The sequence below is a fragment of the Pseudonaja textilis genome, chromosome 13 (genome assembly GCF_049901715.1).
Source record: "Pseudonaja textilis isolate UNSWEBS1 chromosome 13, rPseTex1.2, whole genome shotgun sequence".
Lineage (NCBI taxonomy): Eukaryota > Metazoa > Chordata > Lepidosauria > Squamata > Elapidae > Pseudonaja > Pseudonaja textilis.
The window spans coordinates 6,623,857-6,750,382 of record NC_142002.1 but is presented as its reverse complement, the minus strand read 5'-3'; the positions used below and the strand labels follow the sequence as shown (position 1 = coordinate 6,750,382).

Sequence of the window (126,526 nt, the reverse complement as noted above, 5' to 3'; positions counted from 1 at the left end):
GGTGAGCAGTCTGCCTTCCGAGAGCATTTGTTCGCCATTCTCCATACAGGTAGTCCTTGATGTACAACCACAATGGAGTCCAACATTTCTGTGGTTCACCTAGACCAGGGTGTCCAACCTTGGCAACTTTAAGACTTGTGGACTTCAACTCCCAGAATTCCTCAGCCAGCAAAGCTGGCTGAGGAATTCTGGGAGTTGAAGTCCACAAGTCTTAAAGTTGCCAAGGTTGGACACCCTGACCTAGACTGTCAACTCATTAAAAATTCCTATGCCTGTTTTAATAGTTGCCATAAAAAAGGCGGGAAGAGGAAGAAAATCTGGAAGAGGAGTGCAGCAGTTTGGAAGCAAAAGTACATTCCAACTCTTCTCTTTAAAAGATTGTAACTAAACTCCCAGGGCTTTTGCCCTTGAATATATTGAACTGGAGAACATGAATGATGACACCCAGCCCGTGAACATGCTCAATTGGAGAATCTGATTTATGACACACCCAGGGAGGAGGGGAGGAAACAGGGTCACAGGGGACTGTAAATTACGTATGCCAGAGTTGGCTTCATACAGGCCAGTGCCAGTATGTCGCCTCTAATGAATCCTTTGAAGTTTTTTGAAGTTTGGCTCCAGAATCATGATTTAATTAGAGCGATTGCTGGAACACTGACATAGACAATGGTTGAGTTTTGCCCCAATTTATGACCTTTCTTGCCACAGTTGTTAAGTGAGTCACTGCAGGTGTTAAGTAAGTAACACGATTGTTAAGTGAATCTGGCTTTTCCATTAACTTCGCTTATCAGAAAGTCACAAAAGGTGATAGCATGATCCTGGCCTGGGAGACTCCAACCATCGTAAGTACATGTCAGTTTTTCCAAGCATCCAAATTTTGACGAGATGGATGCTGCGAAGGGTTGTAAGTGTGAAAAACGATAATGGGTTCCTTTTTTCATTGTCATTGTAACTTCAAATAGTCACTAAAGAAATGGTTGTAATTCAAGAACGACCTGTAGTTTCATGGTGGAACAGCTAAATAGGTCTAGAGTTGGTTGGCAGGGCATACACACGTGTGTGCATTCTAGTATTCTACTTAAAGCAATATTTTTATTTGTTCATTTTTCAGCTCAACCCTCCTGCATTGTCATATGTCCACTGTGACAAAGCCTTATTCTATGTACTGTTCCATGAAGTACTGTACATTTATAGTTGCACAATTTGTCACTTAACGCGTGTAGGAATTTCACTATCATTTGGTGCTAGCCTTTTCTCCCTTGGTGATTTAAAGAAATCGTTTGCAGCTGAATATTGATATTTTATTCTAATACAAAGCAATAATGTAATGTTACGTTGTTCAGTACAGAGCAAAAATGTATATATATTTTCAAAAATGGTTAGATATGAACTATAGTCAAGATAATATTTCTAATCCTTTTTTCTGGTGCTGGTTAAAATTGGTCACGGAAATACAATCAAGCTGAATAAAACCAATTGTGATTTTTTTTTTTTAAAAAAAAATGTAATTCCACTCTGGAAATTAAAGCTTCATTGTGTTTAAAATAAATATTAATATTAAAAAAAATAATAAATGTATTTTTTCCAAAATTTCAACAAGCCGTGCCTTTATTTGCAATATGTGGAGTTTATTCAAAGTAAATTATGGATTCTGCCCTACTCAGGAAGAGTCACAGTTTTATCTTTCATTGTCCTTAAGCCTTTTTTCACAGAGGCTGATAAGAAACACCACCAGAAGACAAAAAGCCAATCTTCAACATTAATTTACTTTAATCAATCAATCAATTAGTATAGAGCTGGAAGGGACCTTGTAGGGCATCTAGTCCAACCCTCCACCCAAGCAGGAAACCATCCACTGTTTCTGACAGATGGCAGTCCAGTCTCTTCTTGAAAGGTTCCAGGAATGAAGCTCCCACAACTTCCGAAAGCAACTTCTGTTCCATGGGTTAATTGTTCTCACTGTCAGAAAATTAACAGATTAACAGAGTGGGAGGGGACCTTATAGGTCATCTAGTCCAACCTCCTGCTCAAGCAGGAGACCCTATACCACTCCGGGTAGGTGGCTGTCTAGTCTTGGACCAATTTCCCCTGGTTGGATCTACAGTCATGTGAAAAAGATTATGGAGATGTTTGTTGCCCAGACTGGCAGCTTTACAAACATGACTGTATGACTAAGTAACAGGCCAACGTGCTCGGAGGGTGGATGCCAAAATAATAAGGAAAGTGGTTATTTTAGCAGACTAGGTGATTTATTTCTCCTCAGTTCCAATTGCCCCCTCCATACCATTAGTCAATAAGCAAATATCTGTGTGTAATTAAACTGCTTTTAAAATGTATGGTAAGAACACCATCTGCTGGCAAATCATTAACATTGCTGTATTGTATTCCTCCTTCTCCGAATCTGGAAAAGCCTAGTAGCACCTTTTCTGGCCAACAAATTTTATTCAAAGGCGTATGTTGCCACTCGTGGTTCGTGGTGGCTTCTGTGCTGCCCAGCCTGCAACCTCTGTCCAGCACAGTGGCAGGTAGGCTTGTTAAAAAAATAATAATCGTATTTTTCTCCAAGCATTATTTAGACACATGTAGATCTAAGGCTGGTGGGAATTCAAGAAAAAATTCTTGACCTGACAGTGACTCTAGCATAGTGCTTTTCTAACAAGGTTTAATGACTCTGCCTCCATCCATCCGTCATCCTTATACAATTCTTGGATTGGAAGCATCAGTCAAGCAGAATAGAGCTGGAAGGGACCTTCGAGGCCATCTAGTCCAGCGGTCGCCCACCAGTGGGCCGTGAGAAAATTTTGGTGGTCCTCAGAGAAATGTCACCCCCAGAGCACCCCCCACAAAGCAATTAATCCAGGCTGCATGGGAACACAAGGCTGTGCCACCCACATGGCCTGTGGGAACCCTCCCCGCCTACTCACTCCTTACCTGGCAAACTTGCCTGCTAAGTTGCTATTTTTTCTTTTTCCGACCATCATCTGTTCTGCTGTGCTGGGAGATTTAGATTAGCTAGGAAGCAGGAAATGGTTGGATTTCTTACTTTCTAGCTAGTCTTTAGATCTTCGGCTCTGCTTTTAAGCACAGCCGAACCTCCCTTAGGACTGAAGGTTTGCTTGCAAGCAAATTCAGTGCAGACTCCCAGCAAGCAAATTTGAGAGACTGAGCTAGCCGATGGCAGATAGATAGATCACTGAATGATTCTGTGAGCAACTTAATCTGCCTGCCCGTTTTGCCTGATTTTGAGTAAAAGTTGTTCCTTTTTTAATAAATTCAATATTTATATAAATATTTATAATATTTCCATACAAGCCATGCCCAGCCAGTCATATGACCACCAAGCTACACCCACAAATTTGGCCACGCCCACAGAACCGGTTAGTGGTCCCTGGGATTTAAAATTATGAGTTTGGTGGTCCCGGAAGTCCAAAAGGTTGGCAACCCCTGGACTAGTCCAACCCCTGTTCAAGAAGGAGATCTTAGACCATATTTCAGACAAGTGACTGTCCAGTCTATTCTTTAAAAACCCCAGTGATGAAGCATCCACAATTTCTAAAGGCTTTTCCACTAGTTAATTTTCCTCACTGTTGGGATGTTTCTCCTTAATTCCAAATCTCCTTGATTAATTTCCATCGTTTCTCTGGTGCTTTGAAAAATAAGTTGACCTCCTCTTCTCTGGGGGACTCTCTCAAATACTCGGATGCTGCTATCCTGTCCCCCCTGGTTTTCCCTAGACTGGCCAAACCCAAATCCTGCAACTGTGCTTCATATGTTTTTGTCTCCAGGCCTTTAATCATCTTAGTTGCTCTTTGCACTTTTTCCAAAGTCTCAATTTCTTTCTTTCTTTCTTTCTTTCTTTCTTTCTTTCTTTCTTTCTTTCTTTCTTTCTTTTTCTTTCTTTCCTTCCTTTCTTTCTTTCTCTTTCTTTCTTTCCTTTCTTTCTTTCCTTTGTTTCTTTCCTTTCTTTCTCTTTCTCTTTCTTTCTTTCCTTTCTTTCTTTCCTTTTTCTTTCTTTCTTTTCTTTCCTTTCTTTCACTTTCTCTTTCTTTCTTTCTTTCTTTCTCTTTTTCTTTCTTTTCTTTTCTTTCTTTCTTTCTTTCTTTCTTTCTTTTTCTTTCTTTCTTTCCTCTCTTTCTTTCTTTCCTTCCTTCCTTCCTTCCTTCCTTCCTTCCTTCCTTCCTTCCTTTTTCTTTCTTTGTGTTGACCAAAACTGAATGCAGTAGGTGAAAATACAGAAGACGTGCCCATTGCTTTCCACAGCAGCAGCTTTAGCTATTTAATGATTTTAATGTGGAGAAAAGCAAAGTTTTACTTTTAGGCAGGGAAAAAAAAAATCAAAGGTATCAGTACAGATTAGGTGAAACCTGGCTCAAAAACAGTACCTGTGAGAGGGATTTTGGAGTCCCAGTAGATGATCACTTGAATATCAGTCAGCAATGTACAGCAGCAGCCCGGAAAAGCTAATACAATCCTGAGCTGTATAAACAAACTCATGCAATCAAAATCATGTGAAGTATTAGTACCACTTTGTAAAGCCTTAGTAAGACCACCCCTGGAATACTGCAACAAGTTTGGGTCCAAAGATGAGAAATAAGTAAGAGGCTGCAGGGATTTATGGAATAGTTAAAAGAAGGAGGGGAGATGACAGGGTTCTTCTTATCCTTTGCAAAATTCATAACTCTTCTTTGTTTCTTTAAGTGTTGCTCTTTTTTTTTCTTTTTCTCCTTTGCATTTTGTATTTTTCTTTCTTTCCTTTTTCCTTGGTGGGGGTTGTTTTGTTTTGTTTCGAGGCGCTCGCCCTTTAATTCCGAGGCGTCTCTGCTCCCGCCCCGGCAAGCTCCCATTGCTCAACGCCCTGCCCACCCGTGCCCGTCCCGCCGCCCCCTCCCTGCGTGGGACTGGCTGGTATGCGGCCCGGCCTCGCCTTCCTGGGCTTTGGCAGCCAATGGTGAAAAAAGCAAGCGAGGCATTTTGACCAGTTGAGGCCAGCTCGACCGGGGCGAGCAGGAAGGGAAGGAAAGGGTTGCTGCCGGAATCCAGGTCAGCAAAGAAATAGGGGGAGGAACTTGGACTGTTGGATTGGGGGGGGGGGGGAGGAAGAGGAGGAGGAAGGGGAGAAAGTTATAGCCGGGGGGTGGGGGGGGTCCTTCATCCGCGAGGAGGCTGAGATCGGAAGCCCCGATTCGTCTTGGGGTCTCTATCCTGGGAGAGGATCAGAGGGAGGGAGGCAGAATTTGGGGATCACCTCCTTCTCGGGCTTAGCCATTCTGAGAGGTTGGGGGGACTCCAAGTCCCAGAGTTCCCAGCCAGCTTTTTGGGGGGCAGGCTTGGTTTTCAAACTCGGCAACCTTAAAAAAGACGCGCGGCCTTCAACTGCTTATGCATGGAATGCGTGGAAACGCTTTTGGGATGACAAACTCCCATCTCTTGGAAAGGAAAGGAGGGGAGCAGCTCTTGGATCTACTTTGGAGATCGCGGAAGCGATCGCTTGAAAGGTTTAGGGAAGAACTTAGGAAGACAGTCCGGGGAAGTTGTGTGGTTGTGTGTGTGTGTGTGTGTGTGTGTGTTTAACAGAACAGAGGCTTGGCTGTGCTAGTTTTCTTACTGCAGGAAAATGCCCCGTATGTGTTGCCTGCCCTACAGACAATATTCCTAAAGTCAATTTTATATTCTTCTGACACACACAAGTGTGAAGAATCGGCAGTAATGCAGCCACAAATTCCACCATGTCCAATATTTCATCCTACTAGTGCAGGCGGCTTAACTGCTAAGGTATTTCCATTCAGGTTGGATTAAGATCAGAGATAGGCAACTCTGTGGCACCTTTCTGTGGACTTTCAACTCCAAGCATGGTGGCTCACGAATTCTGGGACTTGAAGTCCACAGGTCATAAAGGGGTCAGAGTTGCTCATCCCTGGACTAGATGGGAGTTTAACTAGGAAGGCTTAGAACAAGGGCAGCCCCACCAAGGCAGCAAATCTTTTACTCCCAAGTGTTTCTATTTGCTGGTCGTCCATCAACTCATGACTAAAAGTTTTGACGTCAGCGCCTCTGGAAGAAAAGTGGGCAGAGCCACAGGTCTTTCCAAATCAGATTAGCAGAATCTGAAGCTCAGGAATGAGGACAATGAGAAGGAGATCCCACGTTGACCTGGAAGAGGTGCCTTCAGATTTCTGGTGTCTTAAAGAAGGGATGTACAAATCACAAATCCAGAAAGTGACTTGGATAACTTTTCGATATGGGATTTATCAAAGAGATTTGTTAAAGCTTTGGAGAATTTAGTGAAAAGGTACCAAGAAAAAAAAAAGGGAAAGAAAGATACTATTGGAAGGAATTAACGATCAAGATTCTTAAAATCAAAAAAAAAAAGATCAAGTTGGTTGGTCTTATCTATTGTAGATAAGAGAGGAGATATGGGGAAAACAAATCATTGGTTGTATTTTAAGAGAAGATAAACTATTAACATGGTTCATACTTCATAAACAATGCTACTTGATTTCAGTAGCTTCAAATACATAGTTTAGTATTGACAAAAATTGTAGATTAAAAAGGAGTACAGAGAAAACTCACTGAATTTGGGGATTTTAGAATAGAATAGAATAACTGGATAAGGCATAGCTCAATATAACTTGAGGGCCATTATAATTTGTTCATCCAATATGACACAAAATCCCAAGAGGGCAAATATTGTATGATTAAATGGATATCGAATGTATTAAGGGAGATTCAACGGTGGGAATTTCAGTGGAAGTATACTGAATTCACAATGAACGTTTGGACGAAAAAAAAATGACGTATTACTTACTTGTTAAAGGCTGGCTAAGGCATTCATGGTGTCTTAAGGTAAATCACCAAGGATTGAGAAAAACTGAATACAACACTGTCTTTGAAGGCTCGGCAAAAGCTTCCTCATATGCATAGCTGCAATGTATGTATGTATGTACGTGTATATATATATGTATATATATGTATATATGTATAATGTGTGTGTGTGTATACACACACACATCATTATAGTTGTGCTTTTAAAGTTGTGGCGTGTTTGGGTCTTTACCCGTGTAAGACTGAGAGCATCTTGGCAACGTTTCGATGAGGTCCCACTCGCCATCTTCAGGCTGGTGCTTTCAGCTTCGTGCTTTTGCGAGCAAAGCGTGATCAGAGCTGCCGTCTCCCTATATATACTGGGTGTGTGGCAGCTGGTGATGTAGCCATGGTTTAATAATCAGGGAAGCCATTGAAATAGAGAAACACCCCCACAACATGAATAAACGGGACGATGCCTCCCACCTACCAGAGATCTGGAAACTAGCCCTCACCAACAAATGAGTCCCAGCCATAAAAACCAACACCGGACCCAAAACAACACATGACACCACCACCATTCTCCCTCACCAGACTCAAACCCAAACCCATCCCATAGACGAAAGACAACAACCGTCCAGAAACCAGACCACAGCTGCATCACCAGCTGCCACACACCCTGACCCCCAAACCAAGCAAACGGACACATGCCATGGACACATATCCAGGCCTCAAACTCAGACCCAAACCAAAACCCAGAACGTCACATCACAGCCACCCGCTCAGGATATCACATCACAGAGCTCAGGAGGTTACACCACACAACCTCAGGATGTTGCAACACAGCCAACGACCCAGGAGATTACAGCACAAGACCCAGGGTGTCACAACAATAGAACTCAGAAGGTCATCACACAGCCCATTACCCAGGTCGTTACAACACAGGAGGCTGATAGACACACAGCCAATACCTCAACCACACATGTTCTTACAAAAAAGCCGGCCAATCTGCAAACATCAACTCCATCAACCAATCAAGAAATGACAACACAGCCAACCTCCCCACCAGTATATATAGGGAGACGGCAGCTCCGATCATGCTTTGCTTGCACAAGCACGAATCCGAAAGCACCAGCCTGAAGATAGCGAGTGGGACCTTGCCGAAACGTTGCCAAGATGCTCTCAATCTTACAAGGGAAAAGACCCAAACACGCCAAGACCTGCATACCTGTACTTGTGAAAATATAAATATAAATAATATAATATATATGTTTTCGTAAGTTTTCATGGGTACTTACATGTATGGTATTCAGCTTTGTTTGGGTATTTTCCTATGTCATTATAGTTGTGCTTTTAAAGTTGTAGTAACGTTTCGGCAGAATCTCATCTGCCATCATCGGGCTTCTGTATTGTGTTCGTCTGTGAGTCAGACTTTCAAAGCTGTTATATAAAACTAAAAGCCTATTTTTTGCAACAAAGTGCAAATTTTTCTCCATTCTTGGAAATCCAAGACTCTCTTGAAGTTCATCTCTGCCTCTGGATGGCGCCAGATTATCACCTTCCCAGGCTTTATACCAGGGGTCTTCAAACTTGACAGCTTTAAGACTTGTGGACTTCAACTCCCAGAAATCCTCCTCCAATCATGTTAGCTCAGGAATTCTGGGAATTGAAGTCCACAAGTCCTAAACTTGCCAAGTTTGAAGACCCTTGCTTTATACCTAAGGGATGAGACTAATAAGACCAAAGGCATTGATAAGAAAAATATGCCATGGGAAGTGAACATTAAAAATGAAAAAAAAAATGAACTTGTTTCTTTAGGACAGGGGAACCTTATCTTATGACATAGCATGTCAACATTAATTATCTACCTTCTTTCGGAGTTGTTGCCTCAAAGCTTGCCTTGCACTGGCTCAACTTCTGCCCGTAAATAATCTGGCTCACTTGATGAACAATACTTTCCTTTTTTCTTTTCTTTTTTTAACTTGCCAGAGGTGTTGCTGTACAACATGAGGCTGAATGAAAGGCTGATCAGGCCCTTCCAAGCTCCTGCCACAGTCCGAAACTTCTCGGGTAGTCAAGTGTTTTTGTTCCGAAGCGGCAGGCAATCGGATTCTGAGGACTCGTCGGAGGAAGAGTTCAACGCCACAGAATTACGTGCCAGGGGGAAAGACCCCCAGCCATCTGGTTCTTCCCAGAAGAGGGTTGGGGACGTGCAGCTTCTAGAGCGGGTCGTTAAAGGAGACGACAACCTCATCAAGTTGGCTCTGCAATACGGGTGCAAAGTAAGAAGCGGTGCCTTTGGAGGCAAAGCGGTGGCTCTTGTTTCCTAACCGACTGTATTGATAGGTGTTTTTATTTTGAGCCAAGGTTGTTTACAGAATTAATTTCCAGTTCAGGATGTTCAACGACTAGGAAGGGAAAATCTGGTTTTTCTGGTTGAGAGGTTGGCAAAGGTGCCTGCTCCCTGATGCCACGTTTGACACATCGGGGTGGATTAGGAGCTTACGTGCTTGCATTCGGTCCTTTAATAAGTAAGCTATCCATCAGATTATTTTTAGCTGATCGAAGAACATTGTGCAACTTGAAAATCAAGGCTGATTTTATTATTTTATTTATATGGCGCCAAAGCAGCTGATGCCCCCAATACCCCTTTCTCCTCCTCCTTTCTCCATGGTTACCCTGTGGAGTGAGTTGGACCAAGATTAAACTGTGGATTTAATTTGATCTTGGAATAGAAGAAAGTCTGTTCTGATTCACAGTTAAGGGATCTCCATGGGTTTTGCATAGATTTTTCTCCCCCAGGGATTAATTTGGACCTGAAAGTTGTGTTGTATTTTTATAAATGATTGTAGAAAGCTTTCTTTTTGCTAATCGTTTGCACAGCTTGTTTGGGGAGTTTTATTGCAATGTATCATTTGTTTATGAAATAAGTTGTCTTAGGGGAAAAAAGAATGAGACTTCCTGATTCTGGATCCTAACAATGTGTGACTTTAGCCTACTTGTAGACTCACAAAGTTCTGATTAGGTAATATTGTTGACTCCCTCAACGGGGAGAGTTCGGATGCAAAGGGACTATAATATTTCATGTTGGATAGAAATGGTATAACACTCAAAAGACATGAAAGAAAGAGAATGTGGAGAAGAAAAAAAACATTGACATTTTTGTATTTTCAGGTTTCAAAGTTAGGATTAAGCCTGATTTGTCCAGAGTAACACCCCAAAATGCTTGCTTTCTTCCAGGCCGTAAGAGATGTTTCCACAATACTTTTTTAAATACCTGAATGAACACTTTGCTAAATGCAACCACTGTGATTATTTAACTGGCAGGAGTTAAGAATACCAGTTTTGAACTGGAGTTGTGTTGAATTCTGTCTTGTTGGGAAGAGAGTGGTGCTGAATCATAGAATTGTCTGTTGTTATCAGCATCATTAAAGAAGCTTGTTGAAAAAGTACCAAGAATAATAGAGCTAATTCACAAACAAGTTTCCTGAAGTGCAACAGAATCCTAGGATTATCTCTTAGTTTAGCTGGCAACAGCAGCTAGTACAAGATTAACAAAATATAACTCTTGCCTTACATGAAAGGAAGTTGTTAGCTTGTCATGAAATGTCAATTCCTTTCCAGTATTTAGAAGGCATGCTTAACCTAACCATCTCTTTTTCAGTCTTTTGTTGTGATTCACTAAATTTTGAAGGACTGTCTGATTCTAAAGGGCAGTTCTAAGGTGTTGCAAGGCAAATTTATACAGGGACACAGAGATACATACTTCAGAATGCTAGAAGCTTTCAGTAATTGGATTAATTGGATTGGATCCCCTCTGGATTCTGAGAAACCAGCTGGATCTTGCAATGAGTTATCTAAATGATATAAAAAATGATACCGAAGAAATGTGAAGAAGAAAAGGATCCAAAGTGTGGTACACTCAGTGGTTAAATCTTCTAGGTTTTCCATTTGGAACCTTATCACTGTAAAAGGCTAAGCTATTTTCAAAGATAAGAACAGATAAGGAATAATCCTAGAACACAATTGAATAAGGAGCTACCGCTAGATTTGTTTGGTGGAAGCAAAGCATTCAGGTTGGATTTTTTTCTGCAGCGAGTCCCATTCTCATGAGCGTATTGTTAGGAGGAGGTATCTAATATGCAAATAGACCAAAAGGAGGAAGGGTTCATTAACTCCACCCCTTATTTATTCTGGTATCATTTTTAAAAATTATCATCATTCTTTTTCTGGCCCTCTCTGTACCATCCCTATCAAACTGCAGGGAAGGAACTAATTTTGGGGCAAGGGCTTTTGAACCAAATAGGAAGTTGCAAATTTCCACCTGTACTAGAGGAAAAAATGGTGCTCATTCAAAATGTTGACATTGCATTGCCCTGTCTAAGTTCATATTCTCCCATCTAGCAACCCTTCCTGGTTGGGCCTGCTCCAAGTCCCTTCTCTGGACCAATGTCCTCTGGTTGGATCTACAGTCGTGTGAAAAAGGAAATGCACGCTCGTTGAGTTCTATGAGTTTTACATATCAGGACATGCCAGTAGCAAAATTTATCTGGTCCTTAGCAGTTTTTAAAAGTAGATTAAATACAGCCTCAGATGAACCACCACATATGGAATATTTACAGCATGTAATATTTACACCATGTAATGCTGTAGGAAGCCTGCCTCTTTTTTTCTTTTTAATAGCAGCACCCACTGTCTAGAATGGTCTCTATCCTGAGTGTCAAATGGCTCCAATTTTGCTAACCATTTGGAAGTTATTACATACCTGGTTTTTCCAATAGTTTTTAAGGTTGTAATATTAGACCCACCTGCCTTTGAAGATTGGATTGTATGTTTTTTTAAAAAAAAACTTTTTGCTGATTGTTTTAATGTCCTGGTAACTGCCCAATCACTTGGAAAGGTGTGTGGGTATGTGTGAGCCTATAATTTCAGTAAATAAAATGTTTCATTTTATGAACCAAAGGCACCTGCTTTCTCAAGAGGATCTGGACTTCCTTCTTTTTCTTTGAAGAAGTTTCACTGGTCATCTAAGAAGCTTCTCCAGCTCTGACAGGATAGTGGGGTATGGAAAGATTTGTATTCCTTGCAGAGAGCTGGTCCTTTGCATCTTTTTAGAGAGTCATTGAGGCCACTTGGAGGTTTGACATTTGCATTACTCAGGTGACCCCGAGGACACAGACAAACCTCCAAGTGGCCTCAATGACTTTCTAAAGAGAATGCAAATGACCAGCTGTCTGCAAGGAGTATATAAATCCTTCCATTCCCCACCATCCAGTCAGAGACTAAGTTTCTTGGATGAGAAATGAAACATCTTCAAGGGAAAACAAGGAAGTCCAGTGGCCTCCTGAAAAAGCACCTTTGGAACAACCACAACCTGAATGACTGAAAAATCTCCATAGACATTTCCCTTTACCAATTTCCCAGGTTGAAGATATCAAGAGGGTTAATAACTTTATCCAAGAACAAGACTTCTATGCTCTGAAATCCATCAAGATTCCAGTCAAGGTTAACGGACTACTGACGGAGACCAACAATGAGCTGCTACCCCTTCAGACTCCTGCTCCACGACCCGAATACTCCGTATCCATAGATCCAGAAAGCAGGAGAGGTGACCATGAACAAATCGATCAATATTTCAGAGGGATTGACCAAAACATTGAAAGAGTGACACAGCTTGAAATCCCTTCATGCAGAGATCCCTTCATTGAACCTTCGAACCAGTCAACTCGGGAGCAGAAAGCCACCTGCTCCGGAGCAGATTATGGGATCCAGTGGTGGAAAGCCGTCTTTCTTATGCTCCTGATAGGAATTGTTTTGCCTGTGTTTTATATTGTCTATTTTAAGACCCAGCAACTAGATGTGGTTCCCAGCACCTCCAACACGACGGAACCCGTTAAAATCTCAGTGAACCGTTCTATGGTGGGAAGATCAAACTATGTTGGGCGAGAAAGCACCCCCACTGTCCATACTACTAAACAAACTTTCATCCCATCAGGAGGGTGACATGGCCTGGCCTGCTTTCTCTGCCCCAAATGATCTGGAAGTAACAACAGATTCTGGGTCCCGTTTCTCCCCCCTGCCTCCCCCCAAAGTACAGTATTGAGCAGTGGAGCCTATGTTTGTTATTTGTGGTTACTGATGAATTTTGAGTGAAGGCCAGGCAGAGGAACAACAGGGCAAAATGAGTCATGGAAGATAATTAGCCAATTGTGAGCTTGCTCCCAACTGTGTGGTAAGAAGGGACGTTTTGTAATACCCAAAATGAGGGCAGAATCCCAACCTACAGCGGCATCCTTCCGATGCCCAGGTTTTCCACACTAGACCTCAGCTTCCAAAACCCCTTTTTAACTTTCTTCAGTCCTTTCCCTTTTTACTGTTAAAACACATTTCTCAACACGGTGTAACTAGGGTGATTTTTTTTCAGTGAATGCAATTTGGGTGATATCCCTATTCCTCGTGCAGGGTTTTGTGAGGCCTGGCCCTTTTGAAGAAATAAGATGCATCCAAATTATCCACAGCAAAAGCCAGAACACTGCATGTGTTTAGCAAAAGTGATTAAAAGCCATGTTTGAGACCTGCAAATTAGAACTTGGGGGGTGTCGTTTACATACATAATTTATTTTTGTTTTGCAAGTTGCCAGTATAGATCTATTGTAAACCTTGTGGCCAAGGAAGCTACAGGTCTATTTTGACATCAATCTGCCTCACCTGGAGAGGGCTTTTTTTTCCTGTTTTTAATGCGCATGTTTTAATGCTCATTTATGTTATGTCTCTTATTGACTAGCACCCCACTTATAGATCTTTGAGCTGGCTAGAAAACTTCCTCTTAAGCTTCGTGACTGCAATACAGCAAGTCCTTACAAACAATTCATTTAGTGACTGTTCAAAGTTACAACAGCACTGAGAAAAGTGACTTATGACCGTTTCTCATGCTCGTGACTGTTCAGATATACCCACTTGATCAAAATTCAGATGCTTGATGATCCAATTATCTGACTAACCCTGAATAGCTTCAGTAAAGACGGAGCCAGTGGTGGTGAACTTTTGTCTTGGCCCCTGGGCAACTGTCCTAAAAACGCCTCCCTCCCTTTTCATTGCGGTGAGTCGAATATCAGAACGGAGTGAAATACGCAAGAGCAAAAAACCAGCCATGGGATAATTGGACTTCCCTCATTGCTCTCTATAAAGTATTAATCATCAAGGGGAAGATATTGAACAGTTCTTCTTTCCAATTATGTCTACCCATGGAAAATAGTACAAAGATGATGCAATGAAAAATGATGAACATTCTACCAATAAAGGAGAATATTTGTTGAAATGAAGGGTCCTTGGTGCTCTCTGTTCTGGGTTGTTTTTTTGCAGAGGTTTTAAACATGATGAAGTTAGACAATGAAATATCTGCAAGATGACAACCAAACTCAAAGAGCACTACGGGCCCCTCAATTAACATTCTTTGAAATGAATTTGTGATTGGCTTACTAATTTCCATTTCCTCTGAGTAACTGACAATCCAATAACAGGTTACCAAAGTTTATAATTCTGTAGTGCAACAGAGTCCTGATCTAGAACATTCCTGTTCATTGATGTTAACCAATCTGAGTAATGCAAGCAAATAAAGTCCTATGATCCCAAATCATATACCATATCTTCCATTATCAGTTATCTTGTCAAATGTAAGACAAATAAAACATTTAATGGACTGGTTGCACCACTGAAGTTCTTTCTTTTAACACATTTTGGGCCAGGAGAAAATTTTGATGGGAGCAACTTGAATATGGTGAAACAGAAAAGAGTTTGTCCCTCTTCACTCTTCCTATGCAAAACTGCCCCCCTTTTTTCACACCCTGTCCTCCATTGCTGTCATTAAAAAAATAAATAAAAGTATTTCCCACTTCTACAAATCAAATAATGTGATATTGTAATAAAACGACATAAGCAAACCTGATTTTTGGTTGAAGTAGTTTAAGAATCTTTGGAATATTTTTAATTGAGTATTTAAACTTCTCATCTTTGAGCTATGACTATATGTTTTTTAATAAAGTTGAAGTATTAAGTTTACATGTCAAAGTGTCCCTCTTATTTGCCGCATGTTCCTTTGGGGATCTTACTAATTTCTCAGTAACAGAAACACTTTTTTCTCTTTTACACAGCAGGTTTCAGACGCAAAAAGAAACTGACATTGAGGCATTTAACAGAGAAAAAGAAAAAAAAAACATACTTATTTTAAACCCTAGCTATATTCCAAGGGTAGAAGGAAACCTGGCCAACGAACATGGTTGCTGGACACCATCAAAGACGACATCAGCCAGAGCACAGAACAACTCAAAGTAATAGTACAAGACGGGAAGATGTGGAGAGTTTTTGTTACATTCTCCGAAAATGATCCTGCTTTTTCAACACATTTCAATCCAAAGAAAATGTTGTTTTTGGATGTCAGCAGGAGAGTTTAAATGAGGCCTTTCCAAATATTTGTTTTTCATCATCGGTTGAACAAAGCAAATGGGCCCTGGGTAGATACCTGAATCAAGAGACAGCTGCTAACAGCTCACCTGAAGTCTCCCTGGCTTACACATATTATTCTAAGCCATGACTAAACCACAATTTGCCAGGTTTATATAAGATGCCAAGCCAATTTCAAGCAAGCCACATGACAATGTAGTGTGAACCCAGCCTATGCCCATGATATGCCAGTTCAGCTATTATTTCTTGGGACTGTATATAGACAATTCATCTAAGTCAGCTGTGATTTTTTAAAAACTGTATCACATGTAACAAATGCCTTCGACTCTTAATACATTTCCAAAAAGAGCATTTGTTGGCTAGTTCAAATTTGTGAACTACTTCAATCAGAAAACCTAATGGTTTCAACAGGGAGTCTTCTATATGAGGGCCGGGTTCGAAAAAGTTAGCAAGATTCTGGATCTTGCCTACAATGAAAATGGGTTCATTCTTCAAAATGGTGAAAGTTTTTTAAGTCCGACTGGCTAAGCTGGAGTAAAGTTAGCAATGCTGAGCCAAAATCTTCATGACAGTCCATGATGGTGCAGCTCAACATTTTTTTTTTGGGGGGGGGAGAGAAAGGGGGATCAAGTTGGATATGTTAGATTTAGACAGAAGAAATCAAACCCATCCATCCCCCCCCTTTTTTTTTTTAATGGAAAGCCTGATGAAGTTGGACAGCTCCACTTTCAAGTTCATATGCAACACAGCAGGCATTGTGACGGGACAAAAAGGGATGAATCAAAGCTTAGGAAGGACGCAGAAACCAGGGAAGGCAGAATAACCAGGCACTCTAAATAGGAGTGAGTCTGATGTACACAGTAAAAGCCAGTATTTTTACTTGAGTGAATGCAAGATACAAATATTTTACAACAACTTCTAGCATTTTCTTAACCATTTGATAAAAAGTTCACTAGATTATTTATTGTATAATGAAGAAAAAAACACCACATTCAGGGAAAAAGATTAACTTAATTTTTTTTTTTCTCTTAAAGATTCATCTTAAAGATGGCAACAAAGTCCAGCTTGTGCCGCCAGGCGGCTTTAACCGCAAACAGCTTCGTCTGTGAACTGTCGACTACAAACAATTACTAAGTACATATATATTTTTTATTTCTTTTAAAAAAAGCTTTTCTTTTTTAAATATAGCAAAGCAGTGTTTTCTTGCACAACAAAGTGAGGGGAAAAATTCTCTCTTTTTAAAAGTCTTTCACATTCTAAATTTCAAACCTTATTTTTCCCCATGATTGCTATCTGGGAGGAGTCATTTGTTCCTTATTTACTATATATTTCTTGTGCACACAGTACACTTGCCTATGCATTAATGTCCTACAATAGGTAAAAGGCTTAAAGCATTCCCTGCTAGGATTTTGCTATGCAATCCCCAGGAAAAGATGCAGCTGCTTTAAAGAGTTGCATGCAGCTGATGCATCCGCACCCTTACACATTCCAAAACACCTTTCTGGAACTGTTCCAAAATGCTGCACAGCCTCCTTTCTTTATATGCTTTTTTTTAAAAAGAAAAAGTTATTAATAAGTCTATGATTCTTTGCAGCTCCTTTCTAGAAAGATTTGTGTGCTATGCAGTCTTGCTAAAATTGTATCATAAATGCATTAAAACTATTTTACACCATCTACTCCATTGTTGAAACTCATTCATTAGCTTAAAAGAGGGAGTATTCAAACAGCCTTATTAAGAATGGCTGATTAATTAATGAAAGTCATTCTAGGAGGATTTAGTCCTCTGTCAAGCTGGTAATCCCCTAGCAATCCTTTGGCCAAGGATCCTTGCACACCTAACTTACCTGAAGTTCTTGTTTTCAGCACAGGGTTTGCATTGAGGATATTTCAAGCCATTTCCTTAATGGAAATTTATCAGGTCAGAAACCACCCAATATACTTCTCTATATCCTTCTGAATGAATTTTCAGTGTGTTGCTAAAATCCTAGAGACTGGGTCTGAGAACCAGGATCAAAACAAAGAATGACTTCAGGCATGCTTTAAGCTGAGTTTTGCAAATAGCAAGAATAATATTTCAGCATTTTAGAGTAGTTCTTTTATCCAGCCAGATCTTCACTGATATAATACAAATTCCTCTAAAATTTCAAAATTGGTTCTTCATGCCAGAACAGGGACTGCAGGCAGTCCTTGTTTACTGACAGCCTTGGGCAATGGCCATTTGTAGTTACAAATGAAAAGCTCATTTTGTGACCAGTCTTTCCGTTTATGACCATCGCAGGCCTGTAAAGCAAAGCTGAAGTCGCATCGTAAGTACAGTCGCTTTATCTTCACTTAACGGTGGCTGGTTCCAATTGTTGGTTGCTAAACAAAGACTACCTGAATTATTCAAAAAGGAAAAAAATTCAGGTCGGTGAGGCATGTGCAGCTAACTGAAGGGCCCTTTGGATGCCTGACCAGCTCGGGGCCCCAGAAGTTTCTGTTACGGAATAATTGCACAATTCCTGCTGGAAGGGAGGGTGATGATTCACAAAAGCATCCCCCTGTAAAAAATGTTTTGCGTCACTGCAGCAACGTCAGTGCAAAAGTTTATATTTGGTACAAAGGAACAGCAAATGACAGCACAGAAACACCAACTCACTCAAATGCCAAAGTACAGGATGCAGCTAAAACTAACTTAGCATCAACAACCCTAACCGGCCGTTGCAGCTTTATCAACAGGGTCAAAAAGGGTGTGTCCAAAAAAACCCGCCTAGAGTTATACACTAATTGTAAAAAAAAAAAAAATCACTTTTATTTTCATGAAGTGTAGTTCTTCCACGGGAGGAAAGGGAGAGATCCTAGAACAACCTGTTGGGCCGAGAATTAACAGTCTGATTTCCAGAAAGGACTCTTAAAACAAAACAAAAAAAAACCCCCGCAGTTGGGGTGGCTTAATGTGCAAAGCCCAAGACTTTCTAGTTGTATGGTTTTTAAAAAGATGCATGATGATGTAACTCCTTAGAGACCTGCATAGGAATAAAGACTATTGAGATACAGTCAGCACAGCCATTTGCATTAAGGCACACAAGAAATGAGACAGTAATTGTGAAATGAAAAAACAACAACTCCCGTTTGAATCTGTGGGAAGGTCCATGTAGCGCCAGGGAAACATGCTCATTTGAAGCACCAGAAGGATCACTGAAGTGGCTGTGTTGTTCCCACGGGGGGAAGCAAGGAAGTTTGACAGCATTTCCTGCTCTACCCTAAGAAGGTCTGAAGTAGCTAAATTCCAGCTCTTTTTCGTGCCTCAAAACACCGATAAATCATCACAAAGGAGGAGGACAACGGGTACTTTTTTGCAAACTGAAAAACAACAACAAGGGGGCACACCCTCCACCACTGGATATACAGGATTATTCATATGATAGAAGAAGAGAACAAGAATAGGTAATGTGTTAAAAAAAGGAAACATCTTTCATTTTTGTTCAGTTGGGAGATTTCCAGCGAGCCATGCTGAAGAGGTTTAGAAGGTTGTGAGTTAAGAAGGAATGCAAGTCAAAACTTGACCTTAAAACAAATTTATCAGCATTCCAGAATTCAACTGCATGTGTTCCCATAATGCTATCTAGTTTAGATAGGAAACAGAATTGCTATTCCACTCAAAGGAAAAGTCCAAAGAAAACAGCCAGTGGCTGGCTCACATTTACAGTATAAATCACATGTTCAGATATACTATATGAGGTTACACACAACTGAAATCTAGAGGGTTACTGATTCTCACAAGTGGCTCCCCTACGTTTGTCCTGCCAGAATCCCAAGTTGAAAGCAGTTTTTGCAGTGGCAAATGTGAACGGATCCACGGAAATGAATTGTACATGAATTGTACTGTAGGATGGTTCGCATGGCTCGCTGATCAACCCGGCCATTTTTGCCAAGGGGAGGGATGACTTCCTTAGACGGCGGAAGAGAATCCACTGAAATGAAAGGGCTAAAAGTGAATATTACGTTCTTCTATGCTCAACGTTGTGGGATACTGACAAATGCACCCGTATTGTACACAATAAGGCCAAATTTAGACCTGGCGCGAGGCTGTCTTTAAATCTAAATTAGTGCAAATGAAAGCCACGGAGCAGCCCTTGCAAGGGTCCAGAGATGTAAATATTCTAACATGGGCTCAAAAATACAGGTCGGATATCTGAACACACTAGAGCAAACTCCTAAATAGCTGCCCACCCCCCTCAAAGTGTAAACCCACTTTCTAAATAACTTAGCAAAATGCTTGTTCAAAACTAACACAAACCACTTCAAAATCCCCGTTTCTTTTTTGCTTCTCTGTGCATGTTTTCATTACATGAACAATATGATAGTTCCCCCAACCCCAGAAGAGACATTTGTGAATAATTTGCCTTTAAAAACCATGTTGCAATAATCTTCTTCTATTTATGCAGGATGAATTCAATATCAGATTTCTATAAGAGGGATTAGGGAAGGATTTATCACTTTACTATCTATATACATATATATTTTCATATATATATAAATATTGATATATATAGATATAGATATATACACACACACATGCACACACAAATATACACACACACATACATACATACATATATATATATATATATATTTGTTTTCTTAAGTTTTTGCAGGTACTTACATGAATGGTATTCAGCTTTGTTCGGGTATTTTCCCACGTCATTATAGTTGTGCTTTTAAAGTTGTAGCAACGTTTCGGCAGAATCTCATCTGCCATCATCAGGCTTCTGTATTGTGTTCGTCTGTGACTCAGACTTTTACGGTTGCTTCAGTTAACGTTGCTACAACTTTAAAAGTACAACTATAATGACGTGGAAAAATACCCGAACAAAGCTGAATACCATTCATATATATATGTGTGTGTGTGTGTGTGTGTCTCTGTGTGTATATATTTATAAAACGTGTAAGGGAAGCTTTACTATACAGCACAAAAAAAAGAGTACAATTTGAACAAACACATTCACCACCAGTGAAGGGGACCAACCCCCTTTAAAAACACCCTTTAAAAAAATCTGAATATTCATTAAATCCAAAAGAAAGTACAGTATATTGAACAAAATAGTAAATATTAAACAGTGAATACTCTACTAATAAGGACCTCGCCTTTTCTTCTTTTTTCTTCAAGTTGGCGTCAATCCACAAAAATATACTTTTTAATCTGGTGAACGTACAGTACATACGTACTTACACCAAAAGGTGATCATATATTTAAGATGCTATATACACAAAATTTGGCTCAAATTTTAATTTACATAAAGAATATTCATGGCTTATTTTTCCCTAAGGTTCTGCCTGCAATTTTTTTTCCTTCCTCCCCGAAAATAAAAACAATACAGTCAAAAATCAAGTTAGAAGTATACTCTACAAATTAAAAAAAAAAAAAAGCTACACCATTCAACTTTGGCTTGTATAAATAATTCATAGCAGAATGTGTTCAAAAGTACATATATAACTTTCTATATAGTCTTCAAGGGACGTATGGTTTTCTTTAATAAAAAATATACACGAGCTAAAATTGGTTCTCTATATTTTAAAAAAGGTACGATTAACATAAGAAAGCTTTTAAAACATTTTCCAATTATAACTTAATATATTAATTCTTTTTTTTTCTTTAAAGATATCTCATAGGCTAACATCTTCTGAAGATTTCATGCGTATTTTTCATGAGTCTGTCTCATGTGGTTCTCCCGCCCCGCACCCCCCCAAAAAAAATCTTATCAGAACCCAGCATTGTTTTGCACGTGCAAAAACAGGAGTTTGAGTGTGTGTGTTTTTTCTTTTTCTTTTTCTTTTAAATAATACCAGCCCTTCTCCATGCATTCTTTGCAAGAGAGACCCATGCTAGACTGGGTTAAAGAGAGGTCATCCTATGTACAGTATTGCTTTCTTTTTTCTACTGCTCTGCTGCTACAAAGCATAATTTTAATTACAGGAAACCACACAATTGTTAAAAAAAACACACACAGGAACACTACTAGAGGCAGGCCCTGATGGTTCAGCCATCTAAGTGGATAGTTGATATAAGGGGGAAGATATTTCTTTTGCACCACCAAGTACAAAGTCCAGCAAAGTTAAGTGCCAGGTTGAGGCCAAGGCCTACGAGAAGGGGGGGGGGGGGGTAAGGGGGGGGGCAATCTTCTGTTATACTTGTTTAACCCACAAGGGCATCTGCAACCATATAAAAACATTGGTGTTAAGTGCCCGTTTTCTCTTCTTGTGTCTTGCTACACATTCACACACATATATATGTATACAAAGATATATATATGCATGTATATATATATAATATAATATAATATATATATATATATACACATATAAATATTTATTGAGGTCCTTATTTATAAATTTAGATATGTTAGGACTGTTCATTGGGGGGGTTGGGGTCACTCGAAAGCGGACACCCGATGTGGAGAAACGGCAGGCTTAGGTCACCCAGGCATCCATTCTCATCCGTTTGACCGTCGGGCTCTCGCGATCTTCTGAAGTGGGGGGCCTCCCCAGCCCCACTGGAGAATGGAAGTCGCCCCGGGGGTCTTCCCGGTCACTGCCGTCGTAGGAACTGCTGGAGCTACTCAGGCTATCCACCGGGGAGCGGCCCATTTCCTGCCGCGACGGTTGGAGAGGTGGCGGCGGCTGCGGCGGTGGCGGTTGAGATGCCTGCGGCTGCGACTGGAACGTGGACGAGGTTACCCTTTCTCGAGGAGGTGAAATTGGTTCGGACTTAATGTTAAGATTTTGATTGGTGTTGATGGATAAACTGGAACCCTGGGATAACTGGCTTCCCGTTCTAATTAAAGCCAGGGGGGGAGTATAAGGGGGGAGAGAGAGAGAGAAGAAAAATCATGGTTTGCTGGAGCCAACGTATAGGAAACCCAGCTTTGCATCCAAAAAATTAGAATGGGATGTTTGCTTGGTTTATATCCCGTCTGTGTTATTTTTTTACAAGTAACTCCAGGTGACAAAAATATCCTACACCCCTCCATCCTCTTATTTTCCCCACAACAAGAGCAATAGCACTTAGACTTATCTACCGCTTTACAGCCCTCTCTAAGTGGTTTACAAAGTCAGCCTTTTCCCCCCAGCAATTTGGGTCCTTGTTTTACTGATCTCGGAAGGATGGAAGGCTGGTGAGCTTGGTGAGATCTGAACTGCCAAATTGCAGGCAGCAGCCTGCAGTCAGCAGAAGTAGCCTGTAGTACTGCACTCGAACCACTGCGCCACCAAGGCTCAACCTTGTTTAGTCAAGCCAATGAGAATCGGGAGGGTATGTGGTATGCGTGTTCGTGTTTGTGCATTACTAGTGAAGATGAAGGGCAAATGTGACAACATGGAGACAACAAGCCCAGTTCCTCTAAAATTCAGTTGTATTATTTGTGGTATTCTCCAAATATTTCGAGCAGGGAGACCTACTCTTTAAAAAAAAAATCAACTTGTTTGCATGTCATATTAATCAATTAACATTCATCAGCAGAATTGGCTGAACCTACTACACCAGGTTGGGTGGACTTATCCCTTAAGCCAAAGGAAATAAATCAGACTATGATTTAGGGCAGTGTGGGAAGCTAGTCATTTGTTCATTCAAAAATGAGAGGAGTTCTATTAGTAACCAGCTTTTACTGCCACATATTAATATCTCATGTATTTCTTACATTTCAAATGAATTAAAATGGGAATAGTAATTGGAAAATTATGTACTTGCATTTTTAATCACTTTGAACAGATAGTAAATGGATGGTTGTAAATTGAGGACTAACTGTAATTTTCAAAACCACTCTTTAGTCTTTTGAGTCAAAAGAAGTGTGTTAAGAATTTTGATTTTAACCCAGTTATAGGAAATTGTAACGAAACTAATCCGAGTCTTGTTTTTCATGGCTTCTGGCAATTTACCAAAAAAAAAAAAAAATTATTATAGGCTCTTCCATTTCTCTTGGATGTTTTTTGAAATGAAGAGAAAAATACTGGAAAATGACAGGGTGAGAGGGGAATACAAGATTTCCTTTGAAAATTTTAGAATAGATTAACAGAGTTGGAAGGGACTTTGTAGGTCATCTAGTCCAACCCCCTGCCCAAGCAGAAGATCCTACACCAGGGGTTATCAACCTTTTGGACCTCCGGGACCACCAAACTCATAATTTTAGATCCCAGAGACCACTAACTGGTTCTGTGGGTGTGGCCTAATTTGTGGTGTGGCTTGGTGGTCATGTGACTGGCTGGGCATGGCTTGTATGTAAATATCATAAATATTTATATAAATAATTATATAAATATTGAAATTTTTTTATAAAAAAAGAGCAACTTTTACCCAAAAGCAGGCAGAATGAGTTGCTCACAGAATCACATTCATTCAGAAATCTATCTATCTGCCATTGGCTAGCTCAGCGTGTCACATAAAATTTGCTTGCAAGCAAACTCATCAAATTAACTCACAACACACTATGCATGTAAATATTGAATTTTTTATTTTAAAAAAGAGCAACTATTACGCAAAATCAGGCAAAGAAGGCAGATTGAGTTGCTCACAGAATCATTCAGTGATCTATCTATCTGCCATCGGCTAGCTCAGTCTCTCAAATGTGCTTGCCGTGAGTCTGCACTGAATTTGCTTGCAAGCAAACCTTCAGTCTTAAGGAAAGCAGAGCCGAAGATCTAAAGACTAGCTAGAAAGCAAGAAATCCAACCATTTCCTGCTTCCTAGCTAATCTAAATCTCCCAGCACAGCAGAACAGATGATGGTCGGGGGGGAATAGCAACTTAGCAGGCAAGTTTGCCAGATAAGGAGTAAGTGGGTGGGGAGGGTTCCGTGGGCCATGTGGGCATCACAGCCTTGTGTTTCTGTACAGCCTGGAGTAATTGCTTTGGGGGGGGAGTGCTCTGGGGGTGAGATTTCTCTGCGGCCCACCAAAATTTTCTCACGGCCCACCAGTGGGCCATGGCCTACCGGTTGGCGACCGCTGCCCTACGCCATTTCTGACAGATGGCACTCCAGCCTCTTCTTGAAAGCTTCCAGAAAGCTTCTTGAAAGCTTCCAGCTCCCACAACTTCCGAAGGCAACTTCTGTTCCCTTGGTTGATTGTCCTCATTGTCAGAAAAAATTTCCTTCCAAGTTGAATCTCTCCTTCATCAGCTTCCATCCATTATTCCTTGTCTCGCCTTCAGGTGACTTGGAGAATAGCTTGACCCCTTCCTCCTCTCTGTGGCAGCCCCTCAAATATTGGAAGACTGCTATCCTGTCTCCCCTGGTCCTTCTCTTCACTAGACTAGCCATGCCCAGTTCCTGCAACCATTCTTCACATGCTTTAGACTCCAGTTCCCTAATTATTTTTGCTGCTTTTCTCTGCGCTCTTTCAGAGTCTCAACATCTTTTTTGTGGTGTGGTGACATGATTTTTTCCCTTAAACCTGCAAAAATGCAGGAGTTTTGCAAGTCATAAATCGGCATTCTTCCCAAGAAAATAACCATGCGCATCCAACTCACCAAAAGCTAGAAAGTAAAGAAAACTGCACTGAATTGAATCAACTCAAACACAATCAGAGGTTGTGGGGTTCCTGCTGGGAATTAGACGGCAAATCCAAGGGAGCTGCAGGAATGGTCTCCTACTTACACAAGAGAGCTGAGAGCTGCCTGTCCTAGATGATGCTGTTGCCAGGCAGAAACTTGTCCTAATGACAGCATTCCTGGGGAGTTAAACCCCTGCAGGGCTGACAGGTCGGCACTAGTCAAGGAGTAATCTGAAACAGGAGAGAAAAATACAAGGGATTTTGTATTAAGCGTTCGTGGCAAAGCTATAAGGCAAAGTTACATCTCACAGACTGATTGCTAACAGCTAAAACAATTGGGAGGTCCTATTTTCTGCTGTAAATTGGTACAAAGATGCAAGCCAAACTAATTTGTCCCCCATCTCTAAGGATTAACTCTTAAGTTCATTTTTTATCTTTTTGCTCAAGGAAAGTATATGGGCAGGTTACTTGAGATGCTGAAACACAGGAAGTCTGTCTGTTAAGACCATCTTTCACTTATGAGCAGAGAGCAGAGTCCTTGACACAACTCTTACACAAGAAATTCAAGTGGACTCCTAGGAGAAAAACCAAGATTATTCCAAGGAGTAATAGGGTCCTGTTAATTCCTTTAAGAGCAAACCCGGAGGGATTATACTATCCAATTTCTGTTTATATCTACATACAGTTTTATGAATTGCAAAGCAGCCAAGGATTCAAATCTTATCAGCAACTTTCAGTAAATGAAAGTATCATTTACTCTGCAATTAAGCCTTCAAAAAGCTCTCCAAATAGCTTATAAAGCCCAGAAATAAAATTAGTCTCTGCTGCTTTTGAAAGGAGGGAGGGAGGGAGGGAGGATATAGAGGACAGTGAGAAGGGAACAGACTGGAAACCAACTCAAAAGAATACCAGTTAAGATGCAAACAGTTCAGGAAGCCCACCTGAAGATTAATGGTAAGTAAATTGAAGAGTACTTAAAGCTGTTGTCTGATTATTGTTCCAGAAGTAATGGAGAAATGATCCCCCCACCTCACTTTTGCAGGTGGGGACCCCCTGCAGCCTTATGGAACAGATGTCTCCAGGGTTTGATCCAGGAACTTTAAAATCAGGGCTTAAATAGCTGTCACTTCTGATTAACATGCAGGAAGTTATTTCACTTCATGATTGTCACTGCTTTTTCTCTCACATACGGAAGGAGAGGGAGCCGCAAATGCTTTTCAGCACTTAATCACTTTCTAATACTGTCCTCTTAATATATTCCTTTGCCTCTTGGGGAAAGATGAGGATAAAAATGGGTTCATGTGAAAGAGCAAGGATTTAGGCTGCAGCGTTGTTAGGGTTTTTTTTTTCCTATCTATTATTAATTGATGTTGGCTAGACAGTTTTTTCCATGGGCACATAAGAGATTTCTGAGCATGTAAACCAGGCATGGTTTCACATCAGGAAGAGTGACTGTGGGATGAAAACACCATGGCTTCATTTCCCTGTTTCAGAGGGAAGCTCGTGTCACTAATTCTTCGATATAAATTTTCAGACAAAGTCCCCCAAATGAATCGTTCTCTAAAATTTACCACAAACCTGTCTCACATTTTTCCCTCTTCTGTTTAATTGGGCCCAATCCTCAGAGAATGCTTGAACAAGTCCCTGCAGTTTTCTTAGCAAGGTTTTTCAGAGGTGGTTTGAGAGAGAGTGACTGGCTCAAGGTCACCAGGCTGGTTCCATGCCTAAGACAGGACTCAAACTCACAGTCTCCCCAGTCTTTAGCCTCATCACAACAACAAACTGGTTCTTCTTCTATCATAATTTCCATCTGCAGTATTTACCAAACCTCTCCCATATACTACTCTGCTATACATGACTAGTTTTAGGCTGTTGTGATGTTTTTAAAATATTTGTATTATTTGTTATGTGTTAAACTGTGGATCACTTAGTTTAAAAGATTTATATTATAATAAACCATTCTATGAAGAGCAGCACATAATTTTGAGCAATAATTCAATATTCGTGACTTTTGTCGGCCACAACGGAATGTTGCAAAGACAGGATTGCCTAAAGCAGGGGTCTCCAACCTTGGCAACTTTAAGCCTGATGGACTTCAACTCCCAGAATTCCCCAGCCAGCTTTGTCCATCAGGCTTAAAGTTGCCAAGGTTGGAGACCCTTGGCCTAAAGACTTAGAATCCTTTGAATGCGGCAGCCATTAAGAAAACAGGAGAGATGAAGAGCCAACAAATGTGTAACTTACCAGTATTGTAAGCTGTAGGCATGGCAGAATAGACCAGTCCTTGTGGCGGCAAGCTTGGAGTTGTCACAGATACAACTGGTGTTGCAAGAGGTTGCGTGGACTGAGAACTACTTAACCGCTGTGTGTTCTGTGAATGGTGACCAGAAAAACGAAAGTGGTCAAAGAAAATAAAGATGCATTGAAGTGAATTCAGACATGCTTTGGCCAAATACAAACTCTGAGGTTCTTTTCTTCTAGTGCATTGTTTATATTGCCACCGAGGTAATCAAGCAGCACATTTTCTTTAATTAACTGTGATAGAGTCATAGAATTGAAAGGGACCATTTGGCTGAACATTGGAACCACCTTGATGAATGAATCCAGATTAAAGCACTCATCCCGGCTGTCCAGCTCCTGTTTGAGCACATCCATTAAAGGAACTGGAATTTCTTAACATTCAACCAGAATAACAGTTGAACGTGTTTCAGGGATTAATTAAACCATAGTGATTTAATGATTATAATGGCAATTTAGTCAAGACAGGAAGAGAAAAAGCTGCCTTTGGACTCATTCCTATAAACTTTGCCTTCCCAGAATTATTGGGATCGTGTTGTCACATCCAGTTCTGGGGGGAAAGATTGCTGATGAAATGTATCTATATGTAGATAAAAGCATCTAATTAAATGAATTTCAAATCCTATCCTCTCCACAGTTTACTTTTTTTAAAATTCCAGTCCTTTCAAATTGCTATAACTGTATGTGTATGTGTGTGTGTGTGTGTATATATGTATGTATATATATGTGTGTGTATACACACACACACACACACACACACATATATATATATTATATTATATTATATTATATTATATTATATATTATATATTATATATTATATATTATATATTATATATTATACTATACTCAATAGGATAAACTGACATGGAAAGTTCATCCATGGTAAACCAAGCTTGCCACATTCATAAAACAAGGCTCCACAATACTCAAAATCTCTCTTTTCTGGGCAAACAACACAGCTTGAACCAGTCTTGGGGGTGGGGGGTGGGGGTGGGGTAGTTGCAATGCTAAATCATCTAATTGGAGGGGGCGGGGGTCGTCCTTTCTTTCTTGGCTTGATATTAAGAAGCGGTGATGCCACCAGAGGGCACTCTCCTCCTGTAAAATGCTAAAATACAAATGGATGTTTTACCCTTGTATAGGAAAACTGAGAGCTACTTCAAAATACATTTTGACACATTGAAAAAACCTCAGCAGACATGCCCTTTAACTTACAACAAATGGAATTTGCATGCAAACAATAATTAGGACACTGTTTTTGGAGAAGAGAAATGTAAATCTACGCAGGCATCGTTTGAATGAATCACTGCAAACCCACGGGTGTCCATTTTGTGTTTGTATAAGCAACTCATAATGCTTGAACTACAGTGCAGTGAATTTAAACTGGAAACCATGTGGAACTGTGTAAACAGGGCTCTCCAACCTGGGCAACTTTAAGACTTGTGACTTCAACTCCCAGAATTCCTCAGCTGGGAGTTGACGCACACAAGTCTTAAAGTTGCCAAGGTTGGAGATCCCTACTTATAATCCTACATTTCAGCAAAATTTGTGACTTGCTAGCAAAACACTTGAGCTTTTCAGATTCCATCTGTAAAATGGGAAGGTCTTAAACGGCTGACAAAATGGGAAGCTGTAGAGATGAAGACTGTGGAAAGTGTTTCTTATCCCTAAGTTTTGCAAAAAAAAAAAAAAAAAAAGTATACTTTGACAGAGGACAACAAACAAAAGACCTCAATTAATTGAAGACATCCAATTATTATTTTTTAAATGTAATCATCAAGATCATCTTACTACAGATGTTCTTACAAGATGCTTTTACAACACTATTAAGTGTTATACCTTATGATTCTTGACAAATGTATCATTTCTTTTTATGTACACTGAGAGTATATGCACGAAGAAAAATTCCTTGTGTGTCCAATCACACTTAGTCAATAAAGTATTCTATTCTGTTCTGTTCTTTTCTGTTCTGTTCTCATCAATATCTACACTCAGTTTAGTTTCTGGTGATTAGGGGTCAGAATTTTCCTGGGTTGTCCTGAAGGACAACTTTTTATTAGGAGATAATGGCAATTGTTGTTCTCTTGTAAAATCACAATATTCTCCTGAAATAGCTTTGCTTCATGTAGTGGTTCCACTCATATCTATAGACTAATCCCCACCACCCAAAAAAAGACACCAAAAGACTGTAGCTCAGCTCACTGACAATCTTATTGAAAAGTGCCTCAGGAAAAACTTGTATCCAGAGCTATTTAATTCCTGTATGGAACCGTTGGGTACAGTCAGCAGAAGATTTAGAGCAGGGGTCCCCAAATTTTAAGACTTGTTGGACTTCAACTCCCAAAATTCTCCAGCCGGAATTCTGAGAGTTGAAGTCCACAAGTCTTAAAGTTGCCAAGTTTGGGGACCTCTGATTTAGAGCCATCAACATTCCCCCTTATATTCCTCCTCCTCCTCCTCCTCTTTCATCTGAAGCAAGAGTGGTTTGGGCTGGTCAGATGGGGGTAGGTGAGTCTTGATACCCGGAAGTGTTTCAAGCTCAGAACAGAGTGTTTCCAAGCTTGAAAGTCTTTCCAAAAGAACAGCCGGTTACATTCAGAACAACTGCTTTGACCTTGAAACAACTGCCTCAGAATCCAGCCAGGCATTTCAAATTCAAGATGGTTCAACTTCAAAGGACTATATACACAGACAGGGTTGGAACCACAGCTGGCCCAGAAAGCAGCAGAACCAGCAACGGTCACTTGGGCCTTCTCGTGCCCTACATTTACCCCTGGGTTGAAACTACCGACTGCCTGAATCTCCGAGGTCACCTGAAAGCAGCTTATGGTCATCTATAAAGCTTTATAAGGCTTATGACCAAGCTACTTACAGGACCACCTATGCCCAAATAGTCTGCTCCACAATTTATGGGTCATCATCACATGTAGCACCTGTGTTTATATGGGTCTCTCAATTGAGATGTTTTGGCCTCTATGATAAATTCAGCTTTCTAATAAATGGGTCCCACATTATGGAATAACTGGCAAAGGGAAGAGAAGTACAATCCTTTGTTGCCAGGGTGTTCCCTAAGATTTTCTTGTATGCTACTTTAAGGGTTCATATTGAATTTTCCTGCATTTATTTTTAAAGCACTAATCCTGGTAAGTCACTTCAATAGAATTAATTGAATGAAATAGGTGTTTAACGCTTTAGCTTTTCAAATATATGTGGAAACAATTATGTAGGAAAATTAGCACACTGGATATATTAGACATGATACTATTGTCTAAAAATGTAAATGTACTATGTAACTGGATGCATGCACAAGACATAGGCACACACGCACGCACGCACACACACACAAAAACCCATGCTGTCATGCATAAAAAGCCCCATATCAGCAACTCATTGGGTTTAAATTAATTGATAAAAAGCATCAAAATTCTTGCTCTCTGTGTCCTTTACACAAGTTTATCAAGAGGCAGATTTGCCGTAATGCTGAGAAGTATTATTTTAGAACTATTTTTTTTTAAAGGCTAAACAAAAGGAATTACATCATATGTGTTCTGTAAAAGCCTTCTTAAGAGGAAGCCTTTTCCACTAGAAACAGACAGCTTGCAATTGTAGTTTCTTTTGGTAAACAGGGAATCCCCTTGTGGCTTCCTCCTCTTGTAGAGCATGAAATTAACTTTATCTCCAGCATGGTGAGCTCATCAGGAGTGATGTAATCTCCAAGAAGGAAAGCAGCAGCCACAAGAATCTGTTTCAATATTTGTAGAACTTGGTAGGCCAAATCGCTCTCTCGAAACGCCAACGTATCTGAGCCATCATGCAAATAATCATTTAAGGTATATTTCCCTGATGTTGCTGTTAGAGGTTTGGTTCCAATGTTCCCCTTTCAATTAAAAGGACAAGAAAAAGCTTTTTGTTTGAAGTTTATTGATTCCCCTTAAAATGTTTTTTTTTCCTCCCTCTCCAAGACAAAGGGAACATTGGTATGGTTACATACATAGTGGACATGAAAGTTCTTCGGATTTTGATGTTTCATACCAAGTAAGAACCCAGACTCACCAACTCCAATTCATCCTCCTCCGACTGTACTCAGCAAATAAGAGGAATAATAACATTATTAAGAATAGATTGTGTTTCAGGAGGAAAGAGTCATGTTTGGGCTTGAAAAGCTGGCTATATTTAGCCTTGCTAGTATTTTAAATTTACACAGTGTATCAGGCATAACAGCATAATTTAAGAAGCCTAAATTAGCCAGGTTGACAAAGATTTTACCTACAACTGGTCTAAGCAAACTACAGTCCTCAACTCAGCATTCCTTTACCAGCCGTTCAAAGTTACAACAGGACCAAAAATAGCGGCCAATGACTCATCCTCGCCCTTACGACCGTTACATCATAGCTACAGTCACATAATCCAAATTTGGGTATTGGAAACTGGCATGTAGTTACAATGGTTTCGGCATCGTGTACAGATAGTCCTCGACTTACAACCTGCAGCTGAGGACAGAATTTACCTTGCTAAGTGAGAAGTCCGCTAAGTGAGTTTTGCCCCATTTTATTTGACTTTTCTCGCCATGTTTGTTAAGGGAATCACTGCAGATGTTCAATTAGCAACACGGTTGTTTGACTGAATCTGGCCTTCCCCATGGACTTTGCTTGTCGGAAGGTTGCAAAAGGGGATCACGTGACCTCGAGACACTTTGTGACTGTCATAAATAGGAACCAGTTGTCAAGCATCTGAAGGTAACTCACATGATCATGGGGGATGCTGCAACGGTCGTAAGTGTGAAAAAGTCACTTTTTTCAGTGCCGCTATAATTTCAAACGGCCACTAAATGAACTGTCATAAGTCAAGGACTATCTCTAATCACCATTTGCAACCTCCCCAGCTGGCTTCTGACTAGCGAAATCAATGGGAGAAGCCAGATTCGCTTAACCAGCATGTTGATTCGCTTTAAAAACTGTGGGAAAAGGAAGGTCATAAAATCGGATATGTAACTCGCTTAACAACTGCCTCGTTTAGCAACAGAAACCCTGTTCCCAATTGCAGTCGCAAGTCAAGGACTATCTCTGGTGCTATTCTGACACAGAACACTTAATTTATTATGGTTAGCATAATTTATGTTAATTCATGTTAGGCCAATTTGGCAGCTGGCAATCCCAGATTGCAGGGAGTGCTTTAAAAAAAGAAATATATATATATATATATTAGTGGATCAACTAAAGTTCTACTTCAAACTTTAATCAAACACGGATGAATAGCAACAATTGGAAAGTTTGGAGCCTGCTTGGTGAGAATGAGAAAAGCCAATGAAAACGCCATAGCTGACAAATGGCACCCTTTCACAGACCAGATGGCTCAAGGTCAAAAGTTAAGCTTCAACGCCCCCCCCAACGCCCCCCTTGTCATCTGTCTACCCCTTGAGAAAGTAAAGCCTGAAGTTATGAGTCAGTTCCTGGTTCTAGCTCAGATGCTATGCCAAGATTCCAATGCCTTGCATAATTCTTCACTTTTTCCTAGGAGTGAAAATGTTATATATGCAAAGCAACCGCATTTATGCTGATAAAAGCTATCGGCTTGTCTCAGTGCAGACCTGAGAAAGGCCCCTAATAGCTATAACCTTGATTATATACATAAAATTGTTCTTGGGTTAGAATAAGTTGTGGCAAACTTCTTCCCACAAGAGATGACCACTGGCTTATCCAATAGAATTTTTAAGAATTGAACAAATCTGTAGTGCTTCTGTCTAACTGACAGCCGTGTTCTTCAAGATTAAGTGCTGGGAATTGGAGATGGGAAATTGGGGAGGGCTCTGGTTTTCATAAAGTCCTGATTGTGAGTCTGAGAAGCAGCGAGTTGGCTGTAGTGTGAAACAAGAAAAAAGCAGGGCTACAGATAAATCTGATCTGTACTGGCAGGGGTTTTCTTTGTAGTTTTGTGAATTTGAAAGGAACTTCAAGGGGACAAGCAAATCAATTAATACAAACGAAGAGAGGGGGGTGAAGTGTGGGGATAATTTAATAGAGCTGGATTAAGAAATGTTAGTGCATGTTTTTATTTTAATATATTCATACTATGTTTCACTGGATTGAACAAAGAAAACAGCCTAGGCTGGATTCTGCCTTTGAAGTTAATCAATTCAAGTCCCCTTTTTAGGGATAAAAGGCAAATGAACAGCCAAGAAAATGAGCAATTAGCAGTGTTCGCACAAACAAAACAAAGGACCAGAGTGCTTGGATTCTGAAAAAATTAAGACCCCGAAATATTTTTGAAACACGATACTTATCGAGGTCAGCCCATAAAGAATGGCATGAATAATGCAAAAATATGGCAGATCTCAGAGCAACCACTAGCAAGTCGTACCCATGTTTACTGCTAAGAGCACCTTCCCCCATATAATGTGTTCCCAGAAGTCTCAACCATTATGGTAAGGTGACAGATTGCAGAAGTCTAGAGCAAAAAGACTTCTTGCCTACAACAAAAAGGGGGTTGGATTAGAAAACCTCCAAGGTCCCTTCCACCCGTATTATTGTATGTTCTAACTACAGGTAGTCCTCAACTTACAACAGTTTGTTTAGTGACTGTTTGAAATTACAATGGCACTGAAAAAGGTGACTTGTGACTATTTTTCACACTTTGACTGTGGCAGATCTCCGTGGCCACATGATTCAGAAGCTTGGCAACTGGTTCGTATTTATGACAGTTGCAGTGTCTCGGGGCCATGTGATCGGTTGTTTGTGCCCTTCGGACAGGCAAAGTCAATGGGGAATCCAGATTCACTTAACAACGGTGGCAAGAAAGATCATAACATGGGGCAAAACGCACAACAAATGTGCTTAGCAGCAGAAATTCTGGGCTCAATTGTGGTCGTAAGTTGAGGACTACCTGTAGTTTGAAAGCTTTATATGGATGAATAAAAAAAAGAAGGGAGAAACTAGCATGGCTCATTTCTCCCTGCAAAGAAGTACTAATTCTTAATAGCAATATAGCAATAGCACTTAGACTTATATACCGCTTCGCAGTGCTTTCCAGCCCTCTCTAAGCGGTTTACTGAGTCAGCCTCTTGCCCCCAACAATCTGGGTCCTCATTTTACCAACCTCAGAAGGATGGAAGGCTTAGTTAACCTTGAGCTGGTCAGGATCGAACTGCCAAACTGCAGGTAGCCAGCAGCCGGCAGAAATAGGCTGCAGTACTGCCTTCTAACCACTGTGCTACTACGGCTCATGATGGTTCATCATGGTTTGCTGTTGAAGGTACCCTCGAATATGGGATCAAAGCAGCATTTGAGACGTTTTTGTCTGTAGAGCTGTACTTTTTAAGCCCTCTAAGAATACAGTCCATGCACAAGTAGTCAACGGAACACCTTACCAATGGAGGCATCATGCCTTTGCTAGATGGAGGAATGACAACCCGGAGATCTGGTTTGCGACTGTTCATTCCAAGATTGCCCCCACCCGGAGGTGGGGGAGATTTTGTAGGCATCACTTTGCTTAAACCGTTCCCGCCACCGGTGCTGCTAAGCAGGCCTGGGGATGCTCGTGAGTTCACAAAACCGTTTCCTAAGGCGAGAGGTAAAGAAAAAGGGAAAGGGTGTGAAAGAACTATACTGGTGCTTTTGTCAATAAATATACAAACAGGTGATTCTTGTAATTGTTGCTTTGTGAGACCTTAACAAAGATACGACTTTAGAGGTTTATCTTTGAAAACTTGTAACAGGTTGTAACAGCCCAGAACCTACAAACTGCACGTCCTTCAAAACTTCAAATCTGCAACTCACAGGAGTAATAATAAAGGAAAAACAAGTGCCAAAAATATCAGTAAGTAAGGAGAACCAGGAAATGATACATCAGTTCAAGGAGGTGGAACGGTGGGTGAGGAGGATATCCTACTTCTGTTTTTTTTAAACACAGTATTTAAAGATTCTTTATTAGCCTTGCCTAACAAATGATCTTTCACACTCTCACACAACCACAGGCCAACATTCCTGCTGGCAGTAGAATTATTATCAGGTAGATCTTGGCTTATATTACCTCTGACTCCTAGGCACTGCTGCCAATAAAGGCTTGTCAATGTGCAAGTCTTGGGACGTCACTTTGCAGTTTGCCAACTTTCTGAAAATCCCCTCTAATGAAAGAAATTTTAAAAAGTCGAATGGGTCAAGGAGGCTGATAGACAGAACGGGCAATATACAAAAGGGTGGGTGTGGGAAAATCCTTGCCTCCCCTGGGCTGTTTACACACGGCAGCACAACACACAAGAATAATTGTTGAATAAATGTGGTCACCAAATCACAAAAACTCTTCTCTTTGAAGATACCAAGTTTCCTGCTCAGAAAATACACTAACTTCTGCCATGCTACCCCACCCCGCCACATCACCAATTATTCAATGGTTGAAGGCTTGTTATTCTTTTTTATTCTGGTTTAATTTGGGGAAAGGGGAGAAAAACAAGGGCAGCAGCTCCAAAACAAGCCTTGAAGAATGTGACTGATTAGAGACGAAAAAGTACTAACTGTTGCTAAGTGAAAACATCGAAGTTTAGCGGGAAAGGTACGGATTACAGTAACCTAGAAAAGGTTGACTATGCTGATCAGAAAACGGAGCACTTCGAGTTGCCACGGTACATTTATACATATGTATGTACTATATTGGATGCTTGACCTGCAAATATTACTTTGGGTACTTGAATAAATAAAAATCCCTGTCACTTACGAACAAATATAGGTCCAGAAAAAGTTGGTTTCAGAATTTTGATGTTTAAAAATACTGGCTGATAGGGAAAAAAAACAAACTTTCCGTAACATGGTACTGTGTGAATCTTCCCTATCTATGCATCCAAATAACATCGAGAAAGGTATTTTTTTTTGTACAGAGTGATATGCAAATATTCTGGGACTATATTTTATTTAATCTTGCACATGCAATCCAATGCGGGCAAGTGTTCTGTGGTTTGGAAACAATTTTCCAGGATTAGGGCTGCATTAAGAGACATGTATGCCCCAGGCACTTTTATATTCATAGATCCTTGTTACAGCAGTAATCCAAATTCTGAGTGTTATAAAAGTATTCTCTAACATGGTGCCTTGCAATTATCACCTTAAAAAATGAAGTCATACCAAATTCACAGATTCCAATCATTTCCAAAAGCTGGACAAACACAAGGTTGGAGATGCTTGTCCTATACTGTACTATTTTATTGAACCACAGCTGTCCCATATCTGAACACAATGTCTCACACACACACAATGCTCTAATATGGCTTATTTTGTTTAGTGGCATGTAAGAATGTGGCCACAATGGACAGTTCATGACTTAGCTGTTTGTGTGAATCACACACTTGCCACAGCTTGTTCAACATGATGTGTAATGTCACATGAATCTTAATGGTTTTAACAGATTACAGTTAAGATTAACTTCATTTTAGGATTCAGAGGTAATACCAAGCAGTAGCAAGTTGGAGCCAACAGTGGAAAAAAGGAGATAGAAGATGAGCCCAAGCTGTTGAACTTTGGCCTCATAATTTTACGGTGAATTCAACCTATGGCCTGAAACTAGCTTATCTGAGCAAACCGTAGTTATCTACACCAGTGGTCGCCAACCAGTGGGCCGCGGCCCACTGGTGGACCTTGAGAAAATGTTGGTGGGCCGCAGAGAAATCTCACCCCCAGAGCATCCCCTCCCCCAAAGCAATTAATCCAGGCTGCGCAGAAACACAAGGCTGTGATGCCCACATGGCCCGCGGGAACCCTCCCCGCCCACTCACTTCTAACCCAGCAAACTGGCCTGCTAAAATTGCTATATTTCTTTTTTCCGACCATCATCTATTCTGTTGTGCCGGGAGATTTAGATTAGCTAGGAAGCAGGAAATGGTTGGATTTCTTGCTTTCTAGCTAGTCTTTAGATCTTCGGCTCTGCTTTCCTTAGGACTGAAGGTTTGCTTGCAAGCAAATTCAGGGCAGACTCACAGGAAGCAGATTTGAGAGACTGAGTTAGCCGATGGCAGATAGATAGATCACTGAATGATTCTGTGAGCAACTCAATCTGCCTGCTTTGCCTGATTTGGGGTAAAAATTGCTTTATAAAAAAAATATCAATATTTACATACATGGTGTATTGTGAGTTAATTTTATATTATGAGTTTGCTTGCAAGCAAATTTTATGTGACACACTGAACTAGCCAATGGCAGATAGATTTCTGAATGAATCTGTGATTCTGTAAGCAGCTCAATCTGCCTGCCTGCTTTGCCTGATTTTGGGTAAAAGTTGCTCTTTTTTATAAAAAATTCAATATTTATATAAATATTTTTTATATTTACATACAAGCCACGCCCAGCCAGTCACATGACCACCAAGCCACACCCACAAATTAGCCCATGCCCACAGAACTGGTTAGTGGTCCCTGGGATCTAAAATTATGAGTCTGGTGGTCCCTGAGGTCCAAAAGGTTGGCGACCCCTGATCTACACATTTGTCTGTATATGGCTATTACAAGTAACTATGGTTAATTCAAAACAGAACAAATAACCCAGAAAGGCTTTTTTGTGGCTGCAGTTAGAGAAAGGCAAATCTATATTTTTGCACATAAACTGTTGCTTACAATGTAAACCTTACTCCCTAGCCCAACCCTTCTTTTTTATGTAGGTTTCTTTGTAACATTAGTATTTTTCTATCTTAGTATGAATTTTAAAGAACTTATCACAATACATTCCAAATTCTGCAAGGGTCAGAGGAAGTGAAAAAACAATAAGCAAACTTAAGCAACATAATGTTACTGGATCATTCTCCCTAGCCAATCTCTTCCGTAATTCCATTCATATCTTGTGCTTCTAAATTATGTACAAACCTTTACATTGTTTAACCTTATGCATTCATTATTATTAATCCTATTTTCAATTTCGTGCATATAAACATCTTAACCATAAGGCTACCATTTCATCTTTCTAAAAGCAATGTACAAAGAACCACAATTGTAAATGTCTGAACAACTGCACTGTGCCTGTAACTTAGCAACGGCATTGTACAAATTGTAAATAATCTACCATGTGGAAGAACACACAGTAATTCTCACACTAGTCTAAAAAAGATGGGAATCTGGTCAAACATTTGTTTCTGGCCACACAAACACAAACACTCACGCACAGACACAGAGATGGTTGGACCTGAGACAAAAATGAAGAGTCATACAAGACTGGTTGGCACACACAATCAACTGATAGGCAGTGTTTACATAACACATGCAACTGATTTTTAAGAAATTGATGCTAAGCATCTAACCCCCATCTGTGCTCTCTGTTTGTTATAAAATTAGTTGATGTGGGCAGCTTAGAAAATTCCATATAGATTGAGCTACTGCATCCAACAGTGCAGTTTTTACCTATTGTTCCTTAAATTAAATTGTCTCATCATAGCACCCTTCAGGTGAGTTGCTGTCTTTCATAAGGACAAGTGAGACTAGTCTATCAGTGTGCACTTCCTTTAGGGTTTTTACTTAGAAATTTTGTAAACAGAACATATGGAGCCACCTACTAATTCATAGTCATTTTTTTTCATGAAATGGAGATGAACATCAGCTCTCTGAAATTTTGCAGTATGACTACATTTCAACTTCGGAATTTTGAAGGCGCGTGATGTGTGTGTTTGCACAAGGGCTGCGATCAACTGCAAAACGTGGATTACCAGGACGCTACTTTCCCCTTGTTCTATCTAGCCCCACCCGACCCCCACCCTGAACTCTCCTTATTAGGCTCAGTTCATCTTTTGGGGCAGATTTGAAAATGAGCCATCCAGCCATTGTTTCTTCCAAAGGTGCATTTCCAAAAGACATTTGGACTTCTTTCGTTTTTCTTGAAAACATTTCACTTCTCATCCAAGAAGCTTCCTTAGCTCTGATGAATGGTAGGGAATAAAAAGTTAGACAGAATAACAGAGTTGGAAGGGACTTCAGAGGTCTTCTAGTCCATCTCCTGCTTAGGCAGGAAACTTTATACCATTTCAGACAAATGGTTGTCCAACCTCTTCTTAAAAACTTCCAGTGTTGGAGCATTTACAACTTCTGGAGGCAAGTAGTTCCACTGATTAACTGTTCTCACTGTCAGGAAGTTTCTCCTTAGTTCTAAGTTGCTTCTCTCCTTGATTAGTTTCCACCCATTGGTTCTTGTCCTGCCCTCAGGGGCTTTGGAGAATAGCTTGACTCCCCTCTTCTTTGTGGCATTCCCTAAGATACTGGAAGACTGCTATCATGTCACCCCTAGTTCTTCTTTTAATTAAACTAGACCTACTCAATTCCAGCAACTGATCTATGTTTTAGCCTCCAGTCCCCTAATCATCTTGGTTGCTCTTCTCTGAACTCTTTCTAGAGTCTCAACATTATATTCTTTGCAGTCATCTGGTTGTTTCCTTTTGGAAAAGCACCCATGGAACACCTTGACCTGGATGATGGAGAACTTCCATAGACATCTATTAATTCTGCTTCTTAAGAAAGCTTATAGAACCCTCTTGAGATTCCAAAGGCGGACACCTGCTTTGTACCACGCCAGCTTCCCAGTTTTTATGAAGCTGATACGCACGTGATACAATGGATGGAGAAGAGCAGGCACTAAGAGAACTTCTGCAGAGAAACTGATGGACTTCTAGTTCTCATAAGAGTTGACAATTAACAGGGGGAGAAAATAAAGACAGGTACCCTTCACAGTACTGAGCACTGTGTGTGTGTGTGTGTCACAGCTGTCCTCCAGCAATAGGAATCACCAAAAATCCATCAAACATCCTCTCAAAATCTGTTATTATTTGAGGATCAAAATACAGTACTCTACCCAGAATGGAAACGCTTGCAAGAAAGTAGAGTAATGGCCTGCCTTTCCATTTAAAAGGCCAATACATCATCACATGCTTACTTTTCTCAGCCAACCTGTTTAAAACCAAAACTAATTCAATACAGCATTGAAGATCACTAATATTATAACCCTAACTCACTCAGGCATCTACCAACGAGGTTAATTGTCCATTACAATTTTCAGCTAACATCACAAATCTGTTTATACAGGGGAGTACATTAGAAAGAGAATTTGACAGCAATGGATACATCCAATGTAAACAATTGCCTGGAGCGTGTGTATTATTCAGAAGTCTGACCAATACCTGAAGCAATCTCCCATTAATTGCAGGAGGGATTTCTTTGAAGCAAGCGTGCTCATGAATATTTATATTTAGTTTGGTTTATCGCAAGAATTACATCAGTGCACAGAGCTAATCTTTCTTCTGCCCCCCCCCACCTTTCTTTCACACTACACCCGCCTTACTCTTTCCGTGAGTATGCAGGCAGCTCACGAGTTAAAGCTGTTCTGCTTTTGCTTCCACACCCAGTGCAATCATTTCCTGAAGCCCTTCTTACAAGGGACTGTCAGTGGAAGAGAACATTTTATACCCTTTCATGGCACTGTAAGACAGAAGACCTTTCTCGACTGAATATTCTGTGCAGAGCTTTGAGTCAGGCAGGCAGATTCATCTGACAGGCTGCCAGAAAGCCACAGCCATTTTCTAGATAAGGCATCATCATAGGAAGGACTCCGAATACAATTTATCCTGAACACTCAAGATTTGCAGGGATTCTCTTTTTTCTCTCGTGGTGCACGGACTTTGTGAATTGCTTAAGTTGCAGCAACTTCCTCACCACACAAGAATCTGCTCGGAGACAGAAAAGTCTCAGTTTTTCAGTATCTGACAAGATGCTTTAAACAGAGGCACGTGTTGTTAAAAACAAAAATATCCAGTTATAAGTTGGATCGGAAGAACAAAGCATGGGATTTTTCTGCTTGAGGTTGGGGTCCAGAGGCAGATAATGATTGTAAGATGATGTAATTGTCAGAGAGCTTTTTCAAAGGAAACTGCAGTAATCCTTTCCATGCCAGCTCTGTCTTGCACACAAGCCAAGGCCAATAATCTGCACCTTTAAAGTATAAGTGCAAAAAAGGAAGAACGAGAAGAACACAAACTGCACATCTGGATAACTATTTGGAAAATGCAGAGAGACAAGCTTAATCATTCCCCCAAAATGTGCTTTTAACAAAAGTATGTTTGTATTAAAAATAACTCTACTGGATGCATAGCATTTCTACAAATATAAGAAAAAAACTTCTTCTCAAAGAAACTTGTCCACCAGGTTAAACCAAATTGCTACCAGTTATTAGTTATCCCAGAAAGAGGTGTTGACCTCTAAAATACCAAGCCAAAAATAGGAAGAGCGTCAACTATTTATTATCTTCAATCTTTTTATTTTTTTAAAATAAAGTTTTATTTGGGTTTTCATACACAAAATACAAGTTAAATATCGTTTTTGAAAATAGCATGGTCCCGGGTTGAATTTCTTTATACAGACACAAAACTCAATTTCATGCTCCTTTTTATATTCTATTCCATATCTTATACTATTTTACATTTCCTATACAGTTTTTCCCCTCTTCTAATTTTCTCAATTTTATTTTGAATCTCATCTCAATTCAAATCATTATATTTATACTTTTGTCTGTTCTGTTTCAATTTCATATTATCTTTTCTCATTAAACAAATTTTGTCCTGTAGTTACTAATTGGAGTATGACACCTTTATATCTTTTAATTACATCCATTCAACTCTTATTTAAACTTCAATATATACTTTAAGTTTATGACCTTCAATATAATACATAATACATAACTTCCAATCGAATTCTGCTTGGTACATTCTTATAATACACACTATATTCTTTTTTTTAAAAAGAAAGATTGTAAATATATGTAATTATAAACCCTCATTCCATTCCAGTTCAGTTCTACCATTAATAATCATTAAAATCTTAACATCTTTATCTTAACATCTTTTCAATTAAATATCATACTTCCTTAAAAACACATATAATCTCCATAATTAATTTTTCCCTTATTTCTCTTCACATATGTTTTATAAATCATTAAATATACTTTTTGTTACATTTAACAAAAATGTTAAATTGCATAACAAATGTTAAGTTACATTTATTGACAAGCATTCCACTGAATTACAATAGCTATTTTATCAGGCATTTTAATCATACATTGTTTCATATTTTCTAAAATTATTTCTGCTTCTAATATAACTATACTATCTTATGTACCTTTGCAGAATCCCCTTTTCCATTAAGTTTTCACCCATTATCTCTAAATAGGCCCTGTTTCTCTATATTTTGCTTCTGTCCTTTATAACTTCTTTTCCTTTCTTTCTTCCCTCTCATCTTCTCCCTCCCCTATTTACCCCCTTGTCTCTCTACTTCTAAATCTTTCTTCTGCATTTCCCTCTTCTGTTGCTTTCTGATTTTATACTTATTTTTCACTCTTTTTTTTTTGGAGTTGTTTTTCCCAATCTTAAATTATCCATTCTCTTTCCCCGCTTTCCTTTTTTTCCCCCATCTAAGATTACTTGTTCATTAAAGGTGGCTTCTTCTTTGTCGCAATCTTCTTGTTCTGCAGGCATTTCTTATTGTTTCTCATAATTCCAAATCTCCATTTCTAAAAACTGAAATATGAAGCCAAAAGAACCTCTCCCTTCTTGTGCATCTTCTTTGTACTTTTTAAGTTCCATTTTCAGTTCTCCTAAGAGTGGAGCCATTTTAAACAGTTTTAAACAACCACCCAATTGATTTTAGTCATTCAAAACAATAACCAAGAATCCAGAAATCATCAAGTAATCCAGATAGTCCCGAGTTATATCGTCTTATTTCTTTTTTGATTTTCTCTTCCTGGGGTTTTTGTTACAATATTTCAGTTAGAATCTATCTTTTGGAAGTCTTGTTGAGATTTTGCTATAAGTTCTTTTTTAATTCCAGGCAGTCTCCTACCTTCCAGATCCTGCCCTTTTATTCTTCTCTCTCCTTTCCTGTTTTCAAAAGCTTTTAATTATCCAGAAATCTTTATTATCCCTTTGACTTATTTCAGCATTAAATGCCTATTGATGTCAAAGTGGATTTTTTTCCAATTTCTTGCTTAAGTCTCTTAGCTGTCAGTATAGGAAAAGGAGAAAACCAAATCTTTTCCCTTTTCTCTCTCCTTCGCAGCTTAAAAATCTTCTTAGGGAACAATGTTATTGTTTTTTAACAGTTTCAATTCCAGGGTACCTTATTTGTTGCTTTTGCTGTTTGACCCGGTCAACCAAAACTTTCTCTTCTTATCTTCCTCCTGCACATTCTTTTCCGGTTGAGTTCTTCTTTGTGGTGGCCATTTCTGACCACCACTGCAACCGCCTTCAGGAAAGGGAATAATGGCCAGCTGGGAAGGAGAGATGTGGCTCTCCTCAACCCTGCAGGCAGTCTCCCCCCTCTTCACCACCTCTACGGGGTGGCTTACCCCCGAAACCAGGGGCTCGGGGCGCTCCAGCGGCGCGCACGGATCAAAGCCTCGCAGAGACGAAGTTTCGGTCTGTCGCTGAAGAAGCTCAAACCAGAAGTCACTATTATCTTTAATCTTTTTAATATGGCCTTTCTTATTTAATAATCCGTTATTAAAGTAACATAAAATTCTATAACCCAGCCCAGTATTTCACAATAAAATTGCAATATATTGCTACAATAAAGAAACCTGACTGGAGAGCTCTTCAGCTTTTAGTGTTTCTTTGAAAATGAATTAAAATTTGACAACACCTCCCAGGCATATATAGTATAATCTATGCAATATAAAATTATAGAAAAGAATGCTTTTACAGTTTACAAATATACCCACAGTTAAAATTGATAATTAAATGGTATGTATCATTAAACTGCTTCTCTGATTAAAAAAAAAAACAGGCTCCTGAAAGCAATTTGTGCTAAGGACCAGAACAAAATATCAGCATCACATAGACACACATTTGTCTGAATAGCTTATCTCTAGCAATCAAAAAACAGGTTAAATCAAAGCGACTTCAAAAGCTGTTTTATCCATTTGTTGGGAAAAGATTTCTCATGTCATGAAGTTCCAAATGAAATGGCTGTTTCTTAAGCTGTGTTGTTTAGACATAGCATATGGCACCTTTTACTACTCTGTGGTTGATATTAATAGTGATGGATTGTTTCTCGGGGTGGGCGGGTGTAGATACATTATTCTACAAACACAGAATGAAGGTATCTCAAATGAAGGCATATATACCAATTCCAGAATAATGTTGCAGGATCCTTGTGCTGTGGCGGCACAGTGGTTAGACTGCAGTACTACAGGCTATTTCTGCTGACTGCGATTTGGCAGTTCGAGTCTCACCAGGCTCAAGGTCGACTCAGCCTTCCCTCCTTCTGAGGTGGGTAAAAGGAGGACCCAGATTGTTGGGGGCAAGAAGCTGACTATGTATATACGTCTAAGTGCTATTGCTATCTGGGTCTCTCACTAGGACCACAGGTTTTGTTTTGCGAACTTTTGGACTCGTGCAGGAGCCCATCCACAAGGAGCTTCTCTCTAGTGGTGTGCGTGTGCTGGAGAGAGGTTCCCTGAGGATGGAGTCCAGCATGAGTCTTGGAAAACTAAACTTTGGGTCCTGGTAACCCACCCAGATTAGATCCTGCAAGGAAAATATTTTCTGTTAATGTAAAATAGATGTATTAATTCTAGCTGATTCCTTATTAGAGGCTTGTTTTGGTTTAACTACAATTTCCCTCATTTTACCAACATATTTCTACATCTATTATCAAACTCCAGTGGCATAATTGCCCCGGGAGGGAAGTCTAGGGGGATATATATGAGCCAGACTGACCTTGCCTGAACTATCTATTTATCGAGCTAGGTCTTTTTCATACGAAATGGCTGAAAACTGTTGCTGCTGCTTTAGGTTCCAAGCAAAGACACAGATATAACCAAGTAAAACATATCAGTACAAAACATCTTTTTACACAGGTAGTCCTCAACTTAAACCATCCATTTAATGGGTCATAAAATGGGGCATGAAACAATTGTCTTGCTCAGTAATAGAAATTTGGGGCTCAGTTTGAGTACTATCTCAATTTGCCAGTTTATCTTCAAGTAAGTACTTCATTTCACCTGATTTTAAAATTATTTTTCTTCCTCAAACCTTACAATCACAATTAACTCCTTTACTCCATTCGCGAGACTGATGTAAATGTTTATGCTGATTGTTCTGAGGGCAAAGACGGCTGGCAGGGTACCAGGGCCTGAGCACTTGTTTAAAGCAAATTAAAATTACCCTTCATCCAAATGATCAAGGAATAATATAACCTTCCAGGCGGCAAGGTGAACGATGAGAGCTGTGGATTGGCAATAGCTGGGGAGGGATAGGAGGAGTACGTGCTCCCTACTCCTGTTTTAGGCTTCATCATAAATAAAAAGTAAAAGCATTTCATACCATGAAGTGGATTTTAAGCATTATTTACTATCAGGGTAACATTCAGATAGGATCAATAGCTAAATGGAACCGGGAAATGGATGTCTGAGTATAGAGTGGGATTCCTTTTCCTTTTGTGGTATTATTATCGTTATTTTACACAGCAACCATATGAAAGGCTGGGTTAGTTCTCTATAATATTAGAACCAATTTGTCTTTCGAATGTGGCAGTGCCTCCTTCCTTTCCTACCCAACTCACTCCCAACAGCTAGATGCCAGTGATGTTGCCAGTTCATTGGTTGCCAGTTTTGTTCTGGGTCCAACTTTAACTATTTAAAAGGGGAAGAACTGCACTTTTAACGAGCTACAGAAGCTAGTAGAATTATCAGTCCGATTCAGAAGCGTCACTGGCTAATGAATAGTGCAACTAAGAACTCACAACAGACTCCCATAAAGAGCATTCTCTTCTTCTCCTTCTTTGATCGCTGTGATTTTTCAGATTAGCATAAAGTTCAGCTCTGTAGTGTCTGGAATGTTATTTAAATTTTAAGCTACAATTTTGAACCCAACAGGAAGTGATAGCTTGTGCAATATGGATAGTAAAAGAAACGTGAGCATATAGGCCTGATACGTCTTCCTGATCTGTATCATGGCCACCTTCATCATGTTGCCTGGTTGTCATATCATACCAACCCAAAATTTATGTTCAGACTTTGCTGAATAAAACATTTCATGGCAAATCATCATTGATGTAATTGTAATCCAGGGTATAGCGCAAACAATAATGGCTGGATTCATGCTAAACTCAAACCAGCCATGCTGAGACTTAACAACATGTATTAACACAGCCACTATCTTCTGCAAAAGACTATAGCAACTGTAGATGCTCTGACTGAAATCTCACCTTAGTTACACAAGGATTAAACTACCTAAAATAAACTATTACCCCCCCATGTCTAATTCCTATCTGAGAATAATTCTACTATATATTTAAAGTTGTTGTAAAAATTACCCAAAGCATATGCAAATATTCAAGGCCTGATTGCTTTTGATGCTTGAATTAACAAATCATTGCATAACCATTTAATGAAGTACAGCTTCGGATATCCATAAGGCTCAGATCCAAAACTTTAGTAAAATCAACCAGTTTTATAAAATGCCGGAACAAGCGTTACAGAATTCCATTTCCCACATCGGATGGGTCAAACATAACCTCAGTTTTTTACACACACACACACACACACACACACACACATATATATATTTCAAAGGACTTCCAACCCTATACATGACCTACAGTAAATACACTGAAAGGCCCATTTCTGAATATCAATGGCAGGAAGGATCAACCTCCTTCCCAGGAGAGATTCTACGCTCTTCATTCCGGGCTAGCTGATCATTCACCACCAAGGGATACTAGGAGTAGGCAAGTAATATTGGCAGCAGGTGTTCGTGCCATCTTCCGGTAATTGGAGAATTGGAACACAGATGCCTCCACTCTGACTGAAGCAAACAGCACACCTCCCCACTGTCAACAAAGTATCAAGGGAAAAAATGATCACCCTTCCAAGTCAAGCTCACATGAAAGCTCACAGATTCTCTGTTTCCCTTTGCTGATCACTGCTCTCCTTAATTCATATGGACAAAGTTATGCATCCCGTACCGTGACAAAAACAAAAAGAGCCACCGGCCCACAAGAAGCACTAAAACTATCAAAATGAAGATGGGGCAAAGTCTTACAAAAGTCAGTGGGCTAAATTTTAAGCTACCTATTTTCTACACACAGATATTTATTTGGGCTCAGGTACCCAAAAACTTGCAAGTCCAAGGCAATCTATATATGTAAAGCCTGCAAACTTGAAGTTTGGCACATACGTTCTTCTTGGCTTCTAGGTACTCACTAAGAAAGGATTTTTCGAAATGACCATCAGAGCATTAGTATTTCTGATGCTAAGGAGTTCTACCCTACCTGAAAAGAAATCTGTTCCAAATGCAAAACACAAGCAGAGGAGAGGAGTTTCAGTTTCAGTTTTGGTTTCACAGCAGCAACCAGCTTTAGTACAGAACAGTTGAGCTAAGCCACACCCAGGCTCCTTGCTGTCTCCTTCTTGCTCACACAGCAAAGACTCTTTCAGTTTCCATGTTTCAGTTTCCAAACAGCCCTCTACTCTTTCACACACTGAGAGGATGCTAGCCAGATGAATACCAAGGGATCCTGATAGGCAGAGGCAGAATCTTTTCCCATTATTTTCCTCCCCCAAAACTAAGCCCGACCACATAGTTTCGTAGCGAAGCACAGGTATCGAGCTAGTCCTAGAATAAGCAAAGGTCTTCACAGGAAAGAAGCAATTCTGTTGTCTGTTAAAGATTTGCTTTCTTTAAAAAGCATGCAAGTACCAGGTAACCGATTAGGCCTTTTGTGATAGTGAAAATACGAAGTTTTTAAAACTTACCCACTGGACTAGAGCCAGTTCCATTTGGCACTGAGAGATCGGTGGTAGTCAACATCCCACCTAGTTAAAGAATGGGAAAAAAATATGTATTACATTCCATCTTATATACCGAACGAGGGTAGCACAAGGTGGAATTTGTTGGAAAGAGTTTATAGACTTCTAGAATAAGTCTTACCTGCGCTACCTGTACTTGGGGGTCTCTGAGGACCTCCAGGTGATACATTTCGATGCAATGAAGCTTGAGGAGGAGTTAGCAGTGTGGGATCTGTCAAGGTAGAGCTTGCTGCCAAGGCTGAGGATACAAGAGAGCTCCCAGGGCTACTATAGTTTAGAGAATTGGGGCTGGATACAGGAACAGTGACCGACATTGAGAAGTTCTGCGGAGGCAACCCAGGCTGGAAATGGGGAGGGGGAGGGGAATTAAGTGAGAAAGAAAAGTTGTAATCAAGTGTTAAAATACTAGCTTTGATATTTATAAAATGCACAGATTATAATTATTGTTTAACGCAAAGTATTGGCATCTGTCACAGACTACTCAAACGTTTCAAAATTAGTTAAGAGCTTTTTACTTCCGTCAAATTCATCAGTTTAGAAATGGCTTATTCAACATTGCAAGTAGGACATGAAATAGGTTAATTGATATTCACATGTTACATTCAAGCAAATGTTCAATGAAAACATATTGGCTTAAAAAGACAAAAAAGAACCCACAAACAGTAAGTTATACTGCTACGATCAGAAATACCATGCGGATAAAAGTAGGCTATTCATAAAAATTCTCTAATATTTTTTTTTAACAGTGGAACATAAATTTGATTTCATACATTGAAAGTTTAAAAGTTGCTGGAGGCTAATAAACTGTTAGTGTGTGTTATGATATTGTAACAGTATTTGTGTGTGTGTGTGAGAGAGCGAGAGCGGGAGGGGGGGAGAGCAAACATTAGCTTGTGGAAGGAATGTATTTGAAAGAATGTTACACTAAAGTCATCTACACATAGATAAAGTTTATAAGCTCCTCTATTTATAATGCTCCCTTATGGCTTTCAAATTCTTCCTCAAAACTCATCTTTTGCATGAAGCTTTTAGTCCTTTTAGTTTATATATTTTGCTCTAAGTGCAGACAAGCATATAACAATCAAGTTTCCCATATTTTTCCTATGCTATATGGGATTTTGGCATTTTAAGGCTCTTAGGACAGCCATTTTTCTTCCTGTAGTCTGTTAGGTGTTATGCATTTGAAAGGTACCATGTATAATGATGAAACTAACTAACTAATGATTTAATAGGTACAATTTGGATAATTACGTAAGTACATGAATACGGAATTTACCCTACAAGGTGCATTAGAGATCCTCCTCCTCTGTTAACAGTTTTGTCAGTTTTATTGATTGACTGATCATATTTGTACAGCCAACCATCTCACCAAAAGCAGCCCACCAAAGTGACTAAGAACAGACCTGTGACATCATGTTTTTAAACACACATATTTTACGAAGTGACACTCCTTAACGTAAACAGTTCCTTAAACTAAAACAGTATTATGGATGCTCTCTTGGGAAGAAAAAAAGAAGAAGAGAGAATTGGTTTTCATCCGTCTATGGCTTCAGATTCACCAGGAGATGCCACAAAGGTTTACCTATTTCTAAGTTCTCATGAGGACTGGAAGCTTCTTACTGAAATGTACAATTAATTTCCTTAGTCTCTAACAGGCTTTCCTTGCTGAATTCTGCACCAAAGAAGATGTGCCACTCAGTGGTGCATTTCAAAAATTGTTACCACCAGTTTTGGTGGGTATGGCTTGGTGAGCGCACTTTGCACACACGCATACACTTTGCGCACACCGCCAAACATGCACTGTGCGCAGGCGCAGGGGCGCTTTGATTCACCCCCTGCAATCCTGCACTCTCCCTGCAGCTGCGTTTCGAAAGCAGGACATCAAGGTTAGTATGGGAGCCCAGGTGGGCAGGCCCAACACAGAGTGTCGGAGAGAGCCAGTTCTGTCTCTGCTGCTCATCGCCGCTACCGGCCCAGCAGAACCGGGCCGAATCAGTAGGATGCCACCCCTGGTAACCACTCAAACTGCATCACTCAGCAGAATTTACATCAATAGGATTAGGGTGATAACCATTCAAGGTTTCTACCTCGGATGGACACACTTGAACAGGTACTTCTGCTTTTCAAGCCGAAATAGCCACAGAAGGTGGTATCACAAATTCTTCTCATGCACGTAACAAGAGCACAAGGCATACCACAGTACTCACTGCGATTTTATGATTCCGCATCATATTATCAAACTCTTCATTAATTTTTTTATATTTTTCTTCTGTATGTGGCGTGAGCACATAGGAAGTGTCAGGGTCTGGGCTGTCGCACCCTCTGTTTTCCTTCTTGTTCAGAGCCTAAATAATGAAGTTAATAAAAAGAATCAACAAATAAAAAGTAGGAGCCAAGAGAAGTACTTACAGGGCCTCGCTTGAAAATAAAATCACTATCTTCACTTAGTTTGCTGAATCTGTCATCCGAGAGAGGGCTGTGCTCAAAGTAATCGTCAGGATCGGGGCTCTCACAACCATTAAGGCCTTTCTTTCTTAAAGTCTGAAATACAATTGGAAAATTCACACACACAGGAAATACTACACTTGCCATCTTGTTGTCATTTCAACTGCAAAGCTGCATTAAGACGGCACCGACTGTTGCACAGCGACTGCTGAACAGCCAATACTGATTTCTTAACACACTACAACTTTTCAACATTTGCAACAGAAGTATAATTCCCCATCTCCTTGTGTAATCACCCCAATTTTTTTTTTCAAATTTCCGACATGCTTTACACACAAAAAAAAGTTTAAACTCATTTAATGGGAAATTAGGAGTAATGCATTTCATTAGTAGTAGTGGTATTAATCTGTGATTTAAATCACCAATGAGCGGTGAGCGTTTCCAGGTGTTCCCTATGCAACTGAACCCATGTCCTAGAACAAGAGTGGGCAGGAGATTGCCTGCCCTCTACCAGGCAGGTACACGAAGGATCATTGTGCTTTCTGTGCTATGATTTTAGCTTCAGGAGATCTCAAGCATCAAACAGCTTGTTACAAGACATTCTGTGTTGCTTTTCCCTCTGCTTTTGTTTATTTTAATGCCAAATAAGTCTGAGAACTGGAATGGAAAAACAGCAAGAGAAATGAGGCCCTTAACCCCCCCCTACCTGCTGTTCACCTCACCATTCATAATGCAAACTCTTAGAGAAATGGAACAAGCTATTCTTCTTAATAGGTAAATGAGGCTTCTCCTCACTTCTGAATAGGTAAATGGGTGATTTCTGAGCTATAATACACTCAATAGAAAGAATGAAGCAGCTTAAACTCCACGTTCTTTCTCCGTGTAAGCCTCTATAGTTTGCAAGTCTACAGAATCACTATTATACTGGCCATTCAAACATTTGTAATAATCTTTTCATTAAAATTATGTATGTTCTCATACACTAAAGGTAGATTCTGTCCCACATTCTCCACAATGTCCTGCAAAATGCAATTGTTCCTCAGAAGACAATCATTGTGAAAAGGCAGTTGTCAGCTTGGAAATCACTTTCTAAGCACTGGTTAAAAGCTTGTTGCCAGAAGAGCTACAAGCTTAACATCTCAAAGATATGACAGTACATTCTGATCTCAGACCTCTTTTTTTTGTCCTGTTCCATGAGTCCAGCAACTTAGTTTACAAACTAAAATGCATTATCAAATGCATTTCATTACAAGTACAAAGAGGAGTCTGAAAGGAACACAGTATGTTCATTCTATTCACCTTTAAGAAGGAAACCTCAATCTTTTTTATTTTGAAAGGTACACACAGTGTGCTTGCACATTCAAGACAAAGTTTTTGGGACACTGCTAGCAGAAAAATTTCCATTTTTTTTACATTTTAGAGCAAAACCCATAGCTCTCATTTCATTATAGCTTGAAATTCTTACCAATAATATAGCAGGGATTAAATATCTTGACTTTAACAAAAATCTTCAATTTTGTTGAAACAAATTTAAAACTATTAAAATAGTTTTAAAATCTAAAAAGAGTGTGTGTGTGTGTGTGTGTAAATAATACCCCTGCTTCATAACCTTATGGTACTTCTTCAAGACAAGGACAAGTAAAACAACAAAACCCTATTCGCTTTGTGGGACTGTTGCACTTCCATAACAACTTTTAAACTTTAGAAGCTACAGTACATTTAAGCAACATTTGGCTTGGGTTGTTTTTGTTCCCCACCCTCAGCAGCATCAAAGTGCTCTCAGCATTTCACATAACACAATCAAATTCATGTAAAGATCAGAAGGCACCCGTTAGGAAATAATTCCTTCTCGGGTTACTTGGCATAATATTCTGCCCCTCTCCCCCGCCCCTTCTCAGTGCCTTGAACTCCCACTAAATCAGCCCACATTGAGAAAACAGGTGTAGCTTTCACCAACACCTGTCACAGTACTTATCTTGACTGTCTAACCAATCAGGTGGATACTTATATGGCCTTAACCATACATGGTCCTGCAGTCTAAGACTCTGAAAGCTGCTAGCCCTCCCAAACCTCCAACAAGGGTAGGCTGCCAGTCTTTTACTCTGTGATATCAGCAGGGAAAATGCTAACACTACAGTCTGGATTACATTTAACCTTTGCAAATTATTGAATACTATAAATAGACTCAGAAAGCTTCTGGCATTCATAAAGGAATGAATACATTTTGCCCAACATGACCTGACGCTCCAAAACTGCATACTGAGAAAAAGGAAGTTATTGATGTTACAGACTGCAAATAAGTTTTTCTTTTTTAAAAAAAAAAACAAAGTTTATACAAGGCAGAGTTTATATACTACTGCTGTAACACTGCCACTGCGTTCTTCATTATTCCCCAAGACACATTCCAATCTCATAGTATTGCATGCAATACATGACTGCCCTAGAATCTAGAGGTATTGTGAATTGAGAAATTCACCAATTTGGCTGAAGCATAATTTCTGAACAAAAGATAATTGCCTTCTTTTAACAGTTGTTTTCAGAAGAAAATTAACCCTTAACTCAGTAGGAAAGGAAAAATCTTATTTATCTTCCACTTCTGAATCTGGGCACTTTCCTTTCCAGTCAGGTTCTGGGGTGTCTTAGATACTAATTTTGTGATATTTAAAAGTTTGCTCTTCTAATCTCTTTCACAAAGCTGTCCTGGAGGCTTAATTCAGATAGAAATGTCACATTTTATCACTATTGAGTAATGTAAGAGCAAAACTGTTACTCCTATATGTCAACGGAAAGCAATGGGACAGCTAACATCTAGAAGCAAAATCCAACAGAATGTGAGAGATAAGGCAGACCAGTTCTCTCTAAGGCAATTTGTCAGAGATAACAGATTCTCATCTGTAACAGAGAAGGGTCCTATTTCCTGGGAAGCAGCCTACTTGCACTCCTTTTCAAGTTTTCTTCTCTCTTAAAGAAAACACAGTGTAATAACTAGGTGAATGAATGTCTCTTTTTGCCAGTCTCGATAGAATGACAAGTTATCCCAACCATTTCTCAGCTAAGCACAGAAAAATGACCTTCCTATGAAATGCTATACTGTGTCAGGGACACTTACAAGTAATTAAGATTTGTTATCAGAATGGATTTACTGCCCAAGGAAGGCCTATATATGCCATGCCAGAGCCCTTCCCTCGACTCATAAAGCAAGAAACAGATTCTTTGGGGGAATATTTTCTTAAATTGCATCATTAAAGTTAGTCCTGCTAATGCTGCTTCCAAACACTTTCAAATACACAGAATTAGCCACTAGCCTCACACCACTGTATAATTTCAAGGGCTTCCAAGCCCAGTGTAAGATCAGAACTGGTGTTCAAGCTCAAATAATGTAACACTGATTACAGATGAATTGGTTAACAGCTTAGTAGGTTCATAAGCCTGATGAGGTCCCACTCAACCACATATTGCTCCAACCTTATACTTCCTCCAAGAAACCAGAAGATAACGGCCATATCAATATGTGTCTCACAGAATGTTATCATTTTAATAGGATCATTTAATGGGATCCCCAGGTCACAAGAAACAACAAAGAGCACCAGGATTCCACATTCCAAATGACCATTTCACAAACTCATATACTGTCACTAAATGCTTCGTTTCTCATAAACTCTCACATTGTTACATGAAAAAAGCTAGTTGAAAAGTAATTAGCACAGTGCTTTCTCGACTCCTAATAAGTAAAGGCAATTAAAATTCTATTTGATTAAACTGTAGTGATTTTAACTTTTACTATTGCTTTGTTTTTATATCTAATTGCAAGTCATAATATCTGCATCACTCGTTTGGGGTTATAAAATTAAGATGGTTATTTTTATTTAACTGCATACCTAAAGTAATAACGGAGGTTTCTCATTTTCAATTTCATGAATAGAGTGATACATAGTATTTTTCAGCAATATATGTTACATGAAATGTTCTTTTCTTTCAATGTGTAATTTCCATGGTTCTTCATGTAGTGATACTAATGAAATCTGCACACACCTAATAAAAACAAGCCCTTCTAATACTTTTTAAGTAGAGGATATTCCTTCCACCTCTTTATACTTTAGACAATCCACTATATCCATATCAATCCAGATTAATACTGTGTGCAGGAGACACTGTGCTCTTTATTGGTATATGCAATGTTAAAAAATTGGGTAGCTAAATCCCAGCATTGCTTCATGTTTTTTAATCCTTAAACAGTGGTGTGTCTAGCCACCCTGTTGCCTTTTTCTGGGGAACTGGAAGGGAAACCCAAAATGCAAGATTTGTTTTCCTCTTTTGTAATCTCTTAGGACATAAGTAAAAATCCTGGTCCAACTTCTGCCAACCTCTCTACCAGGATGCCATTGTTTGGATGCCTGCAATCTCATCAGATATAAAACTCAGTGGCTATTTGACAGGAAAGGACTTTATACAGTTCAGCAGTATCAGGAAAGCTAGCTTTTCTTTTTGTTTAACTCGGTGGTTCTCAACCTCTTCCTCACTATGGACCACCTTTAAATACCTTTTGGGGCCATGGAACACCAAGTATAACTCAAGATTTAAATTGTAATATTTCTTCAAGCCTTTGTGGGGGCCCAGGTTGAGAACCACTGGTTTAACTGCATCGTTCTGTGACACTTTTAACATAACCAATAAGACCAAGGAGCTTATAGTGGACTATAGAAGGAACAGATCAGACATCCAGCCCTTGTTTATCAATGGAGACCGAGTGGAGCAAGTGGCCAGTTTTAAGTTTCTGGATGTTATCATAAAAGAGGACCTGACCGGGGTGCTCACATTGCAGCACTGGTCAAAAAGGCCCAGAAGAGACTATACTATCTGAGACTTCTCAGAAAACAACAACTGAATGAAAAACTGCTCGTGACCTTCTACCACTGCACCAAGAGTATTTTAACCTACTGCACCTTACTGTAGGGTTTGACAATTGCACAATGACAGATAGAAAAGCACTCCAGAGGGTGAATGTCATTGGCCAGAGGATCATGGGTTGCCCTCTCCCCTCTTTGGAAGAGCTTTAGACCTCCTGCTGCCTTAAGAAAGTTCAAAACATTCTCAAAGATCCATCTCATCCTGGGCACCCTCTTTTTGAATGATTACCATCTGGCAGACGATACAGAATAATAAAAACAAGGACAAATAGGCTGAAAAACAGCTTCTATCCCAGGGCAGTAACTACTGAATTCTACTGTATGGAGCAATATTAATGCAATATCAGGAGTTTTCAATTCAATTGTATAGAATGTGAAGGATGTATGTTTGTGTTTATTTTCATAGCCATAATGTACACTGAAGATGGTATTTAATTTTGTCGCATGAAGTGCAATGACATGAAAGTAAACTAGAACTGTGTTTATTTCAGGCCGGTCCACAACAGCATGTGCACACAGGGATGAGCTTCTTCCTCACTGCTCATTTATATTCAAGTTGGGGTGAGTAGAGTAAGCTGGCACATGTGCTACTTCTTCAGGGTCCAACAGCCCCTACCAGAGGAGGAGAAATGTCCCCTCCCCAACAACTTTCTTCCTCTGGGATATAATAGTCAAGCTCTGAGATATCCGGATTGTTCCTCTGCGCCATGCGGAGATGCCACTAAAAACTAAGTCGTGGCTTTTTATTCCAATCGCTGTCTCCACATAGGGCTTGAACTGTAAGAAAACATTCAATTACATAACTCGCTCAACAACTAAAATTCGATAGGACTGGGCTATTCCTGTTGTAAATAAGGCATACCAGTCATATTCTTCAGGATATTATTGCCACAGACAAGTTACACTGTGGCACAGAAAAATCATTAGCTTTCCTCCCGCCAACCGATGCAGAACTTCAGGCTCTGCAACAGGATAATTATGGCGTTAATACACTTGTACAGTTATAATTACAAAGAGTAGCTGATTGTTATTAAATTACCATGCAGCTAAACTTTTAGAGGTGAACAATTACTACCGCTACACTTTGCAAATAATTGGGGGGTATACGTGATCTGAATCAGGGTATTCCTGACTGAAAATATCCAGCTGTGTGTATATACCTGAAGAAACTATGTACATATCTGAATAAACACCAAATGTGATGCCTAAAATTCTGCAAACAAAGAGGAAAGGGTATTTACTGCTCTTCAATGGATATTTTTGTGCTTTATATCTTATCCAATTCAATCATGAACTTATTGAGATATTACCCTGAAGGAGTTACTTATCTTATGGACATTGCAAACCAAAATGGCTTTAGGGCATCACTTCAAAAAGATGAACATGTGTCCATTGACAGCAATGAAGCAGCTTCTCTTTGGCATGGCAAAAGTCCAGGTCAACACGTACTCCAAGTCACATTTTATCAGCAGAGTCACAAGACCTCTGAGGATCTCCAGAGGTCTGCTTTTAAAAACTACGAGTTAACCATCAGTGAAAGTGCTGATGCCAATACCACTCGATAATAGCAAGTGTCTTTCTGGAATTACGAATACAGCATGCTACTATTGGAATTATTATGTTGGAAGTAGACCTAGTTCTAAATACAATCTGCACAATAACCCTGGGACACTGCAACCATCGTAAATATGAACCAGATGCCAAGCATCCAAGTTTTGATTACATGATTATGGGGATGCTGCAATGGTTGTAAGTGTGAAAAATGGTCAAGTCACTTTTTTCAGTGCTATTGTAACTTTGAATGGTCATTAAACGAATAGTTGCACATACATATACATTAAAAGCAATGATCTAAGGCATGGAGAAACATCTATTCTATTCTATTCTATTCTATTCTATTCTATTCTATTCTATTCTATTCTATTCTATTCTGCTGGGAAACGCATTAGATGGCAAACTGATTATATATCAGTTTGCATTATACCATTTACAATTAGGAACAAAAGGCAGAATTAATTCCAATCATATTTAAGACCAAAAATAAGTAATCGTTCTATGGAATCGTTCTAAGTACACCAGCACACTTCCAAAGGATTTCTCCATCTTAGCACCACTCCAAAGTCATCATGCTGCCTATACAAATACAAACACATTTTTAAGAGAAACAAATGTGTTGCACTATCTTGTAATCCCTAATTACCAGGCAAGAATTTGATTCACCACAAAAGCAACCTATTGGGATTTAACCTACCTTCACTGACCAAAACAGCTTAGTTTTCTAATTGTTTTAAGAATAAAAAAAATGTAGAAGATTAACCTTCAAATTCTGTTGTTAAATTTATGTCTGGCCATAATACCTAATTCCTGATACAATATTTTTTTTCTAACAACAGAACTTCTCATCTTTTCCTACCTCATCCCCTACAAATTTCTCTTTCAAGAAATTTGTGTCTCACAATTACATTAAAAAAATCACTTCTCCCCCAAACATAAACATTAAACTTTAACAGATTTACAGATATCCTGTTATTATTGCATTTTAAAATGCCTTTAATAAGCATTAATGACACTTGTTAAGGACATTCTAAATTCAATAATACAAGTAGATTTTAATGCTATAGCAAAAACTCAAATAAAATAATTCTGTTAGAAAGGACAAAAAAGAGTGGCTGAGAAAGTGCAAATCGAGTGCCATATGAAATAGCTGCCCCTTTGCAAACAATGGCTTGATACGAAGAAAACAATGGAAGCAGCAAGAAAGGAGAATGCTTTCTTCACTTCTAGCTTGCAAGGCAGCAAAAGAGTGAAAAGACACACTTGGGAGTTCTACTTGTTGCAGGCACACACACAAAAATGAATTGAAAGCAGAAATATTCAAAAGGCAGAAGCTGAACGGGAAAAGGACCCTTGCTGCTTGCCTGGGTCATCTACAGCCTTTTCCCCTTCTTGCTACTTTGCAAGAAATGTCAGGAAGGAGGAAAAATGGTGAAAGAAAGGCTTTCCTTATTCTTTCCATGACTTACAAAGCAGTACTTTAAACCCTCTCTAACAAGATGGTGAAGGGACGGAGGGATGAAGGTCAGTCTCCTTGAGTTAGGATGATGAAAGGTACTATATTGCTGACCTCATGGCCCATTAGACTACTACAGCCATAGTCCACACCTGGAGTGCATATCTGAGAACAACACTCTGAAGTTTGGCTGAAATTATGACACAAAGGGTAGAGTTTCACAATTTCATTCCACAATGAGTTTTATTTTTGATACATTCAAGATGGCATACTTTTCCAAGAACTAGTGATATTCATTAGCAAATGTAGGAAAAAAGTATCTTTGTACTGCAAAATATACTGTATTAAATATTCATATTGCACTAGCATGCATATACTGATTTTCAAGACTGCAGTCCTAAAGCAAAATTCCCAAATCACTTAAAGTGAGATTTGTCAAAATATTACTTACTGCACTTATAGTAGTTGTAGTACTTAACAGACCACTCATGCACTTAAGATATTACTCTGCATTTACCTGACTTAAGCTACTAGTAATGTTGATAAATGTTCTGCTATCAAGAATTCCATTATTGTATGATGTATATTTGAAAAGTGTTCAGACTTATAATATACAGAAGGTAGGATTTATTTTTGGAAAACACTACTGGTTTAATTTCATACAAATGCAATGATTAAGTACAAAGGGATTTTAAATCAACCTGGTGTTATACTATAAAAAATAATGATTAAGTCCAGAAATATTTTGAAGGGGTATGATACGACTGAAATTACAGTCAAGCTATTTGGTTTCAAGAACAAAGAAATTAGAATTATGCAAAAAATTCCATGGATAAGACCAGATAAGGAATATAGCATTTCATAGTTTTACAGATTTTTCAAAATGTTTAAGTGGTTATTGGGTGATAAACTGTACAATGCAGGAAGCCATTTTTATTCTCAAAACACTGTACTTAAAAGAATCATTCACAGTTCCTTTTCTAGGCCATTATTTTATGAAGAAAATAAAGAAAATCAAGAAGGTGGCACAACCAAATTTTATCAAGCATTTAAATGAAAATACCATTTATATAAATAGTATATATTAACAAAAATTGCTGTTTATTCAGCACGGTGGCAATGCCCATATATTGTCATATTTCAGAAATATGTATTTATAGGCTATTTTTTATGCACATATTAATTATCTAGACATTACAAATAGAAACACCCAATATTAACATGAACTCTATTCCCAACGTTGCATGATTGATACCTGTCTTATACAGCATACATAATCAATGGTGAGCAAATCAGTATGAATTTTTATACCACATGCATCAAACTGTGTGAAAGTCAAATGGCATAAAATTGTATGTTCAAACAAGTCATCTTACCACAAGCAGACATCTATTTTAACGCAATGTCACAAGTGTGACATTGAGGAAAAAGTTTGCTGCTGCTGCTTACATGGCAAGACTTTCTGACTTGAACTGGTTAAACTGAGTTACAGAATACTTATTTTTGCTTAGCTATTAATAACATGTAATGTGTGAATTTAAACCATTTTTCTTTTCTTTTTTAAAGGAACATGATATCCAACATTCTCCTAATTACAATATTCAGCATTAAAAAAAATTAAAAAATCTATTTATACTTTTAGCAGCCTCATAAAATTATTTTTCTTTCTTTCTTTCCAGCATTGAGAAAGCTTGATTGGGCAGAATGTGTTTACTATAAGATGTGCTAAAGACAAAACTTGTATATTCTTTTTTTAACAGCCAACTCAATTAAAACTTATTTTTTTTAAATCCCAAATTCTCTCTCTCTGTCAAACATGTAAGGTTGACTCTTAAATGTAATTGGTGGCTCATAATCAAATGAATACATCACTGTGGTACCCAAAAGGCAATTATACAAAGTCAGCAGGGCAATCCTTACTACAGTTTTGAAGAAAACAACATCAGTTATTTTAAATCATAACATAATTAGGAATTACCAGATAGCTATTGCATATCCAACTTACAAAGTCATGGAAGATTCCCTACATATCATCTCAGCAGTTTTGGACCCCTGGAATTAAATTTCAACTTTGTAGTTTGAGCAAAACCCTTTACATGTCACTGGTTGCTCACTGAGATAAGTAAATTAATCCTAACATATTCCTATTTATTTCTGCCCTGAGAATATCTTATTAGGACAAAAGAATTTTAGCTGCCTGAATGATCATAAACATCACCCAGGCCTATAAAAGACTGCAGTTTATGTAGAACTTGCAAGACATGTATTAAATAAGTATTCAATTCTATAAAACCATAAAAGGATCATTACTATATTATATTTGATCATCAAAAAAAAAAATAGAAAATTGGAAACTATCATTTAGGTCATTGAGTTTGACTCCTTCCTCATTGATGGAATCGAAATTCAGGAAATTCCAACCAGAGCTTGCATAGGTGCAAGAACAGGGACCATTTCTCAAGAAAATTTGTTGCCCTGTCACTTATTGTTGAGTGTTTTTCCTGCTATCCCACCAGAATCTATTATCCTGTTCTTTATGGCTACTACTCCATGTTCTGCACCATGGGATAACAGAGACCTTCTGAGCGTTTCCCCCTCCCGCCCCCATATGTGAAGTGCATTGTACCAGCACTTTTCCCAAGAGCAAGCATTTCCAGTCCCTTGCTTCTTCAGTAGGTAAGATGCATCCCTCTTCCCTCCTTTCACACATAAATTAGCTTCTTTTTAAAATGAACTTACACTCTTGCCAAGTAGTTTCTAACATAGGTTGTCACCTGGGGAAGCAATTTGTGGGAGGCACTTCTGGGGCAGGATTAGCCCTCCATTTCCTGCACATAATAACCTGAAAATTCATGCACACACATAGTAAGTATGCTTGGAAAATTCATATTTCAGCCAATATGAACTGAAACTTTTCTCAAGGGGTAATTTGCAAGGGGTGGCTTATATTGGAACAGTAAAGCATTAAGCCCACCTCTCCTCCCACACAATATGACACAGGTGGGCATACCTGGCCCAACTGGGAAAAGCCCTGGTGAATACCATTTTGTTTTTTTTCAAGCTGAAGCGTCAAATGAAGACGGCAAATGGATGTGTGATGAGAGGGAGAAATGTTTTGACCAGCATCTATTTTTTAGTTGGTAAGGCAAATAAACGTTCAGTTTGACTGTAGTAATACTTGATTTATAAGTCAAGGGCCACCGTTTTTGCATTCAAGTTAAAATGTTCTCTGCACTTGGCATTCAATTAAAAGCACGTTAAAAAAAAAAAACTCCGTTTTTGATCTTCTGTTGATGGTGCAATTTACTCATGCCCTGGTGACCTAGTGGATGCAACACCTTCTACATGGGGTTGTCCTTGAACACCACCCACCCAGAAGCTTCAACTGATCCAAGATGTGGCTACAGCATCGGCAGTAACAGGTATACCCCTGCATGCCCATGTAATATCTCTTGTTTTGTGAGCTGTAGTTTTGCTAATTTACTTCCAGGTACAATTCAAGGTGCTGGTTGTTACCTATCAAGCCTCAAATGTAGAACTTAAGGATTGCCTATCTCCCATAACATCTGACTGGTTGATTCAATCTGGTAGGGGCACTGCACTCTGGGCTTCTTTCATTAAACAATGTCATATTTTGGGACCCGGAAAGCCTGCCTATTCTATAGCAGACCTATGCTCTAGAACGGGTCCCTCCCCCCTGAGAAAACTCCTGGAGTTTTCAGATCTAGATGATCTGATTCTGCTGCTGTTTAGGAGAGCCACAAAAACCTGGCTCTCCACCTAAGACTTTGGCAAAAGAAGAGTGAGACCTCTCATTTCATTGCACTAGCCATCTCTTATTGTTTACCTTTTTATGGTTTGTTGATTTAATTGTAATTTCTTTGATTGGTGTGCGCTGCTGAGTCTGCAAGTTCAATAAGTTATTATGGTTGCACATATAATCAACCAGATGTTTAGACTGGATTTGGCCTTTCTATCCACCTATGGAATCCATTCCAAGGACCTGGGAATAAGTAGATGCTATTTGATGGTATTAAAGGAATCACTGCAGGATGCAGTATGAAGTAATTTTTGCAATTGACTAATGGTGATTTTGTTAATGCTGATGATGTTCAAGTGGTGTTCCAGATGTTATGGAATTGCACCTAAGTCACCCATGACCATTGTGCTATCTTTGCTATCTTTTGCCACAGACATTCTACTTTTATTCGCAGGTCTGTGGATTTTGCTATTTTTTTTTTCAGTTCTTTCTTTTCTATTGTGCTGTCTCCAGCCACCGCAACATCCACTATGCAAACTTTTTTGTCTCTGGGTTAACGTTATTATGTATACAACAATGTGAAATCACAGCTCCCAATTCTTAGGTATCGACTTCTATCCAAGAACCTAGGATGTTATAATATACTGGCCCAGAACATGTGCTGATCCAGGCAATGTGGCCTTTTGTAATCGACAGATGGAAATTTTGTCAATGCACAGATTTCCTAAGTGCTGTCCAAGGTATTTTTGGTACAGCACCCTGGGTGTTGATAACCATTGCGACCATCGCGACCAGTTTGAGACGGTTGCCAAGAACTGAATCATAATCAGCTGTTGCGGGGGTGGTGTAATAGCTGGAATTTCAAAGGCTGGTTGTGAGTACCACCGTGCCAATGTAACTTTGAATGGCTGCTGCATTAGTGGCCGGGAAATGAGGGCTACCTCTAATGTATATGTGGATTCTCCTTTCACTCAAATGTGTGCCCTGTTGTAAAAATGGGGAAAGGCAGCTGATCTGGAAAGCTAAGGCAACGAATCTGATGAATGTCTCTAGAATCTGGATTCTACTTAATCCATGTTCCCCAGGAACAACAGTCTATCTTAGATGGTAAAAATACTCCCTCCCTCCCTTCCTTCCTTCCTTCCTTTCCTCCCTCTCTCCCTCTTTTCTTTTTTCTTTACTTTTCCTTTCTTCTGGTGCTGCAAACTCTGCATGTGAAAATTAATTCCAATATCATAACCTAAAGCTATGCATTCACAAAACAGTGTTCTTAGCAGTGTTAAAAGGATCTTGCTGCTTTTATCAGAATGATGAAACATGTATCAACTGATCTGTTCCACAAGTTCTGCCCTTCCGTTGCCCTGTACGCAAGGCTGCCACTCCAACAGAAAAGGGCAGGGCTGATCTGGCAATGCCGCTTTAGCTAGGCTGCCCTCTGACCCCTGGCCTGTGTTTACAGATGCCACCGGGTGTCCTATCCAAGGATGCCAAGAACCAACAAGCCAAAGGTGCAATGGAGGGAAAAGGCAAGGTTTGCCCAGAACAAATAACAGGAGGAGCTTCCACAGCTTGTTCACCTGCTTGGATCTGAAAATTTCTTTCTACTGAAGAGAGAAATAGGGAGGAGGCGTATTTTGCAGGCAGCAGGACTTAATGTACCTAATCTAGGCTCAGAAGCTAAGGAAATCAAGAGAGGTTACTGTCTGGATAAGAGCCTATCAGAGCATCCCAGAACTATTAGAGTTAGGCAGGAACGCATTTCTCAAGAAGGCAATAACAAGCCACTTGTATACTCTGCCAAGAAAACTGCATGAACATGTCCATGAAGTCATTGCTGTCAATCTTTTTATTTTAGCAATTAAAAAAGTCAAGCAGGAATAGCCGAATCCTACAGTGTGCCCAATATACTCACAGTAAACTAGAATTCACCACAGAATTCTTTGCTCACAAGCTTATGCAAATATATTCACATATTGGGGGGCGGAAATACACTGGAAGTAGCAGAATGACAACCTCTAAAGCATTCAGGGTTTTTTAAAATAAATAAATAAATAAGTCACAGTAAAGCTCATTCTTTCATATGAGAGTAGCAGTTTTTTTAGAGTTGTATGTCCAAACAAGGAAGTAGGATAATGTTTAGATAATTACCTGAATTGTGTCAATTTAAATTAAGTTAAGGAGTTATACTGAATTTGTCATCTCTTCAAAGAAGATAAGCTTCTAGCAGAAAATGACATAATTATAGCACTTCCTAAGTAGACTGCTACTCACCAAGAATAAAAATAAATTATAAACATAGCTTCAGAGCATTATTCTTAAAATGCATCATGCATTCTTGAATCAATTTCAAAACTCTAAAATAATAAAAAGATCCCCCAAATAATATATCTAATAAAACACTTTCTCATGGACAATGAATTCTGCTTTGAAAGAACAGATCTGGCTATCTTGATTCATATTCTAGTCACAAACGAACTCGATTACTACAATACGTTATCTAGGGCATTTCCAAAATACAGCAGTTAAATTGCATTATAGATGAATGGTAACACTGCTGAGTGTATTTAAATTAAAATGCTATACACTAGTCTTAATTTCTGAAATTTTGATACATTGGATATGTTTTATTCAACTCAATTATAGGAGGCAACAAACATGAAAACGTCAAGAATTTTCAGTGAGATTAAAAAGGCTCTCCTACAAATTAAACCTCATTATATTCTACATGTTTCACCTAATATTTCTAGGATTGCAATGACATAAAAGGATTGCAGTGACATGAAATTCAAACATCTCCCAACAAACAACTTGTTTAGCAGATCACTTAGTAAAAATCCACACTCTTCCCAATTGACCAGTTATTGTAATTGTATATTATTGTTTGCTAAAAACATAATTATGTCATATCCTTTTTCTATCAGTCTAGGCAGGGAAGTAAACAGTATCCTGCAACCTGGCAGCAAAACTGAAACCATGATTCTGATCTTGCTATACTGGAATCCAAAGAAATAGTCCCATTCCTTGAATACCATTTTCTTTTGTGCTTAAAAACTTTTGATGTATAGTTGCACAGCTGCTTGGAATTCTGACATCCATCCTTCATCTAACAACATCAACTATCCAAGCACCCTTGTAAATGATCCAATGGATGGAGTCCTTCATATCCCAGATTTTTCATGATGCTGGCAAAATCCCAGCCACTGGGAAATGTAATTACAAAGTTATATAAAATAAGGTTGATCGAAGGTCAGTAAAGTGTTGCATTTCATTTCATTTTAACCCACTCACTATAATTTGTTTGGAACAAACACAGAATCCGTACCAACTGTTCACTACACTCACCGATTTTCAGGGAGGAAATGTCTTTATGAGAAGTTCTCAACATTTTCTAGAAATATTAAGTGTGTAACAGATTGGCCTTCCTAAACAATAACAAGAGCGGTGCTTTGCTAGACCTATTTTTTCCCCTTGCCATTTCTAATTGTAGTTAAACCTACTAGGAAAGAACATTAACTTCTAATACACAAATAAACCAAAATATGTTGATTTAGTATAAATAAACATTTTTCAAATGTTTATACTAAATGCATCCCACTCTACTCAAAACTTTATAATTTTTTTTTTTTGGGGGGGGGGGATTTACAATATCTTCCCAAATTAAGTCAACGACTGCTGAAAATTTAATATGAATACATTCAATAATGTTAACACTTTTGTAAGCTAGGAAGAAAGATTAATGTTCATAAGAGCCTTTCAGACATCTAACAGCTATTCTTTCTTCAAGAAGAAATTCACATGAGTGAATTGTTTTCCTGAACAAGATTTACATCCTTAACTAAGAAGTTAATCCCTGCATATCATCCAACATGTTCCCAGTTCTACATGGTTTTTAAGGTTAAGCCTCCTTAAAATCAAGCTCAACTACTAGTGACTTCATAGATCTGAAGTTTTCTTGGCAGCAATACAGAAGTAATTTGTCACTGTCTTCTTTCTGGGAAGATTTTTTTTTTTCATCTTCTCAGCAGAGCCTATAGAGAGTAGTACCTATAGTATCCTCTGAAAATCTCCTGCTGAAGCATTAGCCAGGACTGATTGGGCTTAGATGCTTATACCAAACAAGGTTAGCCAACTGCTGCCATCTGCTCCATTCAATAAACATCTTATAGATGTGTCATTTTCTACAGCATTACCTTTAAAAAGCTATCTCTCACCAATCCACAGTGGGGAGGCCAGGAGGAGGGGGAGGGGGGAATGGGGGAGAGAAACCTGAAAGGGACAGGACATAAGGCTGAGGAGTTTTTAACAGCCTGAACAAAAACAACATTTTACTGCTACACAAGTAGCTTTTCTAATTTAAAAATAATGAATGTTTGGTTGATTTGTAAATAGGATTATTAATAAGAAAAAAAGAATCCATTTCAGAATGATCATAGGAATTAAATCGGGTTTTGTTTTAGTTACACCATAAAGAGAACAGCTGATCTGCGGGGCCTACAAAAGATCTCTGATTATTTGTTTTTTCATCATGACTGGGATTCTGTTTAAGTAATATACAAAGAGAATCTTATGCAGAAACTCATGCTCACCATACATAAGAGACCACTGGAAGCAAAACAAGTTTGTTGGGGTTTTTTTTTAAGTCCTGCAGATACGAAGAAAGGAAGGAACCTTTCTTTGCTCAGCTCAGTATTCTAAAGACCAGCACTGATTTTGACTTTCTATCTGCTGGGTCCAGACCTCTAGCAAGCAGGAAGCAGTGCGGTGTGGATTTGCTTTTTTCTTTACAGATGGAGAAGGATGTCCTATCCAATCTCCCGTTCAGTTAATAAAATGGCCTTTAATTTATGAACACAAAAGTTTTGATCAGCCAAAACCATTACATAATGTAAGACTACATATAGAGAATTATCACATGCCCCATAGTACTGAATATTACTTTTAAATCATGAAATCATGACTAGTATGTACACCATAGCAAATAAGCTATTTCAATCACTATAGAAGGAATGTGTGATCAAATATATTGTGGCAGAAGTATTCCTGCAAAAAGGAAGTTTGAAAAACTGACAAATTGGAGGACAACACAAAATATGGTAATATGTCCTGAGAAGCTTCCTTTTTTATGTACTTTAAACAGGCCTTTCTTGGAGACAGGAAAAAGATTAAATATCAATCAGGGCTTCTTAAATCTCAAGAAAAGTCTAGTCTACGTTTTGTAGAAACATCTTAGTTCAAGATGTTGTAGGGTGTCTTTTTTTTAAGGAACAGTAAAATCCATCTAATTACACACATACTTGAATATGGAACATAATGCATTTTCTTTGCTGTACTGTAGTAGGCAAACTGTGCTATTATCACTTGCAAGAATTAAAAAATGGACCACGAATTATTTGAAAATTCTGCTTTGAAGTACTGGCAGTTAAAGGATGTAGCCAGAATTAAAAACTCAACTTATTATAGTTTTTTATCACCAAGAATGAAAGAATTGGAAATAGAGAAGAGATTCCCCAGATCTGTGGAATTATATCGGACTATTCCGGTTTTGAGCTTCCTTAAATCTCCCCTATCTCCAAAAGTCCAATTTGTTACCCCAAGTGAATATTGTTAAAGAACCACTAAAAGTCTCTACTTACTTAAACTCTGCTTTCAGTAACTTGAACCTGGCCAAATAAATCTAAATCTAATGGCTATTGTACCTGACTCATCTCCTGGATTGTTTATTTAAGGGGTGTTCAAGATGATGATGATGATAATGACAATGATTTGTCTTTTTATATGCCACCTTTCATTCAGAAGGTGACAGCAGCATATATAGCACTTCCATTTATCCCACAACTCTGTAGCTAGGTGGGGCTGAGAGAGACAGAGTGGCCCAAATTTATCCAATGAGGTTTTATCTCAGAATAGACTAGAATCGGGGTGTCCACCCAAGTAATTCAACACTTTAACCACTACACCAAACTAGCAATGAGAACTGAAGAGAACAATGATCTATCTTGAAATAAATACCACTTATTAATTTAATATTTAATACAATTATTATACATGAAGTAGGGAATGGGTAATCTGTTACCTCCACGATATCCGAGTTAGTTCTGCTCTCATGGGGTTCATTGTATTCTGTGTATTTGAGAAGAACTTTGTCCATATCAGTGCTGGCGTATTGAAACAGCTTGTTAGAACTGTTGAAAATTATGAGTGCTATTTCACAGTCGCAAAGCACGCTTAGTTCATAGGCTTTCTTCATTAACCCGAACTTTCTTTTCGTGAAAGTCACCTAAACACAAAAGGGGGGGAAGAAATATTTCAACTGGATGTATTTAATGGCAAAGGTCTGAATAAGTTTCCAGAACAGCTGGGCCCACCAGACTTTTCAGGTTACTTTTTTCATGTTAACAGAGCATCTTTACAGGATATATCACAAATTGCAGTTTGGAATCGATGTTTCAAAACTGTACAATTCTTGTATTATATAGTCTTAATATTCCAGAAAAATATGAACAAACTGTCTTTTAGCATATGTGTATGTATGTGTGTGTACAGGTGTGTTTATATGTATATATATTCTTTTTTGAGAGCAGGCATCAGAATTTCTTTTTTTAATGGTATTTTTTTAATCGTGTTCACAAAAGAAAGTGAAAATCAAGATTATCTTATCATTGCTGAGATAGTTTATTCTATATATCTATTATTTTTATCAACAGAGAAATTGATTAAAAACAGAAATAAGTGAATACACATAGACACAAAGTCAACCATGAACTTAGGATGTTCTTCCCAAAATAGACCATGAAATATTATTAGGCAAAATATTATGATTGATGATTGATTGATTATTATTATTATTATTATTATTATTATTATTATTATTATTAGGCAAAAAATAACATCCTTCAGAAGTTGTGGGTGCTCCATCACTGGAGATTTTTAAGAAGAGATTGGATAACCACTTGTTCTCACCATCATCCAATGTTAATTTGTGCTGCCCCCTGGAAGAAATACATAATTTGAAAGCATATTCTCTAAACGGGAAGGATCTACTTGACAGCTCCAAATATTTTTCATTCCTCTGGTATTTTCTGCTGTGTTTCCCATGCCAAGAAGCTTGTTTGTTTGGTGGTGGGGGAATAACATATAATCAGATAAACATATTAAACAATTTATTACTTATAAAAAAAACACTGAAAATATATATATGCCTGAACAGCACAGAAAGAACATAATGTTACACAAAGGCAAGGAAGAACTCTGACTTTCTGAGTCCTCTATTTCTCTAAGGATAGTCCAGCAAATTAACACACATATAAATACTGTAATGGAACAATTAGTTATAGACTAGACCTGCAAAATCACTGGGAATATCATACTTGGCTTCAAGCAATGACTTCAACAGATTTTAGGTTTCCATAAGTAAAATTGCATAATTGGCTGTGCAACTCCAAGGCAGTGTATTTGAGAAGAAAAACCACAACATTTCCTTCTTACTTGTTGTCATATTTGATTTTTTAAAAAAACAGGAACAATATGGCTCAGTACTTTAAAGCAAAGAAGCTGCTCCGTCTGTTTTTGGAAGGATGCCCATTATCTAACAGTGACAGATTGCTTTAATGAACAGTACAGCTACAGAGTAACAGTTCATGCAGTGACCATTCAAACTTATAACAGCACTGAAAAAAGTGGTTTATGACTGTTTTTCATACTTACAACCATTGCAGCATGTTAATGATCATAGGATTAAAATTCAGGTGCTTGGCAATGGGTTCATATTTATATATTCACATTATCTTGATATTATTATGACGGTTGCCACGTCTTGGTGTCATTTGATCCCCTTTTGCGATCTTCTAACCAGCAAAGTCATTGGGGAAGCCAAATTCATTTAATAACTGGGTTACAAAGTTAACATCTGCAGTGATTCACTTAACAACTGTGGCAATAAAGGTAGAAGAGTGATGCAATAGTCACTTAACAAGTGTCTCACTTAGCAACAGAAATTTGAGGCTCAATTGTGATTGTAAGTCAGGGATCACCTGTAATAATTATTAAATGCTACTCTAATGTAAAAGCAGGTACGTGGGACTGCTCCAGGGACAGATAAAGCTTGGCAGTTCCCATAGGACTACAGAACGTTTAATGCAAGAATATGAGTTTCAGAATGATAAAGCAGTTTTTCATGTAAAGCCATCCATTTGCTCATTCTTACTTCCTTCTGGGATACTGGCCAAACATGTGTAATAAGTGAGATCAAGAGTCAAATAAAGCACACAGATATACACATATCTGGCAGTTGTCCCAAAAGTGAGTTCACACAGCTCTGTCAGGAAAACATTCCTAGAAGAGATTATTTCGCTGCAAATTGCACCAGATAGGAAGTCTTGTCAACCAAATACTTTAACTAGTAAAAACAATTTAAGGACATAGTTAAAGCATTTGTCCTGTTGGTGAATTCGTCTGTATAATTTAAGATAATAGAAATGAACTCCAAAATGGACGGATAGATGGATAGATAAAGTATGCGCCAGACAGAATTCCTGCCAGCAAGCCTGCAGGACTGTTTAGTATCTTATTCAAGTTCCCAGTTATGGGTTTTCCTTTGAGTCATCAGTCAAAATCCCATCTCCAACTACTTGATGTTTAAACTCAAAAGGCGGCAGCCATTTCAGCACAATTGTGCACAGGCTGAGTGTTTGTTCCCAATCTACCATCTTTCTACCTTCCTCACTACCTTACTTTTTACCTACAAAAGAAAAGATACTGGGATCTTTGTAATTTCTCAATGTAAGTAGGAAAGGGCTAGGATGAGAAATTAGCCTTTGCAAAACTGAACAAGTCACCAAGCAAAAGGATTCTAAGCATCTGAAAATTTGTGCTTTTCAGGGACATTTAATTGGTTGTGCATCTGCCACATAAACCAAAGTCTAAACATACTCCAGTTATAGTTAAGAGGTTTACATGTTCACAGTGGATCTGTTCCAATAGCCATTTTCTTGCTTGCTTCTCAGAAACATTACAAAAATGTCACCAGAGTTTTAATGTCCAAATATTGTTCAGAGATATAGAATTATAATATTTTTATAGTGTACAGACCTTCCTCCAAATAGCTCAGGTGATGGTGCACAGAACCTCTGCTTCCAGTTTACTTTCCCGAAAGCAACTGTATCATATCACAATTGATTTGATTATTTAATTAACTGTAACCAGATACAGAAGTAACTCTTTGAAATGCTACATAATGACAAGAAAGTAAATTTCTCAGATTGAAACTGTTGTTCTTTTGTGTTTTATCAGATTGAAACTTTTTTAACAGATTGAAAACTCCCCAGGACTTTGTTTATGCTTCACTTTTTTTTTAACCAAACATACTAAAAATATAGTTTTCCACAGTCACTTATATCTGATCCAGTTAAAAATGGAACTAAAAAACACTTACTTAGAAATGACATTAAAATAAACCGGTCTATGAGAAACACATGCAAATACCTAGAGACAATTTTGTTTTGGAGCTTTAGAGATAAAAGATAAACAATGATAAAATATGATTACTGGCAATCTTTTAGTAATTGTAAGATAAAACAAGACTCATTGCTCTAGAAACAGGGTTAGGATTGGGAGACAAAGAGCACAGGAAAGGGAGTAAACAACAATAAATTGGGATAATTTGCAAGGATGGCCAAGAAGTAGCTTTCTTGAAAACAGTAGGTCAAAGCATTCTGTTTATGCTGTCCAGCGATTAATTTAATTCTAAGACAGGTCCCTGCACATCACATTGGACTAATCTGTAAATTTAGATCACCAAACTTTCCAACATAATTGTAAGCATAGTCAGTGCAAACTCTGTTGCAATGAAAACACATGAAAGCTACACAGTAGAAAAAAACAACGAAGGTTTAAAAACAGATTACAACACCTTTAGAAATGTTACAATACCAGTTTTCAAATATTATGAGACTAATAAAAAAATTTTTGGTCCACTACATAAACTGATAGTGATCTCTAATTCTCACTTTCACAAAAGTGATCACTCAATTTTCAATTCCTGGAAATTCCCACTGGTTCTAAAGTCTATCTCTAGAGAGCTGATATGTCACGTGTATTAAAGATAATTAAAAGATTTTATTAGGAGGTCTACAAGCCAAAGTAAACATTAAATTAATCACTCCTAATGGGGCAATGCATCTTTCTCTCAATACTTCTCGATATATAGTAGGAGTGCAGAAATTGTAAATGTATTTATTTAATTTAGGGACTGTGAATTGCACAAGTCTTTGAAGGAATACTATTCAGTGCTTAGATAGATTAATGTATGAAGAGTGGAAGATGAAATCTTAATAAAGCGAAGTATATGATCTGATAAATCTGAGATTTGGTGGTTTGATACTCAGCTTTGGAAACATTTCAGTTGAAATACTCATCTTATTTAAAAGGCAAATAGCCAGCATAAAGACAATAGGTTAATATAGAATTAATAAAGTGGGTTAATATTATACATAAATAATACACACATCACAGAAATTCATGAAACATACTAGAAACCCTTTAAAAATATCTGGGCAAGAACAACACAACAGGGTTCCTATCACAGTATAAAATCATCATAGTCTGTAATGAGAGAGAAATGAAAGAGAGATTGTTGCATAGTTCATCATACCCTTCTACCCAATCAAATATTTTTTCCAAAAATGACCAGAAATATTATTGGATATACATTTGGAATAGAAATGGAAGATTTCAAATGTTAGAAGTCAAGTACTACAAATGAAAAATCAACTATCTAATCTCTTTTATAGTTACATCCCACAGAAGGTGCTGTCTGTCACACGCAACTCCTAATTTCCCAACAGGCAACTGTGGCCATTAGGAAGATTGAAGATCGATACAATTACTAGTTGTTCCTTTTCTATAGCTTTACTAAGCCTAGTATCTTTAGCTGCCTTTACTTGTTAGAACTGTTTGCCAGAACAATAGTTCTAAAGGATACACAGAAACAAATGACTTAGTTGGCTGCTGCCACATGATTTTAACACTTTATTTTTTGCTACTTTATTTCTTTTTTTTCCCTATAGAACACAATATTCTGCAACACCCACCCACATCTGCTCTGTCAACAAAGGAGTATTTGGAAAGAACCAGATACTATTAAATCAAGTTTCTATCATTTTAATGGTACAATTATTAATTTTAAGATAGTATGAACCTGCTCTTTAGCCAAATGGTCTCTAGATAGACCAATGAAAAATAATGTAGTCAGTGAACACAAGCTTACAATTTAATAATAATGCAATAATTGTGCAAGAAGATTGCACAAACTGATTATAAACCAGAACACAACACAGTTGCCAAAATGATTCACTGGAACATCTGTAAAAAAAAAAATCAATAATTAACTTACTGAAAAAGTAGTCAAAACGAGATTGTGTGGGATTTTCAAGTACAAAAACTTAGCTCATAGATTACCTGTGGTTGAAAAGTAGTAAGTTTGGATAATTAATATGGTAATGGGCAGGGAAGAGTAGAACAGAAGATACTGTAAAGAATTAGATAAGATCATAAGTATTCATGGTATGAAATTCAGAATTGAAAGATTATGGCATAAACCAGCTGTGATGTCAGGAAGATCAGAAAAACAAGGACAATGAATCATGATGCCCTTTTATCCAGATTCTACTACTTATGAAAATAGGTGGATGTGGAATGTTGAAAGTACACCAAACCTTTAGGGGGGGAAAAAAAGGTATTGAAAGAGTATCTGAAGAAAAGTGGAAAAAAATAAAGCTAAAGCTAGCACACTATGAAAGTTTACTGAATGCCAGAGAGATCAAACTGGCCTACGAGAAAGTCCAAAAGAAGAATAGACATGGAAAGGCATATTACATGGCCAGTCCATTAAAAGAGAAGAAGAAGAAGAAGGCAAAGCAGATAACAAGACCTGGCAATGGATACAATGGATAAAAGTAGGAAAGTTAAAGAAAGAGACAGAAGGGCTAATTCTGGCTGTTTTAAGAACAAACACATAGAAAATCAGAATTGAGAAGATAACAACAGATAATGAATGCCGCCTCTGCAAAGAAGCTAAAGAAACAATGGACCATCCAGTTAGCTGCTGCAAGATCACACAGACTGATTACAAACCACGGCATGATATAGTGGCAACAATGGTACACTGGAATATCTTCAAGAAATACCATTTGCCTGCAAGCAAGAAATGTTGGGATCACAAAATAGACAAAGTAACAGAAAATGAAGTAACAAAAGTGCAGCTCTGGGGCTTTTTTCTTTTCCAAAGAATATCAGAATTCAAAGAGATAAACACTGAAGACTTAATAACTGTTGATAAGACAGACAAAAAAGTCTGGGTAATAGAAACTGTAATACCTGAAGACTGCAGAAGAGAAGAGAAAGAACTAGAGAAAATAGCAGAATCAAAAACCTGCCAATCAAAATAGAACAACTGAGGCAAAAGAAAGCAAACACAGTAACAATAGAAAAACAGACTTCAGTGCAATCTGGAACATCACCATTGGCATTGACAACCTCACCATTAGTCATTTGTAAAAGGCAGCTTTACTTGAAACAGCTTAAATCCTGTGTCAATACATTTAACAACATCAGACAATAACTCCGTATCCCAGGTCCTTGGGAAGGACCCAGTAAGTGGCTAAAATTGCCAAATAGTAAAGGATGACCATGGCTACACCATTTGTTGGCACCATTTTGCACAAGGCAGTAGGTTACTGTCTCCCTGGATTATAATTGCATTTTTGCCTTTCTTATAAAACGGAAGCAAATGACATAATTGGCCATCACAGTAATAGAATGGGATGCTGCAAAGCTTCCCAAACTAAGCAAAAAGAGACTGTGTGTCCAAGCTATGATTATCAAAGAGCTTTAAACAGACAAAGAGATGTAGGTTAAAGAAAGAGCTACAACTTCTAACACTGCTCAGAGAAATCTGTGATTGAATGCCTGCTTCAAGTAATTGACAAACTTTTATATATAAATCTGTGTTATTGAGTAAAAGCCTGTCACATGTAGCTCTTCGAAGTACATTCCATTCCATTCCAGTGCATTGGAAATATCATTATAAATCCACTCAGTATTCTATATCATACAGGGAAAAAGAAGTCTTAAATCCGAATACATTATAGATAGGTTAACACAGCGGTTCTCAAACTTTTGCAATACTTTGAACCTAAAAAAAAAATGATGAATGAGTTTGTGCAATCCTCACAAATAAAGTTAATAATAACGTTAGGCTTAGGATAATAAGAAATAAATATATCACCAAATAAAAATACTTTCAACATACTTTCTTTTGTAGCTCCTGTCCATGGTGGTTATCAGGGTAAGGTTGTAGGGGGAAAGCTTGGAAAAGGTTCCTTCCCAAAACATTTACAAAAGTGAATGCCAGCTAAGTATATTACCAAAGAAGTATCATTTCTCACCTGTCTGTTCCGCTCATCCATTATTCTTGTAATTTGTATTTTCTTCCTCCCCATTTTGTCCTGTTTCTCTCTTTATATTCCAGAACCACGGAAATAAAAGGATCCACAACCTTGTATCCTAGCACATGGTAGGCATTTCTCTTCCACAACTAAAGCCCAAACACAGAACCATGCACGGTGTCGATTTAGAAATCTAGAAATAAGAAAAGAAGAAAAACAGTTTAAAACACGTATTTCGTATCAGTAATGTTTCTACATTAGTGCTATGCATCTTTCCTCAACAATCAGGTGAACCTGGAATAGGACTTGCCTGTTTTAATGTGTTGCATTCTCATTTATGTATGTTGAAAAGCTCTATTTCCAAATTAAGTGCAAAGCAGTAGACAAGTCTATTATACTGCCTTGTGAATTCAGTCCTATAATGGTTAAATATTAAAGCACTCACATCACATAGGTGTAATTCAGCCACAAAAGCCATATCGATGTTGCAGTAATCTTTCAATGCTTTATGTAAAAAAAAAAAAAATCAACGGCTCCTTTTTAAACATATAATAAACTATATTGTAAGGCAAAATATATTCATTATTTATTGTGAGATATTTATGTATTTTAAAGAGAAATTTATTTAACTTCTATACTTTACATTAAATCAAAATATGTAGCCTTTCTGTTTTACTGTCAACAGGATAAAATTCCTTCCAGTATTAGAAGGAAGTGTCATTCCAATAACTTCCCACAAAAGAAGTCAAATTGAAGACCAAAATTTCTGGGCCTTGTTCCATATTCGGCATTTTTCTGTACCTTCTTCTCCAACAATGGTGTAGGCTCACATATAAGATACTATTCAAGAACTAACAACTTTTGAATGCTGTTTAAAAATAAATCCATTTGAGACTTTTTATGCAGCACTTCCTTTTCCCAAAAGGCTATTTCACAGGAACATAAGGATTGACAAATAGCTGAGAAATTCAAGGTTATATTCATTACTGTAAAACTTGTAAGTTTTCACACATCACTAACAAGCCAATTACCAATCGGAACATTTCTTTTCTGCTTCAACATTTTTCCAACTGTAACACGACGTCATTGGCCACAGAAATGGAACCAAAGGCTTGTAAATTTATTAAAAGATGACCTATACTTTAATAAAGGACCTGTGCTACTGATTTTTAAGGTTTTACACCAAGGATTGCAATACATCATGATGAAGCAGCAAACATGAACAACTTTCAAATTAGCCATTCATAATGAAAAAAAGTTTTTTTTAATAGACAAGTGTACAAATTGTACAGCAGAATCAGGACATTGTTATCTAGCAAACTATGGTAATGCTTAAGAAAGCATAAAATAGAGAAAATGAAAATAGAACTCACTCATGGCAAGAATAAGAGAACCAGTGGCAAGAATAAGAGAACCACTCATGGCAAGAATAAGAGAACAAGTAGACCTTTAATTATTACAGAGCTTCACTTTCACTATGGGCTATGAGGGTTAAAGTGACAGGGACTTCCGGTTTGAAGGGCTTCGGCGACAGACAGAAATCCGCGATCGTGCGCAGTTTCTGTCTGGGCTCACCGCTGGAATGCCCCAAGCCAGCTGGTTTTGGGGCTAAGCCACCCTGTAGAGGTGGTGAAGAGGGGGGAGACCACCAGCAGGGTCGAGGAGAGCTGCATATCTCCTCCACAGCTGGCCATTACTCCCTTTCCCGAAGGCGGTTGCAGCAGTGGTCAGAAATGGCCACCACAAAGAACTTGGCCGGAAAAGAATATGCAGGAGGAAGATAAGAAGTGAAAGTTTTGGCTGACCGGGTTAAATTGTAAAAGCAACAACCAAGATACCCTGGAATTTAAACTTACAAAAAATAACATCGCTCTCAAAGAAGAGTTGGAAGCAGCGAAGGAAAGTGAAAAGGGAAAGGTTTGGCTTTTTCTCTCTCTCTCTCTCTCTCCTTCCCTATACTGACAACTAAGAGACTTAAATAAGAGATCGGAAAAATCCGCTTTGACATCAATAGGCAATTAGGCTGAAAATAAAACAAAATGCCAAAGGGATAATAAAGATTTCTGACATTAAAAACTTTCTTTTTCATAAGCAGGAAGGGAGAGAAAAAGAATAAGGGCAGGATCTGGGAGGAGACTGCCTGGAATTAAAAAGAATCTACAGTAAAACTTCAACAAGACTTCTAAAAGATACATTTTAACTGAAACTTTGCAACTAAATAGTAACCCCAGGAAGAGAAAGTGAAAAAAAAAAGAGCAAAAAAGAAACAGCTTGCATGTATGTGGATTATTTGGTGATCTTTGGATTCTTGGTTATTATATTTGAATGACTAAAATCAATCGGGTGGTTGTTTAAAAATTTATACAATGGCATCACTTCTGGGTGAATTGAAAATGGAACTTAAAAAGTACAAAGAAGATGCACAAGAAGGGAAGGGTTCTTTTGGCTTCGTTTTTCAATTCTTAGAAATGGAGATTTGGAACTATAAGAAACAACAAGAAAAGACTGCAAACAAGAAGACTGGGGCAAAGAAGAAGCCATCTTTAATGAACAAGTAATTTTATGTGGGGAAGAAAAAGGAAAGGGGGGAAAGAGAATGGAGAATTTAAGACTTAAAAAAAACAACTAAAGAAAAGAAAAATAATTCAAAAAATAAGTATAATACTGGAAAGCAACAGAAAAGGGGAATACAGAAGAGAGAAATAGAGGTAGAGAGACAAGGGGGTAAAAAGGGGAGAGAGAAGAAGAGAGGGAAGAAGGAAAGGAAAAGAAGTTACAAGGAGGGTTAAAGTGACAGGAGTTAACTTCAATAGCAGTTCAAGAATCTAGGGTTTCCATTCCTTTGAAAACTGTAGTATCAAGGTGCATAGCATAGTACACAGTAGATGTAACAACTATGGAGAAAAATAAGCAAACACCGATCACAATTTATGGACCAAATTGGCCATTATCTTCAAAAGCATGGATTAGAATAAGAACCTACAGTGTATCACTAATTTGAACATATCCTTCCTTCCTATTGGCTGCAACACTATCTGGTCCTACAGAAAGTAATTTGCAAACAGTTCATAAAGAATGAGGAAAACTTTCACAGGATGACTTGTTCTTTTGAAGTCAGCCTGGGAATGCCTCTTTCACAATTCTCCTGATTGGATTAACCTCAATCCTCAATGCAGAATCAGACAAAGGGATTGCCTAAAAGATATTGATATTCAAAGTAGGCAAGGTATTCGGGAAACAACCAAAGTTCTCATTCCTTTCAGATTCTTTGGAGATTCATGACCTTTAGTAGATGTAAAGTATTTGGCAAGCTTTACGATTATATCAAATTATATTATTATTATAATCTTCTACAATTTATGTTTTGACCATCCATGGCAATCTGAAAAACTTATTTGTGTCCCTGTGTTCATGATCCAAGAGCCTTGGTGGTGCACTGGCTCGAGTGAGGTACTGCAAGTTACTTCTGCTGCAGCCAGCTGCCTGCAATTTGACAGTTCGAATCTCACCAGGCTCAATGTTGACTCAGCCTTCCATCCTTCTGAGGTGGGTAAAATGAGGACCCAAACTGTTGGAGGCAATAGACTGACTCTGTAAAACTGCTTAGAGAGGGGGCTGTAAAGCACTATAAAGCAGTATATAAGTCTAAGTGCTATTGCTATCATTATTGCTATCCAATTAACATTTCTTATATTTGCTAAAAGTTAACTACAGCAATGGGTTTTTATTTTTCTTCTTACAGGAAGTTGGAGGCCTACTGAAATGTGAGTGGGTGTGTATTTCCAATTTAGTAATTAAGAAAGCATACCAGGAGTGAAAAAGTGAAGACTGCAGCTTTTCTATCAATGTTTCTAAAAGCATGGCATGCCCTGGTATGATCCACTGGGAATTTATTCTGCAATTGGATTAAAACTATGTTTTAAAGCAGGGACTAGTCAACTTTACTTCCCTAGAATGCACACAGTTTATCAACATGTTTCCAATTTGCAAACATACATGGAAATAATTCTACAACGTTGACTTGATAATGGCAGAACTTCCAAACAATAATTGCTCTAAAGATGCAACTCACAAGTGTCACTGGTATAGTTTGAAGACAAAAAAATGTGAGTTGTATTTCTTCCAAGACGGTTTGATTTCCTGCTAAATTGCTACTGTACTCTGCCAAAAATATTTCAGTGTTTCAATGCTGATTGCTAAGTTCTGAAGGACTGGGAACACCACCAACTCTTGAAAAGGAGTAACTGCATATATTACATAGAATAGACATCTGACTACATATGGATCTTGCAATAACTGCTGTCCTCTGGCAAAAGCCATTTTGGGATATTTTACAAGCAGTTTTAATCCACAGTTGATGCCATAGAATAAAGACTGAAAGCTTCTGCTCTGACTGATGAAATGTCTGAAAACATATAAAACACTTTGTTATTTGCTTTTTAAACAGCAAGAAGGCTTTGTACCTGGTTAGTACCTGGACAGACCTATCATTCTTTCCTTCAAGGATGTTTCTTTGATTTCCCGCTGTAACCTGGAGTCCTGCAGTATCCTGGTAGCCATCCATTCCAGTGCTAACCACCTTGTTCACCTTTTCAAGGACAACTCGGTTCAGAGAGCTGCTCCTGTCTGCAGCGCAAATATTTATTCAATCAAAATCAGCAACTAAGGTTTCCTGTAAAGGCCTCACTGGTATCAAGCAGAAATATGCAGTAGAACACAGAATTCGATGGGATCTTGGAGGTCTTCTAGCCCAACCCCCTGCTCGAGCAGAAGACCCCACACCACTTCAGACAAACAGTTGTCCAGTCTCTTTTTGAAAGCCTCCAGTAAGGGAGCAACCATGCAGCACTTCAGAAATTGTTTAGAACGGTTACTTTAGTCCATACAGGAGTGCAAACATAGCAACTCTTTAAAGTGACTGTCATTTCTTAGCATCACTTAATTACTACCCAAGCTCTGAAAATGATGCCGCTGTTTTAAGGCTCAATACATAGGTCATGTATTCTAATATATAAGAATATGTATAACCTTAAATATTTAAAGAAAACACATATTAGTTATTTTTCAAGAACCTTCAACACCCAAGCATGGAATATCAAACAAGACAAAAGACAGTTCTTACATGAATCTTACATTTCCTTTTATTCTGAAACTCCCATTATTCTAAAAGCAGAGAGGAGAACTATGCATTTGCAACATATCCTACATAATTTGATACAGCTATGACATCCCTCTTTTGAATTTATTTTTCAAAAGCCCTAAATGCTATGAACTTTTACCATAATCTTTTTTTGGGGGGGGGTTACCACTTCTTTCAATTCAGCAATATCTTCCTTGAGATAAAATAATAAGAAATGTTATAGAAGTGTAAATAAATATCTTCAAGGAAAAGCATTTCCAGGGGAAATTGCCTTGAATCCTATACCTTGCCACCTAAGTTTTGCTTCCTGAATCACACAGTGATCCATCTTTCTAAGTTAGTGAGTTCATAGCTTCTGCTGTAACTCCTTACGCATCTATATTTTCCTGACAGTGAGAATAATTAATCAGTGGAACAGCTTATCTTCAGAATTTATTGGCGCTCCATCCCTGGAGGTTTTTAAGAAAAGATCTGACAGCCATTTGTCTGGAATGGTGTACGGCAAGGGTCTTCAAGCTTGGCAAGTTTAAGACTTGTGGACTTCCAGAATTCCTGAGCTAACATGACTGGAGGAGGAATTCTGGGGGTTGAAGTCCACAAGTCTTAAAGCTGTCAAGTTTGAAGACCCCTGGTATAGGGTTTTCTGCTTGAGCAGGAGGTTTTACTGGAAGACTTCCAAGGTCCAATTGTGTTATTCTGTTTATTTGCTTAATGCTAGCTTATCTAGTTTTACAAAGAGAATTCTTCATGGAACTTAGAATACAATAAATGAAGTTACTGACTTATGGTGCATAATATATAATGGCTACTAAACTTACATATTTTTAGAAGAGCAGACAAGAAGATTATCGCTAAGAATTACCTATAATAATTATGGTATGCCAGCAGCAAAAGCAGATATGCATTATATATATGCACCAGGAGCTATAGCAGTAGCTGAAAGTTGGCTACTGTGAAAATCCAAATTAGGATTCCAACGCAGCTCTTCATATGAACAACCAGCCAGGCCCTGATAAAATGTTTTATGTACTGTAAGAAGCAGGAGATAAGTCACTGTGTTATTAAAATTCCACAAAGCTATTGTTTTCCCTATTAAGGAAACTAAAATATTTTTTGGGGGGGAGGGTCTCTTTCAGTAGCTCATCTGAAGTTTCCATGAAAGCTAACATGTGGAAAAGGCGATTAATCTCACTTTCTCCAGAGGCACAGCCACAACTTAAATGCTCCTACCAAAAATTCCTTTTAAGTCTAAAAATAGGAGATGTATCTCCTGCCTTCTAATCTTATCTAAATGATTAGGCACAGGGCAGGGAAAGAGGTATAAAACAGACAGTCAGGTTTAGAATACTACAGCGGAGAGTTGTCAAATTTTCAAGAACGCAGTTTCAGGCTGTGCAGTTTTTAGTTTTACATGCATATTATATAATATTACAGTTTGTACATTTATTTATTTGTGCTTTCTAGTCAGTATTGCCTCCTGGTGATTGCCTGGACAAGTTTCCCTGGCAAGATTTCACAAGTTATTTGCCATTGTGTTTTACCTAAGGCTGCATATGTGCCCCAAGTACAACATTGTTAGAAATTATACTATCTTCTGATCATGACTAGTTTGAGATAACATTGTATTAACATGTATGCAACAGCAGTGGGTCTTTGAAAAGTGCCTACACACCTAAACAAAAAAAGCAAATGAAAGTCTACAAGAAATCAATGTGAGGGAGTGAAAATGAAGAGTCTATAGTTACCTTCCTCAAATGCATCACCCTTGGAAAAAAATGCACCCCAAGTGATCCCATTTTTAGGTGGGCAAGTTCACTTACAATCTAATGCAGCTCTGTGTAACGAGTAGATTGGGCTGACAGGATCATACTCACAACCAAGATTTTCAAGTATGCTATTCTGTGTCCCACGTTATTTTATTGAAAAAGGGCGTTCCCTCTGAAATGTCCTGTATCTTCCACCTCTTCTATTTAATTTTGAAATGCTAATCTAAGATAATATATAGATGGATGCCTCCAAGGGCAGCGTGCATTGTATCCCCAAATTCTTTAAGCAGCAATATTTCTGACCAAATATTATAGCTTGTCAGAACACCTAGGAAAACTAATTTATCTTTTACAATTCAACCGTTAGTCTGTGTACTTTGTTAACATGTCATAATGAGCTTTAGGAAAAAGGCCTTGTAATGCATGATACACTTAAGTACACATATTTTATCTCTCTATCATTGTAACCCTTGCTCCACCATGTTTTAAGGCAGGGGTCTCCAACCTTGGCAACTTTAAAACTTGTGGACTTCAACTCCCAAAATTCCTTAGCCAGTTTTGCTGGATGAGGAATTCTGGGAGTTGAAGTCCACAAGTCTTAAATCTCTCTCTCTCTCTCTCTCTCTCACACACACACACACACACACACACACACACACACACTATCTATCTATCTATCTATCTATCTATCTATCTATCTATCTATCTATCACACACACACACACACACACACACACACACACACAGAGTGTTTTGCATGCCATTGCGTCCTTCCTAGGGCTGAAAGAGAATGACTGGCCCAAGATCACCCATCTGGCTTCATGTCCAAGGTAGAACAAGACTTAAGACATTTGACGCCTTGATTGCTACACACACTAGCTCAATAAAATGTAACTTTACAGGCTCTAATTATATGGGCAATAAATAATTTGCTTTAATTATGATGGATTTCTGACAGTGCTGTCAAAATGTAGGTGCTCCTAGATAAAATTGTCAAAATTACCTCTCTGCAGATTCTCAGTGGAAAAATTACACTGAGGAAAAAAATGGAAAAAGTCTATTCTAGTTAAAACATAATGCTTTCCACTTTTAGTTTAGATGAAGACTTCCTGGCTTACTAGAATGCAGAACACAAAAGAAAGGAGTGACAGGAAGGTGGAGTGCATAAGAAATAAAAATTAGCTTTTTTACTCCTTTACTTTTCTGTATTTTCCCTTTTGCCTTTGTCTCAAGCTAGATTGTAAGAAATCAACCAATTAACATTGAATACATTTTAAATAAAAAAACAACCCTCGTTTCATGGGATATTTTATCACTTTATTTTAGATAAAATAAATTTTAGATTTTAGAGACATTGTCTCTAAAGGTATTTAGAGATATTTAGATATTTGTCTCCAAAGATATTCAAAATGTATGGTGCTGTGCATGTATAGCACTGTATTTCTCTACTTCACTTAAACATTCCGTTTTAAGGTTGATCTTGTTGTTTTACAATCTTAACTGTATAAAAACAACAATTAAGCTGTTTGGAAGCTTCAGAATAAGCCAAAATCTAAACCACAATTTGAAATGGTCTTTCAGCGATACCAGTGGCAACAATTGAGGATCCTCTGAAACCCACCTCCAGATACATTAAAACTAAAAGGTGATGATGACTGTATTTTCTAAGATCGTGTTTTATGTGAGCAGACGCTACAAACTGGTAATAGTGGAGTTACAGTGCATGCCAGATGCTTCTGCAAATCTAATGCAACAGAAGGAGGAGTTCCTGCCAAATAATTCAAAGTTGGCAGTACATCCTCAAGTCTTTCACTATCTCCCTGCCTGAAGAACCATAGCAGCTGAAGCAATGTCTGCTTATGATCGGCTGGCAACAGCTGAAATACCAACAACCACACTGATCTACTATTTCAACTTGCATCAGCAAAAAGTGGGGGCTGGTGAGGATCAGCATCCCTTGAAAGTGTTATTCATTTTTAATTTTTTTGTATTGTTAATTCACAGCACGCCTTTGATCGGCGTTCTAAATCAAGTGCTTACTGTATCAATATAGTGACAAATTTTAGCAATCTATTCTTTTTTTCTTACCAGTTAATAGCTTCTCTTTTTCTTCCATAATCTTCAACTAACATATAATCAGTAAAAAGTGAAACATTATTTTCCACAATTAATACAACAAACAAAACCTCACTAAAATGAGTAACACTGAAGCAGATATTAATTTTTCATTAGTCCATTAAACCTACTGTCATATATCATTCCATACATGAACTGGAAACACAATCCCAATATTTGTATGCTGGGTTTTGTTTGATTCTGGCTTAACATAGGGAATGAACCTGGTTATTGTGACGGTTTGTATACTATATTATATTTATTATTTATATATATTATATGTATGTATATATATATGTATATATATATATATATATATATATATATATATATATATATATATATATTATAATTATATTATATATTATTATTATTATAGTATGATTGCCTTCTTTATTTTCTGAATATCTATCCTAATCAATATTTTGTGCAAGCACTTGTTGCAGTTACAGAAAAATAAAACATCTACACAGAATTTAAGATGTGTCTAATGCTCAAATCAGCCTAACATATCTTAAGATAACAGAAAGTTATAAATTCGAAAATGTTCATTAACAATTTCACTGCAACTAACTTTGTGTTATTAATATGAAAACTAGGGCATTTCGACTAAGGAAAAAAAATCAGCACTGTGTATCTAAATTCATACTAGAAAGGCCACGTGTTTTATACACTTCTGATTATCTTCTAGAATAGGGGTGTCAAACTCGCATTATCACGGCAGCGTCACGTGATGTATTGGGACTTTTTTCCCCTTCGCTAAACTGGGCCGGGGAGGGGTCAGCATGTGATGCATCCGGGCCATGGGCCACAAGTTCAACACTCCTGTTCTAGAATCTTCAAATGAAAATATCATTTCATGCTAATACATTATTGGAAGGAGCATACTGCACTCATGCTAAAATATTTTGTCTCCATTTTTAAAAAGTATTTAAAGCCCTAAATTACTTATGTTAAGACTACCCTAGCAAATATCTTTCCTCTCACCAGCACAATGCACAGGGAATTCAAATAGGGCTCCTTTGTGTCAGTGTAGAAAATACATACTGTATTCTCAATGATAGCGTATTTATTATAGAATCTTTTGTGGAATTCACCTACAGTCCTGATTTTTCAACATCACGTTTGAGACCATGTTATTGGTATGACTGCTGGTGATGAAAAAATATTTTCCACCTCCTTTTTTGATGGTTAAAATCTTTGTTACTCTGAAATTTGTCAAAGTCCATTAATATTACTACCACAAATAAATACTATTAAATAAATAGCATATGAGTTTATTGGCACCCACTGCCAGTAACAGAATATTTGACATATAAACAGTAAACCTGAAGTGGATACCCCCTTACTATTACTGGTGGAAAATGCAAATGGAATCTTTTATATGGTAATGGTTGCCATTTACAGATCTATAGACAAAGAAAGCACAAGAAAGCAATGTAGTTTTATTTCTAACCCAAGAAACGGGTTTTTTTTGTTTTTTTTTTAAACCATGTTCCATGCTGCTTTTCATTTATTTATTTATTTTTATTTATTTATTTATTGGGAGTCCATGCTGGACAACTGTATGCACTTCTCACCTAGCAAATGATATAAAACCAGGTAATCTTGTCTAATTTATAATGTGTTTTAATGCTTATGCTGCCAAAATTGTACAGAGCAATATTATTTAAATCTCTCCTGATTATTTTAGGCGGGTAGTGTCTTCAATTGGTGGTATGGATAACTTTTTATTAAACGCTTGCTTACAGTTTTCTGGTGTTTTGTGGAAGGGAGATAAAGTGCCCTTTTCACCTAAAGTTTTTGCCTCCTAGCTGTAACAAGGCTTGCATTTTGAGGAGGTAACTACTTACCACACATTCTTTTGTGGTTTCAGGTTGTTAGTTCCTGTATGAATGTTCAATCTTTCAAGAGAATAAATTAGAAAAATGACTTATTTTCCACTTACAGATATAGTAAGATCAACTTCTTCCTACTGGCTGTTGTGAGTATGCTAGACGAGGAAAATGAGAAACATTACCAACCTGCATTCAACCAGTGTGCTAGATTATAAGCCATAACTTTCATTGAAGAGGCTTTCATCAACCGTGATTTGGGTTAATTAAAAATTGTGTATATGCATACATGTTTGCATACACACAAATTGTTAAACATATACACATACATACCCACACTAATGTGAACTTCACAGTGAGGTATATTACAAATAACTGCTTAAGACATTTGGATGGTTTGTTCCTAAATCTTTCTTGCAGTGCTTGTTTTTTCATGTTTTGGAACTTTAAAAATGTAGCAAGTACACAAATTTGGTGATGTTTATTTTATCTCTACAGGAATCTTCTGAGCACCAGTTAGGTGTAGTTGTTAAAGGGACTGGGCTAAAAATGTGAGGTTGTGAGTTTTAATCCTATGTTAGCACAAACCCAGCTGGCAGACTTTGACTAACATGCAAGAAGCCATTAGAAATAGAGATTCATAACTTTACATTCTCTGTTCTCTGCCAAAACATCTGACTTGTTACTTCTACTTGTTTCTTCCTACTAAACTGAGTGATGCTAATCACAATCCATGCCAACTGTATCCAGCATTTGGCTACATTTATAAAGCCAAATATACACTGGTTTATTTTTTAAGCTTCTGAAAGAACATCTGATCAAGATCATACACAACATAGGGAAAGTGAATAGGAAGAAATTGTTGCCCTTTCTCAAAATGTTTAGCACTAGAATTCAATGAATAAAGCTAATTATAGGTAGTCCTTGTATGACTACAATGCAGCCCAAAATTTCTGCTGCTAAACAAGGCAGTTGCTAAGTGAGTTGTGCCCCATTTTATACTCTTTTCTGCCACAATTGTTAAGAGAGCCACTGCAGTTATTAAGTGAATCATGCCACTGTTAAGCGAATCTGGCTTTCCCCATTGAATCTGTTTGTCAAAAGCCAGATGGGAAGGTTATGAATGGGGAGCATGTAACTCCAGGACACTGCAACCATCATAAATACAGTACATACTGGTTGCAAACTGCTTGACTTTTGATCACATGACCATACAGATGCTACAACCAACATAAGTGTGAAAATTGGACATAGGTCACTTCAATCCAGGGCAACTTGTATAAGGTAGCTCACAACAGCTGAAAAAGTACTTATTCAAAGATCCATGCAATTAATTACACAGGATATGGTGATACCTACTAACTTCAAAGGCTTTAAAATATTATTCAATAAATTCATGGGGGACGAGTCTATCAAGAGGTACTGTGATGGAAGACAAGTTGCGGGGTCCCATGGTAAAAGTGGAATTTATTTCTCCACTGCCTGACTAAAAGCATTCCAAAGGCATCATCACAGCTGCTCTAATATGTGAAATGAAATGAATATTCAATGCTTGACTTCCGTTTTTACATTTGTAAGCCACCCAGAGTCATGGGTAGTGAAATGGGCAGCATATAAATTTAATAAAATCAATAAATGCAGGACTAGGACGGACCCTCATCTGATCCAGCAGGGCCGTTTTTATGTGCTCTGGGCGTAGAAGACAGATCCAATTTAAAATTATCAACAGTTGTTTGTAAAAAAAAAAAAAGCCAGTTTGCAACCCAACTATACCATACCTTTCAGATCATGATGGTTGAAATATTCTATTCAATGCATATCACAAAGGGATAAATTACTATTATTTGCTTCACAAGGCAAACACCATCATGCATCAAGTATTATGAAATTCTAAGATTTAATTATTTTATTTCTGTAAGAGTTTTAATACCGTAACAAATCTTCCATTTATCTCTGTACAAGGAAATATGATTGAAAATGAAACAAATAAAGGTATACTAATATGACCGGGCTTTCAGTCACTTTTGCCAGAATTTTTAGCACTCTAGGGTTGAATCTCATAAATAACTAGAAATATACGATGATATATGATGAATTGTTTCATAATTTGTTAAGCTTACTTACAACAAGCAGGTAGTTATGCAGACACTTACTCAAATTCTGGGAGCATATTAAAAATTCTCCCACACAGTAGGCGTAAGATTGCTGTACTTCAATGTTTGTTTTCAACTGCCACTATATTTTACTCATTCATTGGATACTATGCCAGATACACTTCTAAATCAGACAGTCAACCACATGTAGTACATTTCAGCAAGTGTTATTTAAGGAAAACTCAGGAAGCAATAATATCTCATAACAAGCTTGTTCCAATCATTAGCAAGAATTAGAATAGAATTAGAATTAGAATAGAATTCTTTATTGGCCAAGTGTGATTGGACACACAAGGAATTTGTCTTGGTATCAAGATAATCTTATCAACTGATAAATTTACAGAGTTTCCATAGAATAGGGAGAAAATAGGTTTCATTTATACCTTTAACACTATGTTTACTATCAGTTAATCTATTCCAGCCATTGATCTGTTCAAAGAACTTTCTTTGAATCGGGGAACTGCCTGGACTTTATCACAGCTCATATCAAAACCACAGTGTGTAGGCTTCTGTGAAGTCTCAAGAGGCAGTGGATTTTCAATCAATGCTTCCCCGATGCACCACCCCCTTGAGATGTGCTATGGAAAGTGAAGTAGCACTTCACGCGGAGCATCACATGAGGACATCTGTGTCGTGTAAAACACAGCTTTGCTGTCCTCCAGGCACTTGGAGTAGAAGCATAGAGCAGAGCACCTAGTTATCTGCATCATGGCATCAGCTGTTAAGTGGATCATTCCAAGTTAAGGCTTTAGGAGACACCTAGGCTCTGGTACTACTCTACTCTTAGCTATAGAAAATCCGTGTTACTGAGTTTGGGTCAGTTATGATTTATCAGATAAGCTATTGGGGAAAAACAGAAGGAGGAAGCATCGTGTATATGTTCATCTATCTCCTAAATCAAAAAAGTCAAATGCCTGGGATGACAAGCAACAAGTAATTGTAAGAGAGAACAACTATTCATATGACAGTGCATTGTCATTTATAAATATTTATTGGAATACAATTTATTCCAGCTAATTCAAACTGTCTTTTCCTATCCTTTTGCACTGAAGTTTACATTCATGTTACTGAATCACTAAAAAAAAACAAATTAAAGCAGAATATTGCTGCTAAAGTTTTGATGGACTATCCATAATTTCCTAAAGAATCCCAAATCTTGGCATGTGTTTTTTTATTCATTAATCTCCAATTTTGTCAACAGCAGCCATCAGACTGAAAACATAATTTTGTATAAAACAGGGAGGCTAATATAAGAAAAATTAACTTCCCTTCCATAGTCTTCAAGTTTCAGCACATATGCTGTGGAAGTTTCAAAAATTCAGAACATTTTGTTATACACTTGAGCCATAATGTAGACGAAAATTATCAACTGCTATGAAAAAAGCCTAGGAAGACAAGAAATGTATAGGGAATGGACATGAGGAATGAAGAAATTGGACAAAGATGGAAATTTGAGGAAAGAGAACTATTTCAGAGTAATTTGTAATGGAGGTATAAATAAAGGCATATTCAACTAAAAGTAAATCACGTGAAGCAACAATTAATCTTGCAGTTCCCTACATTTTCCAGCTTGTTGTAAAAATGGAGGATTGAAAGGAGAGAAGCAACAACAGAGGAGTAACTGTTACAATTTTTGCTGTCACTTTTATCAGCTAGCCCAGGCCTCTTTTGAAGGAACTCATTTGAAGCAACTGCCATATAAATAGCAGCTGGCCTACCAGCGATAGAGGTCACTTCAGCTTTACCTGCAGTAGCAGGAATTAAAACAACTTGCAGTTTCCACCATGATCTTGGTAATAAGACAGATGTTTAGCTGCATGTTAGATTTAGGTGATAATTTAAACCACTGTATTGTTTACTCAAGGTCATTAGTATCTGAAGTTGTAGCATAGCACCTATCTTTTAATTGTGATCAGCAGATTTCCATGCTGGCTATTTTAAGACTCACGATATTAAGAATTAGTGTCTTAAGTTCTCTACATCTTCCTTTCTGGTTAATTGGTTAATGAGAATAAGCCAACTTCAAATTATGATTTTGGAGCAAGCATATTTCCATTAATAATTGCAGTTAAGCAGCATTTGCTAGAATTAAACAACATACTGTAACAAGTTAATATAACATTGTAATACTGCTCCTCTGCAAGAACAAATGGAAGAATTCTCACTAAATAACCAGGGGCTTTCCATAACAACAGGTTGCCACCCCTAATATCCCATCAGAATGGCCAATAGAGTATTTAGCCTCATAACCAAGGACATCTGACATTTACTATATTTGGAAAAATGGTAGGTAGTTGTTACATACAATTAAATATGCACAAAGTGAGGAAGCTCTGGAACTCGAGATAACACTCCTTTGTTTCCTCAAGTCAGTGACAAACTATATACATTTGATCAAATAGCTATGATATATAGAATCATTAAGAATACACTAATAGAATTATGTAAATATTAATACTTCAAAGGTTTCAGGCACAAGAAGTATGAAACTTTATACTATGTGCCATGCTGTAATCATTCTAATGCTTAAACATTCACATGTCATTGTCAGTTTTTCAGAAATAGTGGACAATAGTAATGAAGAAACTATAGATCTGAATGCTGTAGTATTATACTAAAAGAAAAGACAAGTCTTCAGTCCTTAAATAACTGACTGGAGAACAAGGAACTTCATTTAGAGCATAAGCATAAATTTCTTAAACAGTTAAGAGTTTCAGACAGATAGCAGTAATGAAAGCAGTGTTAAAATATGACTCTCAGATCAGACTCTCAAGTACTCAAAAAAAAATCACACCCACCTTCTATATTTAATCCATCTGCTACACGGATCCAAATTAAAAATGCTATCGAACATATCTCATCACGTCACCTCACCTATTTTCATTTCCATATGCAACTTGTCTGCTCTTCCCTACCCTTTTCCCCCCCACATTATTTCAATTGCAGAACAAACAGTAGCCAATAGCAGCAAGCAAAACATTTGTATCCTTATAAACATTTTACACTGAGCAAATCCACTTTGAAAAGTCACTTGCCAAGTAGTACAACACATTTGCTTCCAGGGCTCATCTTATTACATCCATGTTAGATATTTCCAAGACATTCAAAATCATAGGATAACCATTCTTTTATTTTACTCATACTTCACTCACCAACAGATATGCAAAATTAATCTTAGAGCCATCGCATTTTCACTTTATAATCTTCCCCAAGCCACTTGCTTTAATATTGGTTATCTTCCCCAAACCTATAAGTGTTCCCAATATTCATAGCAACAAATATATGTTAATCCCACTATTATTAAACTTTAGATGTTACAATTCTATCATAACCATAGCCTAAAATAAATACAAAACTATTGTTGCTGGCTTATAATACTAAATTAAATCATTTTTTCTTTTTCTTTGATATGAACAGCAACTAGCCTGAAAATGAGTAAAAAAGAAATCATATAATTTTCAACACAGAAAAAAGGTGAACACTTTTGGACAATTTTGGTTAATTTTTAAAAATGCTGCCATTTCTTGTAAGCTTCATATAAAAAAAACAAATTACCATTAAAATATACTTTTAAATTTTCTTAAGAAATATGGCAACCTTTGTACCACCAATTGATGATTCAAAATGCACCAATATCTATCAATACCATAATCTGGAAGTGTTTTATATTCTTATTCAACACAAGGTTGATTTTATTCTTAAAATTGCCACATATTAGACACATTGTTTCACTTGTTTAGGTTTTGAAGTTGAACACATAGAAAGGAAACAAAAATCTCTTGTTTGGAAGAACTAGTATTATCTGGGAAGGGACATTGTTGCAATTCTGGAAAAAAAATATTCCCTTCTATTCACTTCCTAGAGCTAAGTGTTTCACAAGGAAAACCTGTGAGCTAAACACCACCCGTGGCAAGGCTTACAAGTTTTACACCATTTTTATATACTAAACCAGAAAGACAATACCAAACTATCAACACCCATTGAAAGAAAACGCCTACTGCCACTCATTAAACACTTAATATAGATTTCTAAACACGTGGGTTTTTCAATCACCAACAGGCCATCTACATAAGTAGGAACGTTTTAAAATGAAATAAAAGTAACTATTATTTTGTCATGTATTTTTCCTGGCAGAAAAATCAAGCCTTATTTTTTTTAGAAAAGATTTTAGTATAACATTGTTTGCTTTTGTTTTGTTTTTTAAGTACTGACAGTAAAATTGAAAAATGAAATTGTTTGGCAAGCATGAGAAAATGTTTCCATGGTTGTCTTCTCCCAGTAGACCAAAACAGGTATCTCTATTGATGTTACAGAATGTGGATAAATATTTCCAGCTAGAGTTTGCCACTCTACTCAAGGCCAGCTCAAAATTTTTAATAAAAACAAAAAGAGCAATGTACTCCTCTGTTTATTTGATGAGAAAGCATCCCTTCCATTACATCTGCCATAATGTAGTAGCTCTTGAAAGCCTAAGCCCTAAACTCGAAAAAGATTTTCCTGCTCAATCCATTAACTGCTTCCCTCCTTATTTCTGCAAACATGCAGACTAAGAATTCAAAACATCCCAAACTTGGTCTCAGCATCCAATACTTCTATTGGACAATAAAAATTTCAAGAAGTTAAAAGAAAAAAACAACAGCTGGTACATTACTCCCAAATATCATACCATCATAATAACATCATTTCAAAACAGGCCCTTCCCAAACCGTATCACCATTTGTTTTTTGTATTATAGTTTTACACTTCCATACCTTTTTTTACATTATGGAATAGGGGCTGGTCTTTGGCCATTACAAAGTTTTTGTGTGTGGCTTTTCTCAACTTCATAGACAAATGAGGGTGGGAGTAAAGTGGGGAAAAAATAAGGGTATCCTCAAGAAAGCATATGGAGGAGTATATGGAGGAGTATATGGAGGAATTAACAGCCTGTGAGAAGGAGCAAGAGTATACCAAGAAAAAGACATCCTTCCCTCACCACATTTTTCCTAAAGAGCTAATACTAGGAAGATTGCCATTTATATAACTTATTCCCTCCATATTTCTCTTACTTGGCAACCTCACTACTTCCTAAAAAAAAAACCCTGAAAAATCAGTCAAGATGGCATGAATTTAAAAAAAAAAACACCCCGAAGCCTGTTTCTGACATCTCAATATCCTTGTAAACTGCCTTGAACATCTTGTCCTGGACAGTAAAACAAGAAATAAAGAGATGAGGAAAACGATCTTCCCAATCTCTAAAAGATCCTACTGAAGATGATTTGGGTAAAAGTGATATACACAAAACACACACCCTCTGGAGAAGCACATTTCAGCCCTTATTCTTGCAACTCCACATTCTGGTAACCATACAAAAACAGAACATTTTCCCCCAATGTGTGAAAAATCCTGAATACAGGTCAATTCAACTGCAATCCAGAATAGGAAAAAAAAAACCCACATCTTCTATAATCAAATACAGATAAGTCCTTGACTTATAACCAAAAAGGAGCCTTATCGTTTAGGTTGCTAAGTGAGAAATCTGTTAAGTGAGTTTTGCCCCGCTTTACGACCTTTCTCACCACCTTTGTTAAGCGAATCCCAGCAGCCATTAAACCAATAAGACAGGTCCTTCAGCGAATCTGGTTCCCCCTCCCTCTCCAACTGACTTTTGCTTGTCAGAAGGTCGCAAAAGGCGACCCCACAACTCCTGCAAACCACCCCAAAGGCAAGTCGGTTGTCCAAGCACGGCCACCTCAATCACGTGACCGCAGGGAGGCTCCAACGGTTGGGTCAAGTGTGCAAAAACGGCCGTTCAGTCACTTTTCTCAGTGATGTCGCAACTTCGGGTCCCCAAAAGGAATGGCTGTAAGTCGAGGACTGCCTGGAAAAGGCACCTTACACGCACCCACATTCACACAAACAGGCATTTTGATGGAGGCATTTGGATTACCCCAAGATATCCCAGCTGTTTACAAACCTGGAAACCTGTCCCCGATGGATTCCCCCCATTCCTCTTACCAATAAGGCGCCCTAAACCTCCTAACCCTAATTCCAAGGTCCTTTTCAGCCGATTGCCCTCCCCCGGGACACGCGTGTGCCATGCCATGCACGCATGTGCCTTCCGACATGCCCAGAGCATCCCCTCACCCTCTCTTATTATCTTCCCCGGGCGTAGGGGGGAGGAAACGAGACGAGCCATGTCGGTGGAGACTCCCTCCCCCCACCTCCCCTAGACACGGGTCTGGCCATCCTCACGTTCCTTACGCCGCGCTCTCCGGATGGAGGCGCCTAAAAGCGTCTTGTTTTCCATCGAAGCAGCAGCAGCAGCAGCAGCAGCCGCCCCTCCTCCTCTTCCCCAAGCCTAAGTTGGAAGAGGCATAACTTGCTGGCTCGCTCCTCGCTTGACGATCGCGCGTCCCTTCTCCCCCTCCAAATGCGACTCCTTCCTAACTCGGGAAGACTTGAAGGGAGGCAAGGACCATCTTTGCCCAGCCCCCCTCCCCTCACCCACCGACCGGCCCCCCTTTCTGAGGGGTTTGGCGGCCCTGACTTTTCGTAGACCCCTCGGCTTTTGGGACCCGGCCTCCTCCCTTCCCGGGAAAGCGGCCAGACTCACCCATCGGCCGCCACCGCTCCAGCCGCTTCTGCCTCCGCCTCCTCGCCGCCGTCTCCTCCGGAGACACTGACACGGGCGCACGGATATGCACGGGGCGCTATTTTTAGGCGACGCGGCCGGAACTGCTTTCGGTCCCCCGTCCCCTTCACCCTCCCGTTCGCTTTGGAGCGGGCTGGGACGTCTCACTGCCCTCTTTCTCGCTCGTGTTCTTCCGCGGGTCTTTCTCGCCTACTTGACATCATGAGGCTGGGAGGAGGTATTTTGAAAGAGGCCGAAGTGGCTTTGGGGGTGACTTTTTATTTTTTTCCTGTCTCTCTTTTTGAAAGTTTTTCCCCCTTTCCCCGGCTTGGAACTATATTTTACTTAACAGTAGGGGAGCGGCTGGGGCCGTGATGTTGCTCATGACGTCAAGGCGCGAAGACCCGAGCGGATAGGGCGGTGGGCGGGAGAGGAGGCAGCAAGGATCCAATCCAGGGGTGACGTAGATGAGAGAGGGGCGGTGGGCCAATCGTGGAAATGTTGATAGGTGGATCCCCTTTCCTTTGCTTGACAGGACGCAGCACCAATCAGAGTCCCGTAAACCGGATAAGAGTAGACCAATCAGAACTAGGAAGCGGGTCCTGCTCGTAGGGACCTTGACAGCGATACCCAATGGAAATGATCGGGCGCATGCGCCCAAAGCGCCTGCCTTCCTTTTCCTTAAGGGAACGAATGACGCAGAAGCGAGAAAGGATTCGCGCATGCGCAGAAGTTACTCGTCCTCCCTTAGGAGTCTCTTCCCTACGGAAGAGGCCTCCTTTGCGGGCACCAATTTGTTGCCAGCCTTTTCTTTTTGTACAGCACCGTTAAAACTCACTCTTTCACCCGTGCACCATACGCACGCCTTAGGGAGGCACGGAAAGCGGCCGCTGGGAGAGAAGAAACGTGATTGGGTGAAAAGCGTCTTAAGAAGCCACTGTCAAGGAGGACTCCAGCCAATCACGGTCCTCCTATGAGCACGCGTTCTACCAGTCCCGCCCACTATATCTAAATAATGGTTAAACGAAAACTACACAGGAAAGTTTAGGAAAAGGAGATAAAATAAAAAGTGCAAAAAGCAACAGAATCAGAGAGCAAAAATAAATAAATGATTTTATGAATTCTTTGCAACAGTTACGAATAAACTATCCGCCCTTTCTCTTTAAAAGTTAAATTTTTGTACACAGATTCTTTTTATCCCATATTTAACTCGTTTCAGTCTTCAAATCCAGAACTCAACATTTCACTCTTTTTCTTTTCTTCAGGAAAGAGTCCATAAAAGATTTCCAATCTTTTATATAAAAGTACTCACTGCTTAATCCCTGATCAAACAGATCGATTTTGCCATAGAATAGAACAACAGAATGTAGAATAAAACGTAGAATTAGAATAGAACAGAACAGAACAATGTAGAAATAGAGTAGAATAGGATAGAATAGAATTTTATTGTAACTTTAAATGTACACTAATCAGCATACATTAAAATGAAATTTCATTGCATTCAGCTCTCAAAAGATAACCATTATGAATATACTCACATATATGGCACAGAGAAACATCACAGTCTAGTTCGAATTTATACGTACACATGGTGAAAAAAAGTGCTAATTCTGTTCTCTTCACAACCTATGCCACCATTGTGGGTACTGTATTTCAATATTTCTCTATCCTTATAATCTTACCATAAATAAAATCAATCTTCCATCAAGTTTCCAATTGATTATTCATAAGTCCCAGTAAAAACAGTCCCTCCCACTTAGAGGGATTCTTAAGAGCACCAATGTGTAAATGGAAGAATTGCAATGCCAATTCCACACGGAAGCAACACTTTTCTCCTGCCATCAAACTTCAGGTGGATGTCTGAGTTTCCAACAACTGTGAAGAATTCCTGGGAACTCCCAGAGTTGCATGCAACGTTGCTAAATCTTGACCTCGCCAGGTGGAATTTTGTTTCTCTCTCTGACTCTTGACTGACTTGCAGTTGAATTGACAACATGGCCTATAAATTTACATTGATCATATACCCTTCATTATAAAGAGTAGTCCTTTATTTCAAAAAGCTGACCTTTAATGTATTTATTTTTTATACATTACATTCACTGCGCATGCCCAGCAGATACCGGACAATCGGCTGGCTGGGGGGTGGGGGGGGACACGCCAGTGGTGGGATTCAAACTTTTTTTTACTAGCGGTTGTGTGGGCGTGGCTTGGTGGGCGCGGCAGGGGAAGAATACTGTAAAATCTCTAGTCAGAGGTGGGATTTGCCGGTTTTCCGAACTACTCAAAATTTCCGCTACCAGTTCTCCTGAACTGGTCAGAACTGGCTGAATACCACCTCTGGTGTGCACGTATGCACAGTGGGGCTTTTCCGGGTGACCTCTTACATGCCGGCAGAAGTGGCTCTGCATGCCCACATCATGGGCTTAGCTTAATGTAAATGAGGCTGAGGAGGGGAGACAGCATAGCAATCTTCCAATACTTGAAGGGCTGTCATCAGGAAGAAGATGTCAATTTATTCTCCTCCCTGAGGGTAGGACAAGAAGCAATGGGTGGAAGTTCATCAGAGGAAAACCCAATCAGGAAATAAATAAGGAAGGATTTCCTGACAGTGAGAATGATTAATCAATGGAACAGCTTGCCTCTGAGAATTGTGGGTGCTCCATTGGCGGAGGTTTTCAAGAAAAGATTGGACAACCATTTCTCTGCGATGGTATGAGAACTCCTGCTGTGGCGGGGTGGAGTGGGGTTGGACCTCCAAGGTCCCTTCAAGTCCTATTATTCTACTCATAGTCCCTATATTTGGTCCTTCTTTTGAGATCTCTTTAATATCCAAGAATAATTTGGCCCCATGGTTTTATCTAATGTTTTCGCATTTTTTGTCCTGCCTTCTTTTCTATATCATAATGTTGGGAATTAAACCCACCCCTCGAAAAATGAAATATCCTAGGAAATAATAAAAAGGCAGAATATTTCCCCTAAAAAGAGAAGAAGAAGCTCACCCCCACCTTTGTTAATGGGTGGGCCTTAACAAAGATCTCCAGTACAGCTATAGGAATTGCCAAAAGCCCTTTCATTACACCATCATCCAGCAAGGCTCAACCAAGCCTGGGACTCAGGACAGCCTACAGAGTTGCCCCTGCATGACCCCATGGAAGTCTGACAACCAATCAGAAAACAAGCTCAAATTCAAATGCCAACAGAGGGTATAAAACCAGACACTTTCAGCCCTCCTCCTTCTTCTTGATCTCCTCCCTCACCTTGAAGTATGTGATCATCCTTCCTTCTTTGGAGCTCCAAGCCATGTGGTCTTATCCACCATTAAACTATCTTTCCAAACAGCCTCCATGATTCCACTGTCTTTTTCCCCACTTGGAACTGAACCCAGAAGGATAATTCTTCCAACAATAGCAATGCTGTTAAGGGATTAATATGACTATCCTTAATATCTCCAGATGTAATACCCAGAGGATTAGCCAATCAATCAAATAATAATATTAGGCTCCGTTTCTACCTGGATGATATTACCGTTCTCCCCTAAGGTTTCTTCTAGTGAGTTTTCTACCAGATGTGAATATTTTTAATGAATTCTGGCAAGAAAGCTCCTGGCAATATTATAATCTGGGTATTTCCCATTGCACTCCCCTTAGAAACAATTTTTCTGAGTCACCCTCAGTAAACACTCCCATTCAAGTAATGTTTGAAGTGGGTGTGTTCCCTTCTGTGCTCATAATAGATGAAGCGAGTCTGAGCTGCATTCTTGGGTCCAGTGTGGATACTGGGAGGGACATAATGACACCATAGCATTCAAACTAACTAAAGCAGGAGTGCCCAACCCCCATCCATTCACCAGCACCAGTCCGCGACATGCCACCAATCGGGATGCCCAAATAAGTGAAGCCCCATGGGATGCAGGCAGCATGCAAAACCGTGTCCCTTCTGATCCACGGTCCACCTTTCTCCATGGAAACAGTCCCTGGTGCCCAAAAAGATTCGGAGTCACTGAACTAAAGCCCTCCAAAACATCTTAAGTAAATGAAAAGTGAATGAAAAACTGCTGGTGACCTTCTACTGCTGCACCATAGAGAGCATTTTAACTTACTGCACCTCTGTGTGGTTTGCCAATTGCACTGTGGCAGATAGGACAGCACTCCAGAGGGTTAATGTCATTGCCCAGAAGATCATTGGTTGCCCTCTCCCCTCTTTGGAAGAGCTTTATAGCTCCCGCTGCCTTAAGAAAGTTCAAACTTTCTCAAAGATCCATCTCATCCTGGGCACGCTTTTTTTGAACTATTACCATCTGGCAGATGGTACAGAATAATAAAAACAAGAACAAATAGGCTGAAAAACAGCTCTTATCCCAGGGCAGTAGCTCTTTTGAATTCTACTGTATAGTGCAATATTAATGCAATATCAGGTTTTCCATTCAATTGTACAGAATGTGAAGGATGTGTGTTTGTGTTTTATTTTTATAGTTATAATGTACAATGAAGATGGCATTTAATTTGTACAAGGTGCAATGATAATAAAGTAAACCAAAGCTAAGCTAAAAGACCAAGAAGTCAAAAAAGAGTCATCTACAACCTAGAATGTAAAGATTCTAACAGCTATGATCTAAAACAGAAGATTAGCAGAGCACATCGATGAACACCAACTAGCCTCAGAAGGCACAATGGAAGGTCCTTCATTTCACGACACAGGGCAGACAAACTGTAGCTTCAACTGGGAAACTGTGAGCAGCTGAATCCCCAAAACACTAAGGGATTTCTGGAAGCCTGGCACTCAGAAAATCAGCCATCAACAGGCTCATAGAGATAGATGACACATACACATCATTTGAAACAGAAAATTAAAAAAGGTTATAAAGGAAAGAAAAAGACTAGAACATCTTCTTGTCAGCCAGCAATTGGCACCTAAATAAGCAAGGATTAACATCAAAATTAATATCAAATAATCAAACAGTAAGCAATACCCCTAATCAAAGAGCTACTAACTCAAACAAACAACCAAGCAGTAAACAATAGGCTAATTGTGGAACTATCAAAAAGAAAACAATACTCCCACCAACTCTTGATAGAGCAAGCTACTGTACATAAACAAAGAGCAACCCGATTCCCTTCCAACACTGAAGTTCTTAACTAGTCTGATAACAAAAGGTCTGTAAGCAAACAACTATGTTCAGAGTGCAAGAACTTTGTGATAGAACTCTGTAGATCTCAGAAATGTGCAGGTTTCAGAAATGGAAAAGTACCACCAAATATATCTCCTTCCACCCTTCCTTTCTTAGACTCTGCTTTTAAGATAACCTAATGTCTGTAAACAAGCCAGTATGATGCATTCCATCTTTAACCACTTTTCCAAAGTTGTCATGAGGAAAGAGCCATTTCTTTGAAAGTGTGCATACATAAACATTTATATGGAATTAAGGAATTCCCCGAGTATGACAGAGTTTCTGTGACTTTGCAGGATGGCTTCACGTTGGTTTAAAGTGATAGTTGCCTAAACCACTTGAGCTCCTTACAAGGATTAACAGAATTGCCTCTACCCACACACACACTGGTATTATAATTATCTATTCCACTGTCTCTTCATGTCTTTTAAAAAGCCCACTTCATTCTGATTTGTTGTGTATTCATTTCTTCTTAGCCATCTTCAATGTGGGTTGAAAATATTTAAGATTTAAACAGCTTTGGAACAATTTATTATAGGTCATTGGTGTTGAGTTTTAGCAACCCCCTTAATAGAATTTCTCCAGGATGACCTGCTTCTACTCTGAGTGCATCCACATTCCTGTTGGTCATCCTCTTCTTCTCTTTTCTTCCACCTTTCCCTGCATTAGACCCTTGTCCAGAGAACTGAGACTTTGCATAACTTTGTCCAAAGCAGAATACTTTGTGCCTGGTCATTTGTACCTCAAGTGATAAATCTGCTTTGATTTGTATGATTATTCCTTGGTTGTCTCAAATGGGCTTTTTTCAGAAGGCAACTGGACTTTGTTTTTCCTTGAAGATGTTTCACTTCTCATCCAAGAAGCTTCTTCAGTTCTTCAGCTTCTAAACTGAAGAAGCTTCTTGGATGACAGGTGAAAAGTCATCAAGGAAACGCAAAGTCCAGTTGCCTTCTGAAAAAAGCACCTTTGGGACAACCATGACCTGGACAATTGAGAATCTTCATAAATAGATCCTTTGATTAGGTTTCTTGGCTGTCCATAGTATCATGGATCTTCTCCAGTATCAAAATTCACAAGCATCAAGGTGCTTCCTATTCTGCTTCTTGACATATAAAACCTACAGAAGCATATTCATTCTATTAAAGTTGTATTGTTTAGCTATCCAATTATGGCTTATTGAATAAAAACATATTTAAATTCCAAAATTATGGTGAAAAAAATGTCATTTTGGCTAAATAGAAGCTCCACTTCATAAATTCCTAGTTCTGGACTGCTACATGAATGTTATGTATGGGATTCAGAACATTGAACATAACATTTTTATATATGGCATTCAATATATCACTTGCTTTGGGAATGTTTGCTTTTCTAAGACAAATGGCCAAAGTACGTAAGATTAAATCAGACGCTGCTTGGATAAAAATGTTGGCATGGGAAGCAGTGATTTCCTAGATTGGAGTGAAACAGTTGGGTGGGGGGAGAAAAAGCCTCCTTTGAACACTTCCAAATGCAGAGCGTAGGTCAGATTTTTGGAGTCATCTTCCTATATGTTTTCTTCGATCACCTGCTGTTAAACCACAGTGGAGTATTTGTACTCCTGGTGTTATCTGCCTTACAGACTGGGTTGCTGATATTTTAGGAAGGGAAGGGGAAGCAAGGGAAGGTGAAATTTGGCTGCAAAATAGGATTTGGCATTTTTCTTTTTCTTTTTTTCAAAGATACAAGTTTTTGTTTGGTTTTTAGAACTAAGGATGGAAATGGAAGGAGGCAGAGGTGGTATATTCAGCAGGTTGTGACCAGTTCTGGAGAAATGGTAGCAGAAACTTTGAATAGTTCAGAGAACCATCAAATACCACCTCTGACTGGTCCTGCCCCCACCTATTCTCTGCCTCCCAAGTCCTAGCTGATGAGCTGGGTCTTGTTTGGTGCCCTGCACAGGAGAATGGAGCTGGAAAGCAGGTTAATGGGGTGGGGAGGGAATGGGGATTTTGCAGTATCTTTCCCCTGCCACACCCACCAAGCCATGCCCACCAAGCCACACCATACCCACCAAACCATGCCCACAGAACCGGTAGTAAAAAAAATGAATCCTACCACTGGAAGGAGGTCTCCTACTCCATTTCCACTCTTAATACCCTACAAGACTATCCTACTAGCCCTGCTAGTCAATGACTACTTCAGCTTCAACCGCAACAATACAAGAGCACACAACAGATACAAACTCAATGTAATCCGCTCCACTTTGTTGCAGAAAGTACAACTTCAGCAACAGAGTGGTCAATGCCTGGAATGCACTTCCTGACTCTATTATTACATCCTCTAACCCCCACTCCTTTAACCTCAAACTAGCCACTATTGACAGCACCCCATTCCTAAGAGGTCTGTAAGGGGCATGCATAAGTGCACCATCGTGCCTACCGTCCCTGTCCTATTGTCCCCATTTATTCGTACTATTTTCTGTATTCTTACTCATGTTTATACTTATTCCAATTATCTTGTAAGCAATTGACAAATCAAATAAACCAATAAATAAAATAAATTAATAAATAAAGGCAACCCCAGAATCTCTTACCCAGCTTTGAACAATTGTGTGTGTGTGTTTGTGTGAAGTAGGGCAATGGGAGCAGTTCGTTTCCCCACCCCAGAAACTGCCGCAACCTTAACCAACCCTCCCCAGTGATTGTGGCCCCCTAAGCAGTGACAGGATCCCTTTCCCTCCTCCAAATAATGCTATGCGGTTTTCTTTCTTTCTTCTGTAATAAATGACAGCTGTCCTTGACACATGCCAACACAATTTTCTTGGCAAATCTATGGAGATGCTTCGTTTGTTTATTCAACTATAAGATTTCTATAATGTGCATTACACACAGGAGTTCAAGGCAGGCCTATGTAACTCAGCCTTCCTCCCACAGTGACATCTTTCTGAAATTGCCTTCTTTCTCAACTGTGATTAATAAACAACCAGATAGTAGGGTTGTTGGTTTTTTGGTTTTTTTTTGCATTTTTAATCATGATTTTTAAAATATATATTTGCTGTTTTCGTGCTTGTCCTACACTGCCCAGAGTCACTTATTGTCCGGTGATATAAAAGTAATAAATAAATTTTGTTTGCTTCAGTTCCCAGGTTTTTCACATCCAAAACCAAACCAAGCCTGACCATGTTTAACAGAGTAACAGAGTTGGAAGGGACCCTGGTGGTCTTCTAGTCCAACCCCCTACTCAAGCAGGAGACCCAGACAAGTGGCTGTCCAGTCTCTTCTTGAAAGCCTCCAGTAATGGAGAACTTCCATTTAATTTTCCGAGATCAGCCAATCTCCCAATATGCTGATATAAAAACGCAGCATGGCATTGATGCCTTGTAACTTTGAGTGGTTGTTAAATGAACTATTCTAAGTAAGAGGACTGCCTGTACCTGCTGCCTCCTAAGGCACAGTCTGATAAAATTCTTGTAATGTAGGTGAACAAACAATAAAGTATCTACTTGGACCTATTCATGAGTGGTTCTGGTTGCTTGCGCCTGACATTTGTCACTGCATTGCTACTTACCACTTCTCTTTGGTTGATCTTGGCACCCTCCAAGGCTGTCAGAAGGATGTTTCCAGAATTCCTACCTGACATAACCAGTGATTAGGAATTCAGCAGCCCCAAATTCTTGAGAACCTCAACCCGGGCTGTTGACTCCTCCACTCCATCCTTTGGAGCTCAGCTGGTCCTCTGAGCCAACTACTCTTTCTTCTCGCTCCATCACCGGGTTGGTGAAGAAGGAGGTGGAGAAGGTGGCCAACTCTCTCCTGAGGCTCCTAGACCTTGACAAGCGAGGCTGACTTCATTCAAGCCATGTCTTGCAAGAAAACAAGAAATGATAACTAAAGGAAAGTATGTCTGGGCATGCCATATGCACAGTGGATTCCCCACTGCTGAGCAACTCTGCCCTCAAAAACAGGCCTTTACAGTGTGAGCAATACATCTCCCAATTTTAGAAATTAATCACTGGCATTAAGTGGTAACTGGTTCATGCCCAGGGAATGTGGCTCTCTGAATGTCTCCTTGTAATCATATATACTGTACACACAGAGATATGAGCTGAGGACTCTGTTTCCACTCCAGCCATTAGGATTTTATTTTCACAAACTCCCTCTGCTTCCTGCTTTCCACCCTATCTTTCCATTCATTAAACTGCAGCTTTCAAGTTAAACTTTCTGACATAACGTAGCTTGAGGTTTTTGGACTGGGAACTCAACCAGAGCATTTTCATTCATTTCCTTGGAGTAATTTTAAATTTTCACATCCTTCTGCTCGCCACCTTCGTTTAAAAGGCCAGCAGAGTTTTTTTTTTTTAAAAAAAGTCCCTCTGCTTATAAATTCTTTCCAAATACTGCTTTGAATAATGTTTAAAGACAGCCGTGTGTGTGGTTGTCATTTAAAATCGAAGGAAGCTTCCCCAGTGTTATATGAAACTCATGTATGAGATATCAGTTTCTCCTAAAAGTCTTGAAAAAGCCCAGAATAAGGGAGATGAATTTTATGAGTCAGTTCAGAAAGATAGATAATGTCCCTTTAGGGTTGATGAATAAAACACTTTGAAAGAAAAAAAAAACAGAACTTTATTTCTATATATGATAACAACAGTGAGACTTCTGTATGCAGAGAGGTGGAAGGAAATTCATATAATATAGGTGAAAGAATACAAATTATTTCAAGAATGGATGGTGAAATTAACAAAACTGACTGAGATGGTAAAATAATCTTCTTTGATTAAAGAAAAGACTTCATCCAGCTTAGTTTCTACTTTAATTTTGGGATTTGAAGATTAGATCTGTTTATAATTACAGAGATATTTTGTATTATTGTTGGATGAAAGAGATTAATATGTATTATATTTATATCTATACTGAAGAAGTCAAAGTTGCTCTTTTTCTACTTTTTTTTTCTTTTCTGCACCATCAATTTTACACTTTTTCTGATCTTTTTCTAATGCTTTTTCCATTTCTTTATTTTTTGTTGAAACTTAATAGTTTTATTTAAAAAGACTTTGTGTATAGCCTTCTTTTAATCTATTTTCAGCACGTAATCAAGAATCATTTCAATAATGTATACTATAGAATAGATAATGATATATATTCTTCACATAGCATTGTATTAATCAAAGTCTTTTTAGACAGTTGTTAGAGAATCAACTTGAAAGATACTTTTTAGAAGTACTTCTTTTTTTAGCATTTAATTTCTAATTTTCATCAAATTACGTTGAGAAAATAAAAAAAAGTATATGACAGGTTTTGATATTTAATGCTGGTATGCCTTTATTATCCATTTTTATTATCCATTTTCCCTATTGTTTGTATAAGATGTATAAAATGGTATAAAAGAAGAGGTTAACTTGTTTTTGTTGTTGCCTGTCAAATTCACCAAAACAAAACATTGGAAAAAAATGAAATACTTCAATCTTTCAATCAATTTAGTAGCGTGAGAAATAGTGTCGGCCAAAAAATTACTAAATAGCAAAGAGAAATGAAGAGTCTTATGATCAAATTATTTTGTTCACTTTTTCTTTTTTAAGTCAATGCCATCAAAATAGTTTCTAATAGATTATATTCATGTACATTATATTCATGATGATATTCATGACTTACAACAGTTCATTTAGTGTTCAACTGTTCAACTGTTCAAAGTTTCAATGGCACTGAAAAAAGTGACTTATATAATTTTTCACACTTATGACCAACCACTTGGGAACCATCTCATGTTTATGATGGTTGCAGAGTGTCCTGGGATCACTCGATCCCTGTTTGCAACCTTCTGACAAACAAAGTCAATGAGGAAGCCAAATTCACTTAACAAACATGTATCTTTTCTTTTATGTATACTGAGAGTATTTGCACCAAGACAAATTTCCTTGTGCATCCAATCACACTTGGCCAATAAAGAATTCTATTCTATTCTATTGATTTAACAACTGTAGTGATTCACTTAACAACTGTGGCAAGAAAGGTCATAAAACGGGACAAAATTTACTTAACTGTTGAGTGAAATGTTAGGCTGAATTGTAGTTGTAAGCCAAGGACTACCTGTATACAGATTTATTTAGGAGAGAATTACTGTGGAAGTAGTAACATTTATTCAGGAAATTACTGACAAAATTAACGAAGTATACACTATGGATCAAATGAATGAAGCGAAATACCAACCTAGCAGAAAGTCTTAATAATAAAAATGTAACACAAGCTACTAGGGTCATGTACATTAATAAACTGTACAAGTATGTCTGAAACACCACAGCCTGCATGTCAGCTAAAACCAAATAACATAATTGCAGAGTCTGCATATTGAATCTGAAATGGAGAATAAATCAGAATTATTTATTATTGAATAATCAGAGCTGCTTATTCCTGGGGCCAATTACGCCTTATAAATTACCCAAATTTTGTGAAGAGAAAGGTGTCAAACATGGCTGGTTGGATTCTTTCTCGTTAGAATCATTTTTTTAAAAAAAATATTTGGATTGTTGCGCTGTATTGTTTTTAATTTTCAGTGATCGGTCAATCCCAGAGTGTTTAAAGAATATTTTTTTAAAAAGAGTGGGGAGGCAAATCCATCTTCCAAGCCTTTCAGAAGAATTATATTCTTTCTTCTGTTATCTTAGCATGTGTATCAGTCTCAGAAGGGTGTAATGACTTCGTAGATAAGATCGTGGGCATGCAGAAATGATAAACTTGTTGTTTCAGGTAAGTAAAAAGACAGACATCCAGCTGCCAGAATATCGTTTCCAGAGAAGTTGCATTATATTTAAGGTTACGGCTGGAAGAGCTGCATTCATAATAACTCCCTGCCTTCATTAGAAAGCTGAAAATGATGTTGTGGCATAACTCTGCCCTTTGGGGCAGACACATGGGTTGTTTTGTTTTGTTTTGTTTTTTGATGCATTTGGAAAAAAAATGCCAGGACTTGCTTTGCCATAGGCAGTATTGCTTATGTCACTTTTGGGTCTCCTTGTTAAAATTAGAATGCAGGTAGTCCTTGACTTACAATCGCAATTGAGTCTAAAATTTATGTGGCTAAGTGAGAAATTGATTGAGTGAGTTTTGCCCCATTTTATGACTTGGTTGGCTCAGCCTTCCGTCTTTCTGAGGTCGGTAAAATGAGGACCCAGATTGTTGTGGGGAAGAGGCTGACTCTGTAAACGCTTAGAGAGGGCTGGAAAGCAACTGGTGTATAAGTCTAAGTGCTGTTGCTGTGATGACCCAGGGTGTGGCACAAAGGCAACACAGTCAGATAATCACTAGCAGTTCCTTTATTAGCTCCAATTTTTCCCCCAATGTCCTGGTTACCTTCTGGCTGGAGCAGCCTTTGGCTGCAGAGAATCAAGTCCAAAATGTGGTCGACAAAAACTGTAACTATAAGTCCAAACAAGGCAAAATGAGGTAATTAGTCTGGCAGGGCAAGAGAAGGAATTCCAGACATGAAGGTACGGCAATAACAACATGGTTGGGAAAACACCAGGAACAAAGATAACCAAAGTCAACACAAGATAAACTCATGTTGCTCTCTTCTCCATTCCTCCCTTTGTGCCTTAGGATGAAGAGGGGGTTGGCCTGGGTCTTCCCCTGAACCCCCTCTCCCTTGCTCTACCTCTCCCCTGCTCTGCCCAGCCAGACTTTGCCCTTCCCCCCGGAGACACACTCCCACTCCCTGACAGCTGTTCGTCTTCCTCCTTGGATTCAGACTCGGACAGGGGCTTGACATTGCTATTGCCATTAGGAGCCCTTGGGGTACAGTGGTTAGAATGGCAGGCAAACTGCCCACTGCCAGCCATTCGATTCTGCCATGCTCAAGGTTGACTTAGCCTTCCATCCTTCTGAAGTCGGTAAAATGAGGACCCAGATGGTTGGAGGCAATATACTGACTCTGTAAACCACTTGGAGAGGGCTGTAATGCACTGTGAAGTGGTATATAAGTGCTATTCCTTCCTTCCCTGTCCTCCCTTCTTTCCTCCTTCCCTTCTCCCTTCCTTCCTTTCCAGTGGTTAGAATGGAGTAGTGCAAGCTAACTCTGCCCAGTGCCAGGAGTTCGAGGCTGACCAGCTCAAGGTTGACTCAGCCTTCCCTTCTTCCGAGGTGGGTAAAATGAGGACCCAGATTGTTGGGGGCAAGAGGCTGACTCAGTAAACCGCTTAGAGAGGGCTCTTAAGCACTGTGAAGTGGTATATAAGTCTAAGGGCTAAGTGCTGTTGCTAGTCACTGCAGTTCTTAAATTAGTAACACGGCTGTTAAGTGAATCTGGCTTCCCCAGTGACTTTGCTCATCGGAAGGTTGCAAAAGGGGATCATGCCAGTAGTGGGATTCAAACATTTTTACTTCCGGTTCTGTGGGCGTGGCTTGGTGGGCGTGGCAGGGGAAGGATACTGCAAAATCCCCATTCCCTCCCCACCCCGCTAACCTGATTTCCAGCTCCGTTCTCCTGTGCAGGGGCAACCAAAGGAGACCCAGCCAATCAGCTGGGACTTTGGAGGCAAAGAATTGATGGGGGCGGGGCCAGTCAGAGGTGGGATTTTCTGGTTCTCTGAACTTTCCGCTACTGGTTCTCCAAAACCGGTCAGAACCAGCTGAATACCACCTCTGGATCATGTGGCCCTGAGACATTGTAACTGTCATAAATGGGAGTCAGTTGTCAAGCATCTGAATATAAATGACGTGACCATGGGGATACTGCAATGGTCGTAAGTATGGAAAAATGGTCACCAGTCACTTTTTTTCAGTGCTATTGTAACTTCAAACGGTCACTAAATGAACTGTTGTAAATCAAGGACAATCTGTATTCTGTTTAGCCATTACACAAGCCCTTGGATTTTGATTTTTCCATGCAGCCCATTGGAAATGGGTGTGATGGTAATAGTGGTAGTTCCCACGCCTAAATTATTTAGTTCCAGTTATGGCTGTCCATCTCAACCAGCATGGCTCTGGGTGGCTCACGACTAATTGAGGTTATTTGAATCTCGCAAGTGGTTCCATGCAGTCGACTGCTGGCTCTTTAGAATAAATAAACCAATGAATTTAAAACTAGGATCGACACTTCCTCAAAAGCGATGCAAAGTGAAGTGTAGACAGAGTCACCCAATCATAAAAATATTCCAATGAAATCACCTCCCCAGTGCTAATTCCAATCGCGTGCCAAGCAGTGGTGGGATTCAGCCAGTGGTGGGGTTCAAATAATTCAACAACTGGTTCTCTGCCCTAATGATTTCTTCCAACAACCAATTCATCAAATGCCTCGGAAAGTTTAACAACCAGTTCTCTTGAACTGGTGTGAACTGGCTGAATCCCACCACTGGATTCAGCCAGTTGGCACCACTTTGGGAGTTGATGTCCACACGTCTTTAAAGTTGTCAACTCTGAAAAACACTGGTTGTAAAGGAACGAGAACTGATCTTGGGAAAGGAGGGAACAAACTGTTAAAAAAGGAGAAGAGATGACACAGCCCTGAAAATCACGAAGCAGGTTTAATACAATGTGAAAGAGAGGGAAACCAGAACAGAGCTGATACCAACAAGCCAGGTTAAATAGGCAGGGCACGGATTCTAGGAATGAGCATTCTCCTTTTCTTGTCCCATTTCTTGCTTAATAAAATCAAGGTGGCTTCGAGTTGCTTTCTCAAGCTTCTTTCTCTTCCACATTGAGATCTTTTGATACAAAAACTGCACAGATATATCAATAGCGAATACTAGGGGTGGGTTTCAAAAGTTTTAGCAAAGGGTTCTCTGGCCAGTTGCTGGGTGGGCGTGGCCTAGTCATCCTCCTGCATCACGGTGGAGGCATCACTCCCCATGCTCCGGAGGCTCTCCCGAGGCTAGAAACGGGCCCATTTCCGGCCTTCCTGAACTTCCAGGAGGCCCGTTTTCACCCTCCCTGAGCCTCCATGCACGTACCTGCATCCAAAACAGGCTGTGTGGGGACTCCTGGGAGGGGAGGGGCGGGGTGGGTGGGGCCAGACAGGAGTGAAATTTGGGGGTTCTCCAAATGGCACAGAATCTTATCTAGAGGCTCTTCCAAACCACGGCGAACCCCTAGCAGCCCACCCCTGGCAAATACCAAACGTTGAACATCCCAGTCTGCATATCACCCAAAATGTAGTATCAGCTGCGCTGGTAGCATCTGTGGAGAAAGCCCAGGCTTGGAAGAACTACAAAGCATCTTCAAGGTTCATGGGGATGGATTCAGTATCTGATTCTGGAAGAGGGGGATCAACCAGGAGGGCTGGTTAGCTGGCATCATGGATGAAAGCTTTTCTGGTTGGTTGAAAGCCCAAATAGGAGAACTTACATTGTGGTGGTTTCTTAGAACTCCTCCTTTGAACAAAATGTTGTGACACCTGACCAATAACTGAACTTTTTAATCGCTAGAGTCTAGAGTGAACCATTTGGCAGTTACTAATAAGAGTCTAGAGGGAACCCTTTGGGAGTTACAAATCAGCTATCCTAAAGTCTAAAAGATAAGAAACAATGGATGGAAACTAATCAAGGAGAGAAGCAACATGGAATGAAGGAGAAATTTTCTAACAATGAGGATAATTAACCAGTGGAACGACTAGACTCCATAAGTTGTAGGTGCTCCATCACTGGAGGTTTTAAAAAATAGACAGGAAAGCCATCTGTCTGAATAGAATAGAATAGAATAGAATAGAATAGAATAGAATAGAATAGAATAGAATAGAATAGAATAGAATAGAATTCCTTATTGGCCAATTGAGTGATTGACACACAAGGAATTTGTCTTTGGTGCAGAAGCTCTCAGTGTACATAAAGAAAAAATAAAATTCATTCATCAAGAATCATGAGATACAATACTTAGTGATAGTTACTGATTAGGTTACTAATGAGCAATCAAATCATACTAGGAAACTAATGCAACAATATATAAATTGTAAAGATACAGGCAACAAGGTTATAGCCATAAGTGGGAAGAGAGAGGTAATAGGAAGGAGAGAAGAAGAATAGTCTTACGAAGTAGTTTGACAGTATTGTGGGAATTACTTGTTTAGCAGAGTGATGGCATTCGGGGAAAAAAACTGTCCTTGTGTCTAGTTGTTCTGGTGTGCAGTGCCAAATGGGATAGGGTCTCCTGCTTGAGCAGGGGGTTGGGCTAGATGACCTCCAAGGTCCCTTCCAGTTCTATTCTGACTATAGCCATGCGCAGAGGGCAAAAGTCATACACTTTCTCACTTGCATACACTGGAAGTAGAGATGAAAAATTGGGATGCACACTGGACAGTGAAAGTCTGACTTCCAAGGAGGTTTGTTTGATAACGTTTTGCCTCCACTTGCATTTTTATTGCACACTTCTGTTTGCATGTAAAACGAAAGCTAAGAAGATCCAATGACTGCCACGTACCTAATAAAAAAACATGTTTGCAACTCAAAAAGTGAAGGCCAGGAAAACAGAGTTGATGCTGATGCCTTCCCTGAGCTGTATGAAGTTATCAGTGGATTAACCTTGAGGCAATCAAATTTAGAGATTTCTAAGGCAGCACCTGTTCCCTCAAAGCAAATAATACATGCTTGGAGTCAATTCCCACCGACAACAAGGATTTGTGCCTTTCTGATGATGTCTCTTCCAATTTGGACAATTCCTGTCTAGTCACTGTCCAAACAATTTTTTTCCCTGCATTATCAACTGCGGTCATCAAAAGCTATCAATACTAATTTGGGCAACACATACATGGAGAGAGAGAGAGAGAAAAGAAAAAAAATAAATAGTGAGGGGGGAGAGAGAAACAAGAAAGAAAGAGAGAAAAGAGAAAAAGAAATGAGAGAGAAATGAAAGAAAATGAAAGAGAAAAAGAGAGAAATGAAAGAGAAAAGGAGAAAGAGAAACAAAAGAAAGAGAGAGAGAGAGAGAGAGAGAGAAGAGGAAATTGTTTATTGTTGAATTGCTTTGGCCACTATATATTTGCAAGAAGTGAGTTTCTCCTCCCTTTGCTATGTCTTTTAAATATTATCCCCCTAAGATTGTGCAGCTTTACTTTCTGAATCCATGTGGTGATGAGAAACCTGTTTAAACATTTCATACCAGAAGGCTGGGACAGATTTCACACTGCAAAACTTGCCAGATGGAGGCTTAATTCCAACAAACAAATGGCAACCAACGATCTGTGGGTCTGTCAGGGATATTTGTCACAGTCCTCAAATCCATCAAAGAGGAGCTGAAAAGCAAGGCGCCCATTCCGATAAGAGCAAGGACAGGGGATGCCAGAAGGGCTCCATCACTGTCAATAGAAGTGTAGGAATATCTCGTGTTGTTGCGCATGACTACAAAATGGTCTTCCTTGCCTCCTCTTCTCCAGATACCCATGGAAGGTAGAATTGGAGACCTCTGTTTAATCTGATTTTAGGACTAGCCTCAACATTTAGCCAGGGTGGCGCAGTGGTTAAGAGTGTAGTACGGCAGGCTACTTCTGCTGACTGCCTGCAATTTGACACCAGGCTCAAGGATGACTCAGCCTTCCATCCTTCTTCTTTTTTTATTAAAAGTTTTATTTGGGTTTTCACAAAACATACAAGTACAAATAAAATATCTTTTTTTGAGAACAGCATGCTCCCGGATTAACACTTCTCCATACAGACATAAACTCAATTACATATTCCTCTTATGTATTCTAATCTATATCTTATAACTATTTTCTCAATTTTCTCAATAGTTTTTCCCTTTCCTTGCTTTCTGTAACCTTACTTTTAATTATCTCATTCCTTTCTAAGTTCAATTACATATCTTTTTCTAATTTTCTAATTTTCAGTATTTTATACTTTTGTCTGTCGTTTACAATTTCATATTTTCTTTTCTCATAAAACAAATTTTCCCCTTTAGTTACTAAACTGGAGTATCTTTTGTATCTTTTAATTATTATCCATTCAAATCTTGTTTAAAGTTTAAAGTATGCTTTTACAGTTATAACATTCATTTTCTAACCTCTATTTTATAATATATAACTATTATTAACCGAATTCTGCTTGGTACATTTCCTTAAAAATACACACTAAGTTCTTGAAAAAGAATGTGTGTGTGTGTGTGTGTGTGTGTGTGTGTGTGTGTGTGTGTATACACATACATACACACACACACACACATACATACATTTTTTTTCAAGAACAGTGTGTATTTTTAAGGAAATGTACCAAGCAGAATTTTCTTATGGCAGAATCTCATCTGCCATCATCAGGCTTCTGTATTGGGTTCGTCTGTGAGTCAGACTTTCACAGCCGTTTCTGTTTTAAATTTGGGGCTAGCCTACTGCTGTGCCAGAATGATTTTTTCTTCATCTTGATTAGTTGGGAGTCTTGGTCTGTGTTTATTGGTCTTGGAGTTTGCTGTGTTCTGCTTGATTGGTGTTTCTAATATCTTCTGTCTGCCCTGTAGCTTTTTTTGTCTTGATTGGCTGGCAACATTGTGTTTTCTGTATTGGAGGCCTTTAGTGTGGCTTGGCTCCGAGTAAACGGACGGCTATCATTTATTAGGAAGCTAGGTTTCATCTGGGTGCCTGGCTGGGGTGTGTTTGAGCTGGAGGTATCAGGGGGAGTCTGTTTGTGCCCAGGTGTTTGTCTGGCTTGTGGTGTGGAGATTTTTTTGTTTGAGAGTGCAGGCTTCCAGATAATTGACAGTCTGGTGGAGTCATCTCTTCTATTCATGCTTTCAGGTCTTTTTTCAATCTCTATGGCTTCTCTGATAATTCTGTGGCTGGGGTTTTCTATGGTGGCTAGGGTTTTGGTGCCATTGAAGTCGATGCTATGACCTGTGGCTTTCATGTGTTGGACTAGTGAGGAAGTGTGTTCCAGCTTTTTTACTGCATTTTTGTGTTCATCTAGGCAGGTACTTATTCTTCTATTGGTCTGTCCAATGTATGTGGCAGGGCATGATGCCTTGGTTTTCAATTTTATCTTTGGGGTTTCTTAGGATGGCTGCTATTTTTCTGTCTGTTTTGAAGGCAGTCTGGATGTGATGCCTGTGTAGTATCTTACTGATCTTACTGATTTTGTCTGTAGTACCTCTTATGTAGGGCAGGACAGCTGTTCCATAGGTCTGTTCATCTTCTAGGTCTCCGTTATGTCTCAGGGTGTTTTTGTGGATCAAGCCAGTGATTTTGCTTTTGTGGAAGCCATTGGCTGTCAGTACTTTAGGCAGAGTGCATAGTTCAGTCTTTATGTGTGTCTTGTCTGCCAGGCGTTTGGTTCTGGAAATTAGTGTTTTGGTCACAGAATTTATCTGTGCTGTGGTGATGGGATTGGGCGTTGAGGTAGCGGTTGGTGTGTGTTTTCTTTTGGTATATGGTGTGTCCTAGTGTGCCATCTGTTTTTTTGTAGATTAGTACATCTAGGAATGGTAGTTGTTTGCTTATTTCCATTTCCATGGTGAATTTGATTTTGGGGTGTGTGCTGTTTAGGTGTGTTAGGAAATTGTTTAGGTTTTCTTTTCCATGGGGCCAAATAACAAATGTGTCATCGATGTATCTTAACCATAGTTTGGGTTTGTGGGTAGCCGTGGCTAGAGCTCTGGATTCGAATTCTTCCATGAACAGGTTTGCAATGATGGGTGACAGTGGTGATCCCATAGGGGCTCCTTCAATTTGATTGTATCTTTGTCCTTTGTATATGAAATATGTGTTGGTTAAGCAGTGTTCTGTTAGTTCCATGAGGTGTTTGGGTGGTTGGTATTTATTTTTGATGATTTCAAGAGTTTCTTTTATCGGGACTTGAGTGAATAGTGAAACACATCGAAACTCACAAGCAGATCTTCTTGTTCCACATGTAGATCTTTGATCATTTCCAAGAGGTGGTATGAGTTTTGTACATGTAAAGCTGCTGCTTCAGCATGGGGCTGTAGCTGCTTTGCTAAGTGTTTAGCTAGGTTTTGTAGTGGTGCTCCTCTGGAGCTGACTATGGGTCTGAGAGGTATGCCTTCTTTGTGTATTTTTGGGAGGCCGTATAGTTTGGGGCATCTGGAAGATCTTTCTCTTGGGATGATCATCTGTTGGATCTCTTTGCTCATGTGGCTGGTTATAATTTTCTTCTTGATTATTTTTTCCAGATATGTGGTTGGGTCCGTGTTTATGGGTTTGCATGTGGAATCTTGGAGTAGGTCTCTCAATTTTGTTTCATAGTCTTTTCTATCCATTACTACTGTGGCATTACCTTTATCTGCTGGAAGTATGATTATGCTGCTGTCATTCCTTAAGGCTTGCAGGGCTTTTAGTTCCTCTTTGTGCAAGTTGCTTTTGGGTGGTTTGCTTGTGCATAGGATATTAGTGACTTGGTGTCTTATTCTGTCAGCTTCTATTTAGGCTGGATTCCAGTCCACATATGATGGATTCTGTGGGATTTTTTAGGGTGCTATAGCATAATTGAATCCTTTGGTTAGGACATCTGTTTCTGTTCTGGTGAATTCTCTGTTGGAAATGTTGTATACTAATTGAGGTGTTGTTATGAGTTGTTGGGGGCTTTCTTGTCATGTTCTAATTTCTTTAGTTTCTTCAGGAGTTTGTCATTTTTGTAAGTGGTTTCAGTTTCAGCTCTCCAAGTTGTAAGTTTTTTTATCTTGTCCCAAAGTAGAGGGTGGATTTTGTTGCTCAATTCCAGGTGTAGAATTAGAAGATCTTTGTTTAGCTGATCAAGTTGGAATCTCTTTCTGTGGAGCTTGTTCCTGAGTAGGGCCATTTCAGTTCTTTTCAGGATACATTTAGTAGCTGCTGTGCTGTGATGAAATGTTAATTTGAAGCAGGTCAGTGTTGCATTGTTGTCTCTGCAGCTGCATAGGAATTTGAGGTCACATAGTATTCCTGCTTTTTTAATTTCCAGCTTCTCGTAAGTTTTGGTCTGGCTGTTTATTTCTTCCTATATGTGTGTGTGTGTGTGGGTGGGTCTGTGTGTCTGTGTGTGTGTATGTAAATGTATATATGTGTGTTGTGACTGGAAGGTTTGAGCCTGCTGTGAGCTTTGAGTCTGATGTATCAGAAGACACAGGGTCGAGTGATGAGGAAGGTTTGGCATTGGAATTGGAGCCTGCTCTAATGAGAGATGCAGACATGAGCCAGGAGGATGAGGGAGTGTCGGAAACACCATCCTCTCCAGAACCTTCCACTTCAATCATGCCTCAGGTGTCAGCAGCTGATCCATAGAACATACCAGAGTCCTTGAGTGATGACGAATGTTGGGTTGATGCAAGGACCAGACACAGGTTGAGACATCAAGCACAATTTGAAAAGAAACGTCAAGCCAGAGACTAATTAGAGAGACTGACACACCCCTTCAAGGAATATAAGGAGGCGTGACAGTTAACGATCCTTGTCTGGATCAAACTTCGTTAATTCCTGCGCAGCTTTGGAGAAGCCCTCTGTTCCTGATTTATCTTGCGTTATCTCGGCTTGAAGACAGTTTCTGGGAAAGCTGCCAATGACGATTACAGAGACAAGTTAACTCTGTGGTTTCTGGTATTATTTGTTTGTGTCTATTTCTTTGGGACGTTTGGACTCTCACTTGTGGCTACACGTGAGACAGAACATACGTATATATGAAATATATGTATAACAATAGTAAATGAAATAATTATTCTATTCGAATTCAGCTCAACCATTAATATTGATAGCAATCATTTCCATTTCTATTTAGAACATTTCCATCTTTTAAGAAACATTTCATTACCTAATAATATCAGTTGTCATTCACTTTAATCACCTATATTTCATATTTTACTCATTACTATCTTTAAACAAAAAACAAAAAAATAATTAACAGTCATCAATAAAATTATTCTTCTTATTCAAATTCATCCTGTCAACTGATATTAGTTTCATTAAAAATCTTTCATGTTTCTTTTCAATTATATACTTTTTAAAAAAAAACATTGAGAGCCTTATTCTCTTATCCTCTTTGTTTCATTTAATTACTAACAAATATTCCATTATATAACAATGCAAATGTTATCTGTCACTTTAATCATCTATCATATATTTCTAATATAACAATGCTATCTCATGTACCCTTGCAGAATCCTCTTTAAATTAAATTTTTAACCATTGTCTCTGTGTCTTTTAAATAGGCTTATACCTTTATTGTATGTTTTCCTGTTTCTCTATCTTTTGTTTCTGTTCTTTATAACTTCTTTTCCTTTCCATCTCCTCCCTCTTCTTCTCCCTCCCCTTTTTGTTCCCTTTTCTATCTGATTTTCCTTTCTGTGATCCTCCCTTCTGCTTCTTCCTAATGTAAACCTTGAACTGAGGCCCACAAACATGGCAAAAGAATCCAAAGAGATGTAGTCTCCTTAACAGAAAATTAAGAATCATGTCTGGAGAATCCTCAAGGCTTGGAACATAGAATAAATTTAAAAACCAGATGCAGACACTTTATTTAGTTTACTTTATTGCCATTGCACCTCGTACAACGAAATCAAACACCATCTTCAGTGCACATCATGACCATGAAAATAAACACAAACACACATCCTTCGCACTCCACACATTGAACTGAAAACCCCGACATTGCAACAACACTGCACTATACAGCAGAATTCAAAAGAGCTACCGCCTTGGAGATAGAAGCTGTTTTTCAGCCTATTTGTCCTTGTTTTTATTATCCTGTACCGTTTGCCAGATGGTAATAGTTCAAAAAAAGGGTTCCCAGGATGAGATGGATCTTTGTGAATGTTTTGAACTTTCTTAAGGCAGCAGGAGGTCTAAAGCTCTTCCAAAGAAGGGAGAGGGCAACCCATGATCTTCTAGGCCATGACATTAACCCTCTGGAGTGCTTTCCTATCTGCCACTGTGCAATTGGCAAACCAGACACAGGTGCAGTAAGTTAAGATACTCTCTATGGTGCAGCGGTAGAAGGTCACCAGCAGTTAGAGTGGACATTTTCAATCTGATAACGCCTACCACCACCTCTACACCAACAAGGACCCAATGAGAAGACAACGAGATGTTTGACCAACTAACCTGAGCTCTGCAAGACCCCATCTGGGTTGTTCACTGAGACCGGAGGTTTATTTATTTATTTTTATTTTATTTAGTTAGTTTAATTTACCAAGCATATATGAGAAAACAAGTATGAACATCACATATAAACATATAAGTATAAACTGGTGTAGGTATACACATAATAAATGAGTACGAATCAATGGGAACAGTAGGACAGGGACGGTAGGCACACTGGTGCGCTTATGCACGCCCCCTTACAGACCCCTTAGGAATGGAGTGAGGTCCACAGTAGGTAGTTTAAGGTTAAGTTTTGGGGGTTCCTCAAGCTTTTGGACTCATGCTGGAGCCCACCCTCAGGGAATGTCTCTGTACTGGAATACATACTTTGGGCTATGATTCTATGCATCGTATTTATGTGGTGCCTCCCTATTGGTTGATTGAAGTGTTGATGGCTGGCTATTAGCTGTTGTTTCCTTGTGCTACCAAGCGCTCAGCTCTTACGTATCTAATAAGCTGGTAATAAATCAGCACTCCTGTTGATTGATCAAGGGCCTGTTTCCCAGGCTTCAATCATTTCCCTGGCTATCTTTGTACCTGCTCAGCCAACAATCTTAGTAGCTGCAAAACTGAATGTTTGTCCTTGTTCACATGTTTTTCTTCATTCGGAACTCGAGTTCTCTTTAACTGAACATTCTTTGTTTGGGGGGCTGACACACTTTCTACCTTTAATGATGCGTGGATGTGGATATTACCTTGATGCCATCTGAAAAGGCTTGTCCTGAACCTAACAGCGGGATCTGGAGGCCTATTTATCATCCAGTGACAGCAGAAAACAGGTGAGGTGTCCGTGTGCCAAGTTCTGCTTTTCAACTCCCACAGAGGTGAAGGATTAGTTTTGCAAAAACATGAATACATAAGCCTCCTCATTTCACATTCAGTGCTCAGCATAAAGCAGTGGGTGTGGAGGAGGGGGGGGGGAGATTTGTTTATTGGCTTATGACAGAAATAAAGAACTTCCATTTTAGATCAATCAACAGGATACACACACAAAAAGAGTCTTCAGTGAGACGTGGAGCCTACAAAGTAAAAATGAAACAAAATCGCTTGCGATAAAGTTGGTGACAAAGTCTCAGATTGGGTTGGGGGGAGAAAAACATTTGAAGCCTCCTTTTCATGTGGCCACAGCCCATATTTCCTATGAAATGAAGAAAATCAACCATGTTAGCCACAACTAAAATTGGAAAAGACATACTAGTTACAAATATAGACTTGGTTGCGGGTTTTGGTTTGGAATAACCATAGGTTTTGCCCTGGAAATTCTCAATTGCTGACTATGTTTTTCCTTTCTTTGAGTTCTTACTCCTGTTCCACCCACTCCCAATATCTCCCAACCAGGAGAATTTCCACTTCTAACTTGCTCATTTAATCATTTTTTTAAAAAAATAAGAGTTAAGAAATAGCACCACCTGTTGGCAATTAAAAGATTTATTGTGCTGTTCATGCCAATGCCATGATGTTCCATTAAGTTTACATACAACCTCAAAGAAACCCTACTCCAAAAACAACATAAATGACAAGTTATAGTAGATTTTTTCCCAATTTTTTCCATGCTATTAAATTAAAAACAAACAAAAAGCCCACTCTGGCCTTCTCTCATTATTTTAATTTGCTAATTTAATGGCTGCAAAAATCCAGATAACCACCAGATGAGAGGAATGAGAAGGCAAAATTGTATTTGCTGCCCTCTACTGGTCATGTTTACTTTTTGCAGCCTGAATGCAATGACCCTATTTAGAATACAAATCACACTTGACTTGGTCTTCAATTACTGCACTTGCTCTCAATGAGTTTTAAGTGTCATCAGAAATTCTAAATAATAGTTCTGTAAAGTCTGTCCTCCCTGGGATACTTTATTATACTGAAAGAAAAATGTACTTGTATTTATAAAAAAAATGAAGAAACAACAAAGTGGGTGAAAAGAAGGGGATAAAAGCAGCAACCAAAATGCCAGCTGTAAAAGGTCCAGCTGTCCTCCAGCAATTTAGCCTCATCTTCTTACTAAATCTAACTGACATCTCTTTAAAAAAAAAACAGAAAACACCGAATTGACTTGAAGTAGTTGTTTTGTTTTTATTAAAAGGGCAAATTTACGTTTGCCTCTGCCAAAGAATTCTGTGCTAGTTAGAAAATAAATTTATGATTCCAAAGAGCTGTAAAAATATTTCTGAGATGGCCAGGCAATTAAAAAAAATGTTTTATTAGTCATGTGTTATTGATTAAATATGTGCAATGTTGGTAGGTAGAGGATTAATAACAATAAAACAATATTTTTAAGCATCATCTTAGACAAACTGTTCCTTATTCTCTGTTATGGAGCAGCCAAACAAAAGCTACAGTTTTTTTTAAAAATGACAAACAAAATAGCCATTGGTTAATGTTTATGAATTAATTAGAAAATTCTTAGAGAATAATGGGATAACAGAATTAGAAGTGACCTTAGAGATCTCTTCCTGAAGCAGGAGACCCTAAACCATTTCAGTCAAATGACTGCCCAATCTCTTCTTAAAGGCTTCCACTGATGGAGCCCCCACAACTTCTAAAACAAGCTGTTCCACTGAACAATTGTTCTGTCAGGAAATTTCTCCTTTCTTCTAGGTTGGGTCTCTCCTTATCCTTATTAGACCAACTCAAAGGTTGAAATATAAAGTCCCACAGATCACCTGCAAAAAAGTTAGAGGAGTGAGAGGGGAAGGAGAGGGGAAAAAGCAGAGGAAATAGAGGAAGATGAACAGACAGGAGGAAGAAGATCACATTCTGATCAGATCCGTTTATGAATTTCACCAGAGATAAGCTAAATTGACTGGGGAAAAGATTGCAAATTAACTGATTTAAAAAACAAAATTACAAAGGCCCAAGAAAAAAAAAATTGGGTAAATTGCAAATGTAAAGCTGGATTTCTCCCAAAATGCAGACAATCATGGCAGTGCCATATTGGAAGATGTGGTTTATATTGATCACCCAAAGCATTTGGTCCTTTTTAACACCCCCTGCTTATCTCACAACTGGAAGATGTGTGCCTCATACTCAGGTGATAAACATACAGAGGAGAATATAACACCACATTGTTTATTACGTCATTCTATGTCCCTTTTGCTTTTGGGGAACATTTCCAATATTGTACAAGCTGTCACCCACTGATCTTAATTTATTTCAGATGTTTCCAGCATTTTTAAACAATCCTTTATTTATTGATTGATTTGTTGTTGTTGTTATTGTTGTTGTTTGCATGTCTCCATCATACAGACTTTATTTTCATGTCCAATAGAAAGCTGGAAGCAAATGATCTTCCCCCAACACCAACCAAATCCCAGGTTTTTCAGTGCAATTGTGAAGAAAGTTGTCTTACAATTTGTGTGTGTGTGTGTGTGTGTGTGTGTGTGTGTGTGTGTTTGAGCCAGTATTAGTTCCTGGCAACAGTCTGGACAAGTGCCTGAAGTTTTCTTGGCAAGATTTTGAAATGCCTCCTTCCAAGGGCTGAGAGAGAATGACTGGCTCAAGATCACACAGCTGACTTCATGTTGTGGTAAGCTGCCCACCCCTCTCCCAGAAGAATTAAATATTTTGAGAAATATTAAAAAGGCAGGATAAAATATTCCCCCTAGAAGAGGGGGAAAGACTCTAGGGGAGCAACTCAGAGCTCCTATCAGATATTAGAAAGAAGCCTATCTCTCAAGTCAACCTCAATATAGATCTTGGAGAATCCCAGAAGGTGGAGGATGTTGGTTGGCTGCTAGTTGCTCTACAAGCTCATCACCTGCAAACAGGTAATTCATTTTCTTTCTTGGTGAAATGGCTCCAGCCATGGCTCCTCATCAGCAGTCCCAGAGCAAGAGCTCTCTCCATTAAATAACTGCACCAGCAAAATTAAAGGAAAGCAATCACTGTTAATGAACCCCGAAGTGGAATCAATGAGCCAGCATCAAAGAGGCTCTGTGAAATTGTTGTTTGGGGCGGGGGTGGGTGGGGAGAGATGGATCTTCTGATTCAGTCTTCATGACATCCTTTCTGTGGTAGAGATGTCCCCGTGCAGCCGCTCATCTGGCGGCCCCAAATTCTGCCTTCATTTGGTAGTTTGTGCTCGGGTGCTAGATCTTGGTTCAATGCTTTCCAGTGTGATGAGAAAGTCACAACCAGAATTTTTTTAGCATCATAAGAAGTTGAAGAATTTACAATCATGCTTCTTTTTCTCCTGGGTCAAAGGAGCCCCTGTAAATTTCTTTCCTTCCTTCCTTCCTTCCTTCCTTCCTTCCTTCCTTCCTTCCTTCCTTTCCTTCCTTCAATCCTTCCTTTCTCCCTTCCTTCCTTCCTTCCTTCCTTCCTTCCTTCCTTCCTTCCTTCCTTCCTTCCTTCCTTCCTTCCTTCCTTCTTTCTTCCTTCCTTCCTTCTCTCCCTTCCTTCCTTTTCTCCCTTCCTCCTTCCTTTCCTCCTCTCCTTCTTAGTTTCTCTCTTCCTTTCTTCAACAGCATCTCTCAATTTCCTTCCTTCCTTCTTTCCCTCCCATATAAACCACCATTCAGCACGAAGAATAAAATAAAAATCCACTTATAAAAGTGTAGCAGGTATAGTTTGTTTCCTTTATTCTTTCCAGGCCAGGTAGTTAGAAGATTCCAGGAGCAGATGTTGATCACAGAGTTGTGCCTGGGCACTGAAAACAATTCATTGCAAATCCTTGGAGTCTTTCTCTCTTTTTCCCTCCCTTTGTTTTTTCTTTCTTTCTTGTATTGGCTCGTTGGCTGCAGCTTGGCTAACTTTCTTCCTCTGTATTTGTCCTTCATGTAATTTTCTGGAAAGCTCCAACCTCTTGCCTTAAAAATCATGGAGAAGACTGCTTTGGGTTTCCTTGGCATTCTTACCATGCCACATATGAATCCAGGTTTCAAATACTTTAGATGACATTTAAAAAAAATTGCAGGATGGACATGAGAGCTTATTCAAAGAAGCCAGAGAGAAAGACAAGAAAGAAGGATAAAACATCAAACGTGGCATTGAATATAGTCATATCAAGATACCACCATCTCAAACGCAAAAATGCAGCCAGGAATTGAGAAATATTCCTAAACCAAAATTTAGTACTAGCTTGTGAAAAGTTGGTTGGAAATAATCCCATTCCACTAAGTTTAAGAAAGGATCTTAGAGCTTGCATCTAGTGTCCTGCTGAACACTAACGGATCTAACACACGAAGAATTGTTGCTGGAATTGGGAATGTCTAGTTTAATGAAAAAAAGAAGTAGAGGTGACATGATAACAGTGTTCCAATATCTAACAATCTATTCTCCAAAGCACCTGAAGGCAGGACAAGAAGCAATGAATGGAAACTAATCAAGAACAGAAGCAACCTAGGACTACGGAGAAATTTCTTGACAGAACAATGAATCAGTGGAATAGCTTATCTTCAGAAGTTGTGGGTGGTCCAACCCTGGAAGCTTTTAAGAAAACTGGACTGCCATTTGTCTGAAATGGCGTAGGGTTGCCTGCTCGAGAAGGGGGTTAGGCTAGAAGACTTCCATCTCTGTTATTCTGTTAATTTCATTTTACCTTTAAAACATGTTATCTTTTTAAGCAGAAACTGTGCTTATCCTTAAATAAATATGGTCAGCATCTGGGTGGTGGAAGGGGCGGGGGAAATTCCATTTTGTTCCTGCTGTTGTGATGGCCTGCTAGGACTTATTTATTTATTTTTATTTTATTTAGTTTAGTTTGTCAAGCATGTCTGAGAAAACAAGTATGAACATAACATATAAACATATATGTATAAACAGGTATAAGTATATAGATAATAAATTAGTATGAATAAATAGGAACAATAGGACAGGAACGGTAGGCATGCTGGTGCATTTATGCACGCCCCCTTACAGACCTCTTAGGAATGGAGTGAGGTCCACGGTAGGCAGTTAAGGTTAAAGTTTTAAAGGTTTAAGTTTAAGGTTTAAAGTTAAGGTTTGGGGTTTGAGGATATAACAACAGAGTCAGGTAGTGTGTTCCAGGCATTGACTACTCTGTGGCTGAAGTCGTATTTTCTGCAATCGAGTTTGGAGCTGTTTACTTTGAGTTTATATCTATGGTTTGCCCACGTGTTATTGTGGTTGAAGCTGATGTAGTCATTGACAGGTAGGACATTGTAGCATAGTTCTAAGTTGTCCAGGTCCAAAATTTCAAGCCTGTGGCATAAGGTATTCTATTGCAAGCTGAGGAGAGGAGGACTCTTCTCGTGAAATACCTCTGGACTCGTTCAATCATACTTAGGAGAGTTGAACAGTCCACGGATGTTCACAGCATTTCTCGATGCTCGCTGAAGCATCAGAATCAACGGTCTGCTCGTTTCCTTTTCTTTATCTGAAAATACTGCAGAGCCTGTACAGAGGCAGGGGCAGGGTAAGAAATGTCCTTCTGCTATATTATTACGCAATGCAGTCTACACGTGCAGACCCCCATAAAATGCAGCAGAAGTAACATCATGGTGCCTATGGAAACCACTGTCTCCATGGTCACCTCTCTGCCAAGTGCCCAGATTCCTGCTCCACCTGACTTGAATTTTTGCTCAAGTTTTATATTGTGTTTTTTTTTTAAAGGAAACAGGCTGCAGCAACCAGAATAGCATCCTCTAGCCTTGGCTGGGTCATCTTTTGAGGGCTGCTGTTCTTTACACGTGGGGGAGAGGACCAAGATCCACCAAAAGTTTGAGAGCTGCACTCCACATTGGTGTGGCTGAGTCTGGTGGAGTTTCTTTGGGTGTATGTGTGTTTTTAAATAGAGATCATTCTGTTTTAAGAAAAAGGCCAAAGTTTTCCCCAAAGGAGGAGGAGGAGATGAAGGAGGAGGAAGAGATGGAGAAGAAAAAAGGAGGAGGAGATGGAGGAGGAGGAGATGGCGGAGGAGCAAGAGGAGAAAGAGAAGGAGGAAGAGGAAGAAGAGGTGGAGCAAGAGGAGATGAAGAAGAAGAAGGACAAGGAAGAAGAGAGAAGACAACTTGGTGACTTTCTCATCCCAGCTCTGCTTTGATCTCTAAGATAGCAGGATGCCTCACTGAGATAGAAAAATAAATATGGAGGATAGCCGGAAATATAATATTGGAAATAAGCCGAGATGCCCAAAAGAAGATAACTAAAAGAAGGCATAGTTGAGCTGAGCTGGTTGAAAGGCTCCTTTCATCGCTGGGGGCCAACTTACTAGTTCACTCCAAGAAGTGACTTTTGGTTGGTCGCACCATCACACCTATGCATCCACACCTGACAGGGCATCCATTCTGCACATAGACAAGTCAATTCCCAGGCAGTGAAAGCATCTCCAGTGTGTTGAGGAATCAGATGATGACACATTAACAGTCTGAAAGTCTCTTGCTCACCCTTCAGGGTTGCCTATCTATCTATGAAGCCTTATGAAGTCTCCAAGTCTCAAATTACAGTTGCAACTAGACACAAGGACAGTTTTTTCCAAAAGCCATCACTCTGCTAAACAAATAATTCCCTCAACACTGTCCAACTATTCACAAAGTCTGTACAACTATTACTGTTAATATTCTCATCACTCCTTATCACCCCTCCCCTCCCACTTGTGATTGTAGGACTGTAACTTTGTTGCTTGTATCCTTACGATTTATATTGACTGTTTCCTAGTATGATTCAATTGCATATTGTACCCTATGACTACTATTAAGTGTTGTACCTTATGATTTTTGACTCTTGATGAATGTATCTTTTCTTTTTATGTACACTGAAAGCATTTGCACCAAGACAAATTCCTTGTGTGTCCAGTCACACTTGGCCAATAAAGAATTCTAATCTAATCTAATACAAACATATTACTAAGCCATTAACATTCATATTATTAGTACAATATTCACAATCTAGGTCTATTTGTCCTAGATTGTTCCGACCTTCCCCTCTCTTCTGCAACCATTGATAAAACTTATTCCAAGTATCCTAATATTCTGATTCCCCCTTATTTTTCAGTTCTTAGCCTATCCAGTTCTGCACAAGACAGTATTTTTCTTATTATCTCTCTTTCTAGTGGGGTATTTTCATTCTTCCTATCCTGTGCATAGACCATTCTCGCCGCGATCAGTATGTGTATTATTAAATACGTTGTGCCTTTGCTGTGACCTTCTGTCATTATTCCTAATCTGAGGTTTGATCACATGACCACAGGGATGCTGCGATGGTCATATGTGTGAAGAATGGCTATAACAGTCACTTTTCCCCCCCAGTATCCTTGTAACTTCGAACAATCATTAAATGAAGGACTACCTATGCAGCAAAAGCGGTTGGAAC

The 126,526-nt window shown here is 38.8% G+C and overlaps 2 protein-coding genes across 11 annotated transcripts; one reads left to right on the top strand and one right to left on the bottom strand.

Moving 5' to 3' along the window:
- Positions 1 to 4,861: 4,861 nt before the first annotated feature.
- LYSMD4 (LysM domain containing 4) lies at positions 4,862 to 20,982 on the top strand. Of its 2 annotated transcripts, none has more exons than XM_026709296.2 (4): positions 4,862 to 5,040; positions 8,791 to 9,083; positions 12,226 to 15,128; positions 16,296 to 20,982. In XM_026709296.2, the coding sequence occupies exons 2-3, from the start codon at positions 8,808 to 8,810 to the stop codon at positions 12,802 to 12,804; spliced, it is 855 nt and encodes a 284-aa protein (XP_026565081.2). In that variant the 5' UTR covers positions 4,862 to 5,040; positions 8,791 to 8,807; the 3' UTR covers positions 12,805 to 15,128; positions 16,296 to 20,982. The 2 variants fall into 2 exon arrangements, with proteins under 2 accessions (XP_026565081.2, XP_087797456.1); XM_087941330.1 differs by lacking the exon at positions 4,862 to 5,040 and adding an exon at positions 5,811 to 6,289.
- MEF2A (myocyte enhancer factor 2A) lies at positions 16,116 to 95,178 on the bottom strand. 9 transcript variants are annotated; one of them, XM_087941320.1, is made up of 11 exons: positions 95,065 to 95,178; positions 75,461 to 75,653; positions 68,092 to 68,295; positions 50,104 to 50,241; positions 48,018 to 48,237; positions 47,843 to 47,902; positions 34,450 to 34,640; positions 31,119 to 31,163; positions 27,030 to 27,156; positions 24,890 to 25,016; positions 16,116 to 22,075 (listed from the first exon to the last, which is right to left on the bottom strand). In XM_087941320.1, the coding sequence occupies exons 2-11, from the start codon at positions 75,512 to 75,514 to the stop codon at positions 21,712 to 21,714; spliced, it is 1,530 nt and encodes a 509-aa protein (XP_087797446.1). In that variant the 5' UTR covers positions 75,515 to 75,653; positions 95,065 to 95,178; the 3' UTR covers positions 16,116 to 21,711. The 9 variants fall into 9 exon arrangements, with proteins under 9 accessions (XP_087797446.1, XP_026565090.1, XP_087797449.1 ...); XM_026709305.2 differs by having other exon boundaries at positions 31,140 to 31,163; XM_087941323.1 differs by lacking the exon at positions 50,104 to 50,241 and adding an exon at positions 50,306 to 50,437 and having other exon boundaries at positions 95,065 to 95,166.
- Between the last annotated feature and the right edge of the window lie 31,348 nt (positions 95,179 to 126,526).

Excerpts from the sequence above, each read along its gene's own strand:
- MEF2A (XM_087941320.1), bottom strand. The coding sequence starts at position 75,514 with ATGGGGAGGAAGAAAATACAAATTACAAGAATAATGGATGAGCGGAAC. Across the intron at positions 50,242-68,091 it reads CTAACTCGGATATCGTGGAG|GCTCTGAACAAGAAGGAAAA; the intron begins GTAACAGATTAC and ends TTCATTATTTAG. Across the intron at positions 47,903-48,017 it reads CCCAAGTACAGGTAGCGCAG|GTGGGATGTTGACTACCACC; the intron begins GTAAGACTTATT and ends TTCTTTAACTAG.
- LYSMD4 (XM_026709296.2), top strand. The coding sequence starts at position 8,808 with ATGAGGCTGAATGAAAGGCTGATCAGGCCCTTCCAAGCTCCTGCCACA. Across the intron at positions 9,084-12,225 it reads CTCTGCAATACGGGTGCAAA|GTTGAAGATATCAAGAGGGT; the intron begins GTAAGAAGCGGT and ends CCAATTTCCCAG.